This window comes from Urocitellus parryii, chromosome Y (assembly GCF_045843805.1).
Source record: "Urocitellus parryii isolate mUroPar1 chromosome Y, mUroPar1.hap1, whole genome shotgun sequence".
Classification (NCBI taxonomy): Eukaryota; Metazoa; Chordata; class Mammalia; order Rodentia; family Sciuridae; genus Urocitellus; species Urocitellus parryii.
In genome coordinates, this window is record NC_135548.1 from 16,466,619 (window position 1) to 16,610,797 (window position 144,179).

The 144,179-nt window shown below is 40.0% G+C and overlaps 1 pseudogene; it reads right to left on the reverse strand.

The window, feature by feature from the left end:
- Positions 1-8,633: 8,633 nt before the first annotated feature.
- On the reverse strand, positions 8,634-111,638 carry LOC144250946 (metabotropic glutamate receptor 5-like; annotated as a pseudogene).
- Between the last annotated feature and the right edge of the window lie 32,541 nt (positions 111,639-144,179).

Sequence of the window (144,179 nt, forward strand, 5' to 3'; positions counted from 1 at the left end):
GACAAGATGGCTCCCAACCTGCCTGCATGAAATGAAAAAATGGGCTTAAAACAGGTCTTTTTGTAGGTGGCCTCGTGGCGTGAGCACCCTGTGAGGGGACTGTGGGTGTGTCAGAGCGAGGGGGTGGCATGAGGAGGGCCAGGCTGGAGAGTGCTGCTGCCCACAGCCAGTGCCGTTCAGAGGTTCTGCAGCTGTGAGGTGCTGGACGGAGGTGGCCCGGGAAGACTCGTGATGCTGTGTGTGTGGGATCTGCCAGAATAAGGATTGCATGTGGCATGGTGGCCAGGAGAGAGTGGTCAGGGCTGGAGGGCCTTTTTGTAGGTGGCTAGAGAGTAAATGAAGCATTACAGGCTCCGTGGTCTCTGTCCATTTGCTTCGCTCAGCCATGGTAGCAGGAAAGCAGGAAAGCAGACCTAAGATGACACAGAACCCAATGTGGGAGTGTGTGTGTGGGTGTGAGTGTGGGTGTGTGCTAATGAGTTTGGAAGTGCAGAAGCAGGTGTTGGGCTGTGGGGGCCTGAAGCATCGTGGTATCTGGGGAAGTGAAAGGAAGGTCACTTGGGAGCCTATGGCTACTGCGGGTGGGGCACCTGAGCCAGGCAGGTAAAGCCCCTTCTCTGGCATGTTGAGGGTGGCAGAGGAGTGCTCACTGGTGCTTCTTGAAGGACAGGAGTCACTTGCACTCCTGGTCATGCACAGTGCCTGGGGGAGAAGTCACTATGTCCTGCAAGGCCCAGAGAAGCTGACCCAGAGGCCTGAGTCACTTGGAGCAGGTTTGGCAAGCCAGGACGTAGGTGACCCCAGACCCGAGCTTCACCCACGGGACTCAGACCAAAGCACTCTTGTTGGAAGTCAGAAGTGGCTGTGTCATGGTACGTGGGGCTCAGTCACGGGGGCTGCAGATGTGGCCCTGATCTTGGTGTATGCCTCCTCCCGCTCCCCCACTCCTTTCTCCTGTGTGGCTTATGTGGCCTGTGTGGTCTAGTGTCTGAGCCCAGTCCTGGGCCGCAGTCTGGCTCACAGGCCCCGGGCATCCCAGCCTTCCTGATTTCTCAGTGCGGCATTGTGACTCCTCACCTGCACCCGAGCCTCGGCACAGCTGGAGGAAGTTCCCCAGGACCACAGATCTGTCCCATGGCTCATTTAATCTTGATTGCTGACCTCAGAAGTACAGCTCCTCACTCATCTTATCCTTCCTCCAAACCCCTTTCACCAGCCCCCATTCCACCCTGCAGAGGTGATGTCATTCCCTGCTCCGTCTCAGAATCCACCTGTCCTTCTCGCTGCCCTCCCTGTGACATGGGTGACACGCTCTGCCTTTCCCTCCTGGCCACGTTCAGCATCTGGCCGCTTCTTGCTTCCTGTCCTTTGTCATAGCCAGATTCTCAGCTCAGCTGCCTCCTTCCCTAGGTGTTTAATATGCTTCTCTCTCTCTGTGCTCCCTCCTCCACCCCCCACGTTGCCAATGTAATATTGTACCCTGAAGGCCGTGTCATATCTACACTGTGCACACTGGTGGCCACTAACCACCTGTGGCTGTGGAACCCTCAAGCTGTGACTAGGAGTGGAGTTTCATATTTTATTTTAGTTGATTTAACAGTAGCTCTGCGAGGTTCAGTGATTCACACCTGTAATCCCAGGAACTCGGGAGGCTGAGGCAGGAGGGTCACAAATTCAAGGCCAGACTTAAAACTTAGCAAGGCCCTAAGCAACTTAGTGAAACCCGGTCTCAAAATAGAAAAGGGCTGGGGATGTGGCTCAGACACTTGAGCGTGGTGTGACTCACAGGACTTTCATGTCTAAATGGGCCTTCCCCCAGGTGTTTTTTGTGAAGATTGGGACTATACTGAAGGAGACATGGTCCCCCCTTTTAGGGCTTGGAAAGAGGCTGGGCAAGGGCAGCAGGGCTGGAGTGTGGCTCCACTGTGGAGCACTTTCCCCGCATGCATGAGGTCCTGGGTTCCATCCCCAGCCCCACCAATACCCGCACCCCCAAATAATTAACATTTAAATAAAAGTATTTTGGCAGAGGAGGAGTCATCGTCAAAATGGAAGGACAGGTGTACTTGGCACCAGGGCACTGGTGACAACTGCGTGTTGACCAGCAGGCTGTGTGGACAGGGCCGTGGGATGTGGACCCGTGGGATTGCAGACCTGAGTGCTCTCATTTCTTCCCAAAGCCACGTGAGGGGTCGTATCAGAGCAGCAAGACTCTCATCTCCAGTCCCCTTACCCATCTGGCTAGCTGGTCAGTGCATGGGAGATGTGCAGGAGGTGGACTATACAGGGGGCACCTGAGCTGTCTCCAGTACCTGTGCAGGGGGGGACTGAGGAGTCTGTGTGGAAGGAGAGGTTTAAGTAGGGGTGTGAGCTCCCTTGGTAGGTGGCATAGGCCTCCCCTGTTCATTATATATATATATATATATATATATATATATATATATATATATATATATATATATATATATATATATATATAAAACATAATATATTAGTTGTAGGTGGACACAATAATTTTTATGTGGTGCTGAGGATTGAACCCAGTGCCTCACGCATGCTAGGCGAGCCACGACCCCAGCCTCTCTCCTGTTCATCTTTTAAGACTTCACCCGAGCCTATGCTGTGATGTATGCTTCTAATCCTAGTGACTTGGAAGGATGAGGCAGGAGGATCACAAGTTCAAGGACAGCCTCAGCAACTTAGTGAGACCATGTCTCTCAATACAAAAAGGGTTGAGGATGCAGCTCAGTGGTAAAGCACCCTGGTTCAGTCCCTAGGACCCGCCAGCACCAAAAAAAAAAAAAGATTTTGCCTAAAGCATCTGCTCAGGCCGACAGAGGAGAATAGGAACTAGAACAGGGGTCTCTCCCCAACAGTCTCCTGCTGGTTCTGATTTTTATTGGCATCCTCTTCTGTACCTCCATTTCTTGATTTGATTTTTAGACAAAAGGCGAGCGTTAGGTCCTCTTGTGACTTCCTCCTTCAATGTCACTTAGGCTACTACTTGGGGGCTACCTTGCAGGCCAAGTCCTCAACACCCCCCTCCTTGCACTGCTGCTGGAGGCACTGTCCACTGACCCCACTTTCCCCCCATTTCCTTCCCCCTCCTTCCCATACCCTTTTGGGGACAGGAGCATCTGTTCTGTAACTGTGGTCAAGTCTCCTTTTGTCCGTCTGAGTCTGCAAAGGTGAAGGGACAGTGGCAACCTGCAGTACTGGGGTGGTGGGGTCATCGAGGTCTGCTGTGGTCCGTTTCCTTCTCAGGCTTCCTTGCTCCTGGAATCCCCCACCCCTGAATCTTATTTTTTCCACCAAACTCCTGACCACTCCAGTTATTTCCTCGAGACCCCTTTCTTCCACTTTTTGCCTCTTTCAGCTGCAGGTTTGATTTGTGGGTAAGGAGTGGCCCTCGCCCCTCTGCAGCCCTGTCCCCCCCCCCCAGCTTCTCCAGCGCCCTCCATCCCTCCCTGTGCCTGGCCGGGTCACCACTGTCTTCGTTGACCCGGGTGCTGCCTTCCTCCCATGGTGTCCAGTGCCTGCCTGTCTTCTTGTAGGATTAGGCTCTTAGTAGAGGAAGTGATTTTGAGGATTTTGCTTTCAAAATCCTGACACCCTGGGGCTTGTCAAGTGCAGGTGGCTTTCCCCTTATCATGTGCCTTGTCTCCTGCCTGTGGCATGTGCTGTGTTCAGTGGTCCTCTTGGGGTTTGAAGGTCTAAGTCTATTAACACATGGTTTTAAGAGTGTTAAGTGTTAACCTCTGGAGGTCACAGCCTGTGTGGAGTGGGGATTGGAGTAATTTCCTAGCTTTGGTTCACCTGATAAGGTATTAGAGTAGGGGAAGAGGGACCTTTCAGATGAGAGGAAGTTCATGACCTTGAGATGGAGAACCATCCTGGATTGTCCCTGTGAGCCCATTGCAATCTCAGGGTCCTGAAGAGTCAGAGACAGAGCTAGGAGGGTGTCAGGAAGATGAGGCGGTGCAGTGCTGCTTCCTGGAGAGGAAGGAGCAGCCAGGAGGCCGGGAGGCTGGGTCTGTGGGGAGGCCATGAAGCCAGTTCTCCCTGGAAGGAGCAGAGCTTGTTGACACCTGGCGTTAGCCCAGTGAGACCCATTTTGGAGTATTACTCTATGGAACTGTAATAGAAGCCACAATATATTTGCTTTGCTTTATTTATTTTTTTCCTTTAGTGGTGCTGGGGATGGAACCCAGGGCTTCAGGCATTCTGGGCGAGCCCTCTACCACTGAGCCTTGCCCAGCCCACATATGCATTATTTTTAGCCACTAAATTTGTGGTAGTTTGTTATAGCAACCAGGGGAACCTGGGAGGGTTGGAGAGACCTTGGGCACAGGCTCTCACCCTAGCCTTCCCATTCCCTGGGGTGGCTGGGGATCAGCAGGGAGCCTGCCTGGGTGGGTGCCTCCAAGGTATTTCCAGTTCATGCATACCTTGTACTTGAGAGTCTGGAACTTAAATCACCATGTTTGTGTGACTCACTACCTGTCCTTGGAGGAAGAAATAAATGTGTATTTAGGACCTGCAGGTTCAGGCTCTGAGCCAACAGTTTAACATTTATAACACAGTGGCCTTTGATATTGGCCTTTTTTTTTAATCCTTGTTTTACTGATGAGGAGACTGTGGTTCAGAAGGGTTAGGCAGTTATTTAAGGCCAGGAATGAGTGGCAGCAACCAATTAGAACCCAGATCAGTCTTGCAAACTGCTGTATAAAAGAAAAAGAAAAGAAAGATCAAAATACTGTATAAAACAAAAGATTTAAAAATAGATTGATTTGTGTGTGTGTATGTGCGTGTGCCTGTGTGTTTGCGATAATAGGGATGGAACCAGGGGTGCTCTACCACTAAGCTGTACCCGCCTTTTTTTGGTACTGGGGATTGAACCCAGGGGTGCCTTATCACTGAGCCACATCCCCAGCCCTGTTTTGTATTTTATTTAGAGACAAGGCCTCACTGAGTTGGTTGGTACCTCTTTTGTGCTGAGGCTGGCTTTGATTCTCCTGCCTCAGTCTCCCAAGCCGCTGGGATTACAGGTGTGCGCCACTGCGCCTGGCCCCAGTCTTTTTAATTTTTTTTTTTAATTTTGAGACATGATCTTTCCATATTGCTGAGGCTGACCTTGAACTTGTGATCCTGTTATCTCGACCTCTGGAGTCCATGAGATTCAGGTGTGTAGTACTGTGCTTGACTCATTGTATTTTTAGCTAAAAGCATAAAAGTTGGGCATATTAACAAGCTGTAATTCCCAGAACAGGATATGGCTTCATTGCCTGTGGTAAAGAGTTTGGCTCTAGGGTTGGAGAGACCTAGGTTAATGGGCCAGTTTTTCCCTTCTCCTAAGTGTGGAGAATCTGAAATGCTTGGAACTAGAAGTGTTTTAGACTTAGGATTTTTAAAATTTTGAATATCCTGGGGCTGAGACCCAAATGTAAACACAAAATTCATATACATTTGATACATCCTTGTATACATAACTCAAGGTTGTTTTGTATAGTAACTTATTTTTTTTCTTTTGAGATGGGGCCTCTGTCTTGCCCAAGCTGGTTTTGAACTTGTGGGCTCAAGCAATACTCCTGCCCCATCCTTCCACATAGTTGGAACTTCAGCTGTATGCCACCAGGCCTGGATTTTTAGAATTTTATTCTGCAACCTTATTGTTATTTTATTGTACTGGGATTGAACTCAAGGCACTTCACCACTGAGCCACACCCCAGCCTTAGTTTTTGAGACAGGGTCCTGCTGAATTGCTAGACCCTTGATATGTTGCTGAGGCTTCCTTGAACTTGCAATCCTCCTAACTCAGCCTCCCAAGCCTCTGGGATTACAGGTGTGCACCACCGTGCCTGGCTGGGATTTTCCATTTGTTGCATGGAGTTAGAGAATGTCAGGGTTTGGAGTTTGGATGTTTAGAGTACAGGTGCTCAACCTGTTCTTGTCTTCCCCAGTCCACTCCCCCCTCCCCGTGCCTCAGTTTGATCTTTTGTAAAGCAGGGGCATGGCAAGGGTACCTAGTGGGCGTGAAGCTCACAGAGGATGAAGAATCCAAATGACAGGAACTCTGCAGCCCATAGGGGAGTGGGGAGCCTCGGGCAAATTCCCATCTTGGGTGACAAGACGCTCTTTATAGGACACTGCATAGGGTCTGACAAGAGCAAGAGCTTAGGTCATTAGTGGCCATAGAGAAACCAGAGCCACCAAAAGTGGTATTGGACCCTCATAAATACACCTCAGGTTGCTGACCTTGAGTGACAGGGCTGCTGCAGGCCCTCAGTATGGTACCAGGACCAGGGTCCATTAGTTGTGAGATTCACTTTTCATGCCACTAAGAGAAATAATTCCAGGGAGGGAGGAGTTCTTACTACAGATAGTGCTGTTTATTTTTTCTTCTTTTTTTTTCCTGAGGCAGAGACTGCACTGCCACAGGTCCTCAGCACCGTGTCACCACACGGCTATCATGTCAAGGCCACAGGAACCCTTTGTCTCTCTCTACAGGTTGGTCACGCTTTGACCAGGAGAGAGCAGAAGTACCCTGACACTCCTGGGTGTCAGGGACCACTCCCCATGCCTGGAGAAGGGACAGCAGAGTTAGGGGCATCAGATTCTCCTCCACAAAACTCCCAACGGGGCCTCCCTTCCCTTGCACCGTCCAGGCCCCTGGTTGCTGGCTGGTGTGGGGGGCGTAACTCGATCCGGGTCAGCTGGTGCAGTATGAGGTAGTGTCTAACTGAGCCTCATGGTATTTTATGAAGCCCGAAATGTGATCGGTACTGTTGTCACACTTTAACGCCCCCAACAATCCCCTTGCAAATGAGTAAAACAGAGCCTCCCCAAATGCCTTCCCCCTAACATCAAGGAAAATCCATGGAACCCAGCAGGGGCTGAGCCATGTGACCCCTGAGGTGTTTTTCCAGTGCACTGGGGAATGTGCTGTTGGTCTTGTGTTCTCTGCAGCCTGTCTGTAAAGTCAGTGCTCTTCTAAAACGCAAACTCACCAGCACGTGTGGCCTGCTGGGCCTAAGGTCCTTCTAGTTACATGAAGGCTATGAGTCAGAGATCTCCAATCAGATGCCAAGGGGCCAGGTAACAGGTGAATCAAGCCCAGCAGAGACTGTGGGGACCTGAAAGTAGATGCCCCACAGCTCAGCTCCAAAGGACAGTGCGGATACGGGGATGTGGGAGAGAGCTGGACAGTCAGAGCTCCCCAAAGCTGACCTGTTGCCCATCATTCCAAAGACATGTTTTGCAACCCAGGGCAGGCTAAATGAGGAGTTCTCTGCTCCTCCCTGACTGAACTTACCACCAGGGTAAGTATCCCTCTAGAGCTGTGCTGCCCATAGAATTTTCTTTGATGGTAGAAATGAATGTGTGCATAATCCAGTACAGAACTCCCTGGGTACAGGTGGCCACTGAGCACTCGAAGAGGACTAAGGAAAGACAGGAGGCCATGGGGCCCGTGGGTGGTGGAAACAGCAGGCCTGGGACACAGTGTTCAGTCGGTGATGGTCACAGACTTTGGGACCCAGAGGGTGGCCTCCAGAAGCTAACACTGGGAGAACACAGGGTTCTTGGAGGCAAAGGCAGGAAAGCATCCAAGCAGAGGGGACAGTGAGGCAAAGGCCTCCACCTCATCATGGCCAGGGCCGCCATTTTTCCTGGAGGATGGGAGGCTGGGGTGGCTAGGTTTGCACCTACAGCCCCCAGTGTCACACACTTCACCCGCAGTCCCCTCTTCCTTGCAAAACTGTCCCAATTTGGGAGATAAATTTTCTGCTCGAACTCCCTCAGGGCCAACCAGCTGCCTAATAGGAAACTAGAGAGAGAGAGGAGACCCCACAGGAGCACTTCTTACCCCCAGTGGCAAAGCCCAGCCTCAGGCTCCAACATGGGCTCCCGGCCCAGCTCACCCACCCCTGTGGCTAGAGGAGCCGGCTCTGCAAGCTGCCATCACATTCACCAGGCCTGTTTCTTCTTTCTGTTCTCCAAATTCCCCGTAGGATTGTGACCAGATCCACGTTGACGACGTCTCATCAGATGACAATGGACAAGATTTAAGGTGGGAATCTGGGGAGTCAGAAATGTCTATCAGTTGATTCTCAGGAGGGGAGGGCTAGTCACGTGGACCAGAGGCGCCCGTCACTAGCCAGATCTGGAACCTGAGCCCCTCTGAACTCAAAGCACAACCCTGCCCCCCTCTGTAGCATCTTCTGTCACCTCTTCTGTAACCTCTGACCTCAGGCTCTGCTGTGTCACTCACTCTCCATCCCAGTTTACTGGAGTTGTGGGTGCATACCATAAAAACTCACCCCTGCTCCCCACCCTGAATCATTCCCATCAAGAGTTTGATCCACGTCCCTTTGGAGACTTCATGACATTCATTAGCTGGCATGTATTTTTAATACAAAAAAAATTGATGCAGTCAATACTCAAGAAACACTTCCTGAACAAGTAAGTGGTGAGTCTGGTTTTCAGGGGAAAACACTCCTAAAACAGTTTCTGGAAATCTGGTAACTGGCTGCCTGATTAAAACGAGGCAGCTTTCAGAGGAGTGAGATAGAAATGTCCCAAGCCTGCCCCTGGGGAGACGTGAACCACAGCTCCTCTGTGCCAACCCCAAATCATCACAGCTCAGCACCTCCAAGCCATCCTGGATACGGTGAGCAGGTTTTGGTTATGGGTGTGGGCGTCTCCCCACCCACACCTGAACTAGACCGGAGTCCCTGCCGGGCACTCTGCCAGTCTCTCCAAAGCCCAGCACAATTAGAAGTAATCTGATCGGCCATCCAGAACATCCATCTGTCCCCAGGCTGGTGAGGAGCAACGCCATCCTGCAGGCCGATTCCTGGTGTAAATAAGGCCAGATCAGAGTTAATGGGTCATTTCTGTGAAGTCATCTCTGGGAGCCAGGCTCCCTCTCAAGGCAGCGAGACACCAGGGTCCAGGGTTAGTGCTTCCTCTGCAGCTGCTGGGAGCCCACCTCGGGCTGCGCTGTCTGGTATCTTGTGCCAGAAATCCATCATCTGAGGGTGTTTCCCCAAGTCAAATTCCCCATTTAGTCATTCAGGAAATATTCACTATATTGAGCCTACTATAGGCTCAGCACCAAGCATCAAATGTCTTTTTTTTTTTTTTTGGTGGGTACAGGGGTTCGGTTGTCAGTAAGACTCAACCTCAGGGCCCTTGTTCAGTGCCTGCCCTGCTTTCAATGCTTCCTGTGGGTTAACCCCTGGCATCTTTGAGGCAGCCCTAAGAGACTCTCCTGTCACCCCCTGTCATAGTTGAGGAACTTGAGGCACAGAGAGATCAAGACACCTGCCCAAGCTCACATAGCTGGTGAAAGGCAGGATCCAAACCCGAGCAGCCCAGCTCCAGAGCGCCACTCTTACTGACCCCTCGGTCCCCCTGGGCACCCCACCCCACCCTCCTTAATGGGACTCTATCTCTGGACATCTACCCTGAACCTGAATGGGAACCCTATAACACCTCAGTTGTCAGAGATCCTGTGTTAATCAGCTATTCATCATCATGGAAAATTACCTGAGATAAAAATTATGAGAAGGAGGGGTTTCAGATGTTTTAGCTCATGGCTCACTTAGCCCTGTGGCTTTGGACCTGGGCAGAAGTCCACATCACAGTGGAGCATGTGGCAGAGGAGGCTGCTCACCTCATGGAGGTGGGGAAGCAGAGAGACAGGAAGGGTTTGGCGTCCCAATGTTCCCTTCAAGGGCACCCCCAATGACCTAACATCCTTCTACTAAGTCTCCACCCTCTGCCCCAGTAACACCAACTGGATGGCAGGCAGGTCTTTAACATGTGGCCTTTGAGGGACATCCCAGATTCAAACTATAGCATACCCCCAACTGAAGCCCTTTGCATGACTCAGATTGGATTCATTCAGGGATATTCTTCTTGTTCTAATTCATCTTTTTATCTTGTTTTGTTTTTTATTGGTTCTTTTAGCTATACATGACATTAGAATTCATTTTGATGTAATTGTAAAAGCATGGGATATCTTCTATTTAGGACCCTGTTCTTCCTGCTCTTATGGATGTACATGATGGTAGGATTCAATATGATGTATTCATATAAGTACATAGGAAAATTGATTTGGATTCAAAACAATTCTTTCCCTTTCCTATCCCCCCTCCCTTCCTTTCATTCTCCTTTGTCTAATCTATTCTTCCCCTCTCCTGGCTTATTGCAGGTTAACTTTCACATATCAGTGAAAACATTCAACCTTTGTTTTTGGGGACTGGCTTTTTTCACTTAGCATGATAGTCTCCAGGTCCACCCATTCACTGGCAAATGTCATAAAGTCCTTTTCTTTATGGCTGAGTAATACTCCATTGTGTATATATACCATAAGTTCTTTATCCATTCATCTGTTGAAGGGCACTTAGGTTGGTTCCATAGTTTAGCTATTGTGTATTGAGCTGCCATAAACATGGATGTCGCTGCATCACTGTAGTATGCTGATTTTAAGTCCTTTGGATATACCCAAAGGAGTAGTGGGAAAACTGGGTCAAATGAAAGTATCCTCTTTGGAGTAATTCTCCAAGCATTTGGAAGGCTTAATTAAGCACTGATTTTTGGATCCATCTATGGAGCGTCTAATTCAGCAGGTATGGAGTGAGCCCAGAGTATGAATTTCTAACAATTTCCCAGGTGTTAAGACTGCTGGGCCATGACACTACATTTTGAGAACCATTGGATTAAAGCAGTATTTTTCAAACTTTAATAAGCACAAACATCCTTGAATATCCTGTTGCAATACAGATTCTGATGCAGTAGGTCTGAGGTAGGACCTTAAGGTATACATTTTTAATACTCTCTGGTTGATCCTGATGCTTCAGTTTCAGGGACCACATTTTGAGTGGTATATTAATCAACTTTTCATCATTATGACAAAATACCTGAGAAAATCAACTTGTAAGGAGGAAAAAAATATTTCAGTTCATGGTTTCAGAAGTTTTAGTCTCTGATTGATTGACTCCAGTGCTCTTGGGTCTACAACAAGACAGCGCATCATGGCTGGAATATGTGGTGGAGGAAACTGTTCAATTCATGAGAGCTGAGAGGAAAAGAGAAAGAAAAGAGCTGAGATCCCAATAGTCCCTTTGAGGGCAGGTCTCCAGTGACCTAACACACTTCCACTTCCCCCACCTCCTAGAGGCTCCACCACCTCTCAATAGCCCGCAGACTGGCGATCAGACCTTCACTTAGTATATGGGACATTTAGGATCCAAACCATAACAAATGGCAAAGCTTAAAAGTTCTTGTCTCCTTAGTATTTCTTATTACCTATGCCTACTTCTTATTAAAGTGATGCTGAGCAATTCAGAGAAGCCAACACTGAACCCATTACAGGTTCCAAGGGCTGTTATGGAGTGACCATTTGGTAGCATTGCCCTCTGGGTGACAGGAGGAGAAGGTGGAGATTCTGAGATAGAGAACCGAGATGGGATGGCAGGAATGGTCTGTGGTCAGAGGAGGCTCCAGCATACCTTAGCATGAGACTGAGGTGGAATGTCCTGTACTGGCACCAGCTTGCTTAGAAAAGAAAGAAAAGTATTCTAAAATTGGCCTTTCTTCTCTTGGGAAAGTCAGATTGTTTCCTAAGGGCCACAAGTCTGAGGAAGATTGGGGAAGGGGGAGAGGGGGCAAGTCCTTCCATACACCATTACCTTCTATGATGCATGACTTTTCCCCTGGGGCTTTGTTCAAAGCCAGCACTCTGAGTCCTGGCCCAGGCCCAAACTGTCTGGGAGCCTGGAAAGCATGTCTGATAGGGAGTGCACCGGGAACCAGCCCCTCGGTTGGGTTCCCAGCACCAGCTCTGGAGATCTAATTATAACATTCTCTTGTTATCAGGTTGTACATAAATTTCTCAAAACACTTCATTAATTTGTTCATTTCTCTCATCAACAAATATTTATTGGGTATGTGCAATGTGCACAGCGTTGCATTTTGCCCCTGAGGAAGGAGACAAGAACCGAAAAGCTACATTGGTCATTTAACTGCAGGAAAGAGGCAAATGACTGCCTGGCACTCCCAAAGCCCATGTGCTCTTTCCCCACCTCTTTCTAAGTAGGAAGGCCCCAGGGAAGTGCCTTTCCCAACTTACAGAGGAGCATCCAAGGTCACAGGACACAAATAGTGAACCCCAGAACCAGTACTGCAATTCAGGGCTCATCCTGTCAAAGTACAAGCAGGGATCTATCACCATCTCTCAGACCCCAACAAGACCACACAGGTTCAGAAGAGGCATTGAAGAACTGAAGTGAGATGAAGTAAGAGCCATGCTGATGAGGGCCAGCAGACCTCAACTAATCCGCCGGGACAGCTCTCAGGACTACTGTATTCAGGTGGTTCTTACCACGGAGTGCACAGGGTAGGGAGATGTGACCCCAACCAGAGAAACAGAGAGAGGACTTGGAGTTTGTATCCAGCTCAATGGACCTCTGTTATTCTGATGACAGGTAGAAAAAACACAATACCAGGGGGTCCTCCAAACAGAGTAGCTGTTTCTTCCTGGCAGAAACCTAATCCAGAAGTGTGGCTTCTGACAAAAGGCCCATGTTGGTACGGAAGCTTGTTGAAAAAGCCTGCAGTGTAGACTTGACAGTCAGGTAGACCAGAACAAGTGTTCTCCCCACATCTGGGCTGATCCTGGAGGGTTGAGAGTCATCATGGGCTTTTGAAAACAACTCACCTGACTTCATCTTCTGAGATTCTGACAGAAGTCTGAGTTAGGGCCCAGACTAAATAGGTGTTTCTGCTACTCATTCAGAACAGAACCACAGGGTGGTGATGTATGGTGTGGAAGTAGCTCTCTGCTGCCAGAATTCCCCCCATCATTAGCCCTTTCCCCCAGCCCAAGTTTATTTTTATTTTTAAGTTTTGGTCTATGAAGGAATTTTTCAAATATTCAGAAAATGATCCATATACCTACTGCCAAGATTTTACAGATGTTTTTGCACCTTGACACATTTGTTCTGGATGTTTTTTCCCAGAAATAAATTTACAAAATGCACAAAAATGTGTCTGTACACACCGTTCCTCTCTCTGCCCTCCCTCCTCAGAGCAAATAACTCTGCTGACATCAGTGCCCATTCTTTTCAGCATGGCCTCTACTTTTTTTACAAAGGCATGGGCCTGTTTATAAAGCCTGTGTGGTTGATATCCTAGTGCACCTTACACTTTACACTCATTATTTTAACTTTGAGGTGTTACCAACATTGATGCATTTTGATCTACTCTGTTTACCTTAACTGCTATTGAGAGGTTGCCAAGCCCCTGGATTTGGAGTGCCAGCTGAGGTCTAGGCTAAGGATTAGCCTCATCACTCCGGACTCTGTCACCTAGGGCTTGGATCAGGTGCTTCCAGGTTTCAGGACTGAGTTATAATCAGCCAACTCCCTGGGTTGCTGTTGCCACAGGAATCCACAACATTTGTCCAGTGATATGAATCAGAAAAGCTACTCACCTTGTACCATCTTAGGAGAACAGATCCTTCAATGAGCAATTAGAAAATTCTCGGCCTGTGCTCTCTGGACTTCCCTTGCTTTTTGGCTACCATCTTCGGAAAGGAGCAACCACCTAGATCCACTAGAGCCTGGGGACTGCCAGGATATGGTCTTTGCTTCTTCAGAATTTTCATTTCACCTTTTTCTTTGAAAAGTAAGGATCAGACACTCTGAGCCCCTGTTTACTCTAGCAATCCTTTCAGAATGGTCACAGATCAAAGTTCAACCCTGAGTATGCCACAGCAACTTTGGCAGAAGAAACCTTAGTGTTTCTATTATGCCTGATTTATCTGTTGGAAATCCCATCTCTTATCCCCTTTTCCCCTGTAAAGCTGGGGATGCCTCCAGGTCAGAACCTCACCTTTTCACTATAATTCCTCACTTCTCTGAGAGCTGGCAGACTGATGAGTAGTGTGAGAGTCACACAAGGACAGGGGTGGGAACACAGGGAATTGCATCAGGTGGGGATTTAAACCATGCCCTTCTCATAGTGAATGTCCACACCATCACAGGGAGCAGGAGGTTTTCAGGGTTCACTGGGGGGGGGGCTTGGAGGGAGAATCAAATGGCAGGAGCACAAATAAGAGCAGACAGTCCTCATGAGACTTTCTGGGCAGACACACCAGCTGTTGGGATGAGCATCAAGGGAGGGACAGGAAAGGGTAGTGAAGCCAAGATGATGGGGGACAGGTTGTAAGGACCCTCTACTCAGCCTGAGAAGGAGGGCAGAGGACCAGGGACAGCAGCACAGTGAGGCAAGACCCAGCCTGAGCCTCAACTGCTACTGCGTGCACACCTTGAGGGTCCAAGATGGAGCATGAGGGGTGAGGGAGTCACACCATGTGCTATAAGCAGACTCGCCAGAGCCCCTGGACCTCAGCATGTGAGAAAGCTCATGAGCAAGACTTAGTTCCAGGGATCGGGGAAGATGTCTTCTGCTAACTCCAAGCAGAATTCCATAAAACTAGAAGATGAGGGACATACTTAAAATCTTGGTAATAATGACAGTAGTTTACCATTTACCTTATTCTTTTAGCAATATGAATTCATGAGGTTTGCAAAAATCCCTAGGATTGAAGCAACATAGTGGACATTTAAAAAAAATAGAAGTGTATGCACAGAGGTGTTAAAAGGGCTTTAATCAGCTCCATAATAAGCCAGGGCTACAATTCAACCTTCAGATGACAAAACCAAGGGGATCTCTGCTGTGCCACACTGTCCCTCCTCCCGATAGTAAGCAGTACCCAAACACTGACAGCAGTGAGGTTAGAAGAAAGTGGTCCTGACCTACATTTCTCTTTGCAAAATAGCCTTTGAGATGACTCTGCAAGAGAGTGAGGAAAAGGGTACATTCAAGGGAGGATGCCTCTAGCTTAGGCACTTAGTTGTATTTTCACACACAGTACAGCAGAGCCCTAAATAAATTGTGTAAAAATGAGCAATCCAAGTATGCTTGGAGAGGGAGCTGGGTCTGGAGATATGAGGAACAAGCAGAACCAAAATCACCTGATCTGTGGTGTGGCCTGGACCACCACATCATCAGGGTTGAACTGATTCTAAACCCAGCCACACCCCACCTTCACCATCTTTACACCTCTTGGCCCATCATGTATTTTGACCATCCTTTGTCCCAACTATTGACATTGACCAGTGTCCTGGAAAGCCCTGTCCCTCAATGAAGCATGCACTTTCTGAGTGATGTGTCCTTTGAGCATTGTTGGCTAAATTAAGTCCTTGGTTTAGATGGTATCTGTTGCTATCTTTAAATCTTTCTCTAAACAAGAAAAACTCCATTCCTAATGTTAAAGTTGTCCTTCTCTTGACCTTGGAGAAGGGGAGTTGATATTATTTGTGTTGCTATCTTGCAAGGAATTCAAAAGCCCACAAGCATTCTTCAGATTGTAGAATGAATGCAAACAAAAGAAATCCCAGGCCCCTCTGTCCATCTTCTACATATTGTGCCTTTCTGCTCCTTGTTCTACTTCGTTGCACAATAAACAGCTAAGCAAGCATCCTGTCATTGGGTCGTGTGAGGTTCCATCTGTCCTTGCCTCCATCCTGTCCCATCACACCTTCAGGGGTGCAGTGCATGAGCTCACAGGAGGGAGCTGCGAAGGCAGGCACAGCTCAGAAGTGGCCTTGAGGAATAGTTCTGGGCTGTGGTGAAACGGAGCACAGGTCTCGCACAGGATCCAGATACCCTGCTCCACTGGTCACTGTGGCTCCAGGGAAAATAAGAGTGCCTGTGTCACATAGTTCAGATGTTCAAATTTAGAAGAGAAGGAGCCAGGGAGGGAAGATGGGAGTATGACCAGGCCTTCCCAGGTATCAGAGGGTTCCTTGGACACCCTCACCTCTCTCCTTCCCAAAATGAAGTCCTTGGAAATGTATTCTATGCATATGTGGAGGGGATGGGGCATGAACCCTGAACCCCAGGACAAGAACAGCCTCTTGGGCTTGTAAGTCCCAATGCCAAGCACTCTGCAGGCAACCACCCCCCCATCCCCGCCCCTCTAATGCACAACCCCTGGGGAGTCTCTCTAGGAAATAGTGCCATCTGGAGGAAACTGCGCAGCCTTCCCCTTTTCCAGGCCTCATGCCAAGTATCCAGGGGCATTTCAAAATGACTGAAGGGTCTGGCCTTGAGGTGTTTGGTGCCCTCTTGACTGACCACAGCTTGCTATCACCCCTTAAGGATGTGGAAATCCAGGGGTACCTCCATGGATTTTGAGGTGAGGCTATGCATGTCTGGTGCCAGCCTTTGACTTATACCATAATAGATCCCCCCTCTATGCCTTGGCCAAAGCTGTGCCCTTGGCCTGGCATGTTGTCCCTGCCCCTATCTGGGCCCTTTTTACCCATCTACAGTCATAGTAGAGGAGCTCAGTAAATATCTTTTGAATGAAAAAAAAAATCTACCTCAGTACTGCTGTGGAACGATGGGAAATGGTGTGTCAGTTGTGAAATGCCACACTGATACTAGTGGGTGCCATTTGGAATATAGTGAGCATTTACCCCTCTCCTTTCCCATCTTCCATAACAAGAAACTGGTTCTCTCCCTCTCTCCTCTTTGGAAAATTATTCCTGCTAAACATGGGCACCTCTGACAGCAGAACCCCCAATTACCAGCCTCTCCAGTAATAAAATGCATGCCAGCTGCTTCCTGTTTTCCCCTTTTGTAAGAAGATCGCCTCTGCCAGAACCTCTCAAGGCCATGCCTCTGATGCCTCCTCAGGCCAACCACAGCATGGCCCTCTCCAGTTCTCTCTCTCTGCTCCAGTGAGCAGCCCAGGGCCACTCTGAGCAGGCTGGCTTGCAAGGCTGCGGCTGGGCTAGGAGCAGGCAGAAGACATGGTGACACAGAACAAGGATGCCTGTTTGATGGGTCCTGATGGAAGACCCACGTCTGACCCCAGAATTAACCCTCAGCCATCACTGAAACTTTATCTTTCTGGTCTTCCACTTCCTCATGGGTAAAATGAGAAGCTTGGGTTAGAGGATTTCTAAGGCTTTTCTAGTGCTATGGTATTTGGAAGGATCCAGCCAATCCAGGCAGGCTGATGTGTCTGTTCCATGATCATCTTCTTCAGAGAGGCAGAGGGAAAGTCAGGACTCGTTACCCAGAGCAAAGGTGGAGCACCAACCCTCAAAATCCTACTGTGTCCTACTCTGCAGTAACTGCTTCAAGTTGCTTTAATGTCATCCTGGTAGCAAACATTAGACCAGTATTGTCATTTCCAATTAAAAACGATGGGATCTCTTTGATTTGAAGTGGTTAGCCTCATGAGAGGGAGGGAGGATTACTTGTAAATGCCAGTCTTTCTGACTCCAAAGCCCAGGCTGACAGGTGACCAAGGAAGTGCCCCGTAAGGAACTGCAGACACCGTGGCGTCACGCGTGTTTTCTGCCCAGTTGGCAGTCATTTCCTTTACTCATGCACTGCCTCATTTAATATCCACAAGCACACACCTGGGGATTGCAGGTGGCCCCCTGCTGACAAGGAGAAGACTGACTTTCCTACAGTCACTTGGCTGGTAAATGAGAGGGCTGGGACTGAAATCCTGATATCCAAATCACCACAGTTGTAAAAGAAGCAACTCCAAGCACTGGCTGCTGTCTCCAACTCCCCAATTCACAGCCAGTGCCACTGAGGCATGAGGACCATTCCAATAAAGATGGTGAGCAGCCTCCTCCCACCACCAGCCCACAGTTTCTTCCCACTTCCTCCTGCCCACCCCTCATGTTAAACCAGCAAGTCAAAGTCCTCCCTGAGGCCCACGTGGCCCTGTCTAATCAACCCCCGACACTCTCCTCTCATCTTGCACTGGGATTCAGTGTCTGAGAGGCCATCTCTGCTCACAGTTAAAAATCTCTGAACTCCATGCCCTTGACTTTGGCTGGAGCATGGCTCCACCACTATGGCCAGGGCTCCTCCAGTGATTCAGGGGGGCAGTTCCCTGGTGGGCTTCAGATTTATGGCCCTGAATGTCTGCTCACTTTTGTTCCTGAGCTGTCTCAACCTCAGCCTCCTCCTGTGTTACTAGGCAGATACAGTGATAGTATCCACCCTACATAGTTACTCTGAGGATTAAATGAAATATGTCCATATTTTAGTCAGCTTTTTAAAAGAATCCAAACAGAACAACTGTAAAGGAGGATATGTTTATTTGGGGGTTCTTAGTTTCAGTGGTCTTAATCGATAGAAAACGGACTCCATTCTTTGGGGCTTGAGGTGAGGAAGAACATCATGGCAGAAGAGTTATGGCAGAGTGAAGCAGCTCACATGATAACCCGGAAGCAGAGAGAGAGGTCTCCATTTGCTAGATACAAATGCCTGAAAGCCACACCCCCAGTGCCCACCTGTCCCAGCCACACTCTAGTACTTGCCTTACCACTCAGTTAATCCCTATCAGGGGATTAAATCACTGATTGTGTTAAGACTTTCACAACCCAATCATTTCTCCTCTGAACCTTCTTACATTTTCTCTCATGTGAGCTTTTGGGGGACACCTCACATCCGAACCATGACAGTACTTATATTATTATTATCATTAGTAATGGATTGTTAATAGATTTAAAATAAATTGTTAATAGATTTAAACTAAAGTGAAAATGAAGTGTCTGATAAGAATATACAACATGTGTTCATTCTACCCATTTCTGTGTTTAGCTACATTAAAATTCTCACATGCAAAGGTGGCATTATTCCTCTATTCCAACACTTATCACAATCCAATGTATACAGAAGACACTATAAATGTCTTATGAAACAGAGGAAATAGAATCAAAGAAAAGGAAGATAAAATTTTTAAATGTGTTTGTCTGCCTGATAGATTAAAATGATCCTTTGACAAATAATAACATTGTCATCACAATCTATTAGTGACACCATATACATCAATAACTATGCCTTCTACAAAGGCACTATGAAAAAGGAAAGAAATCCTCTCTCCCCAGCTGGTCTAAGGATCTAGATTCAGAGAATCAGATCTTTGATCCAACTGGCTCCATGATCCAAGTTTCCAATTTAGCCCTGGGCCTCTTAACGTAAGTGTTTCTTTTACCTGTAGAAAGAAAGGGCCCCCCCTTACTCCTGTGGCCCATCTCCATCATTGCATTTCCTATGTTCCTGGGTTAAGGCACCTGAGATTGGAAAAGGGCGGACAGAAGAAATGGCACTGCAAGCCAGTGCTCAGAAGAGTAAGGCCCTCACACCTGCCGCCTTAGTGGAAACACCTGAGGACAGCCAACAAAATATCCGCTCTTAGGAACCATCACCCCACACCCACCATCACTGCCTGAGTCTTCCTTCCTTCTGAGCTCATTCCCCAGAGGCATAGAGTCAAGGTGACAATAACAAAAGCAGTAACCAGGGTTAGGAAAACAGTTCATGAAGCTCATGCAGAGATGACTTGACTTGGTCCTCTTTCCTCTCTCTGAATGCAATCACTTCATTAGTGCAATAGGAAATAAGATTTTCTCAACCTCACTTAGGGATGAGCAAATAGACTCAAGGAGGAAAAACAATCTCTACAAGGAAGCAAAGAGGCAGGACCTAAACCCAGATATTTTTTCCCTCTAAATTTAAAGTCATATGTCTCTATAAGAGCAATGAAGCATATTAAGTGGGGACACCTCCCAGATTGGATCTCCAGCAGCCAGGAGAGGTCTTGGAACCCGCCAAGAGCACTACAAACCTATAGGGTAAAAACAATAACACCCCAGACCCACAGAGCTGGAAAGGAAGACACACAAGCAACATGAAAAGACAAGGGAAGAAAGTGCCCCAAACCCATCAAGACACCACATCATTAGAATCACTGGCAGCCACAGCAGGAGAAATGACAGAGAAGGAGTTCAGGATGTATATGGTTAAAATGTTCTGTGAACTCAAGGAAGATATAAGAGAGCAAATACAGGCATGAAAGATCACTTTGACAAGGAGCTACATAAACAAATCCAGGAAGCAAAAGATCACCTCAACAGGGAGATAGAGGTTCCAAAAAACAAACAAACAAACAAACAAAAGTCCTTGAAATGAAAGAAACAATAAACCAAATTAAAAGCTCAAACTGAAAGCATCACCAACAGAGTAGACCACTTGGAAGACAGGACATCAGACAATGAAGACAAAATCTATAATCTTGAAAAGCACATAGACCACACAGTGATAATGATAAGAAACCAGGATCACAGCATTCAAAAAATATGGATAGCATAAAAAGACCAAATTTAAGAGTTACTGGGATAGAGGAAGGCATAGAGGTCCAAGATCTAGCTTTCGCCTTTTAGTCTTCATTGTGGCTTCAAATCCCAATGCAGTGAGTTGTGTTCTCAGAGCAAATGAGTGTCAATCAATAAGTTGTCAAAACTGGGCTCCATTTCTGTCTTTACCTCCTTCATCTATTTTGTTTTAATATCATTTATTATTTGATTGTTAGGCAATAACATCTTATTTATAGTCCCTATTTTCTTCGATTTCTCTTATTTGCATTTCCTTTGATTTACAGGCTTTTTACAAGTTTTCATGAGGAATAAAACAAAAACTGACTTTTGAAAGACCTCCCGGAGAGCAAGAGGGAAAAACAGATAGCAAACCAACCTCTCTATTTCAAAAACTTCTCAAGATTTTTGTGGTGAATAATCCATTTCCAGAATCAAATACATTATGATTTGAGATGACATAAGAATGGAAAGAAGTTATTTGGGGGTTTGTCTAACCTAGGGTTCAAGTTAACAGTGGTTTGGAAATCAGTTCTGAAAAGTGGGAAGTTTAGACTCTCCCCCCTTGAGGTTTGCTTTTTTCTTTTTAATCAAGATAAGGCATACATTACAATTTAGAAGAGTTTGTATTCTATAGCAGGGGTCAGCAAACTTATTTCTGTAAAAGACCAGATAGTAAATATTTTAGGCTTCTGGGCCATGTGATCTCTGTGAGAATGACCCAAGTCTGCATCATTAACACAAAATCAGCTGCACTGGTACAAATGATTGTGACTGTTCCAATAAAACTTTATTTACAAAAGCAGGCAACCAACCCATGGGCCATAGTTTGCTGACTCCTGAGCTACAGAATGACAATAAATGAAAATCAAAAAGACTTGCATCTTAGACCAGTGTGGTGGGCCACGCCTGTAATCCCAGCAGCTCAGGAGGCTGAGGCAGGTGAGTTACAAGCTCAAAGCCAGCCTCAACAACTTAGTGAGGCCCTAAGCAACTCAGTGAGACCCTGACTCTAAATAAAATACAAAAAAAATGTATATGGCTCAGTGGTTAAATATCCCTGGGCTCAGTCCCAGGTACCAAAAAAAAAAAAAAAAAATGGAGGGGGCTGGCATCCTGAGAGGCTGTCCCGTTGTCCAGATTTACCACCTTTAATGGTTGTATTCCACATTGTTTGGGTGGTTACAGCCATCATTCTAGATTATATGCTTGCAGTTCTATTTCTTGATTTATTCCTTTTACATGGTATCTACTGAGTCTTCCTTATGAAACACTGCCACAGTCCGGCTGCAGCAGAATAGCCGGGGGGTGACGAATAACTTCTGTAGATTGATACAGCAGGAATGGAAGCTGTTTATTGTAGGACAACAGAGCTATTTATATATTTTGCAAGTTTATCTTAATTAGCATAAACTAGATACATCAGTCAACCAATAAGAAATCTCCACACTTAATGGCTCACTTTTGTTACTTCTCAAACCACTCCCTCTGGCATTTTGCCAGGCACCGTCCAGACTTGTTTACGAACTCTAACATTCCCCTGGCAAAATACCACGTGTTATTTTGACTTGTTTACAGACTCTAACAAAACACGAGATAATTGCCAGACTCTCATTTTCACCTCCCTCTACGACTCCCCAAGATTGGTCTCTTTAGATGCCTGTATTTATAGTGTTTCCGTGTCCCTGTGTACTTCTGTTGTTTCTTTTCCCATTACCAGGTGATGTGACAGAGGGATCTTGTTATTCCTTCATCTCCCTCCATCCTCCCCTGACTACTGCTAGCGCCATTGTTATTTTCACAATACCATGTTATAATGTTTGCCCTGTTTTGTAAATTAATTAGGTCTTTGGCGTTCTGCCAGAAGTTGGTTCTAAAAATTGCAAACCAAGAAACAGCATTCACAATATTTTAATTATGTAAATATTAGTCATGGCAGAACTAAGTAGTACGATTGGAGAAATAAGTATAATCCACTGGCAGTAAATCTCTCTCCACAGAGAATGTTCCAAACATTTCGAGCCACGCAAATGCTCCAGCACATACTCAAGATCATGTCCTATTTTAGCTTTCTGTCTTATCCTATCAATAACCTTCAAGAACTCTCTTTCTGTGCTTCACTTTTTAGGTCACCCTGCTGTTCCACAGAAGCAAAGCCCTGAACAACCCTCGGAGACTTCCACTTCTCAGGTTCTCCTGTCCCTGGGAACCATCGGAGCTTGTCTTGGTTCTCCCCCTAGATGCCGTTGGCGTTCCTCAAGTTTGTCTTGGTTGTCTGTCTTCATGGAACAAAATCAGACTGACTGATCTGAGGAGTGTGCCGTGGGTTCCTCTGCATGTGTGTAGCCTTTTAATCCCAAACTCCTTTTCTAAAATAGGAAGACCAAGTCCATGGAGCAGTAGGCTCAATTGTAGGGTGGATAGACCACACACAGCTACTCTCTCCCATACCCTCAAAGCCCCAATAGAGCTGTTACTCTGGAACGGCACACCAATACCCACAGGGGGACCTGGCCCTAACCCACCCACCATGCCATGTCTTTAGAGGGCAGCCCACCTACTTTGGTACTGTTCAGCCTTGGAACTGAGGTAGCTGCCTCGCGAAGCTGCAGGTGCTCAAAGACCTTCATTGAACTAGTCTAATTTCAGTCCCTGTTCTTGTAGAACCCAGGACCAATACTCTGTCTCCAGGTGAGTTTTCTCTCTTGCATGTTCTAAGATGTAGCTTGCTATGCTATAGGAAGTTCAGCAATGTCATCCCATCCACTTTCCACCTTCCAGAATTACATCAAAATCTGGCCAGTTGCTGGTTCCCTCTGCTGGCCTCAGCTCTCCTGTGGAATTATTCCATCTTAGACTCCATTCTGCAGCCTTCTTATTAGAATCCTGGGGAGGAGGCCGTCTATCTGAGCCTGCTTTTGTTTTTCTAAACCATCAGCGGGCAACCTAGCACACCTAAAGCTGTGGGGTACCTTCTCCTACTGATTGAGATACATCAGATAGTTTTACCTTTGGCAAAAACTTAAACCAAGTAACTCATACAAATACACACTATGAATAATCTTAGACAATTTTGCAGAAAACAATGACGTGTATTTTTCCATGGGTTGAAAACAAAGAATTGTACATTTTTTTAAGAGAGAGTGAGAGAGAATTTTTTGATTTTTTAATTTTCAGTGGACACAACATGTTTGTTTGTCTGTGGTGCTGAGGATCGAACCTGGGCCTCACGCATGCCAGGCGAGCGCGCTACCGCTTGAGCCACATCCCCAGCCCGAATTGTACATTTTTTAAAAAAGAGATTTGGGGCTAGGAATACAGCTCAGTAGTAGATCAAATGCTTAACATGCTCAAGACCCTGGGTTTGATCCCCAATATGAAAATAAAATTTAAAAGAGATTTTCTAGCTTGAAAAGTTCTCCCAGACAGGATTTTAACCGATATCTCCTTCTTCCCCGAAGAGAAAATTACTGGACACATTTCTTCATATCTCGAGGTTTTTGAAAAATATGATTAATCCATCAGGCAGCATTGTTTTCTTCCTTATTTCTGTGTATTGATATTATTGATCCTTTCAACAGCCTGGGAAGCTTAGAGCAATGCCAACAGCCCAAGCTGTACCAAGCTAGGAGTGAGCTGACTCACTCCTGGAGCTTCGAATCCAACACACACTGGTTCAAGTGATCCCAGGCCTGTTCCCAGAAGAGTCTCTGGGGACTCTCTTTAAGCATCAATCATTTGATGATGGAGTTGTGTTTTCTGAGTCAGACCTGTCAGCCTGAAGGATTGTCCCTTGGGAGAACAGTCCTCAGCATCTCCCTGCAAGTGATAAGTCCCCTTCAAAATGCTTGCAGGGGAAGGAGAAGGAGAAGGAGAAGCTGAGTTCGAGGGGCTGGGCATGAAGCACAGAAATAATAGATGTGAGTCACTGGTTCCAGGAACTGAATATTCTCGATGAAGAATTGTCCAGAGCAGCAGGCACCCATGAAAGCATTTTTTAATTAATTGGATCTCTTTATAAATCCAAAGGATAAATTAAATAAATGAATTGTCCAAGGCCAGTTGATGCATAGTTCATATTTCCTTCAGAAAGAAAGACATGACTACGGATTTACTGTTGCATTTCTGAAGCCCTGAGATTTTGTGCTGAGGTCTTCTGGGACCCCTGATCATGGCCCTCCTTAGAGGTACACAGATTTTGTTTTCCACAACATTTACTTATGTTCTCTGCAAAATGCACAAACATGTTGCCAAAAATACTACTTAAAATAGGAAAGGGGAAAAAAGGGTATTTTATTCTTTATTTCCTGTAAGTCTCCACTTAAATGTCATCTGCAAATTATAATTGCTCAGCTTGCACTTTTATGGCAAGGTTGGATCTGGACATTGAAAACTGTTCCTGGTACTGACGCAGGAACATGCAGGCTGGGATCTTTGTTTTTAGAAGAACCAAAAATATGGATGTTCACTAGCTCATTTGTAATAGGTCAAAATTTATTTCAGCTACCTTTTGAGAGAAAGAACCACCATGACTACCTGTGATGGTTAATTTTATGTGTCACCTTGCCTGGGCCAGGGAATGCCCATATAGCTGGTTCCACATAATCTCTGGATGCATCTGTGAGAGTTTCTCAGAAGAGATTAGCATTTGGACAGGTAAACTGAGTAAAGATCACTCTCACCAAAGTAGATGGGCATCATCCAATCTATTGAGGACCTGAATAGAACAAGATTACGGAGAAGGGAGGCTTCTCCCCTCTCTGCCTGACCATCCTGGGTGCTCCTGGTTCTCAGGCCTTCAAAACCCGACTAGAATCTACACCATTCTCTGCTCCAGATCTCAGGCACCTGGATTAAACCATGGGCTCTCATGAGTCTCCAGCTTGCAGATGGCAGATCATGAGACTCCTTAGGCTCCCTAATCATGTAAACCAATATCTTAAAATAAAAATAACTCTTTTCTCTCTCTCTCTCTCTCTCTCTCTCTCTCTCTCTCTCTCTCCCTCCCTCCCTCCCTCTCTCTCTCTCTCTCTCTCTCTCTCTCTCTCTCTCTCTCTCTCTCACACACACACACACACACACACACACACACACACACACACACACCTGGCTCATGATGGTTCCACAATGACTTTTTGGCCTATGATGGTGTGAATGCAATACTTACACAGTAGAAACTCTACTTCAAATTTTGAATTTTGATCTTTTCCCAGGCTAGTGACATGTGGTACATATAGTGCTCTCTAGTGATGCTGAGCAGCTCCTGGACAGAAGTTGATAACTGTCATGGTAGTATCCTCCTCATCCGGGACTAAATTGAATCCCAGTGTGCTGCAGTGGTGCACCTAGTGGTGAGTGCCACACAGCCACCCTGATTTCCATATAAGATAATCCCTTATAAAATAGGCTTTGTGCTGAACGAGCTGCCCTATTCTAGCCTAATGTGCGTTCTGAACACAGCTCAGGTAGGCAGGGCTCAGCTGAGCTGTTTGGTGGGTAAGGTTCTTTTTTTAAAGAGAGAGTGAGAGAGGGAGAGGGAGAGGGAGAGGGAGAGGGAGAGAGAGAGAGAGAGAGAGAGAGAGAGAGAGAGAGAGAGAGAGAGAGAGAGAATTTTAATATTTTATTTTTTAGTTTTCGGTGGACACAACATCTTTGTATGTGGTGCTGAGGATCGAACCCGGGCCGCCTGATTGCTTGAGCCACATCCCCAGCCCTGGGTAAGGTTCTTAAATGCATTTCTTATTTGACATTTTCAGCTAACAATGGTTTTATCAGGACATAATCCTATTGTAAGTAGAAGTGTATGTGTGTGTGTTTGTGTATGAGTGTGTGAGTGTGCACGTGTATGCATATCATAGGATTTGGCTGTAAGATGCTCCCCAAAAGCTCATGTATGAGACAATGCAAGAAAGTTTAGAGGTGAAATGATTGCGTTATGAGAGCCTTAACTAATCAGTGCATTAATCCACTTGACTGGATTAATTGGGTGTTGACCATAGACTGGTAGGGTGCGGCTAGAAGAGCTGGGTCCCAGAGGCATGCCTTTGGGGTTTCTATTTGTCCTTGGTGAGAGGAGAAGGCGCTCTCTTCTTCTTGGTGCCATCTCCTGAGCTGCTTTCTTCCACCACACCCTTCCGCCATGATGTTCTTGCTCATCTCAGGCCGAAGCAATGGAGCTAGCCATCTATGAACTGAGACCTCTGAAATCATGAGCCCCCCAAATAAACTTTTCCTATTCTAATTTTCTTGTCAGGTCTTTTTGGTCACAGCAGCTAGAAAGATGACTAAAAGAGCATGCAAGTGTGTGTATATACATTGGTTTTGTTTCTCTGAGGGACCCTGACTAATACACTAATACACCACCTCATACTGATTTTATTTTTAATGGTACCAGGGATTGAACCCAGGGCTCTTAACCACTGAGTGACATCCCAGCCCTTTTTTATTTTTTATTTTGAGATAGGGTCTCACTCAGTTACTTGAGGCCAGCTTTGAACTTGTGATCCTCCTGCCTCAGCCTCCCAAGCTGCTGGGATTACAGGTGTGCACCACTGTGCCCGGCCCAACAGTGATTTCCGATGTCATATTACAAGAACAATAACTAATTTGTCTGTTCTCACACATTTTATTCTGGAGGGACACTGTGTTTTCCAATGTATAATGTCCCCTGAACTTCAGAAACAGGAGGGCAAATCAAAGTCAGCAAGAAAATGTGCTCACTGAGAGGTAAAGTCACTTGCAGTTCAGACAGCACAGTGGGGCCATAGAAGCCAGAGGGCGTTCCGGGGAGAATGTCACAGTGAGGTGACTTCCACTTTAAAACCAGAATCAGGAAAAAGCCCGAGTGTTTAATTTGATTTGGGAATCGCTTCTATGGTTCTCAGCTTGTTTAAGTTGGGCCTCTAGCTCAGGAGGAGAGCTATGGGGAGAGAATCAGGATGCCCCTCTCTGCCCTCTGCCAACACACACACACACACACACACACACACACACACACACACAAATGTGGTTAACTGTTGTGCTACAGGATTGTTATTTCAAGGCCTCTGAAGTCACCTCTGTCTATAAAACACGGGAGCCCAACCTTCTCATGACAAGATTTTAGATTTGTCAAAAATCAAACCACAGCCCTGTGCAGTACTGGAGGAGCCTGCCCCCTACCCCACCCCCCAGAGCTTCTAATTGCTTCCTCCATGGCCTGCAGGGCAGTGCCCAGTGCCAGGCTGGGTGAGACAGAAGGGCAGACCAGGTATCTGGTCTCCCAGAGCCATTCTCATTCCCAGGGTGCTCTGCAGCCACCTTGATGTAGAGCAAATTATCCAGCTTAAAAAGAACAGGTACAGATATTTTTCTGTTTGATCTGAATAGCTGATACCTGGTTCCAGGAGCCTGACATGTTCTTCTGTGCTTGGCACCTCGCACAGCCCCAGATTGCAAATCTGGAATGAATGTTCTTTCCTGTCACCAATGTTGTAACTCCCCAGAAGGATCCTGGACTTTCTTCAGGAGGCCTGAAGCCAGCAGCTGAATCCCAATGTCCCTACCTCCCCTTCTCACCAGAGCCGTTCACAAGGCTTCCCTGCAGGGGCCGGTAGGCACCTTGCTGTATGTAGCCAAGCTGTAAATGAGTGCACAATATAAAAATAATAATAAATTGAACTCAGTGGGAGAGAGGTGGGTGGTGTTGGGCCTGTGTTTACCCAAGGTGGGTCTGGGGAAAACTTCATGGACTGGTCAGGCTTTTGAGATCTGTTTTAAATGTGGCTGGAAAAGGTGAGAACAAACTGAAGGAAGAACTGGGCACAAGTCCCTGGCACCCTCTGAAAGTCCTCGTGACTCTTTGGGTACACTGCGTACAGCATCCTGGTAGTACTGGCCAGGACTCAGCCCCAGGCACTTCCAACACCTACAACGGTTGAATTTGTGGGCTCTTGGGCTCAGAAAGCTCATCTTGCAGCATCTTCTGACACATAATTACTGAACATCCACCAAGAGCCAGCTGCTGGGTGCACTGGGGACACACAGAAGTGAGTGATGAGGACATCCCTGTCCTCGGTGGGCTCTCAGCCTGTAGGGCAGAGGATCTGGATTAGTCTTGTGAAAGACAGTGTAGGCCCCCCTCTGCAGTGTCTTAACACAGCAAATTCTGTGAAGACAGCAGAGGACCCTGCCCAGGGCAGACTGCTGTGGTCTGAATACTTACATCCTCCCAAAATTCATAGGTTGAAATCCACCTCCCAGGTGACTCTATTAAGAAATGAATCCTTCCGAGGTGATGGGGCCATGAGACTAAAGTCCTCACAAATGGCATCAGTGCCCTTAGACAAGGGACTCCAGAGAGCTCTTTCACCCCTTCCACATGTAAGGGTCCAGTTAGAGGGTTCAGAAAGTGAACCCTCACCAGACACCAAATCTGGTAGTACCTCGATCTTGAACTACACAACAGTTGAGAAACTAAATTTTTGTTGTTGATAAGCCACATAGTTTATGGTATTCTGTTACAGCAGTCTGGAAGGATCCAAGACTCAGGGAGACTGAGAAATTGACACCAACCTTGAATCTCAAATCACAGTGAGAGTGAGCTGGGGGGAGGTCCATTAATGGGAGAATTTCAGGAGTTCAAACTTTATCCTGACATCTATTAAAAATCACACAAAAAAAATTTAATCTCTAGGACATTACAATCATCCATATGCTAACAACTCCCAACTTCACATCTCCATCCCAGTCCTCAGATATGATATCATCTGCCTCCTGAGATCTCTAGGTATCCGTCCAGTAGGAACCTGACAATCTAGACAACTGTCCCACCCCACCCCATGCATCTGCTCCCCCTGTGATAGTGAATCCTCAGTTTGGAGATGAGACTGGATTCCCCGCTGGCAGGTGAGAGGAGTTTCTCCTGCACTGATGGCAGGTGGGCTCTGCCTAAGGTAGCAGGCAGGGTGTGGGAGGGAATGGGGGGTACTGCAGCTCTTAATGGCGGCCCCACCCTCAGTGTTACAGCAGAACCCAGCAGCTCATCTTTGATTTCTTCTTTCCAGGTTCTTGTCTTGTGAATTGGAAGAATGAAATCCACAGACCAGGATGAGTGAGTCTAAGGGTAGGATTTTACTGAAGAACAGGAACAGGACTCTTGCCATGCAAGAGAGCACCCCTTAGCAGGGGTCCACCCAAGTGCTAGTCTAGGGGTTTAATAGCACTCAGTTCACTGCTATTGGTTCAAACTTAATTAGAGTTTGAAAAAAGCACCAGTGCTCTTGGCCCAAATTTATGCTAATTAGGGCTTGAAATGTACTAATGCTATTGGTTAATTCTTGAGTCCCTACTTTCATTCAAGTCTGCCCGATTCCGTTTTCCTTGGCAGGTAGGATGGGGCTGCAGCATTGCATGGAGCAGGCTTTGGCTGCAGGCATCCATACCACGTCAGGCCTGGCTTGGGGAGGATGACAGGTGAGCGAGCACTCCAGGCCCTGGCTCTCTGTGCTAACCTGGTGGGCTCCATGTGGCCTTGGGCAGCTGCTCCACCTCTCCACTGCCATTCCTGAAGGTGTAGAGGGGGAGGGGAATAGAAAGCCTCAGGATGTGGGCTGGTTGCCAGCAGCAGAAACCACGAAAATACAGGGTTAGCACTTTCAGGCCCACCTGGGGGTGGAGGGCCAAGGACTTCATCTATCCTGCCCAAGTAACGGAACCTCCATGAAATGTCATTGGGAGAGTATCCCCCAATGCCAGGGTTTGGAGAGTTTCCAGGTGGGAGAACACACTGAGGTGCTGGTAGGGTGGCCCATCTGGGGAGGGCAGGCCAGCTCCAGAACCCCCACCCCAAAACCCTTGCTGCTCCACGGGATAGGTTCCAGGACCCCTCCTCTGCCCGTGGATTCCAAAATCCACAGATGCTCAAGTCTATGCATATAACCCTGGCCCGACCTTGTGGACGCTTTAACTGCCTCTAGGTTACTTAAAACACTGAGTACAAGGTGAATGCTGTGTCGATAGTTGTAATATATTGTTAGAGGAAATAATGACAAGAAAAATGTCTGGACACGTTCAGTACAGACACAGCCCCTGTGGTCCTAACCGCATGGTGCACAAAGGAGATACCTAGGTGGACAAGCTCCCACAAGTGCCAGAGAAGGCTGGAGGGTTTGAGGTGATGGGAGGCCACAGATATAGGGTCCACACTTCACGTCCATCATGGGGATTCAGTGTGTGGCAAACTCAAGCTTTGCCCTTTGGAACTTCCTGAAAAATTTCTAAATGAATATTTTTGTGCTATGGTTGGTTGAATCTGTGGAACCTACAGATATAGGGGGGCTACATGGAGCTGGCAGAGGGGGGTGTGGGAATCACCAATTGGTCGCTGATGGGCTAGGAGTGTGGAGGCCCTGTGATTTGTGACTAGACTCTGAAATAGTGGTAGTTTTATGGGACTGAGCCCTTAATCTGGGTGATCTGATGCTAAATCCAGGCAAATAGCCTCAAAATTGGGTTGAACTGTAGGCCACCAAGATACTCAGTACATTCAAAGTCAGAAGTTCGAACAGAAACTGTTGAAAGTCCCTATTTCACTGGTACATCTCCCCAGGTGCAGGCACCAGATACCATGAATCACCCCTCACCCTGATAAACCTGGCCTAATTCCCTCTTAAGATTGGGAGCCATCTTGTCACAAAGGCATGAAAAGTTACTTTCGGCTTTACTATAAATTACTGTGATTTCTAAACTTGCTTGGAATGCCTGCCCGTGCCTTGAACTCACCCATGCCTGGTTTTCCCTGAGAAGATAACAACCCTCTCTGAAACCTTAGTGGCACCTCATAAATTCTGATGTTGGGATCTAAATTCACTTCCTAAGTGCTGAACCATTTAGACCATTAACCTACTACCTGCCTTTGTATTTTGTTTGTCAAAGTCCTGTTATCTGTAAGTTCTCAAGACACCCCCCTTTTGCAACTTTTTTGTGCTATAAAACTGCTCTCCTAGAGAGCCGGGATACTGTCTTCTAACCCATAGATTTCTGGAGAGGGACAGTCCCGGCTGGTCAGAATAACAAGCTTGCTTTAATTTGATTAAATTGGAGTCTGTGGTCTTGTCTTTGTGTTGTGGTTTCACAACCCTCCACATCCAGCAATGCCCGAGGCTGTAGAGTCCACAAGCACAATGGAGGGTAAACACACTCACTCTCTGTCCACCTCCCCTCTCACCAACCTGGTTCCAGCCTGGTGCAGCTGGATCACTTTGGTAGCCTTCTTGAAGCTGTGTCTGCAGTGTTTAAAACACATTTTTGAAAAGATGGGTTTCTGGGCACCCGGCAGTGAGAACAGAAATGTGGGACTTTTCCAGGGACCAACTCCTTCACTCATATGTGGGTGTCATGATGTATAGTGTGCCCCTGCTCCAGGCAGAAACCCAGGAGAGTCTGGGCTGTGAGAACCAAGGCTCATCCTACCAAGGAGATGAGAGTGGGCCTGGAGAGTGCTGGCATGGCCAGAGGGTGTGGAGGGAGAGGAGGCCAAGCTGGAACTCTGATGGGTGGATGGAGGGGAGGGATTGAGGGAGGAACGTGAACCAGGGGCAGGGAGGGGAAGTCTGTCTCTGCAGGGCTGTGGGAGTCAGAGGAGCCTCTGGTCACCAGGAGGACAAGGCCAAGGTCAGCAACAAGGAGATGAGAGATTTCCTGGGTGGAAGCCAGACTGGCATGTGAAGATGGCATGGGAAGCGAAGAAGGAGGGCAGGGAGGGGTGTCATCAGCTATTGGGTACAAGCACAGGAATTTTTTGAGCCAAGGTACCCATCGCCACCAGCTAAAACTTAAAGGATGGAAACTTACAAATAATATTTTAAAACAAAGTAATAGATACTGAAAACTCATCCTCCTACTTGGCTACATTTTGCTAGTAGCTACAGTCAGGGTTATCGAGGTCCATTGCATCTACGTGGTGGGAATGACCCATAATGAGGCTCATCTGTGGGTCTCTTCCAATCCTCATCTAGTGCTGGCTCAAGAGTAACTTGAACCTGGCTGTATTTACACAGTGGAAATGAGCAAATTGCACAATTCAGAACTTTTTATTTAAAAAAGTTATTACGAGGGAGACAGTTGTTAAGCATTTACCAGCCAACCCCTGAAGGAGCGAGATGGCACACTTCCATAGAGGGAGAGTAATGTTGTTCTCCCAGCAGAAGGAAAAAAAGGAAGTATTTTTCTGATGACTTCTATTTCTCTCTTACGTTGAGGCTAAAGTGTGTAAGAGCCAGTGAAGAAGGCAGCACTGGGGGCTAGATCTGAAGATGCAAGAGAGGATCCGACATGGTCCTGGCCCTCATCTTCCTGCTTTCCCATGAGGGAGACCTGTGCTAAGGGGCCCTGTGGTAGGAAGAAGCTGTTGTGTTCTAATCTACATCAGTGCTTCCCAAACTTCCGTCTGCTTACCTATCACCTGGGGATGGTGTTGGACTCCTGGTTCTGAGTTGGTGGGTCTGGGGTAAGACTTGGGGTTTCTAACCAAGTTGCAGGTAATGCTGAGACTGCGATCCAGGATGTCAGAGCGGTGCAGTCCTTAGGGGCCATGAGAGGCTTGGCTGGCCTGCATGTCATGCGAGAGGGGACAACGGGTGAGGATGGTGCTGGAGAAGTAGTCGGAGCATGCTCAGTCGGGGCCTCAGGGTACAAAAAGAAGCTTGGATATTATTCTAGTGCCATGGGGGGGTCGGTTGAAGCATTTTATGCAGACTGGGGGTGGGAGTGGCTTTTATGGTCTGCTTTTCCTTTCAAATCACTCTGGCTGCTGCTTGGGTAGGCAAAGTGACAATGGGGGGGGGGACCTTCTGGGAAGCTGTCATGCCAACCTCAGCCAGAGATGACCATGACCGGACAGCATGGTGACCCAGGAGATGGAGAGAAGTGGGCAGATTCCAAATGTGCTTTGAAAATGGATCTGAAAGACTCACTAGTGGGCTGGGCATGGGGAGGGAGGCTCAGAAAGAGTGAGGGGGGGGGATCCCTTGGGGCTTGGTCCTGAATAAGTGAAGGTTTCATGTGGCCCTGTACTGAGCTGGAAGAGGAGGTGAGGGGCTGAGCAGGGGGAGGTGGAGATGTCCTAGAGAGTTCCATGGGAGTCTGGGTTCAGAGGAGGGTCTTGGCTCCAAACGGGGTGCTGTCCACAGGCACATCTTTGGGGAGGGTAGAGATAGGGAAGAGTGGAGGCCCTAGGAGGGGTCCTGAGGGATGCTTTAGTTAAGGACTCTGTAGAAGAACAAGAGCTGGGAGCTGGAGGCTGTAGTCATGTGTCCCTCCCTGTGACTTAAGATAGGGGCATCGCCACAGGGCTGACCACTCAAATAGTTAACATCTTGCTTCTTCTTTTTTTTATTTTTTTATTTCTGACAACATGGAATCACTTTAAAAGAGAAGAGAGGGAGTCAGCTGAGGTTGTGGCTCAGTGGTGTTCACAGTGCCCGTGTGAACCTATTGCTCCAATAATTTATTCATCGTGTCCCACATGATGATATTCCCATTATATGTTTTATTACTATTTTTATTTTTATGATCACATTAGATATTTTTTTTACACATGGGAGCCTTGGGGGGCATGTTTGTTGATTAGTTTATAACTGAAAATGAATATTTTATACAGGAACATTTTGAATAGACACAGAATAACTCTTAACCTTGTTTCTTCTTAGGCTAAAATTTTATTATCTCTGTTCCTTGGGCTTCTGAGCACTGTGCAAATGAGGCCTAAGCAATGAGCACCATCAATTATTAATAGCCATCCATGAGCACAGAGCTGCTTCTACCCTGAGTGTGTTTCATAACTGGGATCAGGACCAGGGCTTCTGCTCCTTCCTGGATCTACGGTGCAAAACAGAGCCTGGTGGGACACCAGGGCATCCTGGAACCACAGCTACGGCCCCTGGCCTGCAGCTACCCAAGAAGGGGCACCCTAGGCTTAGGACACCCTCTTAGATTATAGGATCAGCCCATCATCCAAGAAGTTGCTGGCAGGGGCTTGTGATGCTCATGTTCTCCATGAGCTGGGGAAGGAGGCTATGCTTGGAGTTTGTCCCTCTTGCCATCTCTTAGGCTGCATTGTGTTCCCCTGCCACTCATATGTGGAAACCCCAAGGCCCAGTAGCTCACAATGGGGCCATATTTGCAAACTGAGCCTTTGAAAAGGTGATTGAGTTAAAATGAGGTGGACGTTAATCCAAGATGACTGGTGTCCTTAGAAGAAGAAATGCAGACTTATTATCTTCCTCACCTCAACTCCCATTGTTGTGAGTCAGCATCCACTTATCAGAGAGTACATTCGACCTTTGATTTCTTGGGACTGGCTTACTTCACTTAGCATAATAGTCTCCAGCTCCATCCATTTACCGGCAAATGCCATAATTCCATTCTTCTTTACAGCTGACTAATATCCCATTGTGTGTATATAGCACATTTTCTTTACCTAGTCATCTTTTGTAATGAAGGGAAGGGAGGGGGTTGAGAATAGAAAGGACAGTAGAATAAATCAGACCTCACTTTCCTATCTCTGCATTTGAATACATGACCAGGGTAACTGCATCACATACAACCACAAGAATAGGAACCTAATTAGAAGAAGTCATACTTCACGTATGTATAATATGCCAAAACACATTCTACCGTCATGTATACCTAAAAAGGGGAAGAAAAAAACAAGAAATGCAGACAGACACGTGCAGAGGGAAGGCCAGTGAGACAAGAGGCCAGGACAGAGGACTGGGGACAGGCCAGCCTAGGACACCTCAGCCTTCCCACTTTCAGATCGAATTTCTGTGGTTGAAGCTGCCCTGTCTCAACCCTTTCATGGTCTGTCCCTCCACCTGGCCTCCTTCCAAGGAGCCCTACCAGGCTGGCCCTTGTGCGGACCTCATGCCTTTTAAACTATGATCTGAGAAGCCCTGTGGTGGAGAGGGCTGGCAGGAGCCACTAGACAGCCTCTGACCCAAGGCACCCTGACCTGTCCCCGGGGTGTGTCTCCAAGGCCATTCCTTAGCCTCTCAGGGCACACCCAGACTGTCTCCTGAGCCTGGATGACCCCAGAAAAATTAAAGAAAGAAACTGTCCTCTTTTTCTTGCAGTAACAGGAACTGGGAACATCATGGGGGCGGTGGGATGAGAGAGGGGCTAAGCAGAGAGACCTCTGGCCCATGCCGGCACATGACAAAGTGTTCTGATTTGCTTAAGACAACATTGCACCTATGTGGATGGAAAGGGCCCACGGGGCAGCCGGAGCGGGAGCTGTGGCAGTTACCACCTGTGGGAAAACCCGTTTCAGGAAGGGGTCTGCCTCTTAGAGTTTCCTCCCTCCTGTGCCCTGGGCCAGGGAAAGGCCTCTGAAACACACTCTGTTGAGCCCACCCCTTCACCAAAGGCAAAGCGAGGAAACCCAGTCATCAGAGGCTCCTGACAGCCTTGTCAAATTGGCCTGTCCTGGGAGGCAGGGAGGGAGAAGAGGTCCAGATGGTTTTAAGAGTGAGAGGAAGACTCTATTGCAGGAAACCCATTGCTCAGCTGCTTTGCCCTGCGGGGACTGCAGCAGCTGGCTGAGGTCCTCCTATCCCAAGTTGTCGTCAAGGAAGGGTCTGCCCCCATCCTGCCCGTGGAGACCACCGGCTCTGAATTCACCACGCTCAGAGGACTTTTATTTATTTTTGGTACTGGGGATTGAACCAAGGGCACTTAACCCTGGGTTCACATCCTCAGGCCCTTTTTATGTTTTCATTTTGAGACAGGGTCTCGCTGAGTTCCTTAGGGCCTCACTAAGTTGCTGAGGCTGGCTTTGAACTCATCATCCTCCTGCCTCAGCCTCCGGAGCCACTGGGATTACAGGTGTGCACCACGGCCTCCAGCACACAGGGGACTCTTGATCACCTATTCAGAAGGGCCTTGGAGACCAGGGGACAGGTGGAGCCAAGCCGAGAGAGTACTGGGCTTCCTCACATCCTGAGGACCAGCCTGGTCTCTGGATGGGCTCCTCAGGGTTCACCTGTCTTTGCTCAGTCCCCCAAGGCCTTCATCCTCTTCCTCTCTTCTCTGCTATAGAAACTGGGGGAAGAGAAGCCAGAGAAACATTGGAAATTCAGGCACCTGCCATCTTCCCATGGCTAACAGCTGCTAATCGCAATTCTGACAAACATAAACCAGAGATAGACGTAAGCCAAAAAAAAAAAAAAAATTAAAGCAGTATTCTAAGTATGAATTCTCAGGTAGGAAGGTTAGAAGGGCCAGAGACACCTCCTCAGTACCCCTCAAGTCACCCCCCAAAAGCCAACTTCCTCCTTGAAGCTAAGACTGACCTCTTAATTTGTCCAGCACCCCATAGATTACACCTTATACAATGTGTTTTTATGTTAGGTATGGGGTCCACTAGGACCCTCTGTAGTGTTCTTAGTGAATGTCATAGACATGAAGAGACATAAGCCCTGGGGGCTCAGATGTCATCCTGATTAGTTATACAAGCTTTGGTTTTTCTCATCATGGAGTTATCAATACCTACTTTATATGCTTATTATAAGTATTAGGTGAAATACTGAATGTCAAGCATATCCCACATAGTAGGTGCTCAACTAATGTTTGTTCCTTTCCCATTCTACTATTTCAGGGAAACTGGTAATTGGGGAACACTTCAAGTGCCAGGTATCTATGACACTATACCTCTGCCCTTGACATCTGAACATAGTAGCCAAAATGAGTATTTATGAAAACATAAGTATCGTGTGAAATCTTTTAGCATGTGATTGTGACTGGCTCCTTTCCCACTTAGCCCAACGTCTTCAAGACCTGGTTCTAAAGTAAATGATACTTGGTTGAAGGTCAACATGCAGCACCTGGCACAGAGTAGGGAGGCTCAATAAATTTTTGTGGAAATGAGATAGAATTTTGGATCCTAAATGATTACCCTGAGTCATGGAGAAAAGACTCCAGTATGTTCGTTGCATTTTTTAAGAGAAAAAGCAAACGATAAAGTATTTTGAAAATTTTCCATTCTGCATAGATAAAACCTGAGATTGGTGATTCAGGTGGTCTCAGTTGCTGGGAACCTAGCTTTCCACAGTGGCTTGTTCTCAGGAACTGGAGATAGCCAATGGATATTTTGCTGTCAGTGTGTTTACAACCTCTTGTTTTTGGTGTTTGCAGTCCTAGAGATGGAACCCAGAGCCTCACCTAGGCTAAGCAAGTGCTCCATCCCTAAGCCAATCCCCAGTTCTTTTTTGTTAATATTTTATTTAGAGTCAGGATCCTGCTGAGTTGCTTAGGGCCTTGCTAAGTTGCTGAGGCTGGCTTTAAACTTGTGATCTTCCTGCCTCAGCCTCCCGAGCCACTGGAATTACAAGCGTAATTACCATCACACCTGGCCCCATCCCCCTTTTAAAAATAATTATTGTATTTTGACAGAAGGTCTCTTGCTAGATTGCCCAGGTTGGCCTCAAATGTACGATCCTCCCAGTCTCCTGAGTCACTGGGATTACAGGCGTGCCCCATTGTGCCCAGAATGCTCAGTTTTTATTTGGTTCATTTGTTCACTTTTATGTGAAGCTATCAAAATTCATTGCATGCATCTGTAGTGCTGGCACCTGTCTCCTCTCTGTCTCTCTCCTTCTTCCCTGTTACATTATTAGTAGTAATGTCCACCCTATCCTGCTTGGCTCCTTTGTTCATTTATTCAGTACCCTCTCCTATTATCACAGATGAAAATTTAAGATACACTGGCCCAAGACCGCTCTTTGAAACCTTCTCTGTATGTTTTCGCTTACCGAACCGGTGATGTGTTTTTCTTGTTCTTTGGGAGGTGTAAGTTTAAACCCCATGTTGAAGTTAAGATCCATCACATCAACAACCTTTGAGTTAACCAAACATAGAGCCAGGAGTTGGAATTTTATGAACCCAACAGGACTGGTTACTCCAGTGGACTTTTTTGAAGAGCACTTTCTGTTTATTCCTGGGAGGGTTAGGCCTTGAGATGTCCGCCAGGACCAGGATCAGGATCAGGTATGGTGAGATTTAGAGAATTATTTTCACTGTTTATTTTTAGGGATCTTGCTATTTTTCCTAAAGCGACTAGAATCATGGCAATTGTTTAGTTACTTTAAATCCCCAGGGCTGCTGGTATGCTTACACACCAGGTTTAAATAAATAGACAGGAAGTGAGTTTTTTTCTCTACTCCCATACTATCTTCTCCAAATTCCGAATTCCAATATCCACTCTCCACACAACCCAGAGTCTGCCACTGGCAGTCACGGTTGTGAATCAGGTGGAACTTGGGGTGTGGCACTGTCTCCTAGGTGCACCCCGCATGGTCCTGACTTCCCCTGCAGTCTCAGGAATTGCTTTCAAGGTGGTATGTGGCTGGGAGGCTGAGGCAGGAGGATCTCAAGTTCAAAGCCAGCCTCAACAATTTAACGAGGCCCTAAGCAACTCAGTGAGACCTTGTCTCTCATTAAATATAAAAAAGGGCTGGATGTGGCTCAGTGGTTAAGCGCCCCGTCGTTTGATCCCTGGTAACAAAACAAATCAAGATGGCACATGGCAGCCCAAGTACACTTGCCTTTCTAGAAAGCTTGCAGTTAGCCTCTAGCACGTTGGGCTCTCATCTACAGCCTGGTGTCTAGCTGGTCCAGACCCAGCCCCTCCTTCTGGAAACTCCTCCCAACCCCTGCTCCTCTCCAGACTCCTCCCCCTTGCCCCTGGGTTTCCTGCTTCTCCCATGGGGTTTGGCTTCTGGTTGATTCTAATTGGCAGGCAGCCAGAAACCACCCTCCCCCAATGGAAGCCGGAAGTCCAGTCTAGGGCAGGTTTCCCTCTTAGGACTGTGGTCAGACCCAGCCTCTTGCCATTTGGGGTGGGACTTCCTCTTTCTTAGAGCTTATTCCCATTTGATGCCCCTCCCAGGGCTGATGAGTTTCCCAGCCTTGGTTCTGTTCCCTTCTGGGGGCGGGGAAAGGTCTGGCCCACTCCCAATTTTCTACAGCCCTGCATCCCAATTACAAAACTTGGAAGATCACACCTAGAGTTCCACAGGAAAATAAATAGAAGCCCCCTATGTGCCAACCATCCGTCCATTCCCAATCCACTTCTTTTGAAATGCAGTTGATCATTTGGTTCTGAGACTGGATGATACAAGAATTACTCATTCATGACAGGGTCCACAACCTCAGACTCCTCCAGAAGGGTGATTCTGGAATGCGTATCACGCCCATTTAGATACACTTAGACTTGCTCATTCCACTCTCAGGAATTTATCCTAAAGACATCAACAGATGTGTACCAACATTTGTGTGCAAAAATAGTATGTGGAAGTTCAATACTAGGAAAATTTGAACTAGTCTAATTGTCCAAAAGCAGGAATACATAAAACATAAAATCAATACAGTGAAATATTTTACAACCATGAAATTATTTTTGAGGGGCTGGGGATATAGCTCAGTTGGTTGAGTGTTTGCCTCACATGCACAAGGCCCTGGGTTCAGTCCCCAGCACCACAAAAAAAAAAAAAAAAAAAAAGAGAGAGAGAGAGAGAGAGAAAGAAAAAAAAGTTTTTGAACACTTATTTTTAAAATGAAAGAAATTCTAAAAAAATTTAAAAATCTCTTAAAATTAAGATTATATTGGCAAAGAATGGCATATAATGTTATTTAGGTAATAATGTTATCTCAATTTTGTTAAAAGAAGGAAAATGATTTGCATATAGGTGTGCTAAAAGCAAACACAAAAAATATGGCTATTATGTGTCTCTGGGTGGTAGAATTACTGGTAATTTTCAAAATGCATTTTTCAGTATTTTATTTGATATTCTGCAACAAATGGAGAATTCTTGGAGATAGGAATTTAGGGATACAGAGAGAACACTGAACACCAAAAAAGAAAGCCCAGAGAGGTTGAAATGTTGCACAGCTGGTGAGAAGCCCGCCTTGGTCCTTCCCTGCAGCTTGCTGATTGGCTGATGAAGAAGCCACAGACCCGCCAGACTACTGAGGGGTCAGAAGGCACCACTCCTTTAGGGAGCATGCTCCTTAAAGAAGTTGGTGACTGAGAAGTGACCCCAGTCCATTTTCACAGTAAGACACGCACCCCTGGGTGGAGCTTTATGATGCTAATGAGACTGAGGATGTAGGGAGTAGCAGGGTTAAAAAGTTCAAGGGCCTCCTGCAAGTGCTTGGAAAACAAGGTTACACGTGCCTACCCCTCCGGTTTGCACGTCTAGTTCACCTCCCTGGCTTCTCCTCCTCTATAAATATGAAAACCTGGGCCAAGACGGGGCAGCTCGCTTTCTTTATAAAAAAATTTAAAATAATTTTTATTTATTTGTGTTTTTTTAGATATAAATGTATGTATGTAGAATGTATGTTGGCATATCATACATACATGGAGTAAAGCTCATTCTAATTAGGATTCTTTTCTCCTGTTTGTACATGATGCGAGTTAGCCTGGTCATGTATTCTAATATAAGGCGTGGAAAGTGATGTCTGATTAATCCTCCTGTCCTTCCTATTCTCCTCCCCTCCCTTCCCTTCACTTCTCTTTGTCTAATACAATGAACTTCTGTTCTCCCCCTCCCCACCCTCCCTTGTTGTGGGTTAGCATCCACATGTAAGAGAGAACATTTGGCCTCCGGTTTTGGGGGACTGGTTTATTTGACTTACGCAATATTCTCCAGTTACATCCAATTACCAGATGTCTTAGTTCCATTCTTCAAAACTGCCATACTACCAAAAGCACTAACTCTACAATCGAATGCAACTTCTATTAAAATTCCAATGACGTTTTTCATAGAAATAGAAAAAGCAGTCATGAAATTCATTTGGAAAAATAAGAGGCCCAGAACAGGCAAAACAATCCTTATTGAGAAGAGTGAAGCAGGAGGCATCACAATACCAGACCTTAAACTACACTACAGAACTGTAGTAACAAAAATAGAATGGTATTGTCACCAAAACAAACATGTAGCCCAATGGCACAGAATAAACAACATGGAGACAGGCCCGGAGACAGGCCCACATAAATACAGTTATCTCATACTAGACAAAGGCACTAAAAACATAGATTGGAGAAAAGATAGCCTCTTTAACAAATGGTGCTGGGAGAACTGGAAATCCATATGCAGCAAAATGAAATTAGACCCCTCTCTCTCACCCTGCATAAAACTCAACTCAAAATGGATCAAGGACCTAGGAATTAGACCAGAGACACTGCACCTCATAGAAGAAAGTGTAGGCCCAACTAACTTTCTCTAAAACTGACCACATTCCTGTTCTCGACTGTGGAACACTTTCCCTTTGTAACAAACCCGTTGCTCTGACCCTCATTCCTAACCCCTGCTTAAGTTCTTTTTTATGACATGGTCAAGAACCTGGAAGGTTCAGGTGGAGACCTCCTCATGGTGGTACTTTCCTAATCAGCAGGATAATTAGTTATGTGTTGTTTAAAAATGAGGTCACCAAAAAGCAAAATCAAATAACAACACTATAAAAGCCCTTGCCTGTTGGGTTTTTTTTTTAACTGTTTCACTCCATTCTTTCTAACCAATATAGAAAAAAAAAAAAAGGAAACTAACAGTGCTAAGAACTTAAATCCTTTCTGTAACTCTGGAAAGTAAATATTGTTCCCATTTTGAAGGTAAGAACACAAAGTCACAAAAAAGAAAAAGTGGGGGGAAAAACAGATGGAAGAGCAAGACGCTGGCTCCAAAGTCATGCCCTTCCCCTCTCTGTGCTGTCCCCAATCATGTTGACTGATTGATCAGTTATTATTAATTTATTTATTGGAGACAGGGTCTTACCATATTACCCAGGCTGGTCTCAATTGCCTGGACTCAAGCAATCCTCCTGCCTCAGCCTCCCAAGAGTGTGGGATGTGACTCCAGTTATGTCCCTCCATACCTTGACCTCTTGTGATAGTCTTTTTCTTTTTTGTACCAGGGATTGAACCCAGGGGTGCTCAACCACAGAACCACACCCCCAGTTCTTTTTTTTATATTTTATTTAGAAACAGGGTCTCACTAAGTTGCTTGGTGCCTCCCTAAGTTGCTGAGGCTGGCTTTGAACTTGTGATCCTCCTGCCTCAGCGGCATGTGCCTCCACAGCCGGCCCCTCATGATATTCTTAAACTGCACATTATTCTGTACTTGGGCTTTCTTATCAGGACAAATTTCCCTTTGGAAACAAAAGATATTCGACATTCTGTAAAAATTTCATTCTAGCTAACTTTTATTAGCTAAGATTTTGCCTCAATCGAACTATTTGAATAACTATACCAAAAATATTTCCTAAATGGTCTGAATGAAATTGAGTAACTGCAATCCAAACAAGCTCACAGGACACTTTTGCACGTGTCTTATCATTTTGGCACGGGGATCCTTGTAAATGAGCATGGGCCACACACATCTCAGTGTGATAAGGTTGAAGAAATTGTCCTCTCTCCAGATCCTCGGAGATGGCACTGGACTTCTGCCTGTGCAGGTCGAGGCCTGACAGGGTGCTGGAAGCCCGAGATGGGAGCTGACCAGGCCTTGAATGCCACCGTGTCACCCCAAGGTGAATGTGGTTTTGAGTCAACCTTTAACCGTCCAGGTGACCCAGAACTGAGATCCAACTTCTAATTATATTGTGAATATAATCTTGCTATTTGTTTGTACTGGCAGATATCCATGCCCATGTAGCAAAGATCATTGTGTCCTGCCTATCTGTTATCCTCTGACCTCAGAGGAACTGAGCAGGCACACCTGTGTTGGGGAAAACCTAATGTTCATGTTTTATGATAAGGAAATAGGGGACCATACTAGTGTCTGTTGTATTCTGCTGCCCTTCCTATCTTCTACTATCCCCCTCCCCTCCCCTCAACAGACACTAGTATGGCAGTATGTAAAAACGTGGATGTGTAACCGATGTGATTCTGCAATCTATATATGGGGTAAAAATGGGAGTTCGTAATCCACTTGAATCAAGTGTATGAAATATGATATGTGAAGAGCTTTGTAATGTTTCGAACAACTAATAATAAAAAAAAATAAGAAATTAAAAAAAAGAAATACGGGACCAGAGAAGCAATTTGCCCAACTTTGAGTACATTCATCTCCCCAAGTTACTTACTTGTAACCATTGCACCCTTGATTTGTCCAGGCTCTCAGTGAAAGCAATTCCTTGAACTTTGAAGACTTTATCAAAAAAAAATAACAAAACATATCATTTGTTTATTAAAAAATTTTGTTGAGACAGAGTCTCTCTAAGTTGCCCCGGCTGGCCTCAAACTTGAGATTCTCCTGCCTCAGCCTCCAAAGTAGCTGGGATTACAGGTGTGTACCACCATGCCTGGCTGATATCGCAGTAGTATTTTTATCACCTACATACTTAAATGTTTGTTTTTGATATATTGTTAGATAAAATATAGCATTCTGATTAATTTTACCCTTTTTTGTTTTTTGGTCCTGAGAATTGAACTGAGGAGCACTCGACCACTAAGCCATATCCACAGCCCTATTTTGTATTTTATTTAGAGACAGGGTCTCACTGAGTTGCTTAGGTTCTCGCCATTGCTAAGGCTGGCTATATACTTAAAATCCTCCTGTCCAGCCTCCAGAGTCTCTGGGATTACAGGTGCACCCACCTTGCACCACTGATTTTATCCTTTTTACTTTTGTCTTGAACGTGGCTGCTAGAAAACTTTATTTTATTAATTTAATTTATTTATTTATGTTGCAGTGATGGGGATCAAACCAGAGTCTCATGCATGTGAGGCAAAAGTTCTACCACCGAGTAATACCTTCAACTCATGTTTACTAGAAATTTTTAAACTACAAGCAGGTCTTGAATTATATTTCTGTTAAACAAAAGTGTTTCCAAAGCAGATGATTCTTCATTACAGGCATATCTACTCCAACTGCGCCTCTCAGGATTGTGGGTCCAGATATTGCATCGTCTGTGTGTTGAAAGTTTATAGCATCCCTGGAGCCAGGTGTAGGGGTGCGTACCTGTGCTGCACAGCTACTTGGAAGGCTGAGGCACGAGGATCACAAGTTTGAGGCAAGCCTCAGCAATTTAGCAAGACCCTGTCCCCAATTTTTTTTTAAAGGGCAGGGGTGCCTAGGGATGTGGCTCAGTGGTTAAGCACCTCTGGGTTCTGTCCCCAATACAAAATTTAAAAAGGAGAAGGAAGTTTGTGGTAACTCTGCATCAAACCAGGTTATTGGCAACTTAGATGACCATCACAATTTTTTAACATGAAGGGCTTTTTAAGTTTTCTTGCTTTTGGTTTTGTTTAGTTTGTGATGCTGGGGATCAAACCCAGGGCCTTGCGTATTCTAGGCAAATGTACTACCACTGAGCCACACCCTAACCCTATAAAATGCTTTTAATTAAAGTATGCACATTGTTTTTTCTAGCTGTCTATTAACAACTAACAGTCGAGTACAGTGTGAACCTAACTTTGGAGTGTACCAGAAAACAAAACAAAAAAAAAAACATTTATGAGATTCACTTTACTGCCCTGTTTGTTTTGCTGCAGTGCTCCGGAACTGAGCCCACAATCTCTCTGAGGTTTCTCTGTAGGCAAAGTTTGCAATATGTTCATGTTACTCCCCTCCCCTTTCCACATGAGAACACCCGGCCCACCTCACTTTGGCTTGCATGGTCCAGATACATGAAAAACCCTTGTTCTCTTCCCATCCAGATTCCTCTGCAGGAGGGGTATGATTTTTAGTCATGTGTCACTTGAAATCATATGATATACCGTTTGTAAGTAGCCATGTCAGAAACTGGAAACTGGAGCCCGGATTCTAAAACTACATCCCCTAAAGCAAAGGGATCAGAGAATGCAGCTATTCATAAGCTCATCCCAGGAACCAGTGAAAAGACAGTGACATTTGGGCAGGAAATGCACACGAGGCCATTCATTCCCATGGAGGCTCGCTGAGCACCAATCTGCTTGTGATATGAATGATTCATGGGGTCATCCATCCCACCCTGATGTGTATTTTTTTATTTTAATTGTAGATGGACACAATACCTTTATTTATTTTTATGCAGTGCTGAGGATCAAACCCGGTGTCTCCCACATGCAAAGCAAGCTCTCCACCACTGAGCTACAAGCCCCCCCCCCCATATTGAAGGCTGATGTCTAGACAGGACCCATGGTTCCCCTCTCTGAGCCCTGAGCTGAGCAGTTGTGTATACAGTTGGTGCCTCATCTTAGAGTCCACTCCTCCTCTCCATGGTGAGGACTCACCCAAGTGGGCTCAGGGCCGGTGATTGGCACTCAATTGGCCACTAACGATTAGGTTTCCCTGTCCAACTGCCAGAAGATGGATGAATCCATTCAGCAGTCATTCTTGGGATCATTTATGAAATCGTTGAGTGCTGTTCCTCCATCTACAAAGAATTCATGGTGGCCATGTAATAAGTAGCCTTTTGTTGAATTAACAAAATTGTACTTGAATTTCACATTGTAGCTGTCATGGCCAGAAGTGATCAATTCCTGTAGGGTCCAAACAATTCTGCTGATGAAGAGGAATGCAAGAGGGATATGGGGGGGGGGGACTGTGGCTAACTAAAGAGCGCCAGCTACTGTGTGACTCACGCAGGTGTTGCAGTGACATCCCTGGTGTTGCACATCCTCACAAAAAGTCAGAGTCCCATTAATGTGGTATTCTCCTGAGTTTCAAAACACCGGGCTAAATACACCTGTCGACTGGTCTAATTCACCCAGGCTGTTTGTAATCTCTTATCTCACTTGTATACTTGTACAAGTGGTAGCTTTTCATGGGAGGAAACTCTAATTTCTATTTCTCCCATCTTTCCTTGGGATTCTTCTACCTTCATCCCTCCTTGCATGGTGCAGAGCACTTGCACCAACTATGATTTTTAAAGTTAGACGTGAGCTCCCCTCCTTGATCACTGTTATAGATTTTTCTTCCTGTATTTTTTCTCTTTGTTTCTCAAAGTTCTCCAGACTCTAGGAGAACCAGGGGCAGTATGAACAGGAGACACACTGGCCAATGTTGACCACATGTCCTCATTGATTTAAAAATTGTAGCTAAATCTTCCTTCCTGCTTCACCTTCTGCATTACCAGGGTATGACCAGCATTGCAGGGAAGCAGGGAGAATTCACATTGGGTTCCAGGTCTCTGTTTTAAGGTGACATGAGAGCAGGTAAATCACATTAGTTCATCCAGACTGTCTTCTGTGCATTCTTGAGCACAGGTGGCTGAGACCCCACCTGGCCATGCTCCTGGCTCTCTCTGTCCACCATCTTTGGGACCCTGCCTCCATTCAACCAGAGAAATGTGTCTTTGATGATAAAAACTCTGAGGTCCTGGAGAATCCTAGGCTCTTTCTGCATAGTATCCAAAATCTTCCAGTAGAATTTAGTTTGATAAATGGCTCTTTTGATGCTAACAGGCAATTTATTTAGTTCTTTTTTTTTTAAATTATTTCCCTGTAATATTGACACACAGATTGGCTCGGTCAATTGGAAGTAGATCCAGATTACTTTTTTTATTGATAAAACTATCTGTTTACGGGTTTAACATGTTTTGATATGTGAATATATTGTAGAATGGCTAAAGTAAATTAATTAACATGTGCAACCTACTCTCTTAGCAATTTTCAAGGATAAGATATGCTGTTATTAACTGTAGTCATATGCTATAAAATTGATCTCTTGAACTGATTCCTCCTGTGTAGCTGAAATTTTGAATTTTTTGACCAACGATCTTCCCATTCCCCACCGAACCCTTCTTCCCTAATCTCCACCCCATTCTTCTACCCTCTAGTGACACAAGTTCAACTTTTTAATTTTTTTAATTTTTTTGGTACCAGGGATTGAACCCAGGGGTGCTTAGCCACTGAGCCATATCCCCCAGCTCTTTTTGTCTTTTTTATTTTGAGACAGAATCTCACTAAGTTGCTTGGTTCTTTCCTAAATTGCTGAGGCCAGCCTGGAGCTTGTAATCCTCCTGCCTCAGCCTCCTGAGTCATTGGGATTACAGGTGTGTGCCACCACACCCGACGGAGTTCAACTTTTTTGGATCCCACTTATAATTGAGATTGTTGCAGTATTTACCATTCTGTTTCAGGCTTATTCAATTTAGCACACTGTCCTCCATGTTCACCTACACTGTTGCAAATGTCAGGACTTCTTCTTCTCTAAGACTGGATCGTGTTTCATTCAGTTTTTTATCCATTCATCCAGTGATTAGATTGCTTCCACATCTTGAAGAGTATGAAAAGTTTTGCTCTAAACAGAAGAGTATGGGTCTTTTTCAGCACACTGATTTTGTTGCCTGTGGATATATACAGAGTAATGGGATGGCTGAATCATATGGTAATTCTCTCTTCAATGTTCTGAGGACCCTCCTATGGCATCTCATAATGACTATACTAATTTACACCACCCCCAGCAGCAAGCGTAGCAGGGTCCCTTTGCTCTACATATGCTACTACTTTAATGACACTCAGGAGTCAAATTTTTAGGACTCACAATGTTACTATAATAAATATTAATGCACATTTTGGGGAATTGAAAGAAGACAGCTGAAATTGTGGAGGAAATGGGTTAAGAAACACTGGATGAAGCAATATTTGCTTTCAACCTGTGTATAAACCAAGATGTGATCGGGAAGTCTGCCATTGTTTGTTGGGGGGTGGGGGTGGAGGAGGGGGGTCTACTGTGAGCATACATGACCTTGAGTGCAGGTGGCAGGCTGGGAGATCAGTACCACACATCTTCTGTACTGGTCAACATATGGGAAGAATAAGTTCTATAAACTGCTTTAACTGTTGGAAGATAAAACTCATGATAGGAAGGCAGAGTTTTACTGTTGTGGTCTGAGTTTCAGTCACATGTATACAATTCATTCTTTAAAGGTATGTCTGCCACCTTTTGGAGCTTGTGGGATTTCATTAGATATATGCAGCTATAGTGACCCTAATAAAGACATTTCAAATTTCTCTCTAGGGAACAGCTTGATCTCCACTCTTTGGGATTTGATGTATTCAGAAATTGTGTCTTATACTTTTTTCTTTTATGGCATTGAGGATTGAACTCAGAAGTACTTTCTTTAAAATATTTTATTTTGAGACAGGGTCTTGCTGAGTTGCTTAGGGCCTCACTAAGTTGGTGAGGCTGGCTTTGAACTTATGATCCTCTGCCTCGACCTCCCAAGCTGCTGGGATTATAGACATGCACCACTGTGCCTGGCTTACATACACATTTTTGCCTCCATATTTTGTCTTGGACAGTACAGAGCTGCATTTCATGGTCTCCCAAGTTGACTGTCTCCAGAGAACACATTCCATGCCTGGGGCGTGTGGTGCTCCTCCAGGACTCTGCAGGATGGGGGTACACATCTGTCATCCATGCTTTGTCACTCAGCTTCCTCTAGCATCCCTTAGGTTCTGGTTTAGGGAACACAGCATGGTCTGTATTTTTCAATGAGCTCCTGTCTTTTTGTATTCCGGGTTCTCTGTGTTTCTTAGTCTGTAAGTTCAGGTGCATATCATAGCTGACAGATGTGGGGCACATGTTTGAAGCATCCCATGTTCTCCTGGGTACTTCTCAAAGGGTCTCGTGATCAGGGCCTGTGGCTGATTTTCTACCAGCTGCAGCCTTCCGAGAGGCTACCCTGGAGAACTGGCCATACAGGAAAACACAGTCAGGCCACCTGATATTCAATGGTCACAGTCCCCGTTCCCTGCAGCAGGGCCTCCCATTGCTCTATCATATGGTGCTCCCCACTTCTTGGCATTGCTTCTCCTTGTGCTCATCTCGTCTTCCTGGTGATTCTGGAGCAGGCATTTTGAAAATCTGCCTCCGAGCCCTGACCAACTGGTATGAAGCCGGGCACCTGGCCAGAGCTGGCCTTTCACAATGCCTCTGTCATGCCTCACTCCCAGGCAATAATGGAGTGATTCAAGGGTGGGGTCTGGACCCACACTGGGCTAATCAGCCTCTTTGCCTGGGAAGGCACTGTGAGTGTCAGCCCAGTGGACAGAATTATAACCTGAGACAACATAGACAGAGGCAAGACCATGATTAGCACAAAGAGTGAGGCCACACTGGAGAGAGGCAGGAGCCAGGGAGAGAGGGCCTCCCAGGGGTGTCTGCACCCACTCCTTCCTGAAGTCATCTTCCTCCCTATCCCCAAATGACTTCTGACTGATAACCCTCCTTTTTTTGCTAGTGTCGTTCTAATTGGGTTCCGCCACTTGCAACCAAAGTGGTCCTAATTGCTAGGAGTGAACCCAGGGCCTTGTGCATGCAAGGCAAGCTGTTTGCCAACTCAGCTATATACCCAGCCCTGGATTTTTTTATTTTAATAAAATAAAAGAAAAATTTTGCCATTTTTTTTCTTTTATGGTGAGGGCTTTTTACATTCTGTTGAATAAATCTTTTGCCCTAGAACCACGGAATTTCCTCCCCTGCTTCTAAAACTTTGTTTGACTGGCCCTGGTTGGGTTATTGGTCTAGCCCCTGGTCCCCCCTACTAATTCTGTGTGACATCTTGTGTGCCCCACATCTACATGCCTGATTATGATTCTAGCTGGAATACCCAACTAGAAAAAAAGTAGTAACTATGAAACATTGTATTTGGCTGGAAGTACCCAAAACTAGAAAGCAGTGGCTTAAACAAAGTGGGGTGGTAGTACTCATCTTCTGCTGCTGCAACACAGAATCCTCTGGAAGTTTTGGAAAACTGCATGTTGGCGCTGCACCCCATATCCATTACATCAGAATCTGTTGAGGTAAGATATGGGTAGCAATAATTTTAAAGTTCCTCTGGTAAGGCCCATTGGGCTATCAAAGATGGGAACTATGGATTAGAGGCTCTATTTATTTAATTTTTCACAAAGCAAGAAATCTGAAGTTAGTCAGTTCAGGGCTGGTGTGGCAGCTTCACAGAACATTAGGGACCCAATCTTCTCCCAGATCTATGCTCTACTTTTTCCTCATAGTCATAAAATGACTGCTAAAGCCTCAGACATCAGATCCACATTCCTCAAATAAGAAGAAGAACCTGGGGTAAAAGCCACACCTAGAAACTTCGGATTGATTATGAGTGACAGGAATTTCATCATGTTGTCACTCATCTAAAAGGTCAGGCTGGGAAATGTATTTGTGTGGTTGAGCATATTGCCATCCCTTGAAAATTAGGGTTCCATTAGTGAGGAAGAGTGGATAATGGTTATTTATAAGAGTGCCTGTCCAACAACAATCAACAGAAGCCCATTAGAGTTCCCCTCTGCCTTAGTCCTTGTGGGCTGTTGTAATAAAATATCATAAACTGGATCATTTATAAACAACAGAAATTTATTTTGCATAGTTTGAGAGCCTGGGAAGTCCAAAATCAAGGCACTGGCAGATTCCATGTCTGGCGACCATCTTTACACTTACGTGTCTTCTTATGATGGGAGGAGTGAGGGATCTCTATGGGATCTCTTTGATTAATTGATTGATTGACTGATCCGTATTGGCACTAGAGATTGAATCCAGGGACACTATGGCCTTGTATTACATCCCCAGCCCTATTTTGTATATTATTTAGAGACAGGGTCTCCCTGAGTTGCTTTAGCACCTCACTTTTGCTGAGGCTGGCTTTGAACTTGTGATCCTCCTGCCTCAGCCTCCAGAGCTGCTGGGATTACAGGATGCACTACCATGGCCAGCTTGGGACCTTTTTCATAAGGGCAAGATTCCATTCTTGGGGCTCTACTCCCATGACCTGATCACCATTCAAAGGTCCCCACCTGCATATCCCCTCGCCTTAAGTGTTGGGGCTTCCACATAGGAATTTGCAGGGGGTGGGAACATTTGGAGCATACCTTCACATCTCTGGAATCCCTTCAGTATACAGTGGAGGAAACTTCTGTCATGTATCTGATTGTAAATTTATTTAAAACAAGAGTGTGTTTTCTGAGGTCAAGGCAAATTAAGCCTTAGGTTTACATGTGTCTTACTGAAAATGAGATCTTCACCTTAAAGAGACATGTTTCTTTTTGTATTCCACATTTCTTGTTTAAAATTTATAAAGAGGACTGGGGATGTGGCTCAAGTGGTAGCGCACTCACCTGGCATGCGTGGGACACTGGGTTCGATCCTCAGCACCACATAAAAATAAAAAAATAAAGATGTTGTGTCCACCGAAAACTAAAAAATAAATATTAAAAATCTCTCTCTCTCTCTCTCTCTCTCTCTCTCTCTCTCTCTCTCTCTTAAAAAAATTATAAAGGCCCTTGCAATTTAAAATCATGTTTTTCTGAATGGTATGAAGAAAGAGAAGCAAGAAACTTTGTGGTGTAGTTGAGAAAAATAATCAATGACAGTTTAAAAAGGCAGGCATGTGGGAGTTGGCAACTGATTTGATGTGCAAGACAAGAAAGAACAACAGGGCTGAGGCTGAGATGTGGACTGCAGTCATGGTGAGCAAGAGGATGCAATGTCCCATTTAGGAAAGTTGGGAGGATGTATTAGTCTGTTTTCTGTTGCTATAACCAAACACCTGAGGCTGGTAGTGCATAAAGAAAGAGGTTTATTTAGATCACAGTTTTGGAAGCTGAAAGTCAGAGATTAAGTGTTGCCTGTTGTCACAGCAGGAAGGGGTGCAACATGGATCACATGATTGCCTAAACCCGGGCAGCATCCAGGAAGGACTCTCAAGTAGGGGATGGGAGACAAAGAAAAACACAGAGACAAGGACACAGAGATAATTTTATGAAAAGCCGGGGCCAGGTGGGAAAACTGTACTCTGATGGAGTAACAGTGACCGAGAACTAGCTCACAAGTTTGTAATATAGAGTTTGATTATCCGGAAGTTAAACATAGGGGCATTGTTGTGAATTGTTGTAAACTATCAGAGGCTTCTTTGTACACTAAAAAGTTACAGAGCTAGCAACATTTTGTAGCGCTGTCCTAGAGTGCTAAGAACATTCTGTAATCATCCTGCTGTACCCAGGACACCCATTGTCCTGGGACTTCTGATAACTATGAGCATAGGAGCCAAGAGTCAAAGCTGAAAACATCTTCGCCTTTGGCAAGGAATGTTTCCTGGGCTTGCCTTTGCCTAGGAGGCAGAATCAGCTGATGATGAGGGGCTCCTCTGCTCTCCACACATGATGAGAGAAAGCCAGTGACAGAGGGGGTCAAGGGTTACTTCTTTTAGAAAAACTCATCGTCATGGAACTAAGCAGGGTCCCACAAGAACTAGGTTAGCTCCTTCTGAGGGTCATGCCCCTAATGATGCAATCGCCTCCCACTGGCCGGCTGGGTTCCACCACCACTTGACACTGCCCCCCTGGGGACCAAGCTTCGAATGTGTGAACTCTTGGGGGGGACACACCCCATGCAAATTGCAGTAGAGCAAAGATGCATTTGGGGGCAGGGGGAAATGATGTGTTTGGTTTCAGAAGGGAAAGGGGATGAGAGCTGGGTCCTCCCATTTTGCACTCTGGGCTAGTTCTGTGTCTGCATTTTACAGTGTAGACCCCCTAGATACTCCTCACAGGGAGATGGACCAGTGGGTCTGATTCAGTTGCAGGAATGGGGGCAGAAGACGGAATAAAGGATGCTCTGGGAGAAAGAGAACAGAGAGGACTCGGATGAGGACCTGGACCCATCACCATGGCAGGCAGAAAGAAGGCAGAAAGTCCAGGGAGGTGCAGGGCCCAGCAGCGTAGGGGAGACCCAGAAGGGCCCAGCAGAGGGTGGTGCTGTTGGGGAGGGAGGGAAATGCAGCCTGAGAACATGGGATTTGGGAGCTCATGGATCCCGTGGAAAACTGTCCATTTGGCCAAAAAGATAAAACTGGAACTCTCCCAGCTCCCCTCCCACCCGCATTTTGGCGCGTCCCACACAGGAGGTTTCCCGTATTGGTGTGCACATGCTCTTCTTCTTATGCAGTTAGGATTCTTCGGCTGACTTTGGTGAACTTCGAATCCTGGGGTCTGGATGGGTCTGGGCCAGATCAGACGTCAGGGAGGCAGGAGGGTGACGGTGCCCAGCCTGGGAGAACACACCCTCCTGGGCAGGCGGGGGTCACTACCTGCCCCAGTTCCTCTCTGCTACCCCAAACCCTGCCCATTCACCTCTGGTCCAGTTTGACAGCCCAGTGCTCCTGGGAAGGACCTGCCTTACACCAGGGTCCAGACTGTCAAGAAAACAGGAGCCAGGAGCCGGGGATAAGAAACCTGCCCCTCCGGCCTTCCCTTCCTCCGCTGCTCCAATGTCCCCCAACTCCCCCATCTCAGATCCGCTCCTGTGTGCCTCACTCTGGCTCTAGGACAAGATTTTTTCCCCCAAAGTATCCAACTGAGGAGGCCCCAGGTTTCAGGTAGCTCCCCTAAAACATGCAAGTTTGCCGTCAGCACCAAGCCCCGCAAGGTGGCTGCTGCTGCACTTCAAATAGGGTTCATTTCCTCCAAACTCAGGCAAGAGTTTCATCCCCAAAGTTGTACGTGAGTGGGATTGAGAGAGAGGAAGCTTAATCTAACTATGGTGTTAGGCGTGGGAGCTGTGGGAAGTGATGCAATTAGATTAGGTTATTATGGTGAAGTCCCCATGATAGAATCCTGATGGCTTCATGAGAGGGAGAGAGATCACACAGAGACACATGTGCAGTCCTGCTATCATGTGAAGCAGCCCAGCATGTTCCTCAACAGAGCTTATGCCATACTGTTTGGATCTTATATTTCTAGAACCATGAGCCAAAATAAACCTATTTTCCTTATAAAGCAGCCTACCTAGGGTGTTTCATTATAGTAATGAAAAGCTGGCTATTTTTGTTTTACAGATGTGAAAACTGGGCTTCTACAAGTATATTAATATAACATACAGAACCAGTTGGGTATATATTGTATATTTCACTAGTGTAATATGTAGAGTATATATTATACTATATTAATATAATAATGTACATATATATTAATAAATATATAATCTATGACATTAATATGCAGCATATATATTATAAGCCATATTTTCATATTTAACCCAGATACTGAATGGAAAGTCTGGGCTTCTGACCAGGTCTAAGGACTCAATCCACAGGTTCACATTGAGACAATGATAACCAAGGGGCTTTCTCAGAGGTTGGATGCTGAGTTCCCCAAGCCAGATATGGCTAGAAAAGGTGCCCCACATTGTCCTTTTGCTACCTTAACATAGGGTCAATTAATGTCAGCGTCAAAATTTCAATGTCCTCAGAAAAAGGGGAAGATGTGACTAATCTGGATTCTATTCCAGGAGGTGACAAGTGTATGGAGCTGGGTGGTGGCTGCCCCCTCAGACCATGACCAGGCCTCCCTCCTGCCTCCCTGACTTGGACAGGCATGGCGGTCCTCAGCGGTGCCCAGACAGGGACGTTCTGACCAAGCTCTTTGCACCCACAGACGGGCTCGTGTCCACCTTGGTGTGATGCGTTGCCCCTTCCACGGGCATTCACTCTTGGCCAAGGGAAAGCCCACACTGGGGTCACCATTCGTAAAAAAGGCACACATTCAGGCCTTAGAGGACCCCCCAAGAAAAGTCTTCTGTTTGGTCTGGGGTGGCTCTGATGTCCTTAATCAAACCCATAAAAATCACTGCCTGCTCTGCATACTGTCCAGTCCCAGCCAGAAACCAGTCATATGTTGGATATGAAAAGTGCTTTCGTATTTTCCTCACATCCTTGAGCTTCACTGTGCACATGGAATGGCTTCCAAATGCTGTATGTGAATGCATAAGATGATGGTTGGCTGGGAATCATTTTTCCTGCTCTTGTTTGTAAGATTTAACGCCATCCCCTCCCCACTACCCCCCCCCCAAAAAAAAGCGATCAGAGTTTTGGGAGAGGTGGTTATTTTGTAAAATGTGATTTTTGCTTCTTGGCCTACGTGTGGGGCCATTTAGGGGCCAGCCGTGTTTGCACAGTGAACTTCTCCCCTGTGACAACTTGAGTGGGTTAAGTGACACAGACGGCTGGTGAAGGTTGCTTCTGGGTGTCTCTGGGGGTCTCTGGAAGAGATTCACATTTGAATCTGTGGCGAAGAGCATCTGCCCTCACTCAGGGTGGCAGAGCACCACCCATTCAGCTAGGGATCTGGATAGAGCAAAGAGACCTGGAAGGGCAAGTTCCCCCCTCCTGGAGCTGGACTCCCTTCTTCCCCTGCCCTGGGACCCCAGAGGCCAGGTTCTCCTGCCCTTGGACTCCAGGACTTTAGTGGACCAGGTTCTGAGGCCTTCAGCCTTGATTGAGAGTCACACCACCAGCCTCCCTGGTTCTGCGACCTGTTACCTTGGCCTGAGCCACACTGCCAGCACCCCAGGCCTCCAGTTTGCATATGGCCTATCACGGACTCCTCAGCCTCTGTAGCCACACAGCCCAACTCCCGTGCCAGATCCTCTCTTGTCTAGCTAATAACTATCTATCCATCCATCTATCATCTACCTATCTATCTATCTATCAATACACCCTCGTGCTTCTGCCTCTAAGACCCCTGAACAGAACAGGTGGTCCCCTGTGGGGGGAGCTGTGCAGGAACAGTGGCTACTGACTTACGAAAGAGGCATGAGGGACCTTCTGGGGGCTGGAAGCATCTTCTACCTCCATCTCAGAACAGAGAACACACACATGCATGACCATCTACAGGTTCACCAACCTGTCACCTTCTGCACCATGTATGGTATACCTCAATGCACATTTGTAACACTTAAATATTTAATTCAGGACATCTCTTAAGCTCAATATAAACACAAACTCAAGCTTACGAACTGTTATGGTTTATATTTGGTGTCCCCCAAAAGCTTATATGTGAGAAAATGCAAGAAAATTTAGAGGTGAACTAACTGGGCTATGAGAGCCTTAACCAATCAGTGCATTGATCCCTGGTGGGGATTAACTGGGTGGTGGCTGAAGACAGGTAGGTGTGGCTGGAGGAGGTGGGCCACTAGAGGGTGACTTCAAGTATCTGCTTTGTCTGGCAAGAGGAGTCTTTCTCTCTCTGCTTCCTGGTGCCTTGTCCCCAGCTGCTTTTCTCTCCGACACCCTTCCTCCCTGACGTTCTGCCTCACCTCAGGCCCTGAGGAATGGAGTGGGTCATCTGTGGACCAAGACCTCTGAAACCACGGGTGCCGAATAAACTTCTTCTCTTTGACAATTGTTCTTGTCATGTCTTTTGGTCACAGGGGTGAAAAGGCTGACTAAAACAGGTACCAAAACTACAGAGCAGTCCAGGGTGACAAGGTACGACCCTGCGGTCCAGGGCTTCTTAAGATCACCAACAAAATGACACCAGACATGTTTAGTCGTTCCATAAAATTCGTGCACGTCTGAGAACCAATACACACAGCCTGGGTGCTGTCCGTCTCCATTTTAGAAATACGTGGAATGGGGTCTGGAGCTCAAAAGCTCCTGTGGTCATCAGCTGTGAGAGCGCAGCGCCCCCCAGCCTCAGCAGCCATGGCACAGCGCCGTTTGTCCCAGGGTTTTCAATTCTCACTCATTCCGAAGAGTAGCTTTGCTGGTGCAGCAATCTTGGTTCCCTGTTATTCTCCTTCCCAGTCCTCCTGGCTTTCAGGGTCTGTGCTAAGAAGTTATAAGGGGTTCTATTGGTTTCCCTCTAAATGTGACCTGATGTTTCTCTCTTGAAGCTTTTAAAATTCTTCCTTGTTCCACATGTTGGGCATTTCAACTAAACTGTGTCATGGAGAGGTGCTTTTTGATCTTGTCTGTTTGGGGTTCTGAATGCATCCTATAACTGGATGTCCATTCTCATTCCCCAAGTTTAAGAAATGTTCTGTTGTTGTTTCCCTGAAGAGGTTATCCAGGCCCAAGCCTGAATCTCACATCTTTCTTCATCTCCAGTGATTCTTAAATTTTGTTTCGTGATGTTTTCCCAGCTCTCCCCTTCTCAGGTGTTGTCCTTGAAGGGTTAACTTGCCCAGAACAGTGAGAGAAAAAGCTGCTTTATGTGAACTTCTGCAGACTGGGAACTTCTGAGCCCCTCCCCTTACATGCTGAGTATAAAACTCTGAAACTCCCTGAACTCGGGGTTCAGGGGATTGATTGATTACAGCAAAGGCTGTGCCCTCTGAACCTGGCTGCAGCCAAGTAAAACTGTTTCCTGCTGTCTTCAGTGCCTTGCCTCGCCTGCCCCTACGACAACACTAGGGAGGTAGAAAAGTTTAGAATCTGCAAAATGTGAACAGAGAGAATTCAGAAGAGATGTAGCAAGTGATGGTTATAAAGGAGAAGAAAAGAATAGAAAATTAAAGTGAAGGGGGAGAGAGAGGGGAGAGAGGATTTGGCTATTAGTGGGAGAAGAAAGGAAAGTAAGAGAAACAAACAAACAAAATCAAAATAAGCAAACCCTAACCTTCTCATCAAAAGACAAGTTGAGGAAAAATAATCACATTTTTAAAATGCTAAAAATTGAAGGGGGGAAAATATGTCCACAAACTAATCAGCACGGCAGAACACCAAAAAAAGGGGAGAAGGGATTCTTAATGAAAAAGGGAAGAATCATCTCCACTTCTCCTCTGAGGTGGTCAAAACAGTCAACAAGAATGGATGGTCATGTCTGTACCCAGTTGTTCCTTTCTGTTTCTTCTTGGGCAAGAGAGAGAGAGAGAGCGAGACCCCACAAGGGCTGAGGGCTGTTGACCCTTCCCGTTTCTGTGCTGCTCACTGAGCTGCCTGAGCTGGTTGAAATGGCTCTCGGCTTCCCTTCACACCAGGATGAGAGAGGACACAGGGAGAAGTTCTGTCAACTGACGTTTTGTCGGCACAGACCAGATCAATGCTCCCACAGGGGCTGGGGCTTGAATCTAACCAGGCCTCAGGGGCTTTGTTGAGCAGTGTCTGCTCTGGAGCCAGCCTAGAGCCTGGCAGATGCTAAGCTCTGCAGGGAGTCCGCACCTCAGGGCCTCCCAGGGATTCTACTCGGGGAGCAGAAGAACCCACCCTCCACACATTCTTCTCAGACTTAGTCCCAGTGTCTTCACACCCACCTGGGATCTCTAGGGTCCACACAGCAGCAGCAGCAGCAACGGTGTGGTCACCTCAGGGTGGCCCAGCCTCGGCTCTGCATGACCTGCTGAGAAACAGCATACTTTTCAAGCACCAGTGCACAATGCAGCCTAGGAATCAGCTAAGGTCAGCCTGCTTTTCTGATCTCAGGTTTTTCTGCACCAAACTTAGCTATTGTGTTTCTCTCTGTGTTCTCCCTCCCTCTGTGGTGAACCAGCACTGCTACTGCTGCTCAATCAGCTTGGTCCAATAGACTCTTCTTTGTTCAATGCACCTGAATTTCTGAGTCTCTAAGACACTCTGACTATGCAATATTGAATTTTAGTGAAACCCGTCTTTTATCCACCTCACTAAGAAGCAGCACTCCCAGTGCTTGAATCCGAAGCCATGGAGCAACTAGGAATGCAGCTTCCTCTACTCCACTATCTTGAATCCCCCCCTCCCACACAGTTAATTTTTCAGTTAACATTTCAAAACTGCTACTCTGTGATCTTTTGCCTCGAATAGTGTATTAGTCTGCTTGGGATACTATAACAAAACAAGAAACATTTATTTTCTCACAGTTCTGAATGTTAGAAGTCCCAGATCAAAGTGCTGGCACCCTGTGACTTGGTGCCTATCATTACTTTGGAGAAATTCTCATCCATCATCCCTTCAACAATTTCCTGTGATCCAGTGACCCATTTTCTCTCTCTTCTCCTTTTGAGATTGGAGTTACACATATTTCATGCCTCTTCGTGGGGCTCCATGTCTCTCGGGTGCTCTGCTGTTTTCTCTCTGTGTCTTAAGAAAACCTGCCTCACAGTGCAGACCCGGGAGGAGCAGAGCTGAGGGAAAGACATGGAGCCCTGTATCCTCCTCACCTCCCTGCCCTGTGGACCAGATGCCATAGAGAGAGCGCATCACCCTCAGAACACTGGGGAGGACCTACTGCATTTGGGGGAAGGGACCGGAAAGAACCCTCTTGCCCAATGGAGGAGCAGGAATAAGTCCTGGGCTCAGACCATTAGAGACCCCAGCCACTGGAAGCAGGACGGCGTCACCGGGAAGGTTCCCTCCCAAGACCTAGGGACACAGCCCTGCTGAAGACTCAGGCTGACCTGAGAGCAGCAGAGGACATGCCCCCCCTCCCAGCCGGGCAATCTTTAGATAACCAACAAAACTGGGATGGGAAAGGGTGGAGGAAACCCTCTCTGAAGTGCCAAAGAGAAGGGCTGAAGCTGAGGGTGGTCCCAGATAGAGGCTTGGGGTTCTCTTCTGCCGGCCCCCCAGAACCGCAGCTGGGCTCACTGGACCCCAGAGCATGAGACAATGGCAGCTCCCCATCCCCTGCCTTGGCCGGCACCATTCCCAAGGAGAAGCTCTTCCTTGAGAGCACCCCACGGGGTCTGTGGAGGGTCCATGAGGGGGCACAGGTCCCACCCCAGCCCACACCAGGCTTTAATTGCTCTTGAGAAATTTAAGCTGATCTCTTCGGACTTCCTCCTCCAGCGCCTGGTAGCCTATGCCCAAGGTAGAAAGTTCCCCGTGGCACCCCTCTCTGCAGCATTCACAACTTCCCTTAGACCTCTGATCAGTCGGTTGCCCTGTGGTTTCAGCTTCCTAATGAATTCAAGAAACGTTGGAGCTGGGCCGTCGAGTAACATTGCTGCTGTTGTAAAGCTAGGAGCCATGTTCCTTCCATGTTGCTATGCCCCAAGCAAAAGCTGGAGTAGCCTTCATTGAAGGTGCATATTCAAGAAAGATAATCTTCATTACAACCTATCAACAAAAATATGGCAAAAACTTAGGGGACTATCAAAAGGGAAAGAGTTAAATGAATGTGGTGTATTTGTACCCTGGAAAACTGGCCCACATGGAAAAGATTAAGACAGGGTATACACACTGGCAGAGACAAGCCATGCTGTACAAAGTTTAAAATGGAACACAGGAAGTGCAGTAACCTGCTTAAGGAAAAGAAGAATTCTACTTGTGTTGATTTGTTATGCACACAGGAAAACATCTACTAGGAAATAATCTGAAATATTAACACTCCACTCCTTTCTGCCACATAACAGCTTCTTTTAAAAACACATAGTTGTTCCAATGTATTTGATACATTAGGGAACATTTTCAGCATAACAAGAATTTTTCATTTGCTTATGTTGCAATTTTTGTCCAAAAGAAATACTAAATGAATGCAGAAGTCTGCCCCCAGCCCAGCTGAGCCCCAGGGAGCACATAAAACACATGGTGCAATTGCTCCCCTCAAGCATCTCCTGGCTGGTTCCAACGCCTGGTGTTCAGAGCGCCCCTACCCCACCTGCTGCTCTGACCACAGGTGACCCCCAGCACCACTTCATGGTCATCCAGGAGCGAGAAAAATTCAGAAAGGTCAAGGGCCAGAGTGATTGTAGCATTTACACGTTTCTGAAGCATTCAGCGATTGTGCAATGGCACTACTCTCTTTACGGGGTGCTGATGTTTGTTTAACATGTCGAGTGTTACTTCTCTATGCCATTTTTCACATCAGCCCTGTGGCTTTTATTGCAAGATTTTGCTTCAAATGGTGATGTTTAGGAAAACCCATGTCAAATTAGAGCAAAGTGGACTATAGATTCTGGGAGTGAACTATCTCACACATTCATATTACAGAGCTAAATAAAAACCAAGCCAAATAAAAGCTAAGAAACAGGGGGCGAAGAGCTGAGCCTGGGGGCATCCTCCCTGGGACTGTGGGGCCAGTCCCTGGAGGAGCGTGTCATGCTGCCCGTGATTCCTGAACATTCCCCAGGTTTGGGTAATGGTGTGCACTTCCCTCTTCCCAGAGTCTGGTTACACCTACCAGCGTGCTAACGGCTCTGTGCAGTTCTCCAGCAAAGAAACCTGGCCACTGGATAACCTGGAGTTTCTAGAACACCCAGGACATGAAACACTTGGTAGGTGGATCATCCCTGGGTATTGCACGGGAAGACACAGGGACCAGCAAAATCTACACATCTAACCTCATGTTATTAAATGAGTGAACGCATGAGAGTCTGAAAGACAGGAAGAGTGCACTTAGGTGGCATTGAAAGGGAAGGAGGTAAGGGGGGACGACTCCCGGTGAGGATGGTCCCAGACAGAGGCTTGGGGTTCTCTTCTGCCGGCCTTCCAGAACCTGCAGTTGGGCTCACGGACCACAGAGCACGAGGCAGTGGCTACTCCCCACCTCCGCCTTGGCTGGCGCCAGTCCCAGGGAGTAGCGCTCAGTGAGTTCAGGGATCAGGGCCACGGTACACTTGCTGTCACAGCCAAATGTCTACTTCTTTGACCTGAGAACTCCTAGGTCACCTCCTCTGTCAATTAACTTGAAAGAATTTTTTCCCAGCTTTAGTGAGGTGTGGTTGACAAATGAAAACCCCATGTATTTAGCATGTCCTAGGTGATGTTTTGAGAAATGGATACACTGTGAAGTGACCATCACAATCAAGCCAATGTCAGTGGTCACCCCTCGGAGCTGCCCTTTTGTGCATTTGGTGAGAACATTGCCATCTACCTTCTCAGCAAATTCCAAGTGTGCAACACAGTATCGTCGACCATAGCCACCCTGCTGGACATTATTAGGTCACCAGAACTTGCTATTCTAGGCCTGAAAGGTGGGCAGATCCCTGCAAAGGTGCCCTGTCATCAGCATCTCCCTGTTTCCTGCCTGGATTTCAGGTAACATGTTCCCTGTGGCTCAATGACACACTTTCGCCCACCAATGGTCCAGTTCTTCCTAACACTGAAGGAAATGCTCAGCCCAGGCGGCAAGCTCTAAGCACCTTTCCCTCCCTGACTGTCCAAATGCAAACACTATCATGGGTATTGGGCTTTTATTTATTTTTTCATTTCATGTTGTTTTTCAAATCCATAAATATTGATATGCCAGTCAACTACAATCTAATATTCAACTACTCATTTACTAAGTCAACAAATACTACTCCTGAGTGCCTGCTATGAACCAGGGAACTTGTCAGACAGTCCAGATTTAATAGCAAACCAAACAGACGAAAAAGCCTTTCCATGTAAAGCCCACATTATACTGGAAGTCACAATAAACAATATAAATAAATAATTAACAATATTGAATAGTGTAACAATATTTTCAATAATATGCCAAATGCTAAGAGGAAAAAAGGGAAAGAAGATAGGAAATGTCTCAAAGAAGCAGGGTTTGCATTTTAATAAGATGGCCAGGGAAGGTTTCATTGAGAAAAGGATGTTCTATAAAGAATGAAAGGAAATAAGGTAGCTAGCTATGTTCTAGGGGGAAAGTGTCTGAGGCAGAGGAAAGAGCAAAAATAGAATGAAATGGGCCTGGCCTAATGAGAGCAACAGTGAGGAGCCCAGGAGCCAATTCAGAGAGAGTAGCAGGAATGAGGTTTGAAGAATGAAGGGTGTTCAAGATGGGAACAGATTAAACAGATCAGAGTAATAACTTTGATCAAGTAAAAATACCAACTCATCCACTGCTTTATCAATGGACATTTAAGTATTTGAGACGTGATGCAATTAAAACAGGCCACAATGACTGACACTATATATTATGTAAGAAATTTTCTAGTTTGACACATGTGAAAAGGAGTACTTGTTAGTGTAAAATCAAGTAATTATGAGGTATGCACATCAGGGTGCTCTCCAAGTTGGTTATAAACAATTCACACCTCCATCAGTTTATAGAGGGTTCCTGTTACTACACACTCAGTACCAATACTCTGGACCCTCAGTCTCTTTAATTTTTGCAATGTGAAGGATCCCAGCACTATTGCATTGCTTTATTTACTCATCTATAGGTGGGTCTTTCTCTTAGAGGCCCTCTATTTTTCTCTGTTGGTTTCATTTTTCTATCTTGGTACCAGTCCCCCACAAGTCTAATTACTAGTAAACAGATTTTCAAGTTTCTTATTTCTACAAGCCAATCAGGGTTTCTTGTATGAAATTATTTGTTTCACTGCCCCTTTTTCTACTGGGTTTTTATTTATTCTAGGAGTTCTCTGCATATTCGCAATACAATCATATCAATTATATATAAATCCTATTAGTTATATAAATTATTGATGAACAAATGATCTCCTCCTGCTTATTTCATTCATATCTTTTATGCATATAAGTTTTTAAGTATGATGTAGAAAATTATATCAATGTGGTTTATTTCACGCTGATTTATACATTCTGTGTTACTTAAGAAATCCAAAGGCTGGGGTGCAGCTCAGTGGTAGAGCATATACTAGCATGAGGAAGGTCCTGGGTTCCATTCCTGGCACCAAAAAAAGAAAGGATAAATGCTTTCCTATAGTTCCTTAAAAGTTTTAAAGTTTCATTTGTCACATTTAGGCACACCTATCACTTGCAGATATTACCTCTCAATTGCTACAGTCCCTCTATGCTCTCCAGGACACCTCATGCTGGCACACACATTCTCAGCCTCTCACAGCTACTGCCAAATCCCCATAGTGGTAGTGGAACTGAAGCATCCCCTTTCCTATTCTTGATAATTTCATCCAGCACTTTTACATATAAATACTCATCCCATATATTAATTTTCACAAAAATATATACTATTACTGGCTCAATGTAAAAATACAAAAGAAATCTAACTTTGGCCAAGTGCTCTTCAGAATAATGGCTCTCTTTCCATCACCAAGTGCATTTCTAAACAGAAAAAGAAAAAAATAAAATATTTAAACATCTCCATTCTTTTATTTTTGTAAAAGTACTGTATATTGCTATCTATTTTTATGTTCTGAATTTTCCATGTATATCATTTAGTCAAATAATAATTTTTTAAAATCCACAAAATATACGTCCATTATAGGAAATTTGGAAAATACAGAAAAGTAAAACAAACAGGAAAAGTCACCCAGAGTCACAATCACAACAACCCAGGAATAAGTATTTTCAGCATTTCTGGAGTATTTCCTGCATATATCGTATCAACATCTTACCTATGCATAACTAAAAATTTGTATATTTGCGTGCAATAATTTTGCCTTTCAATAATAAGACTTCTGTAGCCAAAATTTTAACTCCCAGGTCTTGTTAGCTAAGCTATATGAACAGAGCATGCATTCCTGGACAGAAGGCCTAAGTTAAGTCCAATTCAACTGCTAATTCTCCTGGGGCCTTAAAGAAGTCATTAATATCCCTGAACCCACCTTCTCAACTGTAAAATGAATATAATAATTCTTTCTTTTCTAGCTGTTTTGAGGTAGATGCTAAGTTAGAAAATATAAACATCAGTATATGCATACTCAGTCTCTCAGTTGCCTGGCTTACCTTCAACAACCTCCCATACCTCAACTCAGTCATCTACCATCACACCCCTTTGGCAAAACTTAGCATCACTCAGAACTGTCAAAATCCTAAATCCACTTGTGAGGGCATCCAACTCTCACTGGTTAAACTATTTCCTACTATCTTCTCAGGGGGTCTAACTCATTGATTTGCCTGCTTTCTCTTTTTACTACTCCCCTATTTATCTGGCTTAAAATTGACTGGTTTATCATTTTGTATTCACACATATTAATTCATTATTCTTAAAAAGAGATTATAAAGAAGACCAAAACTAGGTATCATACCACCAGATATCAATTCCTAGTAAAAGGCTATATACAAAAAAGAAAAAAAAATTAAAAAGTATGTAAGACAACTTAACCAACAGAAAACAAGAGAGAAACCAGGAATGGATTTGACACAATCACCTGATTTATGACAAAGTGACACTGTAGTGCTTGGAGAAAATAATACTTTTTTTTTAAGGAATGGTGCTGGGTCAATTGGACATTCATATGAATTTTGAACCCTACCTCACATGAAATACAAAAATCAACTTCAGAAGGCTTGCAGATCTAATTATCAAAGTTAAAATTGTAGAAGGAACAGAGTACACCTTGGTGGCTTTGGAGTAAGCAAAGACTACAAACAAAAAGCACTTACCATAAAGGAAATAATTAATAGAACCTACTATATTAAAATTAATAACTTCTCAGTGAAAACATCAAGAATGAAAACGTACTGAGAAGACATCTGCAACACAAGTCTGACCAAGGACTCATCCAGAATACAAAACAATACAAAAAAACTCCCACAAATGAATAAGACTTTCAACCTAGGAAAAATAAAAATCGAGCAAAAGACCATGAGAATATCCAAATAGTCAATGAGCATATGGAAAAATACTCAACTTAAATAATTAAAATGTTTTTTTTTTTTTGGTCAGTAGAGTGAAACTTATTGTACTTGAGAATAAAATAGAAATCAATGTAAGGATTTAATAACACAAATTGTAAAGCTTAGAGAATAGAGCATATTTAGAAATATACCTAGGAAATCAAGACAGTAATCCCCAGATGAGTGTCACCTTTCTGATGGGGATCCAGGAGTGTTAATATTTCCAAATATTTACATTCGTTTTTCAGGTGGAGGCAGACATTTTCTTTCAATGAAATTAGGAGAATTAGCTTCATGAATGAAACAGGATTTCATTTCTGTTTCAAGAGTCTCACTCATATTTGGGATCAGGGTGCTCTGATGATGTTATTTTCAAATCTGGCATAGGAGGTTTGATTACTGTTAAGAATATTTTAGAAAATTAACATTAGCTTTAAATGTTTTATATTGGGAGAACTGACTTCAAATTTCAAGTAAGAGCTTATCAGAAAATAAGGATATTTAGCTAAAAGGAAAAATTCTATTTATTTTTCTCTCTACCAAAAATAGACTTCTGCCTCACAGCAAATCTTTTTCATAAGGCTATCTTTAGTATAAGGCTAGGTCAACTGAACTTTAAATTTATAGGACACCTCCTCCTTTTATTACTATCTTTATTTAGAAATCAAAACATTTGGTACCTGAGGATAGCTGCAATGGGATGAATAAAGAGATGACAGTGAATTAAGGTCTTGAGCTATGATTTTTACCTTATATGATCCTATCAAAGCACATATTTTAATTATAACTCTAAATCTCTTTTCTGCAGTATTCAAAAAGTGAGAGTATGAAGTGCACAAAATCATAGTAATATTTATTTTTAAAACGAAAATATTAATAGTTGCTTTGCCTTTTTTTCTTTTTCTTTTTGGAATGGCTAAGAAAGACTTGTTAATATTCATTAAGGTTACTCTGTTTCAGTATTCTGTATTGCTTTGAAAAATCTACGCTTGTCATAGTTCATAGCTGCCCTGTGTAAGCAGCCAGGAAAAGATAAAATCACTGCTCATGGGCACAGCAAAATCTTTGCTAAGCCTACTTGACACAGTTTAAAATTTTCAGTGTATTAATATTATATTAATTTTTCAACAATAGTCCCTCCGATAATGACAACGTCTCCGTTAGGTATAATGACCACTCTTCCAGTGGTGGGACTCAAAAAGAACAGAGGAGCTCTTGTGCATCAGGTTCTCAAAAGAAAGGAATGAAGAAGTCCAAATGCATATTTTAATATTTTAGCTGGCAACACTAACGGAACAGGAGTGGCTGTGTATCATGAAACAGATCGCCAGGCTGGAGCTCAAGAATTATTATTATAAAGAGAAATTCCAGCTACACAATGCACCCCAATGAGGGAATTACAAAATGGTATTCCAGAAAATATTATTATCATTTTTTTGCTACTCCAGTATTGATTGGCAACATGGTGAAATAGTCAAGAAATCTTCCACTGGTTTTTCTTGGTTAATGGGGGTGAATCTGAAATAACTAAGTGGAATTCCAGATGCAGACTTTTGGAAGAGTATTTTACAACCAAATTGGAGAGGAAAATCTCAGGTAGAAGCTCTAGGTGCATTAGCGCAGCACTCACTATCCAGTTGTGTGTTATGCATGGGACATACTCACAACAACCCCCACCTCTAAGTACTGGGCCCAAGGTACTGCTTTCCAAGGTCTTTAAAGGAAGGAAAATAAATAAATAAAAAGTAACCAGAAAGGTTGACGTTTTGGTCCCAGATGTAAGAGTTTGTGAGAAAATGTACATTCATGTTTGGTGAATCAAAGACTCTTCTGGGGAAAGAATTAAAGTAAACAAATAAAACTTTTTACAGTTGCTTATTAACTACGCTTTCACCTTCCATTATGCTTTTTCACTCTCTCTGCTTTCCCTAGAGCAAAGCACTTGGAATGTAACTGTTTTAACAGACTCCTTGTCAGTCCTCAAAAATATAAACAATGTTTCTTAAAAGCCCATGTTTTCTAAGGCCTCTAGAAGAAAATCTGCCAAAAAATTTGTAGTTGGTGTCTTCTTCGGTTGTTGTGAAATAGCACTATAATCTCGTGTTTCCATCAAGGCTGAAATCTGCATCTTCTACCTCAGGTCCTAACCGGATGAGAACGCGTGTCACTGCGTCCCTCCGTGTGAACAAGCAGATTTCTGCTCTGCATGCGGATCCCAGCATGGTTTCCAGTGACGTTCACAAGGACGAGGAACTCTGAGTGTAATCTCTTTTTTTTTTTTAATATTTATTTATTTTTTCTTAGTTCTCGGCGGACACAACATCTTCGTTTTTTTTTTTTTTTTTTTTTTTTTTTTTTTGTATGTGGTGCTGAGGATCGAACCCGGGCCCCACGCACGCTAGGGGAGCGCGCTACCGCTTGAGCCACATCCCCAGCCCCATGAGTGTAATCTCTTATGATAAGAGTGTCATATTTGGGAGACGATGGTATACAGAGGGCCGATTCAGACACTGGTGAGTTGGGGGTCGTACTCCCAGAGTCCACTGAGTCTCTGAAAGGGGATGGCGGGGTGAGAGCTCCTCCAGGTCTGGCTTGCCTGCCGCCGCCTCAGGAACTGCTGCCAGGGTCTCTGGAGTAGCGCCCCCTGCCGGTGAGGCTCCGGCTGCGGGCTGTGTGCCACCAGTGACCTCTATAGCTAGCAGAGGATGGATTTCGGCGAACGTGGTCATGGTCGTGGGCAGTTGGATCTCTTTGGGGATCAGGTAGAACGAGCAGAGAGGAGCGCCCACTCCGGGGCCAGGAGCAGCGGTGGACAGCATCATGGAATTGAGCTCACTGATATTGGCGGTGAAGCCAGTCACCACGCTGCTGATCTGCTCCATGAGCGAGCCCTGCGAGGAGCGTGCTGTGGGCTCCGAATGCAGCGCGGGCACGTCGTCTTCCGTGCGGCTGGCCTAGCCCTCGAGGTGGCTCAGCACGCTGATGGGCGCGCGGGCTCAGGGAACTGCTCCTCCACCTCTGCCACGTCGTACAGCGCTTTGGCACCAGCGTCTGGGGACTCAGCCCCAGCAGGGCTAGCGCTAGCGCAACTTGCGCCACCCAAGCCCCCAGACGCCCCTGGGCCTGCGCCGCATGCGCTGGTGCCCAGCCCGTGGCTCTCCGTGCTCTTGGGGAAGGGCTTGATGATGGCCATTTGATTGGGGTTCTCTTTCTTGTTGATGTGGACCGACAGCCACTGCCATAGGTGCTGTCCCCTACTCTTCTCGTTCTGGGCCCACGTGACAGATTTTCCATTAGAGCTGTTGAGAGAAAGAGAAGAGATGACTCAGCAAGGCTGAAGGGGTCTTCTAGGTGGCTTCCCCAATAGTGGGTGATTGTGGGGACAGAGAAGGAAGGGGTTTTCATATTCTTTCAAGAAATGACACATCAAAAGGACATCATGGAAAGAGGCCTTTGGAAGTGTCTTTGGTTTTCTTCTGGGTTAAAGGCTGCTTTATTTTATCTGGCCTTTAGCTGTATCACTATCATGAACATGTGTCAGATGGGATAGAAAGCTACAGGAGCATTTTTCAGGATTCTCTGCCCACCCTTGAGTACAACAGTTGTTTATGCTGCAAATCCAGAAACCAGGGTTTGTAATATTGTAGTTGTGTGCAGGAGTGCCTGGTACAGGGTAAGGTTTTCCTAGAGTTAGATGAAGGGAACATTATAACTACAATATAAACTCACAGTCTCAAGAGGGGAGAAGAGGAGTGAGAGAATCAGGGTTTACCAGGAAGTAGTATGGTTCAAATTCAAATTTTATAATGCAGTTTTATATTTATAACTAGGTATTTCTATCTGAACTTTAGATTTTGAACTTGGTTTTATTTAGGTTGGCTTATTTGCTGGAAAATAATTAATTAGAAATTCTCTACTTCACATAAATTCTCACATTCTTTTTAAGGTTAAAACTTGAATTCCACGTGGAAGAGTGAAATGCATCACTATGGCACCTATGATAGAGATTTCCAGTTTTGACCTTGATGAGTGTCATCTGACAAGGCCTTTCTCCCTCTATTCTTTCCCAAATAGTCCTTTTTGTTCTCCAACCTTGGCTCTGAAAGTTATTCTGATGAAAGTGTAGTTGGTTCCCATTTTCAAAGTCTGCACCCTTACCACCCCAACCTGACACAATGACCTCAAAAACTGTTCTTCATCAGGAATATCATGTCCCTGACCTGCAGGGACATCACATGGAAAAAGTTTGATGTGAATCCATGTCATGAATTACATGCAAGATTTCTGTGACTAGGGGATCTGTTACCTTTAATGCAGACATCTATATTTTAGGAGTTATGACCAAGAGATAGCCTGGGGCAGTTTGAGAAGAATGGTGGAAAAATGTAGTTTTATTGTATTAATTATACATAAGACTCACCTAGGGTGTGTCAAAATTGCCAGATTAGCCATACCCCCCCCCCCGGATTCTGATTGTCTGAATTGGGTTTTAAGCATCTATGCTTTTTATCAGAACTGTGTTCTATCCCCCCTTCCCCAAGGTGACTGATGCTGGTGTTTCACTGAGGAACTCTGACAGAAAGCTGTCCTTTGTTCTGGGCTCTAATCTCTCCATTGCCAAGCAGGGGTCTAAACCCTGTTCGGAGCCCACTTGCTTTAAGGTTGCCTGATTGCACCTGCCAGATCCACTCTGCCTGAGACACTTGCTCCTTTGGAAACAGACCACTAACTCTATAGCCCTTTTAGCAACATTCTTCTTGACTTTCCTATACTGCTTGCTTCTTCATCTGTCCCTTTTTTACTTTGTGGTATTCCTTTTTCTACTACTTCCTGTGAAATCTCATTTCATTTAATCTGCCCTATATATTACAACCTAATGTCCTACAGAATTCTGGAATATGAGATGTTTCTCACCACCTCCACCCACTTTTCTGGAAAGGATGAATGAAATCATTTCCAGGTTTGGAGGTTGGTATGCATCTATGGTAGCTGAAAGGGTACTGCCAAATGGTTGACTTTCCTTTCTAACATTGTCTCAGGATTTGTTTTTTTCATTTTGTATTAACCTGACCTGCTACCTTTTAAGTTTTAAGTACATTACTTTTCTTTCTCCCAGGTGTCCACTAACTTCTGCATCATGGCACAGAAGAAATAGGCCAGATTATTCATGGGATTTGATCGAGAGGATGGTTGCCAACTGCTCCCTTTCTCTGCTAACTGCAGGTAAGAAACAGCCATTTTGGGAAGAGCAATTAGTCTTTCAGGTCACTGAGGCCTTTTTTAATACAAAGTATAGGCTAGAAACCAGAAGCATAACTGGATTTATTTAAGCAGGCTTTACCCTAGAGATGCTTTTGCTTTCAGCAGAGCAGTTTTGTAACATCTACTTTTAAAAGTCTTTCTCTTTCATTCTCTCTTGAATGCATTTAGATTACTATGATGGAACATAACTTTGGATGTTAACAGTGACAGTCTTTGGACTCACACATAGTCATGCCTCAAACTATAACAGTATACTGAAAGATTTTTTGGTGAATAAGTGAAAAAAAGAACCATCCTCACTAACAAGTTTTGAACAAAATAGTTACGTCTAATTTTCTGGTTGTGCCTTTGCACACGGTGCCCATGGCCTTGAGGGAAAAAGAGTACAAGAGCATCTGAGTAGACATAGAAGACATCAGAGAAATGGAATCCAAATCAGAGCATTTCATTTCATTCTGTAGAACATTACAGATTTTTTCCCCAAAGCAAACAAGAATTCATAAGAAAAAGAAAAACCTACTCATGGTGTTAGTTAGCTCGTTATTAGTGAAATGTAGGTTTTATGAAGTCAGTTCTTATCTTATGCAATGACAACAAAATCTTACAAAGACTTTTATAGATGAATAGGATTTTTCAGCTAAGAGCGCAATGTATGGTGCTGTGGAAAGTGTAGTGGACAAGAGATGCTGGATTCTAATTCTGCATCTGCCATCCTGGATGCTTGAGGAAGAATAATCTCTAAGCTTCAGCAAGAAGCAGACAATGATTCAATTGGCAAAAGTTATTTTGAGCATTCAGTGAAACAACTCAGGTATATAATAAGGAGAATGTGTCTAAGAATGTTCAGTTTTTGTGTTCAATGTAAATACAACATGTCAGTAAATAAAAGCAATATATTCAATGCCATTTTGAGCCCCAGTAAAAGAAAAAGAATTAAGGGAAAATTAAAATACATGGTAAAGCTATAAAATCTTTCCAGTTGTTTCTCCTTACTTAACCAGTTTTAACAAATATTTGAATCCCTGGATTTTCATCCTCTTTTTCTTACCCTCAGCTGTGTTTCTGATGGTCCCATCTGTTCCTACTAAATTCCGTGTTATTCTCTTCTTGAAATGCTTTTTCATTGTGCTCCCTTCTCTCTTCTACTTTCTTTTTTGCTTAGACACAGTATATTTATTTACTTTCACATTTCACTTTAATTTTCTTGAAGAAAGCTCTCCTTAACTGAGACCCTGATTAGGCTGACTTCCATTTCTATAGCCATTTAGGCATTTGATAACTCTGGGTCATATGTGTGTCACATCTGCCAGATGGGCATGACAAAGGCACAGGTTTGTTATGTCCATAAAACCCAATATGTGTGTTGCCTAGAACACTGCACACACTCAAAACTATATTGGGGCCAATAATTGAATGGATAAATGCATTTCATTTTTAAAATTTCATATTTTTTTCTGTTAGAAATGAAGTTTCAATAATGATTTAATATTAATTTTGTCTTATGGATTTATTTACTTTGTATATCACTTCCTTTAAATCAGTAGTACTCAGTGTATCTAGATAAAAGATATTTCATCAATTAAATATGGTCTTAATATCTACAATGAAAATAATGCATACTTTTTTTATTCATCGCTATGTGTGTGTGGGGGTGTGTGTGTGTGTGTGCGCACGCGTGCGCACGTGAGTGAAATTTCTCAGTATTGAAGCTTAATGAAGCAATATGGATAGTAGAAGGGAAATACAACCTAAATGGTGGGTCTAAGAGCTGACCCTGATTAATGCTGGGCAAATCATTTAGCACTTTTGAGATTCCTTATGGCTAAAATGGAAGAAATGTATATCCATTGCCCAACTCACATGATTTTTTGGAGGATCTAATACATACATACATAATAGGTTTCTCAATAAAGTATAGCAGTTCTGCAAGTTCAAGAAATTATTCATTATTGTGAAATCTTCCACTCAGTGGAGATGAGATATTGAGTTTATTATTTAGGATTTTTGTCAGCAGCAGGATTACATGTTTATTCTAGTGGCTTGAGGAAAACAAAAGAAAGGAAACTTTTCTTTACCTCTCCAGAGATTTTACCTTTCTCCACTACATATATTGGTTGTTAGAAAATCAGTGGAGGAAAGAGGAGTGGAAGAGAGAGGGACAAGACAAAATGGTTTGCTACATATAGGAAGAAACCCCAAAATGCTTCCAATGTTTTCCAACCCTTTCTCAGACATAATACTGTGCAATGTGATGTCTTCTGTTTTGTGATAATTTGCTCCTTACTTTTGAATAAAAAATAAGCAGTGTATTAATAATGTTGACTGTTTATCAACTTTTTTGTTTTCTTGTTTTTTTTTTGTTTACATTTCAGATCTGCAAAAATGACAACTTCTACCTTGAGAAGTTTCCACTTCTTCTTTCCTTCAGTATAGGCACTTAAATGATTTATTAATTTCCAGCAGGCTCTAAATGTTAGCTTAATGGTTTCTCTGCTTATCGCCCAAATATGAAGAAATTAGAGAATTTTTGCCACAACATGACATCATTAGAGGCAAACATTAATAGAGAAGTTGACCATCAAAAAATTTGTGGAATTTATAATTTTTTTATTCAAATGATTATTGAATAAACTGTGTAGTGTTTATTCCTCAGAACATGTTTAGGGTTGTATGAACAGTATATAAGCAATTAAAATTATTTTATGTTACTGAATTTTTAAAAAAGATAACGCTAAACAACACTTTTATTTTTTGTTACATGGTCTAAGTTATGAAATTCCCTCATAACTTAAATAGTTGCAGGGCATCAGAAAACTCTGAGTAATCAATCATGCCCACCAAAACTTAACAAGTATTTTTTATTAAAAATGGTCTTCATTACTGAGCCTCTCTTGTTTGGGTATTTTGATTTGAAGGGTATTCAGGAGGGAGATGTATGATTATGAGCTTTCTAAGATTAAAATATTTGAAAAATAAAAAAAAACTTGAAATGTTGTTAGAACATAGCAACTGCTGCCTGCAGAATGACATCAGAAAATATTAAGTGAATGAAAGAACTTCATAATTTAAGAATATTATAAACTGAAATTTTTCAGTGGTGATTCCATTTTTTTGGTTAGTTTTCTTAGAGTTTTGTATCCATATATTTTACTTTATAATTTGACTTGAATTACAAAGTATGGTGATACAATTTTTGAAGAACACTAAAGAATTTGATAGCGTTTATTTTCAGACATTTTAAAGTAGGTGAACAAATTTCTTTCTAACCTTTGCCCAAAACCTGATATCTAGGGGCTGAGGTTGTGTGGCTCAATGGTAGAGCACTTGCCTAGCACAGGTGAGGCAATGGGTTTGAACTTCAGCACCACATAAAAATAAATAAAATAAAACCTGACATCTTGATTTTGAAAATTATACTGAAAAACACACTATAATATGTAAGAAAGTAGCAGAATTATCTATATAAATTTCCTCAGTTACACTATATAAAGAGCTATCTGCTGACAGAAACAAGTTAAATGGCTATGGCGATGTATGCATTAGAAATGTTTGCATAGAGAAAAACACTTAGGTGAAAGGAAATGAAACCAAGGACTAATTATCTAATACAGATAGAAGAATCCATGCAATCCACCTTGTGTTTACACAGTGCTTTATAAAGTATGTTTGGGAATGCTCTGATTGTAAAAGATAGGTAGGAACAACATCTTTATCAACCTTTTCAAGGATGAGAAAACCAAAGCTCAGTGAGATTGGGTGATTTGCCCGAAACAGTTACAGAGTTAACAAATGGCAGAGTGAGACTAATGCCATCTCCTGATTTATAATTACAATTTACACTGTGAATACTTTCTTTTTGAAGTTAGACCTCCTTAATCCACAGAAGAAAAACCTAAGATGACATCTGAAGATGATATGTGTTTAAACTAGGTAAGCCAGTCATTTTATTTATAGTCTCTCTTGCCCGATGTTTCTGGACTTCTTAATCATATGCTTATTCATATGCTTAAGAAAGCTCTACATCTTTTTGTGGCCATTAAATCAAATAGCACAAGTTCATTAGGTAACAGTGTTTGTCAGAAATAATGATTGGATGTCTCAATGATGGAGGCACTTGAAGCCTACAACCAGATAAATTAATATTATTTGACAGTTCTCAGCCTTTTTTTTCTCTTTCATGCTGTAAGCAATAAAAAACACTTTTCCCATGGATGGTTCTAATTCTCTCATTTTGTCTCTGACTCATTTTAGAATTCCAATAATATGTTTTTAGGATAACTTTATATCTGTACTATTTTGAAAATTTTGTCATTTAAACTAATGTTAACAACAAATAATATGTGATAACTTTGCAAACGATTTTTATTCATCAATGCTATTTAATACTGTGAATGAAAATTACTGATGTATGAGACAGCTCCCAAGGAGGGTAAGATGGAGTTACAGAGAGAAGACAGGTGCAGAAGGCTAACATTATTAGGTGTTCACAGTATTTTGACAGAGAGGTTGTTTCTCCTTTCCTTATGACATTGAAAGGAGGAAGCAGATGGACAGGTGGAAGAATGCTAAAAACAGGGAAATTGAAGGATGGCAGTGAAGCATGCTAACAAGGAATCAGTTCATTGGGCTCTAACAGGGGACAGATCAGGAGGGAGTCAAAATTTCATAAGAGGGGAAAACCATTTCTAGCATGAGTGGTCAAAGAAAGGTACCTTCCAACAGGGGAGAGCATGCATCCAGGCTTTGAATAATTGATAGATGATGGTGATGTACAAAGAGAGTGATAGACATTGCCCTCCATGAAGGATAGCAATGACAGTGACAAAAATCCACAAGGAATGTTCAAGAGAGAAAATCCACTAGGTTCAAGAAGATAACCATGGTTCCAGTTTGACTATGGGGATATAGTAGATGCTAAAGTATTGGAAGGTACAGGTTAGACTATGTTGTCTTCTATAAAAATTCTTGCTATTATATTACCCCTAATCTATAAAGATCTACTTCCCTCTTCTCTCTTTCTCTAGTTGAATAATCCCTTAATAATAACCCTGTGTTTCTCCTCAGTGTCTGGAATTCATACATGGTTGAATATATTAGACCACAAAAGTAGGCTATTAGATATGAATAAAACCTACATTCTTGATAAATAAATGAAGAAATAACCATGTCTTCTTTTTGTTATTCCTCAGCCATTGAAATTCTGTTATTTAATGTTTATATTTTTGATCATTAGCTCAGCAGACAATTAGGATTCAGGCACAATGTCATCATCTTTGTAAACATTCAACCAGCTTCATCCATGGATGCTATTTCCCATCTAACTCTAGTCCTGATCCTCCTTCAGGAAAATGTTAAGACCAAATTTATATATATATATATATATATATATATATATATATATATATATATATATATATATATTTAAGTTAATTATTTCTTTGGAGATTGAGGAATAGGGAAAATTGTCTTAGGCAAGATAGTGCAATCTAGGGAAGATTAAAGAGGTTGTTCTGATAATATAGGGATACAATGTTAAGATGCTAACGAGTGTGCCAAAAATGAGGATGGAAAGAATGAACCAATAGGAAAACTCTGTGAAAGAAAAGACATTTGTTTTTGACCATTGGGTTTTTATTGTTGATATTAGAGGAATCCAGAGAAACTTGCCACTGGGGAAAGAAGTTTCAAGGAAAGATTTCCAAATAAAGTGGGGCTTAATGAGGTCTATATACTGGGGATAAAAATAATACAGAATAACAAAATTCATTTAATTTAATATGCATTGAAAATATGACAAAGTCATTAATTCTGTATGCCAAATCCCATGAAGCCCTTCCCTCAGTCCTATGAGATGGATTTTCATCTTTCTCTTAGCAGCAGTGGCTGCACACTTTTAAAATGCCCCAGAAAATATTTCTTACCAGATCTCTAATCCCCAATAAAATGGTTGTGCAAGGAGGATAACTCACCCCTGTGGTAACTCATTTTTGGTTTAATAGCCTTTTGGAAATGTTACATGTCCATCCTGGGTGGGTTATTAAAGTGCCTAATGGCACGAGTACTGGGCTACCTTCTCCAAGAGTGCTCATAAAGAGAACTCATTTTAACAAAGAAGAATGTGACACAGGAGCAGGTGTTAAGCTTGGACATTTTGTTGAGTCATTAAACCATTTTCTTTCCTAAATTAAGCTCTTTCCTTTAATTCATAATTCAGTTATCTGAACTCAAAGCTTAAAACTAAGCTACCCCTTATTCTAAATTTTGAGTTCTAGTCTTTAGTAAAAGTGTTCCAATTAAGACTAGAAGGAGTTTTAGTTTATTTGTGTTTTTCCCAAAACAGAAATGATAGTTTTCCAGCCATCGTTATGAAGTCTCAGATTACAATTTAGTGAGAAAGAACAAGATACAGATGTTTTATATCTGTGGGCCTGTGCAGCCAGTAAAACCATGTGGAGGAATTCAGCTCCATTTAAACCTTGCATAAAAGATGGAAATGAACTGGTGGCAAAGAAGGGTCCCAAAAGAATAATAGCTCCCATTTGAATAACACTTTGTTGCTCACAAGGTGTTTTCACCTATATTATCATATTTGACATTCACAACAGCTTTCCGATATGGCACTTTTCAAATTGAATTATGTATTTAAAAATCAACTCTGCACCATATCTGGAGCATCCTAAAGATGGCAGCTTTGAGTATCTTCTGTACTCAGTGTGGGGCCAGGTGCAGAGCGGGTGGGCAGGGAGTTTCAGTGAATGAAGTTAATTCTACCATCTTGAATGTGTGGTATAGCCAGGCATTAACTGATAGGTCATAGTCAAATGTGAGTGGTGGGAACATGAAGTTAAGGGAATATTCTACGTCAAAGGCCCACTGTGCTTACCCTCACGTTTTCACTTTTAAAAAGTAATTTACCTGCAGCACTGCCTGGCTTAAGTCCACAGGATATGTTACATTGCTCTGCAAACAACCTTTTATCTGTAGGAGAGCTGAAGATCTGAAATGCTGATAAGAACAAAAGTTATCCTGAAGTGTGTGTGTGGGAGGGGGACTTTTGTGACACAGATAAGAGATCCCAGAACTCAGGGAAATAAGGATAATTGCCCCTAACTACAAAATCCCTAAGAATAGGTACAAATTAGAACCAGTCAGCATGAGTCAAAGTGATCTAGAGTTGTGATGGCAGTGGGGATTTGAAAGTCTGATGTTATCCTGTTGTTGGTCAAAAGTCAAGAGATGAACCTGGGCAACTCAGGAAACTTCCCAGGGACTCTCAATAAAACTTCATGGCAGGAGAGCCACACTATTCCTCTCTTCTCTAAGAAAACCTACTCTCTTCCTTCTGCCTGTCCTCTTTCTCCCTTTCCTATCCCTGCGAATCAATTTATGCCTGTTATTCTGAACAACATGTATGAAATCTTTCCAGTGTGATAGCAAGAATCAGAGGTTGGTGGGGTTCATTACTACCTCAGTATCATGGAAACCACAGCCCTATAAAACTAACCTGCATTATAGATGTGAAAACTTAGGTTATGGAACTAAACCAAGTTACTCAAGTCAAAATAAATGACAGAGCAGTGCTCCAAAATGAATCCAAGGTATATGAAGTACAACAGTAAAAAAAAGGTTAGGTATAGAAAGCCTATTTCATCTCTGCTTGAATTTCCAGTATGAGACACGCTGACTTAGGCATAAGCGATGAATAAATGTTTTAAAAATAAATAAACTTGAGTTGAATCAGTTCAAAATGACTCATGACACATGGAATTAGATGAAATGATCAATTTAAATTTTTAGAGCACTCCGTTTTGTTCAATAACTTTTGCCTACATTTTAGTTTACCCACCTAATATGAATACAACTATGAGAATAAGTAGACCCAACTGCAAGATATTATCTATATCTTGAGGTGAGACTAAAAGTAGAAAGCATCCTTCAAAATTCACACATTCTTCTCTTAATGCAGACAAGTTTGAACTTGCTGATTATTTGGCAGGGTGCTCCCTTTTTGGCTTGGCACTTGTTATATCAGAAATTATTTTGATTTTCTTCTTCCTCTTCACAGGAAATCAGAAGATATAATCTATTGTGTCAAATAAAGTATATTTGCTCTTTTTTAAAACAGGAAAACATAAGATATAAACCTGTTGTTTCAAATAAAGCAAATACAATATATATATATATATATATATATATATATATATATATATATATATATATATATATACTGAGTTATTTACAAAAATTGTGTGTGTATGCACATGTGTTTGTGTGTGTGAAATATTTGCCAAATACATGTTTGACAGTGGAGGGAAGCAGCCTCAAGAAGGTTTTGACCTGCTCTTCTGTTTCTCAGTTTAAAGAGTGTTAGTCAAGAAGATGCTTGAACAGAGATTGAGACAGAGGGTCATGTGCTTTTCATAGGCTGAAGAGATGATTGCCAAATTTAATAACACATGAATGCAATATACTCTCAGTAATTAGTTATTCTTTTAGGAAAATAAGCAAAGGAAATTAGGGACATGGTTTATGTTTGTGACACTTGGCAAAGTCAATGATTTCTATTGCAATCACCAAACTTTAGCTAGACTGAGATTTTGCCATTTTGTGAAAGATTTCTTTGGGAAATTGCTTTAAGATTTCAAGGATTTATTATAAGATATATAAATAAAAGAATGACAACAGATGACTTGAATAAATGGCTACAGGATCAACTAGGTTAAACAAAATAAAATTAATTTCTCAAGACTTATTATGTAAGCATTCACTGAGAGTCTCTTAAGGGCAGATAGCATGCGGTGTGGGCTCTGCCATTGTCATCCCTACTGGCTTTCCTGCTTCCCACCCACCCTGCACCTGGTCTAGTGTTCCTTAGTATAGTTTGTGAAATTTTCTTCTTGGAATTCTTGAAATGTGATCTTGTAACTGTGTGTCATGTTACTTCTCCTTTTCCCTCCTCTCCAAATCTAGCTTATATTATCCACATCTCAGATTGAACATCTTAATGTAACAATTTCTCCTACAGTCTCTATTAGACTTTTTTTTTCTTTATTAAGAAAGTAAGTACCTTTAGGATGGAGATTATCATGTCCTTCTCTGAATATACCATGGTCCTTAAAACATTGCTGCCTACATACAGAAAGGTTCTTGTTCTTTTATTGACTGGTTGATTGACTGAAAAAATAGACCCAGAGCAGTTTTGAATTTAGAAAACATAAGTGAACAAGATTAATTTTTTTTTGCCTGAAAAATCTCAAGGTTAGTGAGAAGATACAGGCAACTATGCACTATGAGACAAAAATACAAAATACTTTATAATTATGAAACCGGACAGAGATAAAATACAGTATAAGACTTGTAGGAAGGTTTTACTAGTACTAGCCAACTTGACTCTGGGACAGTTACACCACACCTGAATTCACAGAGTCCTGTTTGTTCCACAGTTTCATCATAGTAAACTTAAGGCCCATGAGACACAGAGCAACACTCCAGGTGTTCTGTGATTACTTGAGGTTCACTTTGTCCCTCCCTGGAACTGGGTGTTCAGGAAAGGCAATTAGCAAAGGTGTGGGGATGTATAAGAAAGAAAGAATTGTCACATAATACTAAAAGTATCTATAAACATCTCATATGCATACAGTTATTCTTTTTCCATCTCTTCAATTCCAGAGTAAGTAAATTAGGATTAACTTCTGCAACTCTGTAATACACTTTTTTTTCATAAAAGTTGTCTCCTTGACATATATTTTTTTAATCTTTAATTTAAACTTATTTCTCTTGTTTAAATGTCATTGTGTGTATATATGTAAACAAATGCATGTGTATTGTCTGAATAAATATGAAGCTAGAAAAAATAAAGATGCAAAGGCCTTGAGAATTTTGGTCTGTTTCTATGTCTCCAGGCCCTCTCTCTTCTTTAAGGGGAAAGTTGATTTAGAGTACTGAAGGACTTCTCTTCATTTCTCTCTCTCTCTCTCTCTCTCTCTCTCTCTCTCTCTCTCTCTCTCTGTGTGTGTGTGTGTGTGTCTCTCTCTCTGTGTGTGTGTGTGTGTGTGTAGTATGTGTATGTGGTTTTATTGATTGCTAAGGACATGAGAAATTAGAAAGAAAGGATCATTTGAACCCAATTAGCTTTGCTTATTCGTGGGATTAAAGTCATTACTTCAACAAAATGTTTTTTATTATAGTACACACCATTCCCTTCTTTCCTACCAGGATATATCAATGTAATAAGTCTTGCCTTTACCTTGACTATATCCCCAAAATGTGAGGAAACAAAAGTTAAATGATGTCTTGCTATTAGAGAAGAAATTGGACCATTTCTGGAGTAGATATATTGAATTGGCTACCTTTATAGATCTGAACCTGAGTCAAAGAAGCTTGGTCTGTTTGACCTGGGGTTCCTTTCTCTTTGTATACCACTCTCTCTGTACCCCTACCCCCATTCTCAGTTAAGAAAACCTTGAGCAAATCCAATCTCTGGAAGTTCAGATGTGAGCATTCTAAGCATTAACTAAACACTCCTAAGAACATTACATGGTATAATTAAGACCTAATGCTTGCCACAAACAGCCCATGTTGTTTCCCAGATAAATGGGTTGTTTTGAAATATCAGCTTATTGCTCTGACTAAATTGAAATGATCTAGGAAACTTGTTGAGGACAGATGCCTAGATTATATCACTCATGATTTTTTCCAGTATGTTTGATTGGCAGCCAGGTTTGCTAGGTTCAGAAACTCTAGTTTTAATCTTCAAATCAGAAGTTACTCTGCACAGAGCCCTGGAGCTCTCACTTGATGCAATCTCTTTCACTTTGTCCACCTTACATCAATGCTGTCTGCCTGATTTTTCTGTCAGTTTGTCATACTTAAATTAACGGGAGTCCTTGCTCAGTTAGTCTCACAAACTGGTCCATTGAGGCCCATCTTCCAGATATTTTGACATTCTAAGACAGCTGTATAAAGGGACTGTTACAGAAGGCCAATAGTATACCAATGTGCACACATATGTGCTTGCAAGGGTACACACTCTCTCAGTACTTTGTCACTGGAAGCCATGAACAAAGTTGGCTAAATTTAGCCAGGGCTGTGATGAATGATCATTCAAATTATGTACATTTCACTGTTCTGAGAACCATTTTCACAAGACTGTCTTGTGAATAGTTCCACAGCAGCTGTGCAATGCAGAGTTTCTTGGAGAAAATGAGTTATTATTTTGAAAAAAGGAAGGAGCCCACCACTGAGGAAGCAAACACATGTTTGGGGGTAAAATTTGAACAGGATTCAAATATTTTCTTGTTATGCGGCTTGATGCTCTCAGCACATGCAAACAGCACATGTACACACTCTTTCCTGGCCTTCTTCTTTTCTCTAATCCAGGTTGATTTGCAACATTTTCCCTCCATACCTCTGTACCACAGCTGGATTGGGAAATACCACAACAAATTAGAAGTGGAAGCTTGATTTCTGGTGAGTGACTTCTCAATTTAAGTCTCCTTTAGCATTCTGGAACTGTTTGTTTAATGACAACCTCGATGGCCTTTGTCTTCAGAGCACTTTCCTTGAAACCCAGTCCCATGCAAAAAAAAAAAAAAAAAAAAAAAAAAAAAAAAAAGCACGTTCGTTCACTTCATGCAACACAGCTCAGTTGATGCTTACAGTTCCAAAAACCCCAGTTCACTGGGTTCAACACAGTTGGAAGTGCCTGGTATGAAGGAACAATGCACAGCGCAATGACAGGGAGTGTTTACTACCAACACAAGGAAGTCAAGGAGCAGCAAAGCTACAGTAGTTAGAGGAGGATTAGCTTTCCTGATTTCATTTCAAGAAAACTCTTGCCCCTACAGTCCACTGGTTTGGCATGGTATTTGCCCTTGGCTCTGATATGTTGTTATATTCAACATAGATTAATTTCCAGGCTTGTTTAGGATCAGGGGCTGGCATGGTCCTTTAATTGCAGTCCTTCCCTCAAACCAGTTCTAAACTTTTGCATTTGTTTTCTTAAGTGGTATAGTCCTGGAATGTGAATTTCCTCCAATTTCTTCCACTTTGCAAACTCCAGAACCATTTGACCAATAAGTTAAAACCCTAGAGAGAACTGACTGTTAGCTAAGGCTTCAGACATGCAAAGCGCACAACCCTGAGAAACAGCAGCACCTGGGACAAGAGGCTCCCATTCCTTTACATTAGGATGGCCTTGGTTTTGCCAATCAAACAACACAGAAACCCAATGGCAGCCCAGTTTGGACACACATTATGGGATGTTCAGCAAGACATAGTCCAGGGATCCACTTGTTCCTCTAGCTTGCATACATTTATTTCACACCACCTCAGGCCACTCACAATTTTGCTTACCTGCTCATTGTTGCTCTCCCACCATTCCCCATACTTCCTTTGGGGGTAAAACACTCTATTTCCGACTTGTGCTGGGCCAGTCTCCTGTCTTTGTACCTGGTGAGCATGAAGAAGGACAGGAGCAAACATAAAGACATGATTTTGTGCTTAACTACTAGGCTGAGGAAGAGCCATGACCACAAAGAGGGGCACCCCATGTCAAAACAGGGAATCCTGCTTCTCAGTGCAATGGCTGAACTGCAATCCTTATTACGTTACTATGAAGGGAGATGGAAAACATTGGAGATGATTTTGTTACTTCTTGATTAAACCATATGTAATCCACCCTTTAGCATTGCATATTAATCAGTGAATTCATCACATCTAATAGTCAATGGTGAAAGGAATGTAGTTCCTAGCATCTGAAAAATGATGAGCACCAATCAATAAATCAGAATTTATTTATTGCATACATGTATCAGCCACTGTACTAGAACTTTACTTAAATTTAATCTGATGAATAGCTCTATGGCAGAGTCTCTATTATTTCCATTTCCATGTTACTAATGAAGAAACATAAAATTATAAAAAATTAAGTAAACTGATCAAGACAATTAAATAGTTAGGGTGGGTTTTGAAAAAAGAGAGTAAAAGTTTAGAACCCACACTTTAGCCATTATAATGTGCTGATTCAATTGTCCTGTTTTTTTTTAAATTAAATCTTGTCACTAGCCCACCTTCACAGAGTGATACTATATCTGAATATTTATTAGACACTGGCAAACCAAAAGAAAGAAGCTATGTTCCTTTTGTAAAAGAGACTCCCATAATCATTGAACTGAAGTTTGAGAGTCAGTGTTGAATTGAGTATGTCTTGGAATACGGCTCAAAAGGCCTTGGTATCAGAATTGACACTTCACCTCTCCTGGAGCATATTAGGTATTTCATGTAAATTAGTAATGAGATTCTCAACATCTGTCTGCTACAAGGTGCCTCAAGATGAATCCTTATACTTCCATGAGTTTTTGAGACAAATGCTTTTGCAGAAATACTCTCTTTACTTTTCATGTTTAATCTGTGGAGTAGGTAAAGAAGCCTTGCTATTTCCATTTGCCAAATGAGGAACTTACTTAACTGACTTCACCAAAGTTACAAAACTGCTTGTAGAGTTTGCAGGGACCTAAGACCTGATGTTTTATCTTATAAAACTGGACCCTGAACTTCTTCCATGTTCTTAGTATTTGACAGGAAATGATAAAATGAGCTACTGTCATAAGACTTGCTAATACCAATACATTCACATTCTTTTTAGTTTCTTTTCCTGATGTCTCAAAAGTTATATAAAACAAAATATGATAAAATCAAGATAATTATGAATCCTAAAATGTGAAAATACTTGCTAAAATAGACAATGTTGTCCTTCTTTCACTTATTCATTATCTCATTTAAATAAAGATGGTTCATTACATTAGGGCCAATGAACATAATGGGTTAGCTTGTACAGTGGACATTAATTGAGCATCTAATAAATTGTAGGCAATGGACTTTGTACTTCAGCTATAGAGATACATAATCTGCAGGTCCTTCCTTGTAGAGCTCATAGAATATTGGGAGAAAGCAGAAAAAAAGGCATGTGCCCAAGTGACTTTAGATATAGGTCATAAAGAAGAGAGGAAAAGAACATTTAAGTCTTTGTTAAAGAAGCTACAGCATCAGACAAAGCCAGACTGAGAAGTCTTTATTTTACCAAAGAAAAATTCCTCAGAAGATAATCCTTCTGAAGTATCCATCATTGAATGACACTCCACAGGTCAATGCAAAATATTTTGTGCTTGTTTGTGAACTGAATTTCATAACCAAAATACTGCTGTGCAGCTTAAATTAAAATAGTATTAATAGTATTCTATTAATAAATTATTGATGATTATTCAGTTGCTTACAAAAGGATCCTTGACATATTTTTAAAGGTCTTCCGTTAGACTGATTGCCAATTCATCATTTAAATCCTTCATTAAACTGATTTAAAATAGCTATATTTTTCATGTTCATAAGCTTTTATCCCCAGCCCTCTTTTGCATGCCCCTCTAAACATTGCCTAATAACCTCCATTTATTAAAAATAAAACAAACCTCTTTTGGTAAGAGCTTTTACACACACAAATGCACAAAACCAAACCAAAAGAAACAACAATAAAATTCATTCCAATAATGCAAGAGATGCCTTAGAATTTTTGGAGGTTTCAGGTAGTTTTTGTATTTAGCATGGAGTAAAAATGGCATTAAACAGATTGGGAAGCTCATCTTTGCTTCTGGAGGTGACCCTTTTTAACTACCTGTAACTGTAATTACAGCTTTATTATGTTTACTACATGCTAAAATAGACAATGTTGTCCTTCTTTCACTTATTCATTATCCCATTCACCAATAATGTGTTGCTCAAAGTAACTAATAATGTTTCAGTAATCTCCACTGAAGATTTATAATTCTTTCCAGTTGAGTTTATTTCAGATATGTAGAACTGCTATGCTAAACATATTTTAAGACTTAGAGTTTATGGTCTATAAAATTTCTTCAAGAAACTCACAGGGTAATTGTTATCCCCATTTTTAAATAAGGCACCCATGACTCAAAAAGTTTTCTATGCTGGTCAAAGCCCCATAGGTAGTAAGTCACAGAAGTGGAACTTGAAATCAGCTGTTTTATTTCCAAATCCTGTGCTCTTTATTAACATCTTACTCCCTGCCCCTCATTTTATGCTTAAAAAACCCTCTTTATTTAAATAGTCTGATATCACATTGGAGAGACCAAAAAGGTCATATATGAAGGTAATAGTGTGTACTTAGTAGAGCTAGGTTTTGAGCACAATGAAAACTTATTTTTTAAAAGGTCAAATTTGACTACATAATGGCCAAGTAGAATAAATCACTCTCCAGGCTCCCTGCTAACATGCAAACAGAATGCCATTCCACTGCCTGTAATTTACCTAGACAGAAATACACCAGCAAGCAGAGGGCTGGGAAAGGGATCTTGCTGAGATGAGCTCACCACCAGTGTGATGCATGAGATGTGGTGTGAATCAGATGATGGACAGGCAGTAGACTTCAAGAACTGAGATTTGTCACCAAAAGAGCTGAAAGACAGCCCAAGTCAACCCTCTAGTAAAACTGATCAAAACACTCCAGATGAAGGCAGAAGAAAAGTCATCATGGATCTTCAGTTTACAAAGAAAGAATAAAACCAAATTTTAAAACTTCACTATTATAATGTGATATTGCCAAGTAATACCCTACTTCAGTCCCATTACTCAAACTTCTATTCATAAGTAAATACATTGTAATGGTTTACTAAATATGCCAACGGATCTTGTAGCATCCATACACACACTGAAACACATCCTTTGCCCAGACTTGAAATGCCACATTGATTCATTTAAAGGTTTCAGATTAAAAACAAAATTGAGCATGATTAATAGTCCCATAAAACAATGTCAGAAGTGAACATAAGTTTGAAACTATTTGAGAAGCTGCCAAGAAACATATTAAGCTGAGCTCTATAAAAACAAAAGGAAGGTAGAAATTGACAGGTGGGGAAGCAATGCAAATAAGCAACTAAAATGTAAAGAATCAGCTATATTGACCCAGTAATTCTATTCATAGGAATTCATTCTAAGAAAATAATTCAACAGAAGCTCGAAGGTTTTTGCACAAAGATTTTCCCTTCAGCATTATAGAGAATGTCAGAAGCAAAACAAAAACAAACAAACCACTGGAGAATAGTTTAATAAATTAGAGTGTAGAATATAATGAAATGTGTTAAATTTTGTATTGAATAAAGCCTTTCATTTAGCTTCCAGAGAATTCCCAAAGGATGAATATTAATCCCGCTTATGAGGAGAGTTGTTTTCAGAGGTGAATCATCTTAAGTCATTGCCTTTTTGCTGTGTACTTTCCCTCAACATTTCTACTTGTTTCACAATCAACAGAAACCCAGGAAGATACAGATTTTGAAAGCAGTCCTAAGGTGCTTTACAGGCTTACATAACATTCTTAAAGGAAAAGATTTTCAGGAAGGAACTAAAGGTCAACTAGAGGGAAGGCCTCCATAGGAGAATAGTACCGGCCTCAAGAATCATTTGAGAAAGCATTAACTAAAAGTTGCTGGCATCTTAGGACTTATTTCAGAAATGAGGAATTTTCAGGCAAATCATTTATTCTAAGATAAACGACTTGTTTTCCAACAGAGATTTCTCCTTACATTTTTTTGTACCTGAACAACTGCAACGTCTTTGGAGACAGAAGAAACTGCATAATAATAACAGAAAGAGCTGTTATTTCCTGAACCCTGGGAATATATCAGACACCATTTAAGTGAATTTCCTCATTTAATCATTGCCATAGTCTGATTAACTAGATACTGTTATCATCCCTATTTTATACATCAAGAAGAAATAGAGCACAGGAAAATTAAGTAACTTGCCCAAGGTCACCAGTTTGCTTAATGATGATGATGCGTTACATCTCACTAAAATGCCAGGTACAGTAGCATTGCTATTTGGTGGGCTTGGTTCTGTCTTTAAATGGCAACTGTGCTATTTTTTCAAACCTTTCATTATTTTTTATTTCTACCACAATCTCCATGGCTTCAGCCCCTGCCTCTGCTCTTTCCTGAGCCTTTTCTGCCCTTTTAGAGAGGAAACCTGATTCCTCCTTGGTACTAACCTTGGTTACAATTGCACTAGCAACTTGATTTTCTTACTCTGGGGACAGATGGAGCTCAAACTTCAGAATTCCTCAAAGGAAGCATTTTTTTCCTGAAGCTGGTGGATTACCATAACCTCTCACAACAGACCCTTGCAAGATTCCATTTCTATTTTTGTGTTTATATTTTGAGATCATTTTCTTTCTTAAGTAAAGTTCACCAAATCATATGAATGTTAGGTCATACAGGCTGATATACAATAGATTATTATTCAGTCATAAAAAAGAATGTAATTGCCAAGACTTAGTATGTGCAACAAATGATCCTAACCAAATACTTTGTTTATCCCTCATTGCAATACTTGCAACACAGAACAGCAATTTTTTTGGGGGGAAGGGGGCACATATCTCCATTTCTAGACACTAAACCTTTGAAGGAAGAAACTAATTTCTCCTATAATATTACCCCTGTTAAGGCAATATTTGACATATTGTGGATCTCTATAAGCATTTACCAAATGTTTGAATATCTTAAGAGTGTTTATTGAAACAACATAATTGTACATAGTAAAATCTCAGTGACTATTTTATGTTTCATTAATGGAAGTAGGAATTGGATGTGTTGTTAATATTCACTCATTAACTCTTCAGATCTATATAAAACCCTTAATATGTGCTTCTACTGTACTGAGATAATAAAAATGGTCCTCCATCTGCTCAGTATCATAGAAATGAGCAGAATGTAGTCCTTGCCTTGAAGGGTGTCAAGAATAGGTGTATTCTAGAGCCCATATGATCTTTTAGTACTGTGTCTCACAAAAACATGTCCAATTATTTGAATGATATAAATATAAATAATTTAATCACTTTAAATCTCAATAGAGTAAACACTTGCTGAGATATGTTCTTCTTAGTGAGAATAAAACCTGTTTATCACCATTAAGTGGTAATACCTACTCTATTTGAGAGTCCTCCTTGCTAACAAATTACAGCCACTATCCCCATGACATAGTTCACTTAGATTGGAGTCTTAGCCTTGTCCACTTTAAATGATACAATAAATCTGCTTACTATTGCAAGTCTTGTTGTATTTGCTGTTCTCCTGTGCAAATCTTTCCAGTTGGCACTGAAAACGATGCTGCCAAAATTCTTGAAACCATGGGGTTTGGAGGTTTGTTTCTGGCCAGAGCTTCAGCTAGTAATCATCAAACCACTTGACATCAGGAGATTGGAGCTTGATTGTGATTCCACCAGCAGCTTCTCACTGATATCCATCTGTCACATCATACCTATCAGCCCAGCCATCACTGTGGGAATACACACACACACACAGACAAAAAAAAAAAAAAAGAATAACCTCAACTTAGAACAGAAATCTTCTGAGTAAATGATTCTTTTTGTTTTCTAATTTTGGTTTACTATATCAGTCATGAAATGGGTAATCAGGCCACAGGATGGTCATGCATTATACCTAGGTGATTGTTAAGATAACAGCTTGTTAAAATGAAAAAGTACAGTAACACCAAGAAAACTTTAGGTTTCAGAATGCTAACCTCTCTTATCTTGAGTTGCAAAAAATTACCTAATACTTTTGGCAGAATTTTACTTGTTGTAAAATTCAATATGTGCATATATGTTGCATAATAGAACAGAACCATTCACACTTTTTTTCATCTTTCTCAGTGGTACTGAGGATTGAACCTGGGGGATGGGCACTCCTCTTTTGAGCTATATCCTCAGCCCTATTTATTATTATTTTTTTATTTTGAATCAGGCTTTCACTAAACTGCTGAGCCGGCCATGAACTTGTAATCCTCCTGCCTCAGCCTCCTGAGTCACTGTGATTATAGGTGTGCACCACAGTGTCAGTTTACCATTTACTGATACTGGATATGTCAATTTAACTTTCAATATACTAATTTCTTTTACTTTATGATAACCATTAAAATAATCATAACATAAGAATAAAAATATGTCCAGTACATGCCTAACATTAATTTAACCATCCTATAACATGATATTAATTTTTGTTAACATTATACAAGTGAATTATAGAGAAAAAAAAACCTTTCTAATTATACTCATTATGTTATTTCAGTCTCAAATTTAAATCTTGGTAATCCACCCATATACTCTTTTCTATACCATAGAACTTTTCAATTATATTTAAAATATGTATTTAAAAATCATGTCTTAAAATGATTGAAAGAACTTCTTAACAATGGGCCATCAAGGTTCAGACAGGGATCACACTCCTCAACCTACTATTATTATATATACTAATCACTCAAATTAGTAACCTAGGAATTTTAAAATAAAAGAGGTTAGAATCAGAGAGTCCATGTTATAAAGCTATAAAACAGTATAATAATAACACAAGAGTATTCTAAGCTTATTTGGGAAATATATGGGACACAACACTGGAAACAAAACACAAGAAAAAATATTTAAATCAAACTTGGATACTTCCAGGTTGCCCAGGGAGAAGGCACCTTTGACTCCTTCCCGCTCTCTCTCATTGGAACACACACAGCTAGAACTGCATGTTTGCTGGGACATGGTGCTTCTGCCTTTCTCTTGAAGAGGTTCTAACAGCTGTTTAAGCAAATAAAAAGGAAAAGGAAAGGTTGACAATTTAAAAAAGCAACACCAAAAAAATGTAAGGGAAGAGGTATAGAGGAAGTCGAGAGGAAGACTAGAGAAGCCCCCCGGAATGGAAAGCAGGAGGTGTTTGAACCTGTGCTCCAGGAAGAAGGCAGTGGGCACTGGGGGAGGATAAAGGAAGGGACTTTTATTATCAAGTACTGTTTACCTCAGTGATCCCATTTTCTTTTGAATTCATTTTTGTTCTTAGATTTTTTTTTCTTTGAGACAAAGAACATGATCCAATAAGTGGCACAGAAAACCAATATGTAGGTATGCAAGTTAATAAATAAAATAACACAAAAAGAATGCACTTTTTTTAATTATGATCTACTATACCAAGACTGATTAAAAAATTAATAATTAAGAGTTGCTCCAGAAGTCACAGAGGTGTCATGGGAATTTGCAATGACTTGAGGTATTTCCTATAGCATCAATAAGTAGAAGAAGAGAAAATAAATAAATAAACAAAAGAACCATTTCTTTCTCTAAGTCTCCTTGACAAGAAGATATCTCATTAAAAGTTATCTATGGTAAAATCTGAAAAACTTTTGTGGCAGATTAGGGAAACAAAGTGTAATACAATATGTTTTGTCCCAGTGTTGAATTTGGTTACTTCACACATTGTCTTTCCTCAAGTTTCTCATTTTCAGCTCCAGAAGATTTTATTTAAAGCTAACAAGTTGAAATGAAGTGGGCTTGTTTGCCTCACTTTCTCTCTGTGTTTTGGAGGGTTTATTATATCACTGATATGGGAGTGTAGGTCTCATTGCCACTCCAGGAGCTGCATGGGCATGCTGCAAGTGGGACAGGAAGCTCTGTTTGTCAAGCAGAGCCCCATTCTCCAAGGAAGTGGCAATTTAAATTGTTCTTTTTGTTAACATTAGCTCACTCTTATGTAACACTATGATTATGAATATTACATAAGAAATTGGTCCAATTTACCCTTCACAATTCATTCATTGAATTTAATGGGAATTGTAAAAAAGCTTGTCTTGTAAAAGTTACTTGCAGGCAATGTTTTCATAAAGGAAAACCATCAGGACCAAAGAGTGTTAATTTACTTATCTCTCATTATGTTCTTTCTCTTTGTTTTTTTTTTTTCAGATAGAAATCTCTAAGTTTAAAAAAAGATGATGCTTTACTATTAGCCTTAAAGGTTTAGTTGTTTAGTTTAAAATGATTTTTGTTCCAGATATTTCTAATCAAGAGCAAAATAAAAATCATAAAAAGGATAGTGCAGAAAAAGAAAATCCTAACACCAGTGTGCAAAACAGGGTCATTCTATTCAAACTGAATGAGAATATGTGCTGGGTGAGTCACAAGAAAAGACATTTGATGATGTGAAATTAAAGGATACTTTAGATTATAAAATGTTAACATCTTTCTTAACAAGTGCTTTTGAGATTTAAGATGTAATAAATCCCAAAATAAAATGAAATGCTAAGAAATCCCGAACATAACTTTCTACCACCTAATGCTTTCTATTACTTCCACAGAGTAGTCCTTCAAAATGTTGGCATCAGTTTAATGCTTTGGGTGGCATATTTTTCCCCAAAGCAAGGGGAAAAGGTAAAGAACTAACATTTATTGAAAAACAACTCTATGTAAAGCATTGATTTAGCTTTACTTTTTTACCTATCTGTGTTCCATCCATTCATCTAATTTCTCTTTCATCTCACTAGTGGACATGCTACCTATCTCCTTATCATCTATTTCATTCCTTCCTTTGTAATTTTTTATATACAGTATTTTCAATATTTATAAATTCTATATTTGCAAATTTAGAGCTGGAGTTATAGCTCAGTTCTAGAGCACTTGCCTAGCCCAGACAAGGCCCTGGTTTCAAATCCCAGAACAGCAAAAATATGTATTTGAAAATTCACTTACTTCCAAAAATTTATTTGCAACAACCAAATCAATACTGGTGGTATTTTTGCAGTTGTTCACAGGTATGCATGCAGAAACAAAAAGCCAGCATGCATATTCCCAAATGAGGTTGAAAAGGATGTCCCTAGGCCTTTATATCAGTTATCATACAATAAAAATGTGTGCTTTCCATATTCTATTTGGTGCCAGGTCTTTCATAGTTTTGTGTTTTGTGCTGGTGATTTTGCTGCCTCACATGGCACCCAGCCGTAGTGAGGCTATGTTGTTCAGTGTAAGCACAAGAAAGCTGAATATAAAACTATTCATAAAGAATGGATAAAAGAGTGTTTGCTTCAAGTTCAATGTTAATGAATTAATATATTAAGTACGTGAGAATAGCTTCAAAAAGGAACACATAAAATAAATTTGCATATGACTAACAAGTGAAAATACTGTGACTAGAGACTCACAGAACCTTAGTGTGTATTTCCTTTAGGAGCAACTGACAGTCTTCACTAATTTAATGTTATACATAGGTTTAATCAGGATGTTGTTTTAGTCAGTCTTGTAGTTTTTATTTGGCTGCACAAACAGAGTAATATGGACATTTGGAATAGAAATAAGTGTTCTTAACTTAGAACTTGGCTCAAGTCAAGGAAGACTCCCCGTACCTCTTAACCTGTTCTCAAAACCACTCCCAGCAGAAACTTAGAGCCCTTTAAATCTTTCCTGAAGATGTCTTTAAAGACATGCTCATATAGCAAGGATTTACCTTCATTTTCTTCTTAGAATTACATTATCAAAAATATATACTCCTTTCTACAATTTACCTTTCCCCTTCCAACTCAATTTCCCATTATTTCTCAAAATCAGTAACTCATGAAAGTGTATTTTTTTTTCTTTTCAATAGGTTATGTTTAAAACAAAATTGCCTTCACCTAAAAACTTATTTCTATATCTTAATAACCTTTCTTCTTTACTTCAATATTTATTGCATATCATGTCTTAGACTAAATTATTTGTTTGCAATGATAGTTCCAATATCTCAAAGTCATATAACAAAGGCATGTTTGTTCCTCAGCCTTTACATTCACTGTGAGTGGGCTGTGACTCTGTTCTATTTTGTTGAAGGGAAATATATTATAAGGGAACCATATGATGGTTCTTAAAGATTCTGCTTAGAAATGGCATACATTATTTCTACCATTGATCACAAGAAGTCATATGACTAAACATAACCTGATGGGCCAGGCAGCTACAATTTTTTTTCCAGAAAGGAGTAGTCACTATTCTAAAGAAAATGCAATTTATTATATATTGAAATTGTATTGGAACTAGAAAAAAGATCAGTTGAATAGGTTTTAAACATATTTAGCTCAGTCTAGCCTACAGAGCTATATAAATCACCTATGAATGAATATCATTATAGGTATGAATTAAATGCAATGGGAGATTATATCAGTAAATAATTGATTAACTATCCATAGGATAATAAGATATAAATTGCATTTGAAAAATTTGGATAATATTATTTTGAAATATTATTTTCTATATAGTGAGAGAATATTTGTGAGTCAAGGAACAGTCTTAATTGAGCATTGCAGCTAGGTGTTCATCAGCATTTTATTGCTGTGACCAAAACCCCTTCAGGACCAACTTAGAGGAGGAAAAGTTTATTTTGGCCTCATGGTTTCAAAGTTTCAGTCTACTGATGGCTGAATTCATTGTTCTGGGCCTGAGGTGAGGCACAATATTATGGAAGAAGAGTGTGGTGGATGTACCTTCTTAGCTCTTGACAGCCCAGAAACAGAGAGAGCACAAAGAGCCAGGGACAAGTCATATAAACAAGTCATATAAACCCCAAGGGCATGCACCCAATAACTTACTTCCTGCAGCAATACCTAGCTGCCTGTAGGTACTACCAGGTAATCTGTTCAAATTGCTAATCCATCAAATGGATTAACACACTGATTGGATTACAGCTGTTGTAGTCTAATCATTTCACCTCTGAACATTTCTGCTTTTTGGGATGACACCTTACATCCAAACCATAACAAGCTATGTAGGATGCACAAGGTAGTGAGTTAATGAAAAGTGAGCTGAGAGGACAATTGTAAATTCTTCTTCTTCTTTTATTTTTTATTTATTTATTCATTTTTTTGTCAAATCCTAATTTTTTTTGTAAGTACTGGGGTGCCAGTGGTGGCTTTTAAGGGGGAAATGATATGAAGAGATGCTGAGAACTGGATGAATTCTGAAAGCTGTGTGGGTGACAGTTCAGAGCAGTTGGATTTCAATGTTAGAGGATCAAGTTCGAAAATGTGTTGCAATGGCCAAGAAAACAGAGTTGAATTAAAGAGCAACAGTAATAAAGAACAATTAATTGTATTTGCAAGAAAACCTGATTTAGAATCCCTAGTATATGTGTAAAAAATATAGGGTAAAGAATTTTTGTGTTTGCAGAAAAAGAATAACAATATTGTACTTCCATACCCTTTTTTGGAAAATATAGGAAGAGAACAGGTTTGTTATGAAAAAGGAATAACTAAGTATATGAATTGGGGTCCCTGATTGTCATATTTTTCTTCATATGCTGTGTAATATTTCTTTTACTTTGATTTTTATGCATTGTCTATATATACAATTGGTTTAAATGTTAAAAAGAAATGCTAACAATTTTCTTATTTGTGGTCCAATATCTTATCAATCTATTCTTTTCTATTATTTATGTTTTTGTAGAAGTATAATAATTGTTGGAGCTTAAATACATAGTGAGGGATAATGCTAAATAGAGAAACATAAAAATTTGGTATTTCATTATTTCCTTATAAAATAAATATTTTAATTTTATAGCTGTTTTATCATACATTGTATTAAATCAATGATTATCATAGGGTGGCCAGCACCTTACCAGGGAACTCTTGCCTGCTAAGAAGAATAAGCCTCATAAGAATTTAAAGTCAGAAATAACAGATGAACAAAAGACAAATTTAGAATTAATTTTAAAGGATGGGGCCTCTGATAGGTGCAGTCCACACAGGATCTGGAGCTAGACAATTAGAAAATGGCTCCCATGGTTTATTTAAGAGGGTCAGGGCAGGGATAGGTTTCAGGGGTGGAGTTTTGCTTCATGGTGTCTTGCAGTCAGCAGGTTGATTTGCATCTTGGCAGGTCACACCCATCTCTGAGAGGCTGTGTGGCTACAATAGATCACCCCATTTATGGTGCTGTGTGGGACCAGGCAGAGCTTAATAGGACTCACAATGTGTCTGGGTAGTCAGCCAGAGGATATATCCACTAGAAGTTCCCACACATCAGATTCTCTTATTCTTTAGGCTGTGATGCCAGTATAGTCCACACACAGCCCATGGATGGCTCTTGACAAATGATATATAAAACAAGCCAATAGTTGTAAAATAATCACCGCAGTATTTACCACCAATAACATGAATGCATTTTTTAAAATTTTGCTAGATGTAGAGATGCCCCTGATATATACATGCTAACAAAAATAAGCAAAAATAATACTTATGAAAATTATGAAAAAAAAAAAACCAAAATTAACAATTATCTAATGCTGACTGGAGAAGCTAAATAATCTTAAAATGTGTCTCTTTTATAAAAACATAAATATATAAAGGCAGAATATATAATTTTCCTTCCTTTCTAATTTATAAAATCAATAATTGTTTTGAGTGATTTTTATGCAAAAATACATGTACTATTTAAAAATGTGTTGGATCATTCTTTAGTGACAGTGTCAATGTTGTATTCACTCTAGTACATTAATTTGGTAAGGATTTTGGATGCTTCTTCTGTACAAGAAAGTGGTGGGGTGAGTCTACACCCTCAAGGGGTCAACAGTCTGTTAGGCATGACCTGCCTAAACAAGCATTGCCAACTTCTATCCCCCTGAGTATTTCTCATTAATCCTTCATACTGGGTATCTTTCCACTGTATCTTTCAGTCAATCTTTTCAGAATCAGCATAGCTCACTAGATTTCCGGTCACTGAATTATCATTAACTGAAAACTCACATTCTTGTCCTGCTTTCCTAAGACTATTTCACAATCACTTCAATTAATATTCTCGATGTTTCCAAACTCCTAGTTCTTACATTTACAATCCCTTCATTTATTTACCTGGAAGGCTAATCACATACAATAATTTTAAAATGTTCAGTTGTTGAACTCTCAAATGACAGCATGATTATTTACTACAACTCAATAGAATTCTTCAAGAGGCATCTGCTATCTGTCATGGGCAAATAACATAAATGAGAGTCTTTCTAAAAGGTACAATGCCAGAGTAAAAAAATGTATATATCTAAATGACTATTTATAGAAGTTACAGTTGTTAAAATGGACGTATTTGAGAGCACAAAAAGAAGAATGCAGGGCTGAGAGCATGCATGCTGAGTCCAGGACTCCTAATCATTGGTTCATACATACCTCTTCTGGTTATTCAAACACTAAACTGGAAAGGCACTGCTTAGAAGGGATTTTCAAGATGTACTTAAGGTCCTAAATAAATTAATCTAAAATAGGAAAATTATTTTAGGTGACTGATCGAATCAGGCAAATCCTGTAAAGGAGACGGCTCTTCCTATCCAAAGAGTTTCAAACACAAAAGGGATTTGACCTTAGAGAGGTAGAGAACATCTCTGTGGTTGCCTTTGAAGACAGAGGAAGCCACATGGGAAGGAATGCAGTGGCCTGTAGGAACTGAGAATGATCCCTATGAACAACCAGCAAGGAAATGAGGACTCAGGCCTACATTTAAAAAAAAAAAAAAAACTGAATTCAGTAAAAAAATCTTGAATGTGCTTGGAGGTAGATTCTTCCACAAAGCCTTGCCCAGGACCATTACCTGAGCCTGTTTGGTCCTGAGAAGAGAACCTAATTTTCCATAATCCCTCAAGCAATTATCAGGTAATAAATGCATATTTCTTTATGCTTCTAAATTTATGGTAATTTTTACACAATAATAGAAATTTATTCTTCACTGCCTCCCTCTTTTCTATACTTCCTCTGTTGGAAGACTGATACCATTAATATTGGAAGTATTAATACAGTAAATCAAAACAATTAAAATCTCTAGAGCATGCACCCTGCCTTGATTTTGGCTCTAGGGCACCAGGCATTCTCCTCTGATTTAACATTTCATCCTTCCAAGGGTGCTTCCTCACTATGCACATTCTTTATAGAGAAGATGAGAACTATCTTTGTAAATAGATTGATTACTTTGTGTATTTCACAATCTGTTTCTTTTGTCATATTGTATCCATTTGGAGAAGTGCAAAAATTGAGGGTATTGTGTAAAATGTGCAACAATTTAGTAAGCAGAATGATTCAATGAAATAGAGGAAACACTTTGAGTAAGTAATTGTATCTGCAGCTTTATATAACTATTTCTATGTTTTCCTATCAAATTTCCTTTTTTAGGATAACCTTCTTATTTTCAGTCTACATTTTTTCCCACCAAATCGACTAACTTCTTCAGATAAATTGGTAAACTCTCATCACTGAACTAATGCTTGGATTTATCTGTTAACATGTCTATGCTAGGACAATACTAACATTTCAACAAATATATTTTTCTCTTTGTTTTTTTCTTCTTCTGTGAAGGCCAAAAAGACTCTCAGAGAATGATCTGGTATATTTAATGCTATGAAACACAACATTCATGCAATTAATCAATAATTGTTTATCAAATGCCTATTAAATTCTAAACAATAAGGTGGACTTGCTAAGTATATTGATGAATAGAATCTCCAACCTTCAACTTATTTTCTTCCCTTTTCTCTCATTTCATAATGTCAGACCTAATATATTTTCATGATACTTTTTTTACATATTTCTGCAGAATTTAGTATCATTCTTTCATCTAATAAACTCTAATGAGTTACAGTGTGCCTACCCCAGTTTTCTACAGAGTGCTATATATATGGAATACAGAGAAGTAAATTATCATTCTCTATCAACTCTTCCGCTTTAGAGTCAGACAAATGAAAACTTACTAGAAAGATAACAGCATCCGTGTGTTTGTTCTCTGTTATCTATCTATCTATCTATCTATCTATCTATCTATCTATCTATCTATCTATCCATCCATCCATCCATACTGCCAGGTTTCATATCAGTTGTACAAGCCTGAGTCTATGAAGTAGTTATTTTTATATCTTCAAATATCATGTGAGGAGGAAACTGCAGCTGAAAAAGTAGTAAATTGCATAAGGTTATATATTATTTAAACTCAGTCACTTAAATATAGAAACTAAAACTGAAAGAGTAAAACTTCTTAAACGTGATACTTTATCCAATTTGTGTGCAAAATGAATGCATGAAACTGAAGAGAGAAGAGTTAATTTCTATTAACACACACACAGACACACACACTTTCAAAATGTTTTTTTTTTCTTTTCTGAGACATAATTATCTTAAACTATTGCATATTCTCACAGTGAGCCAGCTGTATACCATTAGAATACACTGGCATAGTTATTTAGAATCTCTCTAATCAGAAGGAAAAGAGCAATTAGATGATGCTCAAGACACTTTGAATTCTGTTCATAAACACAGAATGAACTTTTTTTTTCAATTTAAATTTCACTGGTAGGCAATATATTTCTTTCTTGATAAAGTATAACCATGACGCCTACTGAAACCAAATCTATTGTTATGTCTCACATCTATTTGATATGTTTTACAAACAAACACATCTGTAGAAGACTAACAAATAATCAAAACCTGTACTGAGTTTGAGACAAAGTTTCAGAAACAGCCATTATACGAAAAGGAAGACAAACTACATATCTAATAGTATGAAAAATTTAGATGTCATATGCCCAATAATTAATCCAAGAAGAATGAAAATGTTAAGTCACATATTAGAAACTGAACAACTACTTTCATTTAGAGCCATGATAAATTTGATAAAGCTTCCTCAAAAGACAATTAGAAAGGCTAAGGTTTTTTAAAATTTATTTAAAATTTCAGAAAGTATTGACTCAGCCAGAACTATAGAGACAAAGATTAGAGAGAGAGAAAGAAAATGTGCTGGGTACAAATGTCCCTTTGGGATATGTGATAATTCATTGATATTGAATTCGTTAAAGAGAAGCTAAGATGTGGGGGACAAAAGCACTAAGTGAGTTTCAATAGTTGTTGTTACTTTATGTTCCATATTTGTATCCAAAATATGATCAGCAAATATCTGGAAAGCAAGACAAGCACATATATTTGAAGCAGATGTTTGAGGCTATTTTACTCCTTGAACTATTTGCTAATTTCTAGGTCATAGTTGTAGAGTTCAGAAAATGACTATTAAACAGTGACTAAGAGGCTGAAAAGACGAATGGAGTGTTAGGTTGTCATACTGAATTAAGGAAAAAGAACTGAGTTTCTCCAAGGAAAAAAACAATGCTTGTGAACACTTTTGGTTTTCTTTTTAAAGTTTGTTTTATTGATACATTATAATTATACATAGTGGTGGGCTTCATTGTTACATATTCCTACATGTACATAATGTAACTACAATTTGGTCAATATCATTCCTCAGCATTTCCCCTTTTCCTCATCTTCTCCCTCTCCTCATCTCTTTTCTCCACTCTACTGATGTCCCTTCCATTTTTTTCCTTCTCTTCCATATCCCTTTGTGGGGTGGGTAGGAGAGGTATCGGGGGATTGAACTCAGGGGCACTCAACTACTGATCCACATCCCAACCATATTTTGTGTTTTATTTAGAGACAGGGTTTCACTGAGTTGCTTAGCATCTCACTTTTGCTGAGGCTGGCTTTGAACTTCTGATCCTCCTGCCTCAGCCTCCCAAGCCCCTGGGATTGTGGGATTGTGGGTGTGCATCACCTCACCTGGCTCCATTTTCACAAGATCCATCCTCATCGCCACCTTTTTCTTTTTCTACTCTAGCATCCACAAATGAAAGAAAATATATGACAGTTAACTTTCTGAGTTTGGCTTATTTTTCTGAACATAGCACTCTCAAGTTCAACCATTTTCCCTGCAAATGATGGAATTTCATTCATCTTTTTAATGGAATAAAACTCCACTATATATGAGTGTATGTATGTATGTATGCATATATATATATATCTCACATTTTCTTTATCCATTTATCCACTGATGGACACCTAGGCTGGTTCCATAGTTTGGCTATTGTAAATTTTGTTGCTATGAACATGGGTATGCATATATTAATCTATCATGCTGACTTCAATTCTTTAGGATAAGTACCAAGGAGTGATATAGTTGGATAACATGGTGGTTCCATGCCTTGTCTTGAGGAAACTCCATACTGATTTCTACAGTGGCTGAGCTAATTTAAGTTCCCACCTACAGTGTAAAATGTTACTTTTTCTTCAAATCCTCTCCAGTATTTATTATTGTATTATTGCATTGTTATTGTGTTCTTGATGGCTGCCTTTCTAACTGTAAATGAAATCTAAGTGTAGTTTTGATTTGCATTTCCCTAATTGCTAACGATGTACAACTTTTTTCATATGCTTCTTTGGCCATTTGTATTTCTTTTTTCTTTTTTTTTTTTTTTTACTTTTTGAGAAATGTCTGTTTAGTTCATTTTCCCTTTTATTAATTGGGTTATTTTATTTTTTGGTGTTAAGCTTTTATTGATTTTATATATTCCCTATATTAATCCTTGTCCAAAAATGGAAAAATTTTTCTTCCATTCTGTAAGTTCTCTATTCACATTCTTAATAGTTTTCTTTTTTTGTATAGAATCTTTTAAATTTAATACTACCCCATTTATTAAATCTTGGCATTATTTCCTGAGCTTTAGGGGTCTTATGCCTATACACTAGAGTGTTGACCCTACATATTTTTTCTTGGAGTTACATAATTTCCGATCTAATTCCTAGGACTTTGATTAGTTTTTGAGTGGATTTTTAAACAGGGTGAGATAAGGGTTTTGTTTTATTTTTCTATATATGCATAACCGGTTTACCCAGCACCATTTTTAAAAAATTCTATCTTTTTGCCGCTGTATGTTTTTGGCACCTTTGTTAGAATCAGATGACTGCAGATGTGTGGGTTTGTCTGTGTCTTTTTTCTGTACCATTGTCTATGTGTCTGTTTTTATTCCAGTACCATGCAGTTTTGTTTTGTTTTATTTTTGTTTATCAATGGACCTTTATTTTATTTATTTATATGTGGTGTTAAGAATCAAACCCAGTGCTTCACATATGCTAGGCAAGCACTCTACCACTGAGCTACAACCCCAGCTCCTATGCAGTCCTTGGTACTGTAGATCTGCAGTGTGATTTGAAGTCAGGTATTGTGATTCTAATTTTGCTTTTTTGGCTCAGAATAGCTTTAGCTATTATAGGTATTTTATTCTTCAAAGTGAATTGAAGGACAATTTGTGTAGTTCTCAAAATGAAGAGTCTCATTGATATTTTGATGATGATTTCATTAGATCTGTATAAAACTTTTGGTAATATGGCCATTTTGACAACATTAATTCTGCCTAATAAACAATGAACATGGAAGATCTTTCCACATTTTTGTATCTTATTCAATTTCTTTGTTCATTGTTCTATAGTTTTAATCGTAGAGGACTTTCCACTTGTATTAGTCAGGGTTCTCTAGAGGAACAAAATCAATAGGAAGTATGTTTATTAAAAAGGGATTTATTAGGTTGGCTTACTCAACCAGAAGCTAGAGAGTCCACCATGGCTGTCTGCAGGCTAAAGAGCTGGAAGAACCAGTAGCAGTGCAGTTCAAGAGGCTGAAACCTCAGAATAAGAGGGATCAATGGTGCTACTTCTAATCTGAGACTGAAAGCTTCTGGAAGCTCCCTGAAAAATCACTGGCAGAGTCCCCTTTGGAAGAATGAAGAAGCAAGAGTCTGATAGCCTCAAGAAGAATCCAGCTTGCATCTGCTGCTGCTGCTGCTGCTTTGTTCCTTACAACTTTTATTCCATCCAAGCCATCATCCTATTGGATGGTGCTGCTCCCACTAAGGGAGGGTCTCCACTTCAGTTACTCTATCCCACATGCCAATTATTCCTAGACACACCTAGAAACCTATTAATCTAATTAAGTTGACAATTCAAATTATCTGTCACACCCCTCTTTGGTTAGATTTATTCCTAAGTTTTCTTTTTTCTTTTTTGAGGCCATAGCGAATGGAATCATTGTCATAATTTCTTTCTAGGCACAGTTATTATGATGTAAAGGAAAGCTACTGATTTTCATATAATCATTTTGTAACCCGCTTGTTTGCTGAATTTATTAGATCTAGAACTCTTTGTTTTTTTTGTATTTTTTAAAATTTTCTAAGTATGGGATCATATCATCCTCAAACACTAATATTTTGACTTTTTTCTTTCCTATTTTTATTCCTTGTATTTCCTTGTCTTGTGCTGGCTGGAATTTCTAGTATTATATTGAAGTAGAGTGGTAAAAGTGGACATCCTTGACTTGTTCTGGATTTTAAATAGGATGCTTTCAGTTTTTTCCCATTTACTATGATGGTGACTTTGAGTTTGTTATATATGCCTTTTATGATGAAGTAATTCCCTTCTATTTCTCATTTCTTCAGTTTTTAATCATGAATGGGTCCTGAATTTTATTGAAGGTTTCCTCTGCATATATTGGGATGATTCTGTGATTTTACTCTTAATTTTATTTATGTGATGAATTATATATATTGATTTATATATGTTTATATATATAAACATCCTTACAATCCTGGAATATAACCATCTTGGTTATGATGTACAATCTACTTAATATCTCTTGAAAATTTTTGCATCTAAGTTCTTTGAAGATTTTGCATCTAAGTTTATCTAAGTTCATCTATAATTTCCTTTCCTTAATGCGTCCTTATCTGGTTTTGGAAGGACCATGATACTGGTTTCACAGAATGAATTTGGAAGCATTTCATCCATCTGTTTCATGGAATAATTTGAAGAGTGTTGTCATGAGTTCTTCCTTAAAAGTCTGTTAGAATTTCAGTTGAGAATCCATCTGATTCTAGGCATTTCTTAGTTGGAAGACTTTTTATTACTCCTGATATCTCATTGCTTGCTATTGGTCTGTTTAGGTTTTCTATATCCTCTTGATTCACTTTTGGCAAGTCATGTGTCCAGAATTGCATCCATTTCTTCTAGTTTTTCTAATTTATTGGAGTATAAATTTTCAAAATATTCACTAATGATCCTATGGATTTCAGAAATGCCTATGGTGATATGTCCTATTTCAGTTCTAATTTTGTTCAGTTGGGTATTCTCTCTTTTGGTTAGTTTGGCTAAAGGTTTATCAATCTTGTTTATATTTTCAAAGAAACAATTCCTCATTTTATTGATCTTTACTATATTTCTATTCCATATTTCATTAATTTTAACTCTGATATTAATTATGTCCTTACTTCTACTGGTTTTGGAATCAGTTTGTTCTTTTCTTCAAAGATCCTTCAGGTATATTATTGGGATGTTTATTTCAGACCTTTCTGATTTTCTCATGTAAATGCTAAATTATAGATGTTCCTCTTAGAACTGCCTTAGAGCTGTCCCATAGTTTCTAGTATATTGCATCACTGTTCTTGTTTGATTCTAAAAATTAAAAAAAATTCCCTGATATTTTTCTTTCACCACTCATCATTCAAAAGTGTTTTGTTGGGGTTGGGGTTGTGACTCAGTGTTAGAGAGCTCACCTAGCACAAGGGAGGGGCTTGGTTCCATCCTCAGCACCACATTAAAGTAAGTAAATAAAATAAAGATATTGTGTCAAACTACAACTAAAAAAATTATAAAAAGTGTAGTGTTCATTTACATGTATTTATGTGTTTTTTTTTGTGTGTGTTGATTTCTAACTGCATTCCATTATGGTCAGAGAAAGTGTAAAAAAAATTCTATCAATTTTTTGATTGGTTAAGAGTTGCTTTGTGGTCTAAAATATGATGCAGTTTGGAGATGGTTTTCTGAGTAGCTGAGAAGAAAGTGAATTTGGGTGCTGTTGGATGAAATATTCTCTAGATGTTAATTAAGTCCATTTTACTCATATTTTTTCAGGTCTAAAGAGTCTTTACTGAGTTTATATCTCAAAGAATTATCTATTGGTAAGAAAGAAATTCAATAAAATGGCCTCCTCTCATTTAACTGCTTTAAAGCCACAGCATATTTTCTCTGGAGGAATACAACTTCACACATAGTCTCAGATTACACTAAAATTTTTCATATTAATTGTCCATTATTCAATAATAGTAAATGTAGAGGTATAAAATAAAAAGAACTAAATGATTAAAAAACAAGGAAATAAGGCAATGAATCTCATCACAAACATTAAAATTATTAGAGAATTTAAAAATAGCTGTGATTAATATGTTCAAGATTAGAAGATGAGTCAGAATTTAGGTGGCAGCAGTAATTTATGAAAAAGAAAAGAGAAATAAAGAAAATTAAATATTTTAGGATCAAAATTTAAAAAAACTCAGGAAATGTGTTAGTTTATTTTAGCAATATAAAGGAAACCAAATTTAAGTTTAGAAAACTTGAAGATAGAATAGTAGAAACTAACCATAATAAAACAAGGAGAAATACAATTTGAAGACAGAAAAAGGTGAAACCTATGAAAAATATTCTGAAAACTTTTATTGTATATATTTGATTTCCCAAGGCAAAAACAAAATAGTGGGGAAGAAACAGAAAACAATGGCAGAGAAAATTCCAGTCAAAAACAGTAAGCCATAGATAAATAAGTCTGTTGAATTCAAATAAAATTATTAATTTATATCAAGGGATATTGCAGTAAATTGTTCAAAATGAAAGGAAATTACAGGATGCTAGAAAAAAATAACAAAACAAGAAAAAAATTTTCAGAAGAATAAAGATATGCAAAGAATGAATGCGAAATCTATACAGTAGAAAATTGAAGTCAAAGTTGCTTTTTGAAAAGACTAATAAAACTGATGAACACTTGGCCACAGAAATCAAGAAAAATGCTGGGTATGGTGGTACACATATGTAATCCCAGTGATTCAGGAGACCGAGGCAGAAGGATTGCAGATTCAAAGCTAGCCTTAGCAACTTAACAAGAACCTGTCTCAAAATTTAAAATAAATAAATAGGGCTTAGCGATGTGGCGCAGTGGTTGAACATCCTTGGGTTCAATCCTCAGTATTTAAAACTTCCCCAGACATGCACACATATACACACAGGCACACACACAAATATACCCCTAGTTTACCAACTTTACTGACAAATCATTCCCTACCTTCAGAAGAGAAACAATACCAGTACTCTGCAAGTTTTTCAGAGCAAAGCAAAGTGTTTACTTCCTGATTCAGAAAAACTGTGATACTAAAATATGAAAAGGATTTTATGAAAAAAAAGATAAAATAAAGCACAGTATCTCACAAATATCAATTAAGAGCCTAAATAAAATGTAAGTAAACCATATACAGCAATATATAAAAATGTGAATATATCATAACCAATTTGAGTTTACCCCATGAATGTAAAGTTAGTTATCATTATTATTGTGGTGAAAAAAGAAAACATGAGAGCCTACCTTCCTAACAAAATATTTCAGTTTTTAGTAAAATTATGTTGACTATACACAATGCTATACAGCATTCTTAGAATTCATTAGTCTTTGATAACTGAAACTTTATACCCATTGAACAGCAGCTCCCCCAGTCCTTCAGTCCTCTCCAGACACAGGCTACTACCATTTTATTTTTGCCTCTGTGAGTTTGACTTCTTTGCATACCACATGTAAGTCCAACTATGTAGCCTTTCTCCTTCTAGGATTGGCTTACTTCACTTAGCATAATGTATTTAAGTTTCATCCACATGTCAATATGGTACAACCATCACAGAAAACAGTATAGTTTCTCCAAAAGATAAAAATGTAATTACCATATGATCTGGCAATCCAATTTTTGGATATTTATCCAAAGTAAATGGAACCAGGTTCTTGATAACTAAAATCAGGATGAATGCATTCCCACATTCACTGTAGCATTATTCACAAGAGCTGAGATTTGGAAACAACCTAAGTGCCCATCGGTGAACAGAGAGAAAAAAGGTGATATACACACATACAGCTGACTGAATATTCTAAAATCAGCTAGTTTTGGTACCACATTTAAAATGATGGAGAATGAAAAAACTAAAGAAAATGTGACAAATTCAACAACATTCTGATAAAAAATCTCCTTAGCAACTCCACTGACAGCACTTCCTTTATATGTGCCAGGGTCTTCAAAGTAAAGATCACACACATTCCTCGAAATGAACCCCTATCTTAACTTCTAATATTATAGGTTAATTTTGTATATTTAAAATTTTTCATGTAATTGGGATAATATAATTATATTTGTTCTTTATTCTATGTATCTTTCTTTTATTTGCACTGCTAGGTTTTGAATCCTGGGACACTTTACCACTAAGCTACATCCCTAGTCTTTTTATTTTTATTTTTAGACAAGATCTTGCTAAGTTACTGGGGGTTTCCCTACATCATGGTTGGCACTGAACTTGTAATCCTTCTTCCTCAGCCTCCAAAATTGCTAGAATTACAGGCTTATACCATTATGCCTCACTTATTCAGTATATATTTCACAGTATCATATTTATAACATTTATTTTGCTTCATGTGGCAGTAATGTGTTTATTTTAATTACTGCCTAGTATTGTAGGATGTGAACAAATGATAATTTATTTTCTAATGGTCATCAGCATTTTAGTTATTTATAACATGGAGCTAATGCACAAGTGGCAGTATTGTGAACATTCTCTGTGTGACTTTGCTGTGAATGCGATAGCATTTTTATTAGAGACATTATTGCAGGTAGAATTGCTGGGTCAGAGCATATGCTTTTATTCAGTTAGAGTAGACACTGCCAAGTAGTTTTTCAAAGTAGCTTTAGCAACGTATGCTTCCACCATAAAGACTGAGGATTATAGTTGCTCCACATTTTATCTTGAACTATGTCAATCTTTTTTTTTTTTTAATCTTAGCCATTCTGATTGGTGTATACTAATATTCATAGTGAATTTTATTTGTATTACCCTATTTATTGGGCAGTTTTAGACATTTATTGATCATTTAAAATCTTATTTTGTGAAATGAGTGGTATTCAAGTTTCTTAATACTCATCTCACAAACTGAGATTTTCTATTTTTACAATAATACATAGAAATTCTTTATATATTTTGAATATCAGTCATTTTAGACTGTCACCTTTGTATCTGTTATCTGTGCATACTTATGACAAGATACGTTATAAAATTGACTTGAAAGATCTGTGTCCTATTTGAGAAATATGTTTTATCCTAAGATGGTAACTATATAAATATATCCTTCTGTTATCATCTAGAAGCTTTGTTGTGTCATCATTCATCATTAGATTTATAACCTATTGGGAATTGATTTTCATGAATGGTGTGGCTTAATTATTAAGATTCCCCCATACTATATGCAATTTACCCATAATCATTCTTTTAAATGAATATTTTCCCTACTTCTTTGCAGTGTTGAATTTGTCAGTTGTCAGGAACTAAGATTTTCTGTGCATGTGAGATTCTTTCATTGATTGATTTATCTGTCTCTAAAATTATACATAATTATAACTTTATGATAAATTTTAATATCTAATAGTGCACTTCTCTAACTTAGTTTCTTTAAATTTTTATACCATGGTTTGAACTCAGTGGTGCTTAACCACGGACACACATCCCCAGCCATTTTAATTAATTTATTTATCTTTATTTTGATACAGGGTCTAGCTACATAGCTTAGGGCCTCAAAATTTGCCAAGGCTGGCCTTGAACTTGCATACTCTTGCATCAGCCTCCCAAGTCACCGGGATTAAAGGCATGCACCACTGTGCTTGGATCCAGTTTCCTTATTCTTTATCAAGATAATGATCTTGGCTATTCTTGGCCTTTTTTCATTTTTATGTATACTTCAGAATTTGTTTATAAATATCTTCCATGACTCACCCTTACCCAACAAAAGCCCACTGGAAATTTTGTCCATGATGAGATATAAAAAATGTGGATCTGTATCTGAGGAAAATGTGTTTTTAATAGATTGACCTCTGGTCTTAAAAATGAAGTGACAAAGAGCTGATAATTGGAAAACTGTCTAAGAAAGCAAATAATTTGAAAACAAAACAAAACAAAACAAAACTCTCCTAGGCATGTAGCACAAAAACACTTACATGCAATAGAAGCCAAAGCTTCAGACAAAGCTTTTTTTGTTGTTATTGTTTTTAGGCAAAAAGCATATTAAAAATAAAATATATAAAATATAGGTTGTATTTGTGTAATATATGAACATATATATTTGTGTAATACACGGACTAATGTTTTAAAAAGAAGAAATTGTCCATAACCTGAAAAACTGAGAGTTGCTAAAAAGTAAATGCAGGATTTAGATTAAAAAGAAGTTAGGATAATCAACTATGGCATAGCTTGGTTATGAAAGCCAGGCTGGCATGGGAGAAGCTGAGATATTGAGGGAGGAGAATGGACATGTCTTAAACAAGGCCACTCCACCAGGGCAGGTCAGGGTACCCAAAAGGGGAATAAGATTAAGAGAAAGTGAAGAGTGCTTATGCAGAGAGTGAGATAGTGAGATAGATCTCTAGATGTTAGAAAAACTAAGGATGTGGCAGTAGACATGTGCTGACACAGATTGGACATTTAGTTTTCTTATTCATCACACGATGCTATTCTTTTCAATTGTATTTCACTTTAACAAACTGTTCCAAGGCCCCATATCATGTTAAATTACAATGCAAAAATTTTGCAATATTTTAACAACAAGGGGGTTGCTCTCTTTGTTACTGTAATTTGTGGGTTTTTTTAAAATCAATAATTTGATGTTCATCTGATAAACAGAATGCTCTTATCCAACTGGGTACTTAATTCTCTGGCTGTTTCCACTAATGAGGAAAGTACTGATTATTTTATCCTCCTGAGCAGTTAGGGTTTCATATACGGTCATGGATATGCATAGATTACACATGAACAAGAATCTGCTATTTTCTGTGTAAGCCTCACTTCATCTAAGCCAGTTTTCTTTGTGGGATATTTTGGACTTTGTTTTTTTATGGGGTGCTCTTGAAACAATTATTTGTATTATGTCCTGGTTTCCTTTTTTAGAAATTTTATTTAAAAATATTTAATTGGCAAAGAATGTATATGTGCATGATACACAATGGGAAGATCTGATATATTATATTTGTAGTGGTTGCCACCATCAAATTATTTCACACAGTTATCACCACTATGATAGAGCCACTGAACTTGTTTACCTTATAAATTCAAGTTTCATATCCTTTGACCAACGTCTCCCCACTTCCCAGGCAATCATCATTCTACTCCGTGAATCTATGAATTTGAAGTATGTTAGATTCCACCTACTGTAAAATCATCCAGTATTTGGCTTTCTGTGTTTGTCTTATTTCACTTAGCACAATGAAAGGGATGAGCAGAACTCATTTATTCATTAGAATGAAGACACTCTGGAGAGCTACAGTTGTGAAATCAACAGTAATGGGAACACAGGTTTTAAGTCACAATTCAATGCAGAGAAACCAAAAAATAAACCCAAAGAACACTGTGAATTGAGGATTTTAGCCATTCTGATATGAATCCATTTCTAATTATTGAAGTTAGCTCAGAGAAGGAACCTGGTGAATTAAGAATAATTTATTTCTAAGAAGTAGACTCATTTGTTTTGCATTTTATCAAATTCATTTTATCATAGTTTTTTATTTTGTTTGGAAAAAAAACCCTTTTGTCATTTCCTAACTGGTTTAAAGTACTGGCTATTCATGTCTAAATATCCAGTTGGAGCAAAAGCCATGTTTCAGTGGCAGAAAGGTAAAATAAGGATTAGGGAAATGTATTTTATACTTAGCAGAAAACGCAAACCTGACTTTGAGAGGAGAATAGAGAAGAAGGGTAGTGGCTAATGAATGGCTCTGTATTAACCAGGGATTTCAGACCACAGGATGCCACATTCTTTGGGGAAAATAGTAGAGCATAATTATCAGATACTTATTTGCTTCTGGTTATGGAACTGTATTTGGAACCAGCAGATGTGAGACTAAGAGATGGACCCCTGGATAGGAGCACAAAGAGTGTTCAAAGAAATATGAGGGAAGAATCAGCACATCTTATTAATGTGCTGGATTGAAGAAATCCCAAGATAAAGTGGGGAAACACTCAGTTATATTTGGTAGCAATAATCTTCAACCTCCAACTTCCCTAAAACTCCTATTGTAAACCGGGAATGCCCTAAACCCAAATTATCTTAAACCCGGATACTTCCTAAAACCTGCAGGATACACCCTAATCCTGGATCAACCCTGGTCATTGAGCAGGGTCACCTTTCTCAAACACACATGCAAGGTCACAGCAAATTTCCAAGGCAAGTCCATTTAACATGGGGTACACTGGCAAGGAAATATCGATGCATCATTCCTACTTGGCAATGGCCCTCAGCAAGGGGCAATTATAGGTGTAAAATCAAGGGTCTCAGTGTGACTGACTTACTGCATTCAGTGTCCCTTCTTTTTAAGTAAACAGAGGTGGCTTAATCCTTAAGACGTAGATAAGGACTGAGGACACTCCCCAGAGCTAAATGGCTCTGGCAGCTGCTGGGAGTCCCTTAATCTTATCTCTCACCCGCAGGATCAGCTCCTCCAGTTTGGTTTGACCTTAGGCACTAGGCATTTTTTTCCCTAACTTTTTAGTAGCCAGCTCCCAAAATGCTCATCCTCTGCTTGCAGTTATTTTGAGTGCTAGGCTTTCCCAAGAAAGCAAAGTGGGGATTTCTTAAAAGCCCCCTTGGGAGGGTCAAAATTTGTGACTGAAAATTTGGTTCCCATCCCCCAAAGCCAATTAACACCAATTTAATCAGCAGGCATCTCTATTTGCACTCAAGCCGACTAAGGGAGGGAAAGAAAACATTGTTTTCCTAATTTTGTTTAACAAAGGGGAGCAAAGTTTACCACCCGCTTTGGGGCTGCATTCCCAAGCAACAACTCAGATTCTGGGGACCTGGTCCCTTCTGCCTCCACGAGGGAGGGAAAGGGCTGGGTGCCCCTAGCCACCTTCCCCAGCTCGCCAGGTGGTCGGAGGGAGGGGGCAGTCCCTTACTTCCGACCCCGCCTGCTGGAGCACCCCCCACTTCCGGGGAGGGGAGACAGAGAAGGGTCGGAAAGGACAGGTGGGTGGAGGGGCCAGGAGGAACAAGGACAGGACAGATCCGCCCTACCATCGGGTGGAATCCTCCCAGCAAACTGCGCGGACCTCACCCATGCAGGAAGAGATTCGCAGAGGTCCTGAAAGGTCAGAAGCCATGATCTGGATGGCCATGCGGCCCCGGCTGAAAGACAATATCTCTGACTTTGCAGATTAGAGAGAGAGATGGAGGGACTCTCCTGGGGGCCATTCAACTCCGAGGGTAGGCCACTCTGCTCTGACGCGCAGAGAGACAATACAAATGTGACAAACACGGAATGAAGCGGAGAAAAAGACAGAAGTACCGGCGGCCGACGCAGACCGGGCAAAGCAAAGCTCGTGCCACTGAAGGAACCTCTCAGACCGCCACCCGCAGTGCCCGCGGCCCGGACCAAGCAGGGAGAGAAGACAACTGACACACACACAATAAACGTTTAACATGAGTTCAGAGGCAAAGATTAAAGACAGACAATAAACTCAACCCAGACAGTAAACAAAGAGTAAAACCAGATGGGTTGGCAGCAGAATACAGATGAGGGCACCTTGTCCCTCCCAGATGGGGGCACCTCCGTTCCCCCGAGAGTCTCCCAAAGTGTCCTTTGAGGAGACGTTGTCTGTGGCTTCAGGGGCACGTCTATCCACCACGGCCAGGGGGAGCTTACGCTCTCTGCTGACAACCACACTCTGCCAACCCAAAACCAGAAAACCAGAAAAACCAGAAGGCTCTGAGAGCTTACACTCTCCAGTCCAAAACCATACTCTGAGCGATCGCAAAGGAAAAACAAGAAGGAGAAGAAGGAGGAGGAGAAGAAGAAGATAAGACGCCTTACTTACCCCCTGAAGCAGTCCGTTGTTAGGGTCTCCCTGTCCGGGGATGCGCTGTTCCCAGCCAATGCACCAAATGTAAGGGGGGGTCCGGCGGAGTGTCGGAGGGAGAGACCACACAAGAGACTGGCTCCATGCAATTGGCAAAAGGGGATTTATTGGGGATCCATTCCAGCGCGCTGGGACTCTGTGCTCACTCAAGAAGGGAGAGCAGCCCAGAGCCCCGAGCAGAGGTTCAAACAGAGCTTAAGTACACTTTTTGGGGAGGGCGGGAAGCTTGGCATACATCAGAACAAATCATCATGAGGCACGGGGAAATTGAACAACAACTCTGAGACGTGATTGGCACATTCATTGGCGGGAACCGGCCGGGCGGGGGTGATTGGTCATTCGTAAGCGGGTTACACATTCAAACTGATTGGTTCGGGCCCTGTGAGGAACTGCACAGGGCCCTAGGCTAAACGGCCAGTAGGGCGTTGTCTTAACTATCTCAGGAATCTGGGTGTAACAGAGGAACTTAATAATACCTAATCTTTTACATTCAAGCTTTCCAGCTTAGAAACTTTACCCTTTCAAAGACTATCCATAAATGGACTTTTTAAACAATTTTCCCTCTGAATACCAATGAAATGTTACTGGAAATAAACATCTCAGGGACAATAATCAAAATTTTAAATTTCATTCTAAACTTGAAAATAAATTGAAACCCCTAATGACATTAGTTTGCTTTCAGTGTGTCAACTTAATTTTAGAATACAGCTAAAAATAAAAGTTTTGCACCACAATAGCAATATCATTTATCATCAGTTTGGAAAATCTAAAATTTCTTCATTTTTTCAAAAAACCAAACATATTGGGGGAGGGAGTCAGTAGAAATTTTAATTACTATTAGTAGTTGACAAAAACATTCTGTTGTGTTATGTTTTGTTTTAAGCAAAGACAAAGCAAATGTAATATATAGGAAAATTGTTGGGGTTTCTAGAGCATTTGTTTTCCTTCTGGATACTTAAACATCTTGGTTTCCTACTCCTATCTGGTACATAACCCTACCCGCCATGCTAAGCAATTCCAGGTGGAAGAGATTTTAGAGCTTGACATTGGCTCTTCCACAGTTAGCCCATCTGCAAGTCGTCACGCCTCCATGCAATTAACTATCTTATTTACAGCTGTAATGAAGCAAAACTCAAGGATTTAGCAAGTATTGCTGATCTGTGTCTGCCTCTTCCTTGCACTTGCTTCCAAAGACTGCTTTGTTTAGATTCAAAAAAATGCAAAACATCTGCTGTTTGTTCAAATTAACTTAAAATAATTACTTTTAATTTAGATAAAGGATGTCTTTTCTTTCAGTTTCAAGGTTTTACAGGGTTCTGCTGCTTTCTCATTTGCCAATGGCTAGTACATGCATAACACTGCAGTGGAATCAAGTAAATTGGCCAAGTTTCAAGTTCTGATCCAAGGTCAATGATACATTTTTTGGCAGTACTTCTTGAGAGGAATGTCTCCCTGTAACTTTTTAAATGTCTGATAGGCAAAGACAGCAGAAAAGATAAGAAAAGTACCTTTGTCAAAAGGAGGTAAGTGGGATGTGTAAAGATAAACAAAAACTTTCCCAAAACACTTAGTTCCCATTAACTTGATTTAAGATAAAGGAAAATATTGCTCTAAGTCTTAATAAATGGGGGTTGGGAGTGGGGAAATACAGGTTACTAATTAAGGAATTACAATAAAAATACTTTAAGATAATTAGAATTTCTAAGAGATTCCATTTTAAAAGCAAGGTCAAATACTCTAGGAAGGCAAAAACAATATTTAATCATGTTCAATTATGCATTTTTAAGTAGAAATAAAGTGAGTTGTGAGGGCAGAATTCATATGATGCGAAAATTCCTCAAAAGCACAAAATCAATGTGTAAGTGTTTTTTTTTTCCCTTTTCCATATCCTATAGAGAAGGGGGGGTTTATACTAGATCAACCATAAAATCAAAGGAAACTAACTAAAAGAAATAACTAACCGAGCCATCAAAGACATTATCATAAATATTTTCCGTTCCACATGTAGGACATGGACATTTGAATTTTTTACAGTCTCTGTATTTCTCTTCATCAGTGAGCTGTGCTGGACCACCAAGTAGAACATCATTCTCTTCATCTTTATGATAATGATGAACTCTAAATTGGGTGGGGTCTAGTCCTATGAATGTAAAAGAAAAAAAATCAGAAGAGCATTTATCCAAAAACTACCTCAAAGAAGAAAACACTCATAAAAAATGATTTTAAATTCATATACACACATGCACAACCATTTGAACTCAAGATCATATGGACAAGTGATTTCTCTTTTTATAAGAGATTACTTTATAAATCAAACAAGTAACTGCAACAATAGAATGCAGTCATATGCCACGGGATGTCTGTTCAGAAGCAACTATTTTATAGAATGTTTTAGTATTTTCTTAAAGTTACAGTAAAAAGACTACAAATAAATGTGCATTCTTATTAAGAAATACTCTTAAAATCAAAATGTCACCATTAAAACTAAAAACAGAATAAAGATCCCATTAAAGAAAACAAATTCACTGTCATTACAACCCCTTCAAGTGCAGATACAACTGCTAACCCTGGTTTCAATGCAGTGGTCGATTTCATCTTGGCTCAGTAGTTAACAGCATGTAGCTTGCAATCTAATTCAGTGGTTAAAATTCAGTAGCAGCATCTGAGGCAAAATGCAACATTGCTTGTTTTTTTGTTGTTTGGAATTCAGAAATTTAAAATATGTGCAAAAACAATGGATCTACAGATTTATGGGCCAAAACATCTCTGACAATCTTGAAACCAAATATATTTTCATATTTTAATTGAACAACACAAATCAATCCATGCATAGTTTATGCTACTTTGTTTTCACAAACTATTTCCTAATTTTTTAAAAAATTTTTCCTTGTTCAAAGCATATCTGTCAAAATTTACTATTTGAATTTATATTAAAGATAATTATCCCACACTACATTATTTTCTTGAAACTCTCAGAGCAATCCCTCAAGTTCTATCTAATCTTCTGGAAATCTAAAGAAAGCTATCATGTTTATTTTAGTATAAGTGTAAATAAGTAATCTAAAATAGTAACTGAGCTCAAAGTTTAAAAATACCAAATTTTAGATACCAAATATCTAAAAATTATTTTATAGCTATCAACAGCTGCATAGGTACATAATACAACAGATGTATTCAGAATTCAGTGATGAAATCCTAAATCCTCTTTGGTCAGTCACTGAATGACATCTACTAATTATGAAGTACTTAAGGCAAATTTTTACACAGTGGAAAGATGCCAAACAAAGAAGATGAGTGAGATGCAGTCTGAAATTTCTCACCTGCAAAACTGAGGTAATGTCACTGACCATACAGTCTTCAAGTTCAAATGAGATAATAAAGAACAAATCTAGTTCACTGGTACCTAAAGTATGGTAAGCTCTCAATAAATGTGATTTGAATGAAAAAAATAATTAATGATTGAATGAAAAAATAATTAATGAACCTAATGCAGACTGAATACACTCCAGATAATGTATTTAGAAAAATACATGAAACACCCGCTCATGGTACATGTGAAGTTAATAGCTACTATTTGTAGGGATTAAAGTATTTCCTAAAGTGATAGTATACAATAAAAACCACACGTTCAAAGCTGGGTGTGATGGTAAATGTCTGTAATCCCAGCTACCCAAGAGGCTGAGGCAGGAGGACTACAAGCACAAGGCCAGCCTGGGCAATTTAGTAAGACCCTATCTCAAAAGATAAAAAAGGTTGGGCATGTAGCTTAATGGTAGGAAAACCCCAGGGTTCAATTCCTTGTAAAAATTATGTTATGTGCATGCACAAATATGACAATGAATCCAATATTATTCATAACTATAATGTACCAGTAAAAGTTAATTTAAAAAGAATACACATTCAGAATAATTTGAAAAACTATTCATCAGAGACAGAGTACTATAACATGTCACTTGGCTCCCAAACTCATTATATATTTTCTAAGTTACCTATCCCTTAGAGAAACAAAAAATTAGTGAAATATGTGGGAGTACATACCCTCACATTTAAAGATAAGGATAGGCAACAGAACTGAGTGAGAGACCATGCTCATGAATGAGGCCATTTCTTCTCTGTGGCAAAGAGTAACTGTTGCTAATTCATTAAACTCTAGTTGTGAATCCAATTCACATAATACCTTGCTTTTTTGCAATTATGAGAAAGCAGCTTCACCTTTTCACTGAATGTATGAATATCAATCAACTTCCCTGGCCAGTACTAATCAGAAAATAAGCAAGATTTTTCTAGCTTCTTTCACAGTCTGAAAATCAAGGAATGAAACAATGCTGGCTTACACACATATAAAACTGACTGGCCGGTGAAAAGGAAGCTATAGGAGCTACTCTCTACCACTCTCCACCAGCCCTGACTCACTTAGTGAACCTGAGTGCACAAAACTGGCCCAGGGCAGCCTGGCCACCGAGTAAGTCAAAAGTAGATAGGACCCATCTCGATAGTAAAGAGAAATGCCCAATGACTAGCTGAAAATTATGAGAAGGTATTAGACCTAATGAAAGGTCTACTGTAAATGTCCATTTCCACCAATACTTCTATCTTCCCATGGCAGGAACAAAACAACTGACATAGCGAATTACTTCAGATTTATTTTCACACTGATTTATTTCAGGGGGAGAGGTTGCAATCTTAGTATTCTGTTAGCCATAGTTGTGTTTTCAGTGCTGTGGATCAAATCTAGGGTCTTGCACATGCCAGGCAAGGGTTCTACCACTGAATTCTATATAGCCCCAACCCAGTTCAATGGTAAACTTTTAAAAATATAAAGAAAGGGGGCTGGGGTTGTGGTTCAGCAGTAGAGCAGTCGCCTAGCACATTCAAGGCACTAGGTTTGATCCTCAGCACCACATAAAAATAAATAAATAAAATAAAGGTATAGTGTCTGATATTTAAAAAAAATATATAAAGGATAAAGAAACTGTAATTACCTTAAAGTATTAGGTATTAATGATCCCTGCACAAGTTGCTTGAATGAAAAACATCATTTAAAAGTGATTTTATTGGAAGAACAACTATAAATTCAGGAGCAAACCAAAGAGGGCTAAATTAAATTAAGAAAACATACTGTGCCACATTGAAAAAACTAAGCATCATTCCTGCTGGAATTGTTTTTGAAACAGTAAAAAACTAAGTTTAAACAAGTCCCAAACTTATTCAAGATATAAATTAATTTTTCCAAATCCTCATGAAATTGGTAATAGCAGCCTATTTCGAAGTTTTACTGTATATACCATAACTCATTAAGGTTGAAGCGAAAACAGGGAAAAAAAGTATCTAGTGCTGCCACCTAGAGGTAGAGATTTTGAATTTTAAAGTGTGCAAAACAGAGCCACTACATAAAAGTCCCTTTGCAATTATTGTCACTCCAAAAGTAAACACCTCCATCATAAATGATGTTAAAACAAAACCTTTATCATGACATTTTCTCTACATGTATATATGCTGAATAATTAATATTAAACTGTTCACTATACAATGCATAAACATATTAGTGTTTGAGCAAGACATGTAAAACTGAATTCCAAATTCCTTACCTCTTCTACTGAGAGCTTTCTCTGAACAACTGGCTCAAAGAAATAAACTTTATGCCCCATTGTAAAAAAGGAACTTCTACTTCTACTAGAGTAGTTTTTGATAAGTGACTTGAATAATTTGGTCAGGCACAGAATAAAGGAAGGAGTAACCTGCTTGGGCTTTGGAAAATCAGTCATCTGGCAGAAGAACAGGTGTGGTTTCCCCCACAATAAGCAGAAAAGGCGTATACTTTAATTCAATCCTGTGACTTGCAGTGATTGAGTCACTTGTGCCGGGATGGGAGGGACAGAAGCAGTACTGGAATGAAATTAAAATACTGTCATTTATAATTAGAAAATTTCTAGGATCTCACATTATTTTGGCAACAGGATCAAGACTCTCATGTTTCAAGAAGTATTTATAGAAAGTAACATCACAGGCGTTGGGGTGGATGAGTTTAGAAGTACTGTTTTTACTTATTATCACCACAGTCTGATCACACATTCCCTGTGACATTTGGCACAAAATTATTTTTCTACCACTGCACTTTCTAAATAAACATTGTAAGCTACATGCCTGTTTTTAGAATGTTTGCCTGTTACTATTCCCAATGGAGTATTTCAAATGTTCATAACTCAAGGCAAATGGATGGGACACTGATGCATTTGATCATATATTTCCCTTTCTCCAAAGATAAGTTTCTATTAACACAACTGCAAATGACTACAGTAAAGCCAGTTAGCTATATATGTTCATGCAAGTGGATAGAGGAAAATTCTAAATAAATGAATTCCTAAATTAGTAAAAAAGTACCTGGTATTCCCAAGCATGTGTTTGTAATACAAATCATTTAAGATAGGAAAGCTAATTAATGGATTTTATTGTGAATATTTTTTGGTGAAAATTTTCTGTAAGAAGTAAATAATTTCTTGGGGCTGGCGTTGTGGTTCAGTGGTAGAGCCCTTGCTTAGCACGTGTGAGGCACTGGGTTCAATCTTTAGGACCACATAAAAATAAAAAAATAAAGCCCTTATGTCCAACTACAACTAAAAAATATATTTAAAAAAGTAAATAATTTCTCTTTCACAAATCTAGGCTCAGTATTTGGAATTCTTTTAGGACAATATACAAAATAAAAACAGCATGATTAAAAGAAAATAGTGAATTTTTAAAGAGTGAATGCCTTATACAAGAATGCTTACAGTAGTTTCATTCATAATAGCTCAAAATGAAAATAATTCAGACACCCACCAACAGCAGAATGAATGAAATGGTATACTGTACCATGAAATATTACTCAGCAATGAAATAAAATGACTTCAGATACAATCAACAAGATAGCTGGATCTCAAAAACAGTAGACTAAATGAAAGAAGTTCAACACTAAAAAGAACATGCTGCAGGAAAACAGTTATATAAAATTCTAGAATAGGCAAAATTAATCTATGGTGATAGAAATGAGATGAGCAGCTCTTGTGAGTGGATTTTGATAGGAATGGACATAAGGCAACATTCTGGGATAATGGGAATGTTCTTTCTCTGTGTCCTGATAAACTTACTGTATGATACTCTTTAAGATTTTCTATGTAAATGATATTAAAAAAGAAAGCTAGTCAACTAGGAGATATCTGCAGTGTGTGTGTGTGTGTCTTTACAAATTTTTAGATCTGTTTCCAGGAAATACAGGGGACAAAGGAACACCTATTAGGATACTACTTCAGTGCAATCAGAAAACTACAGAATGAGATAAATTCTACAGAAAAAAAAAAAAACATTTAACAAATAAACTGGGAGGATCCAAAAATAAAAAAAAGAATAAAACAAAGGAGATAAACTATCATACAGACACTGATTATAATCTAATTCAAATAAGGAGTTTCTTAAAAGTACATTCATAGTATGATCAGGGAAACATGAATATTTACTGCATATGTGATGAAATGAAGAAGGAACTGTGGGGTTTTTGATATGGTATGATGGTAATGCTCTGGTTATGTTGAAAGGGGGATCTTTATTTTTTTTATAAATTCAGGAACAAAATCTTTACAAATAAAATTATAAGATTCACTTCATAGTAATTGGGGAGGGTGGGAAAGAGGCACAAGATTGGCCATAGTTGATTGCTGAAAGTGGATAATGACAAATTGAAAGTTTATTTAAAAATTTTTCTACTACCATGCATATTTAAATTTTTCCATAAATGTTTTTAAAACACCATAGATTCAACTTAAACAATTTGCTGTACAAATGGCAAATGGCAGGCAACACAAACTGCTTTTCACACCAAAAAGAAGCCTCTCCATAATAAAAAAAAATAAACTCAAATAAATAATACTCAGAAAATGCAAAACTTCTTGGTATTTTAAAAAGAAATAATAGCAAAACCTTTGGATTAAATAAACACCCATAATTTGTACTAGAGAAGACAATTGCCAAAATTTTCGTTTTTTGGTACCAGGGATTGAACCCAGGGGCACTTAACCACATCCCCAGCCCTTTTTTGTATTTTACTTAGAAACAGTCTTGCAAAGTTGCTGACAGCCTCACTAAATTGCTGAGGCTGGATTTGAACTCACAATCCTCCTGCCTCAGCCTCTCAAGCCACTGGGATTATAGGTGTGCACCCTGTTATTCCCAAAATCTTGACAGAAAAAAATTCCTGATGGGCACCATTCTTATGACCTCAACTTTTTAATGCCCTTGATGATAGCCCTGAATATGAATTTTAACTTTTTGAATTTAAAATGCTTTGGACCAGAAATGTTTTAGATTTCAGATATTTTTGGATTTTAGAATATCTGCACATACAAAATGAGATTCTTGGGGATAAATTCCCAGTTCATATACACCTTATATAAACAGCTCAATACATAATTTTATACAATATTTTTAGTGTGCCTGTGTTTTGAATATGACTCATTACATGAGGTTAGGTAATTTTTCACTGTGGCATCATGTTTCTGATTAAAAAGGCTTTAGATTCTTGAGCATTTTAGATTAGCAATGCTCAATCTATATCTTGGAGCAAGAAACACTTTAGAAGTATCTTATTTCTTTTTAAACCTGAGAAAATATAGATAACTTTATGCTAAAAATATTTGGCAAATAATAATAATTAAACAATAGATCAAAGATTGATTGCTTGTCTCACAACAAAGCCATCTTCTCTTCCAGCCATCTTGGCAGATGTAGCGGGGGAAGGAGACAGCAAGTGAGTTAGTAATTGTTATTGTCCTTCTTTGTAAAAACTGTTATTTTTAATATTAAAATATGGGTATTAATATTTAGTCAGCAAAGGGTTAGTTATAACCCACCACCTTAACCCTATGTTTTATTCATAATATATAATATAGTTTAAATATGTATGTATAATGTTGTATTCAGCTTTTTTATTATGTCTAAGTCATTTATCTGTAAGCAACACAACCTTTTTTTTTTTCCCCTTGGCAGTAATGGGATAGAAACTGAGGCCTTGAGCATGCTAGGCAAATGCTCTACCACAAACTACATACCCAGCCTAAGCAACACAATCTTGATAAGTGTCATTTTGGCATACATAATTAAAATAATATTTTAGAATGCTATGGTTTGGTTCAAAATTCTCAAGTCTCACTGCTTACATTAAGGGAGCAATGTCACTGGTGGCCCTCAGTGCTGTATACTACTGAGATAGAAAAACCTTGCATAATTGAGGTGTAAGTTGTGCAACTGACACCACTGAAGAGGCTCTCTGTGAATTCTCTAAAGAGCTGCAGAGAGTAGCTGAGACAGAATGGATTAGCCCTGTGGAGATTCAAGCCCAACTGCATACTGGCCTCTACACAGCCCATTTACACAATGCCCCAAATGTCTTCACTTTTATAAACTTTTTTATTGGTGACCCCAGCTAGGTATGGTCTCTATGTCTCTTTACTCTGATAACCGCCCCCCCCCCTTTTCAGGACATGACTATGTTGTCCACTAGACATCCCCATGGCAGTACAATCAATCAAATGGTTCATAATTTAAGTAAAAAATCCATAGCTGAGTCAACTTTGTGTCCTTCACAGTGCCTATTATGATGCTGGGTATAGCAGAACTTTGATACTAATTAGTTCAGTTAATACAAAAGTAGAGTAGCTTGGGAGCATGAGCCACTGGAAGATGTGCTTGGGATGGTACTCCATCCCGTAATAGGAGGTTCTTATCAGTTCTCAAGACTTCCCTTAACATCCTATCATGCATTTGGTGTGGTGTTAGTTTTTAAGTTTTTACTATTAAGAACGTTTTATGTTTTTGAAATGATGGCTCTATATATACATTATTTTTTCTTTATTCTTTTTAGATATGCATGACAGTGAAGTGTATTTTGACATATTATGCATACATGAAGCATAACTTATTTTAATGGGATCCTCTTGTAAAAGCTTAATCATGAAAAAAGGCAAAATTGTTTATTGACAGAGTAATACCTGAGGCAACTGTTAGTGGCATCATTCTACTCCAGCCACTCTCTTTTTTTGTAGGTGTTATGTCCCTGGGTCTGTCAAAAGTTCCCCCAATCATTGCTTAGCCTACTGCATTTAATTCTTAGAAGATATTACTAGACCTTGACTCTTGATAAAAACTACTTTCTGTAACTTAAATGGTGTGGACCATTCAAAAAGGATTTCTTTTTTCAATTTAACCCAGGAACACACTGGATTAAGTGTGTTCTGTCTTGCATTAAGCACTGTTTTCATACATTAAATTCTAAATTCTCAGATTCTTTAAACACCAATAATTTCTCAGGAACAATGAGAAAAATGTCTTGATAGCCAAATACCTGAAATTTTATCACTGATTATAAAGAAATGTACTTTACAGTTATTGTGCAATTCATCACTCATTGGAGAAAAGACATTATATATAATTCTAAGCACTGCTATGCATGAAATAGAAGTTTATTAAAATATGAAATTCAAGAATGAACTTTTGACTATTCTCATCACTAGCCTGGTTTGCTAAGTACAGAAGACTGGATGTTTGAGCACACTGTGAATACTTCATCCACAGAACATAGGGAGCTTCCACTAGAACAAGAGAGAAAGAAAAACCTACAGTCTAGAGAACAAAAGCTAATATTTCCAAGTTTTAGTGGCCATGTTTACCATATGGCTATTGTATAAGAAGAGTAATACTATATTTTTTCCTATTCATAAATGGAAAAAGAGTAAAATTTTTGCTTTATTTAAACCCAATAGCAATACTCTTGCATGGGTTTCTGAAAAATGATACACATTTTGCAGTAGGATAATGAGGACCATTAGTTATTAGAGAGAACAAATTATTCTTATTCAACTCAACAGACTTATTCTTTCACTCACTTTATAGACTATCCTCTCTTCTTTTCACTAAAATGGACTTCCCATATGGAATACCTGGCCATGCAACATGCCACCAGACAGACTTCAGGGGGTATCTTGACAGGGAGAAAGAGAATTTCCAAAGTGAAGCCACAGGATAAAACCAACACTTGATGCTTGCCTTTCTTTTCAAGGAAAGCAGTATAAAAGGAATAGAAAAAGAAAATGGTAGTTGAAAAATATAGTTGCTCTCCACAAAAGAATCTTAAAAATAAAAAATCATGAACTTAATAATTTTCCTAAATGAAATTATGCCATTATTCCTGATTTCTTTGTACTAACTAAAAGGACAAAGTATCAAACTTCACTAAAGTTTCAACACTGTAATACATTTCTTTAATCAAAGATAAAAACTACATTAAAAGCAAGAGAATTATTTTATGTCTGTGATTAGGCAGTTAGAGGGCTTGTATTTTATGTATACATTTGTACACTTCAACTTATTTAACAGTGTCAGTTCACTAACTGCAGTTTTTTTTATATAAAGAAAACAGATTTAGAAATTTTAAAACAAATTACAGTAATTTTATGCCTACAGCTTGTACCTCTTAGAAACCATGAACCCCCTAACACTCCCCTTACTTTGCCACCACTTCCCCATCTCCGCCCTCCCATCTCTAAAACTGTAAGCTGTAGGAGAACTGATAACGGGGGCCTAAAAGCCCCAAGGGAATAGCCACCCTAACTTTTCACTAGGAATTGAGAAATAAAGGGTACAAATAAAAATTCAGCTACTGGATAGGGCAGAGGTAAACAAATGCCTGCAGAAATCTGCCTGGTGAGCTTCAATGTTTTCTACAGATCTTCATGATGATGGGCACTTCTAGGTATGTACTTCATTAATACTAAACCATGAGGCTGATATGTGTCTCAGTGGTAGAGTGCTTGCCTAGCACACACAAGGCTCTGGGTCTATCCCCCAGTATCACAAAGGAAAAAAAAATACTGAACCTCCTTTGAAGAAAGGAGGAAAGACAAAGGACTAAAAGATTTAAGATTTATTGCTAGTATAGATGGATATGTATATGCTGCTGGGGCTGGCAGGGGTGGGATTGGAGTAAAGAACAAGAAAAGGAGGAGAGGACTACACAGTGATGACAATTTCAAACATCCTCAGCAAAAAAAAAAAAAAAAAAAAAAAAAAAAAAAAACACTTTTAAGTGACAGAAATAAGAAAAGGCAGCTGAAAAGGGGGAGTAGCAAGTAGCAGCACTTCCTCCAAGGCTCAATACACATGCCCTTCCATCAGTTTGAACTGGCTACATGGCACCAAGAAGAAGCTGTCCACAATAGTATCCACACTGTCACACCCATACCCAGAGACCTTTTGGGGTATGGAGGGAGAGAAATGGGTATATAGTGGGACTGTGTCAAGTCTTGAATGCTCCCTCTATTGATTGAGATTGGCCGGTAATGAGACATAATGTGAAACCTTTGAAAAGGGGACCAATTAGTCCACTACTGACTTTGCAAACAATTTGCAAAAATTTCATCATCAGGCAGCCACAGTCATGATAAAGTACCTTTCAGCAAGTAAAGTTCTGCCCCCTGTATTGGCTCAGGTTATAGTACAGTGGCAGTATGTGTGCTTAGTACACACAAAGTTCTGAGTTCAGTCCCTAGAACCCTCTCCTCAAAATCTGGTCCCTGTTCAAATTATAAACAAAAATAATGTAAACTATGGCTTCCGGAACCAGACCACAGCATCTGGGCCTCTCTCGGTATCACGGATCTTGATACATCTGAGTGGCCATTGGGCCTATTCACCCAGGCAGGCTCCATCACCCTTTGCAGTCTAGTTCTTTTGTTAAAATGCAGTGCTTTACACTTCCTTCTTTTAAATGTCATTCATGAGCTGGGGCTTTTCCATCTACCCCTTTTAGTACTTGGTCACTAGAAGATTCAAAAGCAAAGAAGGAAAGGGCAGCAGTTTGCCTTCACACCAGGTTCTTGACTCCACAAATGGAAAAATTTAGCTTTAAAAAATACCTCTAGGGCTGGGGATATAGCTCAGTTGATAGAGTGCTTGCTTCACATGCACAAATCCCTGGGTTCAATCCCCAGCACCACAAAAATAAATAAACAAACAAATAGCTTTAGCCGGGCCCACACCTGTAATCCCAGTGGCTCAGGAGGCTGAGACATGAGGATTGTGAGTTCAAAGCCAGCTTCAGCAATTTAGTGAGGCCCTAAGCAACTCAGTGAGACCCTGTCTCTAAATGTAATACAAAAAAGGGCTGGGGATATGGCTCAGTGGTTAAGCACCCCCAGGTTCAATCGCCAGTACCAAAAAAACAAAGAACAAACACAAAAACAAGCAGCTTTGCTTGAGGTTTTCATGGGAAACATAAAGGTGTGTGTGAAGCTCCCTGAGCTGGGGCTGTAGAGTGCTTGCCTTGCACATGTGAGGCACTGGATTGAATCTTCAGCATCACATAAAATAAAAAAAAAATAATTAAAGATACTGTGTCCATCTATAAACTAAAAAAATCATTAAAAAAAAGATGAAGCTCCACATGCTTGAACATCCACACCATAGCAATCTGGTTGAGAACATCTTTTCTAGCCTCTCAGAGCTACACTATTTATTGCAATAAAGTTTAGCACAGTGGTTAAGAATAGAATCTTCAGAATCACACATTGTTTAAAATCCAATGAAAGCTGAACACTTACTACCTATGTGACAAGACCAAGTTAGTTACTTCTCTAAGTCTTGGCTTCCTTCTCTATAAAAGAGAACTAATATGACATACCTTCATGAAGTTGTGGCAAGGGCTGAATGAGATAAGATATGCAAAGTACTTATCACAGCATCCAACAGAAGAAGCACTCAATGTATACAAGGAAAAAAAAATGAGGCTAAAATATATCATGCATTTATAGTCCCCTCCTCCCAGCTGAGGATTTATAAACATCATCAGATACAACTCAACTTGGAGAATACATTATATGATTATTTTGGTAGCAGAATTTTATCTTCCTAATTATGTTTTGCTTAGGCAAATGTCAAAAATTAGTTTCCATTTCCAGAGAAGACACTGATGGAATAGTGGGGATGGGGGTGGCAGGAATGAGTTCAGAAACATACTCAACAGGGCCAGAATAGAAAATACATGCCTCAATAATCACCTGTGGAAAAACCAATCTCATTCCACAAAGGTATACTGAGTAATATGGGCAAATCCTGAAGACCAGCGGAGTTTGGACATATTTATACTGAAATTTGAAAGGAAGTTGGGAGATGGCTACAACACTGTTCACTGAGCACTCCCTTTGCTCCATGCACATCTTTTTGTTTAAAATTTATTCATTTATTTATTTATTCTAATTTGCTATATAGGAAGCAGAATGAATTTCAATTGATAGTATACATATAGAGCATGATTTTTCATGTCTGGTTGTACACAAAGTAGAGTCATGCCATTCTTGTCTTCATACATGTACTTAGGGTAATAATGTCCATCTAATTCTACCATCTTTCCTACCCACCTTATACACATCTTATTCCCCCTAAATAATTCTATTCTACCTTTCAAGAAACCAATGTGTAGACCAAGGTTTATGAATAGAACTAGCATTAAAATTCAGGTCCCTATGATGCCAAAGCCCATGATTTAAGGGATACATTTTAGTGAAAGGAGAATATTCCATGAAGCAAAGCCAGAATGTGCAATGCTTTATTTAGGGTATATAGTGTAGACCGAATAAGATATAAAGCTAGAAATACAGGTTGGAGCTAGGAGGTTAGTCTATAATTGCCAGAATTAGAGTCTGTGAGATGACAGTGGCATCTGGATTTGACTTATTGACAGCAAGGAGCCACTAAGGATAGTACTCTAAAAACATTCAACTTAGTGCACAACAAACTAGAGAACGAGGACCTTAAAAGTAATGGAACATGTGCTGATTGTCTAGAAATGTAATTAGGGCTGGTTGAGAAATAAATTTCTAAGCAAAGGATGACAATAATAGTGATACACAAAGAGATGATGCTGCAAAAACACTGAGGTCTCAAGGATAGCTGAGGAGAAATTAGGGATCAGTCAATTCCCAGAGAATAACAGCAAGCCTAGAGAACAATAACAAGCCAACTTAAAGTGAGAAGAGGACACTGAAAGAAAATTAAAATTAAAAATTTTACATTAAGATAAATTCTCATTTCACATGAAAATACCTTTAGAAATAGACAAGATTAATCAATAAGCAACACATCATCAATATCCTTATTAATTAAACTTACAATGATGTAAGCTCAGTGACTAATGGTACTTGAAATCTTATGTTCAGCCTTTCTTTTGCCTCAGCATTTACTCACTAAGTGCCAACTGTAGAGCAGGCATGAGGTTACAGATATAGCAAACACATGTCTATGAGGGGAGACAGTAACCAAACAACAACAAAAATAAATGTCTAACCATAAAGAAGTATCAGACACAATACTTTACCCATAAATAGGCATCCTAACAAAGGAGGACTGTATATACCACTGTTACACTGTGAAAGTCTACTAGAACCTGGGATACCTACCTCACCATGTTGCAATGAGCACTGCATCAATTCCATCTATTGTCTCACAGATTAGTGACACAACTGGGTGGATCTGCTGGGCCAGGTAGTACTGGGTGTCAATGGTTAAATTGTCCTGTTTTTGCAGTTGTTCAGGTGCATAGGCTCTCTGACTTGCAGTGAGGTTTGACCTGTCCTAAAAGAAAACAGGGACAGGTAAAGTTGTGAGTGACTTAATAATACACACTTGCTTGATCAGAGGTACAATTTTATGTATCCATAAAATTTAATTCCAAACACCAAGAAGTCTTTTTGACTTATTGTTGAACATTTTATTTCACGTCTTTTTCTTAGCAGAGTAGAAAGATCAAGGGGCTGGGGATGTACTTCAGTGATAAAATGCTTGCCTAGAGGGCATGAGGGGAAGGAGGGAAGGAAGGAGGGAAGGAAGGAAGGAAGGAAGGAAGGAAGGAAGGAAGGAAGGAAGGAAGGAAGAAAGGAAGGAAGGAAGGACAATCAAAAACCTCTCAGTCTCGATCTCATCCACTGTCTGAGAATATAAATTCAGCATGTGTAGAATTCTATTTTGTCAAAATATGAAACCAACAAGATGGCACTGGCTAGACTAAATAATTTCACCTGCCATATCATAAAAACTCATTGAGAAGACTTGGTAACAATTAGTCAAGTCAGAAAGGCTTTTAAAGAAGTAACAATTCTTGGGCTGGGGTTGTGGCTCAGTGGCAGAGCACTTGCCTAGCATATGTGAGGCACCGGGTTCAATTCTCAGTGCCATGTATCAATAAATAAAATAAAGGTCCATTGACAACTAAAAAAAAAAAAAAAGTAGTAACAATTCTGTTAATGTTATCCTTTCCAGCCTACATACCATCTAAAAGGACTTCCAAATTTTAGCCTACATACCATCTAAAAGGACTCTCCCTAATCCCTGAATAGTATTTTCTATGAGAGCTTTATGTATCCTTGAGAAGCAAATGAACAAGGGGGAAAGATTGTAGAATAAAACCCATGGAATAGAAAGTTATATGCAAGATTTATATAAGAAGTATAAATACAATTAATATAATATCCTGGGGGCTGGGTATGTGGCTCAAGCAGTAGTGCACTCACTTGGCATGCACAGGGGCGCTGGGTTCGATCCTCAGTAACACATAAAAATAAAGATGTTGTGTCCACCAAAAACTAAAAAATAAATATTAAAAAATTCTATCTATAAAATATATATAATATCCTGGTGAGTGGCAGTGCTCAAAAAACAAATACCTGGCCACTGGAATGAAGGACTGGAAAGGAAGGTGATCAGAGACTCTTTTCAAGGGCTTTCTCTTTCACTCTAAAAATTAAAGTTGTGAAATTATATATAATTAGCCCACATACAGCTCTGTGGTGATGTCGTCATCACCTGTGAATCAAAAAAGTCATCACTCTATAAGATCAACATCCAACAACTTACTGTACCTCTCATCTGAAATAGAATTTAATATTTCAACTAGTAAATTATAAATATTCACAGTGCTCAGCTGCTCTGTAGAACTTAATATGATGTGAATCCTATTCATTTATTACTGCTACTATCAGTCCCATCTAAGCTCAGCATCCAGCCCAAAGCAGAGGCAATATCACTGCCTTTACCAGAGACCAGAGGCAGGGCTCACTCTCTCTGGCTAGCTCCTGAGGAAAACAAACTGGGTCTGTTTGTCAGCTGGGTTCTACCTCTTCTAAGATACAGTGAAACACGTAGAAAGGAAGTAAACCTCAGATTTCAAAATTTGCTTATTATTTTTCAGGAGTTCACAACATAGTAAAAGGAATTGAGTAGAATTAATCAAATTTAATTGCTGCCCATTTAGAAGCTTGTTAGAAGTTTGTCAGATGAACATAAGGCAACAGTCAAGGACAAAAATAGTGTGAAAACACCCTTAAGCAGTGTTTTTAAGCACCACATAGATCAGACTGCCTTTTAATGTGTGAAATATAATTGATTTATAGAGTTATAGCTTTCTGTTGAGTTTAATAATTTTTTTATGGTACTTGGAATTAAACCTGGGAGTATTCTGTGCCTGGGCTAAATCCTCAGCTCTGTAAGTGGCCCAGGTTGGCCTGGAACTTACAATCCTCTTGCCTCAGCTGCCCAAGTAGCTTGGATTACAGGCCTGCATCACTGCTTCCAGTGGCATTTAATAATTTTTAATGAGTTTAAATCAAATATTTAGAGGTAAAATATTTTTTAAAGGCACTTGCGAGCTAGGGGTATAGCCCAGTGGTGGAGTACCTGCCTAGCATTTGCTGGCATCTCAAAACTAAAAAAAAGCACTTGAGTTATTTTCCATTATATCATTAGAAGTTCTCATATAAAGGCACATTTTTTTTAAAAAAACAATTGAAAATTTCTGAGCATACTTCTTATCTCATTTCAAACATGGAAGAATTCAGAATTGATTAGATAACGAAGTTTGCTATATTATACTGGGAAAACATGTAGGATATGTCAAGATATATCTCACAGAGACTTAATTCTCAAACTGGAGCAAGACCCCATGGTATATGCACAAAATAAGGCACACAGCTTTAAGAACAGGTTGCAATGTTGGTTTTCCTTGAAGTGCCCATGTAGCAATTGCTGAACTTCACAGGGACAACCAGAAGCTCAAAATTATATTGTCATTATTGGTGGGGATCTAACAGAAAAAACTTTCAAAATGAGTGATAAGTGGGCCCCTTAAGACAGTTGTGTTAAAGGCATGTCTTATGGAAATTATGACCTATGAAAGTAAAGGAAAAAAAAAAGATTAAAATTAGTGAACAAACAGAACTGAAGATCTGAGCAAATAATTCCTATAGGTTTAACAAGAGAATAACTACAATATAAATTAGATACCAAAACATTATCCTCTGAACTTATAGTCTGAATAATTTATCTAAATGTAAAATCTAAATAAAATAGAACCTATTTAGGAGGCAGGCTATCCTTAGAAGACACATTGGCTTAAGGCAGCAAACAGTCCTCCTAAAATTTGTTTCCATACATTTTCAAAGCTTATTCTAAAAATACAGTTGTGCTATGATACACAGAAAGAATAATTTGGCTGCTTAAAAGCAAAAGTGGTGGGAACTTCTAGTTAGCACACATAATGAAAGGGGGCATGTTCCACAGATAGAGGCCTATCTTAGGGCATTTAAAGAGAATAAGATAATAAAAAGAATCATGAACTATTTTTAAAATATTTTTTTAGATGTAGATGGACACAATATCTTTATTTTATTTATTTTTATGTGGTGCTGAGGATCAAACCCAGTGTCTCACATATGCAAGGCAAGTGCTCACCCACTGTGCTACAACCCCAGCCCTCATAAACTATTTTTTAAAAAAGCAAACAAGTTAAGGCCTAGTATCACTGGATGGAAAAATGCAAAAAATATACACAGTTGGACATATTGTACTACCCTAGAATCATCACTGAGCCTTTATATAGCAATAAGACCAAGAAGAGGAAATCATTAAGACCTGATATTTAGACAAGGAATATAAACTTTTAAATACATTGATCATCCTATTTTGTAAGTTAGCATATGTCTCCATTCCAGAAACAGGGAGAAAGCAAACAGGTAGTCCCTCTTCATGGAGGAAGGGAGGAGAGAAAGAAAACTGGTTGAATCATCTGTGCTTTCTTCATCTGTGCTTTAGCCAAACTATGATTGTGGCTTGATTTCATCATTAGATGCTATTTTACCACACCTAGATAATTTTTTTCAAAGTTGTATGCTATCATCTGGTCCTGTCATTAAAAATCTAAGAGCTTTTCCATGAATGTAAAGATATAAATGGAAAAAAACCTAACCTATTTACCAAAATTTTTATTTGCATAATATGAAAATTGTTTTTTTTTTTGAGATGAGACTTGTTAGAGGCAATATGCAAAGCACATTAAGGGCTTGAGCGAGTCAGACATTTATGGAAATATTTTCCTGCAGGAATTAGCTTTCTGTAACAATTCTTAATCAAGGGTAACCCTAGGAGGGAGACAGAGTCAAGTGCTGATTCCTGTCCATGTACTTATATCATTTGTTATGTACATCATCTACAGTATGTAGCAGAGAGTAACAGTCTACTTTTAAATTTTTACAAAGCTCTGTGGTTTAAAAACACACTGATTTAACAAAAATCAATCATTGTAATGAATTTAAAGTTTTATCTAATGCTTTACTATAATAACAATGCAATAAAAATCAGGATAAAATTCTTAATAATAATTTAAAATAAAAATTTTATTCAGATGAACTATGCCTTGGGGCAAATAAACCATAATAATTTAAAACAATTTGGTTAGAGACTTATGACTCTGACTTTTTTTTAAACAAGGAATAAGGATGACAGCGCTCTTTGTTCCAATAAGAATCAAGTGCTTTCAAGGAAAAAAAACTGCTCTTCTGTCCTATGTCTCTGTCTCAATCCTAGTCAGCAGCATGCTAGTCTCAAATGAAACTGGTAGTGGTTTAAAACTGTTTCAGAAGGCCAGGCAGTTCATCAGAGGTACCTCACACAGGGAGAAACAGGGAGAAAGCAAACAGGCACTCCCTCTCAATGGAGGGAGAGGGGAGAAAGAGAGAGAAAGGAAATTGGTTGGATCATCTGTGTTTTCTTCATAATGTATATCTTTAGGGTCTCTCAACCTTCCTTCATATAATCTCAAATTTCATATTTTTTCCAAGTAATTATTTTGATATAGGCTAAGGAGCTATAAAGGGATACTGCTGGACACATGACCAAACTTACATGCATGTTCTTTCTTTAAAACATTCTTTTTAAGTTGACGTTGGACACAATACCTTTATTTTTATGTGGTGCTGAGGATCAAACCCAGTGCCCCACACATGTTAAGTGAGCACTCTACTGCTGAGCCACACCCACAGCCTATAATATATTTTCATTAAAATTAATTTACGGTTGAAAGAGTAGCTACTGTTATAAACATCTCACCAAAATAATTTCACTGAACCAAAACACAACCCTTAAGTATTTCATAAAACTTCTAAGAAAACATACCACATCCCTAATAAATGTTTTTTAAATGCTGTAAAACTAGCTAGACTTTTGAGTCATCTCTTTACAGGATCAATTATTTTGAAGACTAGTAAATAAGACCCTATGGCATTCTGGATTTTACTATGGATTCTTAAATGGTATGAGTCTTATGAATTATGATTTACCTGACAGATGACATATGACACAGTATCTCCAGCTTTCACCTTTTTGCCTCCTTGAGAATTTATCCAGAGTGCAACATGTACATGAGGTAGGCTTTTCTTATCAGGATAATCCTGGGGATCCTTTGTCAATGCCTAAAATAGAAAAAAGAGGGGAAAAGCCAAAATAAAACTCTTCTCACACAGAGATATACAATGAACACATCTTTGCTACAATCATATTAGCCACATAAGCATAAAATGAAAAGTATGTAGAAAACACAGTCCATCCATCCTCAAGGATCTTCTATGCATTTACTAATTAACATAACCAGATGGAACCTTAAAAAAAAAGGATTATAGCTCAGGGGCACCGTTTGCCTTGCAGGCACTAGGTGCTGGGTTCAAATCCTCTTCCCAGCATAAAAAAAAGAACTATAAGTTTATGTGCTGTGCTGCATAAATATCTGAATATATTTTAAAAAATCAAGTCTCTAAATCCAGTGTTCTATATAGCCTCAGAGTTTCTATCAACATTCACAATTCTCTCAAACGAATTAATTGATTAGTCAGGACAGATGAATAACAGCAACTCTGACATAATAATCTGTTTCTCAAAGGCTCTTCTAGCCTAAATAAATCTGGAAGGCACCAGAAGTCAAGCTCTACAGAAGCAGAGTAGAAAGCAAGCCCCATGAGAGCAGGAACATGATTAAAGCTCTATTCATGGTGCTCAGAAAAAGGCATAGTATACAGTAGCAGTCAAATGTTTGCTGAATAAATTATTTCAACCATCCTGAAATAATTTGCCAAATAAAGTACTATAAAGTACTATGGGATGAATAAGATGCAGTCACTGGTATTAAGTCAAAAACTCTCTCCCCTTTGAATGAACCTCAACCCCCACTGAAAAAATACAATAAAGCTACATGTGCTTTAAGGAAGATGTGAACAAAGCATTATAGAGAGAGTTTGGAGAAGATCACTTCCAGCTGAGAGCATAAAAAAACTTAAGCTGATACTTGAAAAAAAAACAAGATTTTTACAAAAGGTAAAGGGGGCAAGAATATTTGAGGTAGAGATCAAAGGGATAGGGAAAAAATAAGTCTATGGGACTAGAATTCAATGTATACGAAGGGAAGCACGGGAACCATGGATTTATAAGGGGTAGGTTTTAACAAATGAGAAGAAAGATGGGGACCAGTGACCTGCTTAATGGGCTTACCTGTTCTCAAAATGCAGTCTACAGGCCCCTGGGGGTTCCTGACACCCCTTTAGGGATCTCAAAGTCAAAACTATTTATTTTCATGACAGTACTATTTGTACTGATATTGCAGAAACCATGGTGAATACAATTGTTGGTGCCTTATAAACACGAATCAGTGCAGCAGTTATCAAACTGTACTAATAGTCATTGTATTCTTCACCACTATGCAGTTTCAAATTAAATATCCTTGATAAAGTAGTAAAAAATAATTTTTAAAGCTCTCAACCCTTAAGTACAAGACTACTTTTTTGTGTGACAAAATATAAAATACACACATGGAATACTTAAATAAGGTTTCTCTAAGAAAAGCACATTATGCAGTTGTTTGAGTTGCAAGCTAAACTAGCTGCACATAATATCATTTTTACTTAAAAAAATGGCAAACTATGTGATGGGTACTTAGCAAACAGTTTCTCAAACAAGAACTAAAATTCAAGAAAAAAATCGGATAGCAAGTATCATCAGTGATAAAATTCAAGCTTTCAAGTACAAATTAGTATTTTGAAAAACTTGTTTTCACTTCTGTGAGCTTGACAGCTTCCTGATACTTAAACATGTTTCTGATATAACTACAAATACTTTAAAATGAGATATTTGATAATAAAAAATGAAATATGTCCATTTTGGAAGATACACATACATATAGGGACCAATCATTTAACAAATGACCATTACATAATGTCATGCATAGAAAAAATAATCAAAAGTATAACACAGACCAACAGATTTTAATTAAGAGAGTATAAACCATTCATGGGTGTGACTTCAGATTTCACTTTACAAATAACACATAAGAAAGTATTATCTATAGAGCTTTGGTATAGGATTAAAAAAGAACATATACAACTATCAGAAAAAATACTAAAACATTTCTCCTTTTTCTAATGAAGTATTTATGTAAAACTGAATTTTCTTCCTATACTTAAAGCAAAACCACACATCAAAATAGACTGGATGTAGAAGCAGGTATAAAAATCCAGATATCTTGTAATCTTGTAATAAGCCTGACATTAAAGACTTGCAAATGAAAAAATGATTGCACTTCTCTATTAGACTTTGTTTTGGAATATAGTTGTTTTTCATGAGAAAACATTATTTTGTAATCACATAATGGATTTATGCTATTTTAAAATAAATTAATAATACTTTTTAATTTGTAACAATAAATATAAGCAAAAGCCACATGAGCAAAAACTCTTAGTCTTCAATTATTTTAAGAGTGTACAGGTGTCCTGAGACCAAGAAATTTGAGAACTACTGTGGTAGAAAAAAGTAGGTCCTCAAACATAGCAAAACAAACTCAAGTTATACACACTTTCTAAATCCTATAATCAGTATAGCAGAGTACCTAGGAAAGTCTCCAAGTATCCGAAGCTCTTCCAACTTGGATAATGTTAACTCTTGACTGACATGGATGGTCAATATTGTATAGAATTCTTAATTGATGTAACTCTACTTAAGAAAGCCGTTATCTTTTTAAATTAACTATTCTTTAGTACAATGATAAGGAATCCAGATTTTCATCTGGCATACTTTCTAATTATTAGACTGAGAATATTTGAAGATTTTTACAAATTAGATTTAGAAGACTTGATTTAAAAAATGTTTCCTGGTGGTTTAGTCAGGGCTATAAAAATCATCTATGAAGTATTTTGTGTTACTTTATGAAATAGTTCAAAAAATCATGTACACATATTTTCAGGAGCTTCTGGAAAAAGGGCTAAAATTTTGTTTGTTATGCAGACCTCCACCCTAATCACCCACCTGCTATTTTCAAGTCCTACCAACATCACCTAAAAACAAACAAAATAATAATACCAAAATAATGATACCATCTACAACCAGCCACATAATCTTTTCCATTCTACTCTCTTTGGAAAGTGGTAAAATGTAAAAATGTGTAAAAAAAAACTGAATTGTTCACAATTTTAAATAATTCAAGCCATCAGATCAATATTAAAGATTATCAGGAGGACACAGCACCTTTGACATATGAATAGCTTACTGTAAATAGACACAGAACTATAACTATGATATAGATAGTTCTTTCTTCAGGATTTACCTTATTTTTATCAACACTGCATGAATTCTTCTTTAAATACCTTTCAGAGTCCATTAGGATTTTGAAAACATGGACTGTGCTTTCCTTACTCAACTTTATATTCCAGAATCTCGCACTGCACATGAAAGAGGTACTCCCTGTTGCTGAATGGATAATTCAAAAAGCAAATAACTTATTTCAAAGCTTACTGAGTAGATATTATTTGCCAGCAACTACCATATGCAATATGGAGACTATAAATATAGTAAGTCAGTATCAGTTCTGCCATTGAAGAATGCATGAATATCCCCTAACCCACTATGCATGAAGCATGTTAACTCTGATTAGTAATAATATGTTATTGTAAGATGACAATTATTGAAGCTGAGTGATGAATACATGGGGATTCATGATACTATTCTGTCTAAAGTTGTATAAGTTTATCAATAAACACTTAAAATAATAAAACAACATAGACTATGGATCAGAACCTGAAGATACACCTATAATATGAGAAGACAACAGTGTAGGCCCACTACCCTAGAGGAAGTGTGCTTACTTATTTTGTCAATAATACAGTTATGCTTGTACCAACCCTTCTAAACTCATCCCTGGAATCCTGTGGGATAGGAAGGTAGAAAAAAACCAGGGATACAATATGTAGAATAGATGTAAGAATTGACTATAAGAAGACTGAAGTCCTTATACTTACTCATGCAAATTTTTGAAAAAGAAATAAAGCAATACCTCAAAGGAAACCACTTTTTAGCACAAGTGATTCCATGCCTATATATATATATATATATATATATATATATATATATATATATACACCCTGCATCACTTAAGGGGATGAGCTAATGTCAAGGCAAATATTCCATATATATATGTCTTCTTCTTTGATATTAGAGACATGAAGACAAGTTGTGGATTACAAAAAACTCACCTAAGAATACATACAAATTTTAAGAATAAACACAGAAAATATTCATTCTAAGAGTCAAAGAAATAAAAATTAAATCCAACTGTGAAATATAGTTGCACATTCATTATGATAGCATGGTAATTTTTAAAAATCATCACCACTACAAGCAAAGTGTGATGAAGACAGCACACACGTTTCCTTATTATTAACTGATAACCGTTTTACAAAGCAATTTTGCAAGAACCATACAGATATTTGTACCTTTGGACTTCAAAATTTTATTTCAGGGATGGAGTTGTGGCTCAGTGGTAGAGCATTTGCCTATCATGTGTGAGGCACTGGATTTGATTCTCAGCATCGCATATAAGTAAATAAAATAAAGGCCCATCAATATTTAAAATATATATATTTCAAAGAACCAATATACAAATGCAACTCATTTAAAAACAAAAGATAAGTCAATAAAAATATTCAGTAGTTATTACATAATAGAAAAATAATCAGCAAATATTTTAAATAAATACATATCATAAAATAGTTTATCAATAAGTATATTGATTATGATTTTAAGATAATATGGAAATGTAGAAAAATATTTATGTTCAGTAAAAATAGGTTTTGAAATAATTTATATTATAGTTGGGGCCACGTAAAAGAGTTAGGAAATATGCAAAAGTGACAAGCATTACTTTAGCATAGGGGTATTATGAATGAGTTTTCATTCTAAAAATTATTTTTAATGTCACCATTAGATTCTTTTTCATTAAAATTTTTTGTATGAGCTTTGACAAAGAAATCTATTACAAAATGGGTAAAGTGGTATTTGCAAATTAGCTTCTGAATATGTAAGGGTACTCTCTTCAAATGGAAAAAAATCTATTAACCTAACATCTTGCTTATTACACAGCACTTTAGAAATCAAGATTTTGTTTTTCAAATTAGGTAAGAAAAATATTTCCTATTTTAACAACTAAAACTATCCATAAAGTGCAACTTAAAGGTTTTTAAAATTTTAATAAAGCATAAATTCTTTTAATATACAGAAAGTGTTACCGCCATCTTAATTCTAAATAACTGTCCCCAAAAGTCTTCTGAATACACTACCTCTAGGCATCACCATCTGTGAAGTTACACATGTGTACACATGCAAGCACCAAGTTTATACACCTGTGCCACAAACAGGTATTACTTGGGAGGTTTATGAAGAATACAGTGTTTACAAGTGCCTGATCACTCCCAGAACCTTTGGAAACCAGGCTTTCAAGAATTAAAGTTAGAAATCTGGAAGGCCTCTGTGGAAGACATAGCAGTACCTGTGGATGGAGGAGGTAGGCTAATGCTCAATCTGCAAGACAGTTGTTAAGCAGCTTGCACCACCAGCTAGAATTTATTTAAATTGCAAGGATGAGGTGGTTCTTCAACTATCTGAAGGAGGAGAAAAACACATGACAGCAGCTGGGCTCAGCAATAAATGCTACATTTACCTTGTTAATTTCAAACTGGCTCACTGGGACACTGCCATTTAGCACATTTTCTCCAATTTCTATTAACCTCTTCTGAATATTTTCTACTATAATGTCCCGGTTTTGATCAGAAAGAATCTGGCCAATGACAAAGCTGCAGAGAGAGAGAGAGAGAGAGAGAGAGAGAGAGAGAGAGAGAGAGAGAGAGAGAGAGATATTGAATTTTTAAAATGTCATACTTTATTATTTAAATAGAGAAAAGGAAGACACATGCCATTAGATTAATGTATGGATAAGAGCTATACTAACAGCTAATATAAGGGTTAATATGTCCAAAAGGCAGTTACTCTTTGTTTTTTAATACTAACTGTACCAAAGATTTACCAACCTTGGAAGGTCAGGTTTGCCCTTAGACATAGAGAACATTCATTTATGTGGTAGCTGATGCTTCATACAAAGTGCAATGGAGAAGAATGTGTGTTCCATATATTTTTATGCAATTATAAAATTCTCAAGCAGTTATATTCTACCCATAAGTTAAAATTTTAGAAGATAATTATTTCACTTTCCTCATAAAGCACTATGATACTACCTCTGGTATCATCAAGATATTTCCATCTGAGATGACCAGTATTAGATGAGTAGAAATATAAAGCTCTTTCTTCAGCTTCATTATAAATTGGTCAGTATTCTCCAACCTTACATTATTCCTCAAAAATTCATGTTATTCTACCAAACCCAAAGGAAAAGGAAAAAGAAAAAGAAAAGAAGTTAAGAAAGCCAATATTTTACCCATTTCTGAGAAAATGCAGAGGGAGAGTTTGACAGCTGCATTATAATTTGTCAGAAAAAGAATCCTGACAAAAACATCTGTATAGCTTTAATTACTAATACATTTCTAACTCAGAGAAATTTACTTCTATTATGATGCATCTTTTCTTAGAAAACACAAAGCTAAAGAAAACACTCTAATCGACAGTCTATACAAAGTAGTTTCATCTTTGGGTACATTTGGGGGCAATGAAACATTTCAAACTACATTTCATAAAAAGCTAACCGTGACCTATACTTGGATGATCAACTTTGCCTAATCAAGAGTAATTTTTCAGAAGCAACAATTGCTCAATCTCCCAACTTCAAAGCAGAAGAACACTGGAAAATAAGTTTAAAAAATGCTGGTATTTAGCAAAAATTAAAATCTAGCTGTAAAGAAAAAAATTTTCTACTTTCAGAATTGATCCAATTCACAAAATAGGAGTATCTAAAAGTTGGTATATAAAGTACCTCAAATTCATTTTTTAAATAGGTGCTTTATACATTAACATGACCCTAAAAAATTCATACACACAGGTCTTATTATCACAATCTTCAGTCCCAGTTACAAAGCAAAGGAGTAAGTTATGACATTTATTATTCCTGAGGCACCCACAATATTTGAGAACTCTTAAATCAATCTGAAGTTAATACAACTCTTTTATACACAAATGGTATGAAGGGAACAAAGCCTCACTCTGTGCCCCATTTTGAATCCCAGAATATTTTAAGCCAAGAAATGGGGAAATTTTAGCAATTATGTTCCTAAACAGGCTCCAGGAAGATCCCAGGGCACAATACAAAGCACTTTCTAAATAGGAAAATTAAAACAAAACAAACCAACATCTATGAAATCAACTCTATAACCATCCAAATGTGAAAGTTTACCCTCACCATGAGTTAAAACTCATGAGATAGCATCTGACAGCAAGCATTTCTTACCTAGCAAATCTGGCTTTTTCTAACTTTTCATCTAATTGTAAAATTCTACTTCAAATAAGTTTAGACTATTAATACGAAATATTAATAAAAAAATATTATATCCTTATGATTAGCAGACTTATAGGCATTTTCTAGATCAACATCTGAATTTTTAAAAGACAAACAACAAAAGCAAAACTGAAAGCTGAACTCACTTTCCAGTGTCTTTAGCAAGATCACACCAATCTCTTCTAACTATATCTAATCCCTTCAGCTCCTGTTTGGTAACCTAATTCCCATCTGATGTTGGTTCAACAACCAGAGCAGCATATTTCTTTTTCTTCAGTAGTAGCAGAGACTTGAAAACACCATCAATGTCTATTTCAAGCAGATTGTACAACTTATTCACTTCACTTTTTACCTGTGAAAATTTCAAACATTAATGTTAGCTTTTAAACTGACAGGGAGAAGATGAACATTCTTCAATTTCACAAGAATTAATCTAAGCAAAACTTGAAGTGATATAAGATCAGAAGGCACTTATTTGGCTTAAATGTAGTGTGGTCTTATAGTGGGTACAATGCATAGACACTGAAAAACAAAGAATAAAAACCAATTTAGAAAAATAAAGGCAATAAAGTATCATCATTCTCAAACAAAGGACTGAACTGGCTGGACCAGGCTCAGGAAATATGCTTAAATTATGGGAAATTATGAGTCTTCTGTGAATCAAATGGCCTACTACATATGTACTTTCCTTCAAACTACTGACTTAGTAAGCAATTAAAATAGTTCAATAAGTAGATGTGTGGGCAGAAGTGTTAAAACAATGCCTAAGATATCCCTTAGCTCCTTAAATATAAGCAAATAACTACATGCTGAAAAAAATAAACAAAGTTTCTTCTCTTTCCAACACTGGCAATACATAGACCATCATCCCTAGGGAAAAACTGAAGCTTTTCAAGGCCCAGTAGAAATGAGTGCAATATTCCAGGCCTGCTCTCAAGTGAAGAGTAAAATTTAAATTCTACACTTTCTGGGGAAGGGGAGAGGATCAGAAGTTGGTAGATTATAAAGATAATATCTTCATTTTTAGTTTATTGGAACAATATCTTAAAATAGCAAGTGCTCAAGAAACACTTGCCAGTTGTTAATTTTTATTTAGAAAAATGCTACATATGATTATTTCTAAATGTCTCCTTGCCTTTTCAGATATACTTTAAATACTCCTATAAGAATTATAGGTGTTGGCCAAGTGCAGTAGCGCACACCTGTAATCCCAATGGCTCAAGAGACTGAGGCAGGAGGATCGCTAGTTCAAAGCCAGCCTCAGCAAAATCGAGGCACTAAGTAACTCAATGAGACCTTGTCTCTAAGTAAAATACAAAACAGGGCTGGGGTCAGTGGTTTAGTGTCCCTGAATTCAATTATCCCACCCACCCCAAAAGAATTATAGTTTGTGGTCTAGGGATGTTGCTTGGTATTATAGTGCTTGCCTAGAATGGGTTCAATTCCCAACACCATCAAAAATTATAGGGATAGGGGGGTGTAGGTAGGCAGGTATTTACCTATATCTATGTATAAAATACATCTGAATACCACTAGACATATATTTCCTTGTGAATGACAATGTGGTAAATGCTAATGTGATCACATCTTAAACATACATCACTTAGACTGTTGTCAAAGGAAAAAAAATGTATCTGTCAGTTAAGGAATAAACAATTACCTTAGAATTTTACCCTCAAAACCATTATTTGGAGTACAGTATAAAAAACATAAGAGAATAAAGAATTCAGAAGCATCAAATTTATTATTTTCAGAAACACACATGCACATACATAAGAATTTATGTTATTCCATGTTAAAAATAGTATTCACAAAACTGGGTAAAACAATTTCATCAAGTTATCTTACCTTGTTTCCCAACTTAAATACTTCTTCCAGATTGGTGCTATTGGTGTTTATCATAATTGAATCTGTATCTCCATAAATAACTTCAAGATTCATCTAATGAAAAGTCAAAATTATAAAAATTAACAACAAATTCAGTGACTATTATACACAATAAAACTAAATGTTTTCCATACTATAGAAATGACAGTTTCTACTGACTTTTCAAAAATTTAAAATTATTTTTCTGTATTGTCAGGACAGGTGATTGAATACTAAGCATCTACAAACTGGAAACGTGAGCACTACAACATTAAGAAAACCTCTCAAATTTTCTTAAAACAGAGTGGAAAAGAACTGTGTCTAGTTTTAATTGAAACAAAATATGGAATTTAATCATGAGAAGGAGAACAAGTGGCTAGGAAAAGAGGCCTATATTTATCCACTGTACCACATGCTTAGTGGTCACAGCAATTTAAGGAGCAGAAACATAATGGATTTTAAAAATTCTGGGGCACAAATCCATATTAAATTCTTAACAGTTTCAAACAGTATTTAGTAGAATATGAACAGTGCCAAAAAAATCAATCATAACAAACAACACTGGAGAACATACAGTATAAAGGCCTGGAAATGAACTCTAATTAGCACTGTTACTAATTTGCCTGAAATTCTCACATATAGGCTTCAAGCAGGGGCTAGATCATATCAGTGTTGGTACAAGAAAAAAGCTGTAATCCATTAGGAGGTATTATAAATGTAAACTAGGCATCCTAAGAAGCAATTTTCAGTAATGTTTGGGTTACAATTTTCCCTGAATATAAAAACGTCACAGGTATGATATTTAAGAGTTGTTATATAATGAAAATGCTCAGCATTACCTTCTGTACCATCTCTTTTGTATGCATCAAAATCTAAACAAAACAAAAATCAAGATTAATGTATCACACAATTACAAAACTCTGAATATAAACATAAATAGATAGGAAACTCCATGATTTGCTATTCCCATGTATCTGGTTCAAGTTCTAGCTTCTTCCATTTCTAGGTAGAACTTGAAAAAGTTAATTAACCTATCTGAGCCTCAGTTTCCCCATCTGTAAAATGAAGAAGATAAATGAAATCCACCCCCCAGAGTTGTGAGAACCAAATGAGACAATGAATACACTTTATAAAGAGCTAAACAAATGTGAGTTACTATTAGTGTGAATGTAATTCCACATTGGCAGTGGTTAATTTATTTACACTATACTTAAGTCATTTACTCAATTAAGAAATACTTCTGAGTATGTCCCAGGCACAATTGCAGACATTAGGGAATGTCCCAATGTGTCCAAGAGGCACAAGATCTCTGCTCCTTTACTGAGCAGAAGCAGGAGATAAACGAGAAGCCAAGCACTGAAGAAGTTGGTGTCAGTTGGTGAAGAGTCACTTAGGAGATGTGAGTAAAGAGGCCTGAGTGAATATCCACTGGGAAAGAGCTTCTTAAAGGTGACACTGGAGCCCAGACCTGAAGGACAAGAATGAACAGGGATAGGAAACTTATGGGGAAGAAGACTCCAGGCAGAGAAAACCAGACATAATGTGCAAAGCCATTCTAAGGTGGAAGAGGCACGGCAGAGTTGAGGAACAGGAAGAGACACACCAGTGACGTTTAGTTCAAAGATTTCATTACTGATGATTTCATTGGTGAATTTATACAAGGCAAAAATCTCAATCCTAAAGATCCGGAATGCCAAGATGAAAAAAATTGTTTTCTGTTGAAAGTCTGTTTGAATTGTGGTTTTCCACCTGTATGTTGTTTAGTACCCACC